The 144,179-nt window shown below is 31.4% G+C and overlaps 4 protein-coding genes across 8 annotated transcripts; 1 reads left to right on the forward strand and 3 right to left on the reverse strand.

Annotated features, from left to right (window-relative positions):
- Positions 1 to 20,971: 20,971 nt before the first annotated feature.
- Positions 20,972 to 54,258, forward strand: LARGE2_1 (LARGE xylosyl- and glucuronyltransferase 2). 2 transcript variants are annotated; one of them, XM_051214790.1, is made up of 15 exons: positions 20,972 to 21,274; positions 24,099 to 24,290; positions 24,344 to 24,437; positions 27,785 to 27,880; positions 29,530 to 29,613; positions 31,904 to 31,975; positions 35,395 to 35,526; positions 37,667 to 37,940; positions 38,826 to 38,956; positions 41,162 to 41,358; positions 43,366 to 43,528; positions 46,881 to 47,024; positions 49,522 to 49,722; positions 51,722 to 51,942; positions 53,737 to 54,258. In XM_051214790.1, exons 6-15 carry the CDS (start codon positions 31,904 to 31,906, stop codon positions 53,849 to 53,851), a joined length of 1,650 nt encoding a protein of 549 aa, XP_051067974.1. In that variant the 5' UTR covers positions 20,972 to 21,274; positions 24,099 to 24,290; positions 24,344 to 24,437; positions 27,785 to 27,880; positions 29,530 to 29,613; the 3' UTR covers positions 53,852 to 54,258. The 2 variants fall into 2 exon arrangements, with proteins under 2 accessions (XP_051067974.1, XP_051067973.1); XM_051214789.1 differs by having other exon boundaries at positions 24,099 to 24,437.
- Positions 54,259 to 62,303: 8,045 nt separating this feature from the next.
- On the reverse strand, positions 62,304 to 92,953 carry MS3_00006621 (uncharacterized protein). Of its 2 annotated transcripts, XM_035734161.2 has the most exons (12): positions 92,896 to 92,953; positions 92,710 to 92,862; positions 90,486 to 90,701; positions 88,415 to 88,827; positions 80,445 to 80,552; positions 77,560 to 77,653; positions 70,284 to 70,333; positions 68,922 to 69,089; positions 67,309 to 67,614; positions 66,539 to 66,805; positions 64,651 to 64,736; positions 62,304 to 62,540 (listed from the first exon to the last, which is right to left on the reverse strand). In XM_035734161.2, exons 2-12 carry the CDS (start codon positions 92,849 to 92,851, stop codon positions 62,450 to 62,452), a joined length of 1,941 nt encoding a protein of 646 aa, XP_035589085.2. In that variant the 5' UTR covers positions 92,852 to 92,862; positions 92,896 to 92,953; the 3' UTR covers positions 62,304 to 62,449. The 2 variants fall into 2 exon arrangements, with proteins under 2 accessions (XP_035589085.2, XP_051067975.1); XM_051214791.1 differs by lacking the exons at positions 67,309 to 67,614; positions 90,486 to 90,701; positions 92,710 to 92,862; positions 92,896 to 92,953 and having other exon boundaries at positions 64,651 to 64,766; positions 88,415 to 88,886.
- A 3,927-nt stretch (positions 92,954 to 96,880) lies between these two features.
- PROX1 (Prospero homeobox protein 1) lies at positions 96,881 to 101,229 on the reverse strand. The gene is made up of 4 exons (XM_051214792.1): positions 99,687 to 101,229; positions 98,807 to 99,123; positions 98,046 to 98,190; positions 96,881 to 97,275 (listed from the first exon to the last, which is right to left on the reverse strand). The coding sequence occupies exons 1-2, from the start codon at positions 101,178 to 101,180 to the stop codon at positions 98,965 to 98,967; spliced, it is 1,653 nt and encodes a 550-aa protein (XP_051067976.1). The 5' UTR covers positions 101,181 to 101,229; the 3' UTR covers positions 96,881 to 97,275; positions 98,046 to 98,190; positions 98,807 to 98,964.
- Positions 101,230 to 123,595: 22,366 nt separating this feature from the next.
- On the reverse strand, positions 123,596 to 138,361 carry MS3_00010801 (uncharacterized protein). Of its 3 annotated transcripts, none has more exons than XM_051219201.1 (11): positions 138,272 to 138,361; positions 136,489 to 136,694; positions 136,371 to 136,451; positions 136,261 to 136,326; positions 136,084 to 136,224; positions 134,275 to 134,412; positions 132,311 to 132,487; positions 130,327 to 130,441; positions 127,638 to 128,041; positions 125,910 to 126,159; positions 123,596 to 125,725 (listed from the first exon to the last, which is right to left on the reverse strand). In XM_051219201.1, exons 2-11 carry the CDS (start codon positions 136,627 to 136,629, stop codon positions 125,451 to 125,453), a joined length of 1,788 nt encoding a protein of 595 aa, XP_051067977.1. In that variant the 5' UTR covers positions 136,630 to 136,694; positions 138,272 to 138,361; the 3' UTR covers positions 123,596 to 125,450. The 3 variants fall into 3 exon arrangements, with proteins under 3 accessions (XP_051067977.1, XP_051067978.1, XP_051067979.1); XM_051219203.1 differs by having other exon boundaries at positions 123,600 to 125,725; positions 138,299 to 138,361; XM_051219202.1 differs by having other exon boundaries at positions 123,600 to 125,725; positions 138,284 to 138,361.
- Between the last annotated feature and the right edge of the window lie 5,818 nt (positions 138,362 to 144,179).

A 144,179-nucleotide genomic window follows, 5' to 3' on the forward strand; every position in this document is an offset into this window, starting at 1 on the left:
AAAATGTCGGTTAATATAATATTTAAAATCACTATATCTAGGGTTCAAAATTCAACTTCACTACATCAGTTTGAAACGCCAAATAGCGTTATTCACTCTCAAAAGTAACTGTGTAACATGATGCTAAACAGCTGATGACCAATTGTTTTCAATTAATTTATTTACATCACAATCTTTACAATCAAATTCTTTGATAACCTTGATGAACCAACGATAATAGTATCTGATAATGTGTCCTGAATTTATATCATAGATGGTAATAGGATCTAACTAAGTGAATAACGTCAATTATATTTGGACTAATTATTTTTTAAATAGAATACTTTCAAACACTTGCCACTCATGAGCACTTTTTATAGAATTTTGGTTCATAATGCATTACAAACCGGATCGCACTACTGATTTAAGGAAATTGACTCATGGTTACATTGACAAAATTTAAGTTGTTCTACTATGTGTACAAATATAATTGTTGTGGGGTAAATCGAATGTATTTGCACTCAAAATTACAAAATGTCTTAGTAAAATCTGAGAACCATACATTAAATACTTCATTTACAAAATGTTAATCAATCGTCTCAGACTTCATTGTTACTTCATTTACACATCAATCATCCTCTGTTCTCATTCTCTTTTCTTTGATCTCATTAACCTTCCTCCACCAGGCATTTCACTTTCTATTGATGATACATATTACTTATAACTGTTGACATCAGTAGCATACACCACAGTATTAGTCTTATATTTTTACAGTGTAATCAATTAAGAGATTTGTCAATTTTTTTTGTTCATAGCCAATATAAAACTTTTTAAGAAGTGTTTGACCATGATCATTAATTAGTTCTTAGTAAAGTCACATAAGTTTAGTTGTATAAATAATTACATTTTGTTTATAATTTATTGATAACTACTGAGTGGATTACATTTCTTTGATTACTCTTTCAATGTAATTAATCTATCATAACTTCTCTTAAGCTTTCTATTCTTCTATAATTCCAATCTATATCATCCTGTCTTGTAACCACAATAGTTACCAGTTTTAATAGAAACCACACAACAAGAGAATAATTATTAACCAATAGTCAAATGATAAAACACTACAAAAATACATCATTTCAGTTAGTTATACGCAAAATCCATTTATAACTAGGTATATCAATAGTTCTATTGAGATATTTTGTTTTGTAAGGAAAAAATACTGGATATTAATACAGAAACGGAATTTCATCAGTTTGATGCTTTTCTAACGACTAGATTTAGGATGGCTTTTTTAGAATTCATAATGGGAAGCAGTAATATGTGTAATTGATTAAGTCAGAAGTAAGCACGTAACTGACTGAAGAGAACGAATAAAGGTGATATTATGTATTCATTGAATGTGTTGCATGTTATAAAGCCTAAATTTTAAGGGTTCCATACCATGTTAGGCTGTGTATAAGAAGTCACAAACCGGAGTAAAAGTCATTCAGTACTTCAATACTTTCAGGTTTTCAACGTTTGCTTCGTTAAAATCATTTCACAAGGAAAAGTCACTTTAAACTAAGTATTTATAAGTATTACTTATTTACTTATACGTGTTACCCCTCATGGAAGAGCATAGGTCATGCACCAGCATTCTCCATCCAACTCTGTCCTGGGCAATTTTTTCCAGTTATTTCCAGTTGCTATTTATCATTTTAAAATCTACTTCTGATTCTCAGTGAAGTATACTAATCACTAATGATTATCAGTAATACTTCTTAGATATTTTCATTTGGTATGCAGAGACTGAAATTCACTTGTCAACATTCAGTTTTTATTTAGAGATGTTTTTTAGGAAAGACTATTTGTCTGCTTTTTATTTTTAAGTTGGTTAAATTCATCAGACAGATTTTCCTAAATACCTTGGAATTATTTGATTTTGGCAGCTACATCAAATGTAGTGAATGAAAACACAAAATGATTGGTGTGGAAACAAAATAAAAATGAAATCTGAGACGACTGACGGATATTTGCAAAAGGGAACAGTCAAGTTTGAGACAATTGATTTACATTTTGCAAATGAAGTATTTATCGTATGATTCTCAGATTTTACTAAGATTTTCGTAATTTTTAACACAAATACATTCGATGGTGCCCACTTGTGTCCTCGTTTACTATAAGTACATTCGATTAGATAGCTTATTAATTTGAATTTCAATCAAAATTTCACAAGTTTCAATACCTTTTCACTGATTTCAATATGGCTATTCATACAGTTAGTGTATTTTAGCACTGGGTCCATGACCATTTACTTGTTTACCAAGTTGTAAGAGTTTAAATCAATTCAGCTTTTTAGTGACTTTTAATTCAGGTTTATTTCAGAATGGTCTTCATAATATTAAACTAATGATAGTCCAGAAATACTATTTATTTACTCATTGCATATGTGTTAATCACCTAAGTCTAGAATTAGGTGTTTCAGCAGTTATTTAAGAAAACAATTTAAATACCTAACAACTTTTTAATCCTTTTGTTTTATTATTAAAACAGTCAAGTGACGTCTACTGACATAAAGGTTCAATTGAATGGCTATAATTAAACACAGAACAACTTGTCATTAAAAAAAACTTGCTTTCTTCTTTGAGAACTATCTCAAAGAACGCAATGTATCTAAAAGCAACTAATTGATGTACATATTTTCTACATCATTTCAAATAAATTCCCAAGCAACACTATAAACAAAAACGTGTGAAAAGTAACAGAACAACATTGAACTGTTATGTTACACATGAGAAACAATACAAATTAACATTAAATTTCCATTAATCATTAACTATGTTTACTGATTAAAAATCAGTAATCAAAGTATGAGTAAAAGAATTACGAAAGTTTTAAATGGAGTTTTATTCTTTGAGATAGATGGTTTGATCGTGAAGCTTTCATTGTTCTTCCGAACAATATCATGAGCACAAACTTCATATAAACGTTTGTGCTGATGAAACTGTTCAGAAGAACAATGAAAGCTTCACGATCAAACCATCTAGCTCAGAGAATAATACTCCACTTAAATCATCTACCTGAGCTACAAATAATCTCCACCATCTTAAAATACCAAAGTGAATTTTCATTATGATTCTATAAAGTAAATCAATTAAACTTTGTATATAGTGAGATTAGTATTTTGAATAGAGGTGGAGCCAATCCAAGTTACACTTACCAATGGTTTAGTTTTTAAAAGAAAAGAAAATACATTTACCACAGTTGTATTATTCCTTTTCATAAACTTTCCTATTATTATAAATGTTTACTCAGTCATCTTACTACCTATTTATTTCGTTTCTAGACAATCCAGATAAAATCATAAAAAATATCATATTGCAAAGGTTGAGACTACAGATCACATTGCAAAACAGTAAACAAAAACTGTGTTACGGTCAATTTTGATCACTCATTTTTAATTATAAGTTTAACAATAGACAAGAATGGGTTTTATTCTTGACCGAAACTGATAACAGGGTATATATATATATTCTATTTTAATACTCTACACTGTAATAGCTCAAATAGAAGTAGGCAATTCTAGGAATATTTTTGACCAATCAAAATATCACAAATATCTGTTAAGTCATTTCTATCCACCAATGATTGGTATCGTTAAAATTTTAAATAAATATTTAAGTATATTACAATTAATTGTAGTTTTGAAATTATTCTGATGTAAATGGTTGCTGAAAAATTGGTAGGTTAATTTTACTTGTAAATGATGCATGACTTTTGAGTAATGCTAAAGTGGCCTTAAGAATGTTCACCTACTGACTTAGGCTTTAAACTTGTGTAAAGGATAAGGATTGTGATTTAAAATTGATGGTTAGGGATAAGGATAAGGTTCAAGGTTTTCATCACGAACTGATATGAGCTAAAATGGCAAAACGCTATTTAGTCAAATGGATAAGGAATTTTGCGCCGAAATCCACGACCTGCTTTTATTACGAATCTGGTTTGTTCGTTCATAAATTATAATCTCGCCAATAGTTTATTTTCCATAAATCACAAAATGTATTAAAAGATATGACTGATCAAAGGATTCTATGCACACAATCATCAAAGTAGGATTCTTTCACCATTTATTTGGAAACACTACACAAATTGAAACTTTTGGCACTTTGCAAATAAAACCGGCCATCTAATCAGTAGTTTACCTTCATTAGTACATGATTTTGATATGGTTTGAAAATTTGTTTTCCTCTTAAATCCCTAATCAAAATAGTAGAATACGAAATTTACGGAAATAAGTTTTATGCGAATTAAATTTATTCCTTAATTTATTAGTGTTGGATTGCTGTTGATTGGTCTCTTTTTTGGCATACATACATCCTGCGCGAACGGCCTTGATATTGTTACTAAGTCATAAACATTATAAGTAGAGATGGATGGTGGCTAGTAGTAGAATACAGGATGCGTGTTTCGTTCTATTCGCGATTCGTTGGCTGGATGTACCTGCATCGCAGAGTTGATATTTACTCCGGGACCTAGTGAATAAGTGAATAAAACGATGATGTTTGAAGTGAACAGTATTATATTCTAATCTCAGAGTGAACATCAACTCTGGGATGTAGGCACATCCAGCCGACGAGTGCGATATTGGATGAGACATGTGTCCTGGATTTCATTGTTAACCACTATTCATTTCTGTCTAAAAATTATCTTTTATTTAATTTTATATGCGTAATGAAACACTAAAATGTAAAGCAATATATAAATAAGTCGATAGCCAGAAGATTTCAGATACAAACTTTCTTTAATCGTTTATAGCTAACTGACTATTGTTATGAATAGAAAGGGATTAGAAAGTTACCTAACAAAACAAAAAAAAGCCCACTAAAGCCTGTTTATCATAGTTTTAAACGTTGGTTTAAGGTTTAAAAATGTATTGCTTAGAATATCATCAGCATCCCACTATGCTTTTTTTTAAAATCTCAATTAGATTTTTAAGTTAAAATAATATTAAAAACTCTTATTTAAATTGGCTAGAACTTTTTTTTATAACTAACCAGTTTAGTAATCTAGTTAGTTAAAGCTTATATGTATGGTGGAGTTTACATTAAACCACATAGATCTTCTGTAGTAAACTTCAACAAATTTCAAGCTTTTCTATTGTCAACTAACTTAGTTATTGTTCCTTTTAAAAAACTCACCATAAATAATAGTGAAAAAGAAAAGCATATCAAATGGATTTAAACTATTTTCAATGATTAAAAAAAACTTGTGCTTAATCGGTTAACACCAAATTTGATAAAACTATTAAACTTCGTCTTTTATTGAATTTATAGATTAAACGTACTCTTGCTTAGAGTAAATGGTATATCAGAAGTTAACAGCGAGTAACTATATATAGAGATGAAAGATATTTTTAAAATAAATTCTTATCAGGATCTATAATAACAGGTTCAGACGGATAATTAAAAAAAACGGAATAATCAAGATTAAGGTAACGACATTTTATTTATTACAAGAGATGTGAGTTGAGAATAATTAGTAAGACAAGTTTTTAAATCAGAAGAGTTTTGTGAAGATCTTAGTAATTTAATAGTTAAATTCATGAGTCAATTGAAGCTAGATCATTATGGAAAACCTGGAAGTTAGACATTAACACTGTTGGATGCCGGTCTAGAGGTTAGGCGTTCACGCGCGAGACCGATAGGTCCTGGGTTTGAATCCAACGAACGAGATTGTGGATGAGCACTGCTAAGGAGTCTCATAATAGGACGAAATGGCCGTCCAATGCTTTCAGTTTTTCCATGGTGGTCTAGCTTCAATTGACTCATGAATTCAACTATTGAAGTTTGTAAATGTTTGAAATGACTAGGATTTTAAATTATATCAGAATTCAATCGTAGGTTAAATAACGTTGTCAATTTATAGATAGGAATCAATTTAATTTATAGAAAGTGAAATAAGTAATAATATATTTGACGATCATATTACTTTCACTCGGTATTGTTGTACTTGAATCGTCTGAAATAGGACGAAACGTGTGTCCTGGACTTCACTGCTAACCACTATCGATCTTTGTTTATAATACTTCATATTGTATAATCATACAAAACATTTTAGAACTTGCATAGATTATCAATTTCCATTACTTATTTTTCTATGTAAACAACATCTTGACTCATAAAATGAATATATACGTATATATATATATATATATATATATATTAAGTGTATAATGATTTATGCTTATAATGAATCCGTATTATAAACATACAAAAAGTAATAATAATAAATACTGAAGACAGATAATCTGTCAGTGTCAATATTTCTCTATTCAGCATAGAACACGTATATCTATATCTATATCTATAGCTATATCTATATATATATATATATATATATATATACCTGAATATAATAATTTGTCTTTATTGTATAACAAATTATGAATCTGTTTACATGATGTTGAGAATAATCCATATTTGAAATAATTAGTCAAGTGTAAGTTTATTTCTTCTACCATATAATTGTTGATATGATTAGGTTAACGGGTTAGTTACTGGAGCACGATTCTGATTGGTATTTACAGAATAGTTTAAGGAATAGTAGATTTTACACTTAAAAGTTTAGAAAGATTCATATAACAATAAATAGATCTAAGAAAAAATGTTTATCACTCTGTTTGTTATATGAATCTCTGGTTTAGTTGATTTGATCATGATGCTTTAGATGGGTTTTTTTGTGACAAACTTATGAGCTATAAGAATGTTTCCACAAATGACTAGCAATTTGTTTTATTGATGTTGAATTTAATTGGTCATTGTTAACTCTTGTTCTGTAATCGATTACACGTTTATTTTGGTTATTATGTTCTTTGATCTATTTCTTTATGCTAATCAACTTAAAAAATTACATCAATGTCAGTGTATTTTTTGTTTGCTAAATGATTTGAGTTTCAAGCTTTTAGAAATCTCCTGGTTTCCTTTATGTTACTTCTGTTCAGGATTTCGTCATTTTCTTAGTCGCATATGTACTCAAAGGTCTACATCTATTGATATTAAAAAAAATCAATGTTGTGACCTATGATAGCTAATTTGTGTTCATGTTAATGAAGATGAAGAGGGAGCTCACTATATCCGATATGAATAAGGTTAAACTAAAATTTGAGCCTGTTGTGACTTCATCAATTTATCTGTGTTGTTAGTTTATGAGGACGAAATTTACCCTCAATACATATTTTAGCGATAATTTAAAAATAAAACGAGTAAATTAGAAATTCTGCATGTAAGTTGAAATGAATATCTTAAATGCTATATTTAATATGTCTATTATGCTACGAAAGGTTGTAAGAGAGGCAAAATCCTTTAGATTTGAAAATGACCATGTGTTACTGTTTGAATGAGTAGTTGTAGGGAAATAGTTTTATTTGACTTCATTTACACTACAGATTTATATCGACTCGTAAAACATTAAAATGAGGCGAACTAAATGCCTGTTAGATATTTTTTTATCTGAATCTTTGACAAGAAATACTTATAACCTATAAGTCAACGGATTGATAAACTTCAGATGTAGTAAGGGATGAGCTATCTAATGACCACTAAGTTAGTGTTCATTAATTCCCGTTTCCGACGTCGATCAAGACTTTAGAGCGTGACATCATCTAGTACTGCTCGTCAACAACTATCTCATATTCCCTAGTTTTCAATTTTACCTCAATTTATATTGATTTATGATTAAAAAACAGTATTCAAGAAATCATTGCTAAAGAGGGATAATTGAGCTTTTTATAACCAAAATGTTGCAATACTGTGATATTTACTTGCAGAGTCCCATTTTTTTATTATCTATCCTTAAAGTAATGAACAAGTGGTTATTATTATTGTTGCTATTAATATTATTATTATTCGAATTCGATATTAATATGAGTTGACAAATTTTTGTTGTAACGTGTGAGACTGCAGGTTTTGATAAGCAGTGTTTATATATCGATCGATTACAGTAACAGTGACACGGAAAACACGTAAGGACGACCTAGTGCCCTGATTGGTCTCGCTTCCCTGTCTAGCCCAGCCAGTTGAGTCTAGAACGCAAGTCACAGCCTCTGAGTTATGAATCATTATATTTCAAACATACTTTGTTTATATACCAATCAAGCACACCACATCGTACCATAAAAATAGAAAACAACATTTTGTACAATATTCAGCGAGTGAACAGATATCGACCAATAGGAAATGTCCATTTAAAGTCCAAGGACACCATTGGACTTAACATGATAATTATTAATATATTCCTCCGCATCCACAACAATTTTAAAGATTGAAGTGTGTTTGAATGCCCGTAATAGTCTTATGATCACTGGTGAGATTCATAATGTATATTGATACTGTCATGATTTGAGATGCAATTGACTATTCTACTAACAAACATGTTATACCCTAAAAAATCATAATAAAATTTGTTCCATGAAGTAAATACTTTTCGGACGTATATTCTTATTTCCATTAATGTGTGATGAATCATTTTTGTTTCTGTATGTATATATATAATTAAAACATAATCAACTACAAACCATTTTAATCTTAATTTAAAAAAGATCAACACATTTATACTGATGCACGAATAAACCAACCCATAAGGCAGAGGAATCCTTTTTAACAAGCTCAGTCACAGCCCTGTATAATCATATATATATATATATATATATATATATATATATATATATATATATATATATATATATATCACATCGTAGGTTAACGAGTTATTGTATGTTAGTTAGAGTTTAAACTATTCAGTAATATAAAGCAGATGTAGGATATTGAGGAGATCCCATTTCTTGACATTATTTACAAAATCTGTCATTACGAATTTTTCATGTTTCTTAAATACCCCTCTTCAATAATTATTTGTTTAGGTAGAGGTAATTGTAGAGGTTTTGTAGTTCTTACAGTTTAACTCATGAAATAGTCATAGTTAAATCAACATTGGAAACCTGGAAGCACTGGATATCCGTTTCGTCCTAGTATGCGACTCCTTAGCAGTGCACGTCCACGACAGTACATTTGAGAATTGAAATTAGCACTTTCGGTTTCATACACGAACACCTAAACTCTAGACCACTAGGATAGCATGCAACGGTGTCAAAACCAAAGATATGCGCTTTTGAACAGCCTTATACTGGGACGAAACGGCCATTCAGTGTTTCCAGGTTTTCAGTGGAATTTTAAATAAGATCAGTTTGAGGTTAAAACTATGAAAATTTTTTCATGTTTAAAATTATTATGCAATCAAATTCTATATGAAAAGTAATCAAATTCTATCGAGTGTATCAATCTATTGACCTTTACTTTCTCATATATATACAGTTATATAGTGTTGAAAATGAACTCGTCGACAAGTAAGTTGTTTCACAACTTTTTGTAAGATTGTCTGCAGATAACAAACAATTGATTTAATTACAACATAACAGTTGTGTGACAAAAATCGGTTTTGAATTAAGTAAAAATCATTGTAAATCACCATGTTTGCGATTATTTTTACAATAAACATTATCCAGTTATTTATCAGATATGGATTTGAAGCTGATTGCTTAATATGTAGATTTATCAAAATCCTCATCCAAAGATTAAACTAAGCTGTTAAGTTATTTATACAAAATAGAGGTGATATAAAGATGCAATGAACGAGAACAATTCAAAATTACAGAACGACTTAGCGAAATCTGAGAACCATACAGTAAGTACTTCATTTGCAAAATGTCAATCAGTCGTCTCAAACTTGACTGTTTTTTTGCAAATATCAGTCAATCATCTCAAACTTGATTGTTCTTTCGTTTCCAAAGCAATTATTGTTTGTTTTCATTCTTTTTTCTTCGGTCGTCTTAACGTCCTGCCTTCAGGTATTTTACTTTCGATTGATGATACATACTACTTATATCTGTCGAGATCACTAGCACACACATCACTGAAGTACTTTTAAAAAACAGGATAAGAGATACTCTCAAAATAAGATGTTCAGATTAAATTAAAATATTTTTTCGGCTTCTTACTGTTTTGTTTGTTTTAATGCATTTACCCCATTTTGATCCCGTGTCTCAACTTTTTCTAATGTATACTGAAATAATTGTTATTTTCTTAGTGTGGATTATATAATTAGAAAGTTGATACTTACCGTGTATCTCTTGTATTTGATCTGCATTTTAAAAAACACTGAAATTACTTCAAACCATAGGTTAAGATTGAATTTTAATTACTGTGAGGACAGTCCATGGGTGAACTCCAAGAAGCTGTAAGGAGCTCAGAAAGAGCCGAAGATATTCCATCCAATCATTTTTTAGAAGAATATTCCTGAATCCCTACGTGTAGCCTCCCGTTTGCACAATGCCAATGACCCCCTGTATACGGATTGAAGGACTATAATAGTGATTTTGCTTCTTACTAAAAACTATAAATACCTGAAAATTTTGTACTATAATTGACACAGTCTGGAATAACATTCCTTTCATTCGTCTTCTGTCTTTTCATTGCGACTTGGAAGGGTTCTAGCATTTTAGTGCTCAAGTTATACGCGGTATATCAAGAATATAAGCTGTAAATATTACAAATACATTCTGTAATTTCACTTTCTGTCAATGTTTCAGTATCATCAATTATTGCTCATATAATCCTAAATGAACATTTGAAATGATCTTTAACAATATGGTATGTTTATATAAGGTTAAATAACTGACTAAAAAAAGAAAATAATATTCTTACAATACTTTAGATATTCTATGAAGGAATAATCAACTTATGGTAGACATCATTCAACGATTATTTTACTAAAATAAACAAACAAACATCTGTCCATAAAATGAAATGAACAGTTTAGTCATTATTTTTCTTTTGAAAATTACCACATTTGAATTGAAGAAACGTAATAAAGATAAATTAGGTCATTTACAGGTCATATTCTTTTGATTTTTTAGTTTGTTTGTATAAATTAAGGTCAACTTATTACATTTAAGTTAACATTACTGTTTAGGTTTGTTGTTAATGTCAATGTTCTGAAACTATTTAATGCTTTTTTGATGTAAATCTATAATATTTGACTAGAACAAACTCATAGATTATGTAGTATTGATGAGTAACATTAGTAATTGTAAACTGTTTTAACAGATCTGTAATTTTGATTAACTAAAGTTGAACTGTTCACAAGCTTTTTTTAATAGGACTGAATATTTTTCATTACTTCTTTTATGCATGAATACTTAAGAGAATTCATATTACGCATAATGAAAGTACGTATCTGTAAAATATACAGCTTAATAGAAACCATTATACTTGTCTCAATGTGTGGTCTCATCGATAAAGCAAATAATACAGAGTGTTATCATTATTCAATAGTTAAAAATAATGATCATTATATATTTTACAGAAATATTATCATCCTTCTTTAATTTATCAGAAATTAAAACCTTTCTGTTGATATGTCTTGAGAATTTGAAAAGTATTCTGACTGGATTAATGAATATAAGAGTGAAATGACTAAAGTTTTAAATTATCTCATAACTGAGATCGTTGAGAATTGTAGGTACTGTTTTCAGCCTGATTATGAAGTGAACAACACTCAACTATCAAGCAGACTTCACTGTTAGCCTGAATTTCTTGACTTTGAAATTATGATTGAACAGTTAAATGTAATGCATACGATTCTTTGACAAATGAAATGAAGATTTAATAGCTCAATTTTGTAATCTTAATATTTTAGTTAAAAAAAGAATTCATTTGCCTTGGATACATAAGACAGTTAGTTAGTTCAAACACTTTCAGATAATTTTCATCCTTTAATCAGTAAGCAATTTACTTTCAAAAAATGAATACTACATGTTCCAGTAAATTTGCTTTATTTCATTCTTTTCTTTCAAATAATCAACGAATGAGATCAGGATGTATGTAGAAGAGTTTTTCGTCGAAGTCAAAATACAAACAGCATATCTAGATACAATTTCAAGAAACCTTTAGATTACAACAAAACGTTATACCTTAGTTGATTGAACAAGAAACTGAAAGTATAATCTTTATTTTCTTTGTTTTTCTTGCTGTATTCCATTTATTATTCTTTTCCTGTCAACAAGTACAATACCAACCATAGTTACTTTAATGAGTGTTATTGAGTATGTTACTTGTCATTACTATGTCATTACTTCATTTGACATAGAAGCTACTGAATTCTAGAATATTTAGGATTGATTGATAAAGGTTTATAGTATAGTTCAATGTAATCGAAAAAAATTTTTCCTGCATTACATCTTTGTAATGAACGGATTGTTGTGAGGAAATAAAGCTCATTGAATAACCGATTATCAAGAATGGGAAGTAATTTTCACGATATACAAAAGATGAATCCGTTATCGAAGGAAATTATGAAGAATTATTTGAAATATGACGTGTTACTTACCTGGATAGTATTTAGTTTCTTCAGGTGAATGAGTAGACTGAAAAATTTGTTCATTGCTCTAAACATATTGTTAGGACTAAATTAAAACTTAAGCAAATTTTTTTATAATTTTACTGCAAATGTCACTTCAGCTTATAATATCAGGATGTAAAGTGCAATTGTATTGAACGAGAACATAAGTAGAGGACAACCTAATGTATTCACATACAACATTATAGAATATCTTAATAAAATCTGAGATCCATACAGTAAATATATCGTTTACAAAATATTCATCAATCGTCTCAGACTTTATTGTTTCTTCGTTTCCATACCAATCACTCTCTATTCTCTACTGCTAGGCATTCCACTTTCGATTGGTGATACATACTACTTATATCTGACGACATCAGTAACAGACCGCACAATCTTTTGTTTTTAGTAAATTTGACATATTAAAATTCATCTGAAGCTCCTACATAATGATTGGTTAAATTTTCAATGTAGTTTTATAATCTTTATCTTTGTGTAAACAAGCTTAGTGGTTTTTATTTTAAACCTAATTAATTTGTTTGCAAAATGTTAATGTTAATACTGAACATGTTATCATTTGAATTATGTTGATCTGTAAACAACACTATTTACTCACTAGAAATTACATACTTTGAGTGATTTGTTCTTAGATGATCTGGTTACTAGTTTTGATTGTTATTTTGATGATCAAGTCTATGGGATTATAATGTTTCTTGAGTACATATAGATGATCAAATATATCTTAACTACTCTACCTATGAATTCAAACATTTTATACAATGCTATAAAATAGATGTCAATTGGCTTATAGTTTACATATATTTTCTGATCAGATAAGTTAATCAGTGTAATGAACAGTTTGTTTATGAGTTTCTTTCAATCTTTTAAAGAACTGAATAGTAATTCCTTACAAATTAAACTAACTAGTTCACCTTAGTTCATTTTCATTTTGATTAATGTTATACATATTGGATTATGGAATAAACTACCTAAGCAATTGATGAGAAAGAAAAATCAAATTATACATTATGAACTTAGTTGATTACCCACTTAATTAGTGAAAATGAACTCATTCTGTCAACTAGGTGAAATGATTCTCAAAAATAAAAAAATAAAACGAAAGAAAATAGACTATTAATAAATATACAAAGAAAGAAAACAACTAAGAATTCACATGGAAAATTATATTTTACAATTGTGTTGTTGTTTGTAGATACTTGATGATAACTGGTCATCTACATGGAAAAAATTATAATCTTCTAAACTTAACAGTAATAGATACAGTAGAGTCGTAGTTTTTTCTCTCTCTCTAGTAGATTAAGAATTATGCAATAGCTAATTGTATATGGAATAATTTTAGCTTAGGTGTTAGAATATATTGTTATAATTAATTTCAGAATAAAATTTATAACTTGAATACTTATTGTCTTGTGTATCAAAACAGAAACAAAAATGGTGAGAGGAATATTTCATGAAAGTATTGACTACAAATTAACATTGAGGTAGAGAAATGTAAAAAACTAGTAAGTCATAATATTATTGGATTGAATTGAAGTGCCAGGTTCGACCACATATAAAAAATTACAAATTAAGATGTAACAACGTTTAATTTCCACTTGGTTTTCAATTATATCTGTGAAAATGTTTGTCTGCAACAAAAATCACATATATCAATTAACCTAATGTTTATAAATCAACCGATAGAAATAGCAAAGATTAGATGGTGGTTAGAGGTAGTGAACAAAAACCCTGGACCTAAGTTTCGTGCTATTTGGCACTTGTCAGCAAGGCGTACCTATAATCTTGAGGGAATTGATGTTCCTTGACAGATTCGATCCCGTATCACACACTTCACAGTCAGAGACGTTTCCACTGATCTGCCCGGGTCGCGAATGAAACCTAGGTCTAGGGTTTTCTGTTAACTACCTCCAACCACCATCATCTCTCAACATAGTACACACAATGTCGAGTTACTTAGACTGGTGGTCACATTGTTACTTAGTCGATAGGATTCAATCTGCACTAAAAAAGACCTGATATACATGACATTCATCACCAATCAGTGATCAATCAATTGTAAATAGCAAAGATTATTCAATGAAGCAACATTTTCACAATAATTAATCGTGAATATCATAAATTGTTTACGTGTTAGTAACAATTTATATCCAAAAAACACAAAAAAACCCTAATTCTATCTATATTTAAATATATTTTATAAATCTTGAAACATTTCTGTCATTTGCAATCTTAAAATATGTGGACATTTATTAGCTAATAGTATCATTTGTATTATCTCCTTCAGATTATTAATAAATGCATGTATATGAAAAATAGATTATGTATTTCTTGAAAATTGTACTCTTACTAAATACCGGATCAATGATTAATCCCAACATGATATCCAATACAATATATATTAGTTTTTAAAGAATTATCTTTCATATATACTAGGTAGTTGTTGGGGACGTTAGATCCCCAAAACTCACTTGAGAAAGAACCTAATTTTGTAATTTTATTTAGAAAACTTGAATTTTTTTGTTTTCGCGACAAAAGCGCTCTTGTCACCTTCATGTCGTAATTCCCATTGGGAAGTATCTTAAATGCTATTGGTCTGTTGCGTCTTTTAGTATGCTATTTGGTAACTCTCCCCAAGGACGGTTTTGCACTATATATATACGTTTTGAATTGTGTTTGTTGTTATCACTCGTTTCTGGCTGTTTTGCAGAATATGCTTTCCCATTCCTAGCTTGGACTTCTCTCTCTAGTTAGCGGGGCTGGGACGCATCAATAGCTAGCTTACGGGCCTTTATTCACCGAGTCTTGTTCTCGTTCGCCGACTAAGTGAACTTGTGATAGTTTCAAACTTAGCAGTAATGAACAAAATAAGTATGAAACATTCATAAAAACTGAGTTAATAGTTGTCATTCTAAAGAAAGTTATATATTCTTCAATGTTTTAGGAATAATGTGAAAACTTCTAGAAGAATTGCAAGTAAATCTATGAAAAGTACAATTCATGGTGTGTTACATGTTTAACTATTCGGTTACCATATATAATTTACATAATAAAAGCTTGATTATAACTTGAATACATAAATGTCTTCTATCATTTATAATTTATATAGTAGTTTATTTATTTCTGAATAAAATAAAAAATAATTGAATTAATCACTAGTTGAAACAGTATTTTTTTTTCTCCCTCCCTCTCTCTCTCTCTCTAATAAATGACTTCTGTCATGAAGGATCGATAATAACGTTCAATAAAAAGAAAAAAAACATAAACAAAATATATCCCTATCATCGATACAATTATTTATCCCTTTTATAGAACTATAGAAATTTAGATCAAAATATCCGGTTTATTAAATTTTTCTACAATTAACAAATAAACAACAAAAAAAGTAAATTAGAGTTAAAATTGAAAAATTATTAATTATACCTGTATATTTCTATATTTGAAAAGAAAAAGACTATAGTAGACATACTAATATGCATATGTATCCTATGCAAATATCCTTTGGAACTACATGAAATAAGAATTAGAATAGAATTGGTATTATACTATATCCTATTTGAACGACTAGTTTTCATACCTTATTTTAGATAAACAGAATAAGATTTGAATATTTTTAAAAAATTTTAACCGCTATTATTTAGTATCAATTAGTGTTTTCATCCTAATGATCCAATAATTGATTATTATATCTAATTGATAAGTCTTGTTAATTTGAACGCTTTATTTGGTTCCTAAACTATTCTGGTAACCCGCAAGCTAGAACTAAGCAGAGACCTGAACTCGAGAGAAAAGGCACAAAATAAGCAAAAAACAATTTACTTTAAAGGTTCATTTTTGTACCGAAAAACACGAGTATTTATAGATGTTAACATTTGTTAAATCAACATCATATTTTGGCCAATCAGCTAAAAGACATATTATGCTACTGACCAATAGTAGCACGCCACGTTGATATACTAGAAAGTTCCATCATGCTCTGATTGGCTAGGACTCTTTGGCTCCTTTGGAACTTCTGGAGGCTCTGTTGCAGTTCTCGGAAAGCCAACTCAACACTAATTTTATCTAAACTAGACCACCATCGATAAGACACTGATTATTACTTTATAATTCGGTGTAAATATCATTATCGTACAGTTGATTAGCCTTTACTCGAATCACTAACTCCAGTTTAAATAAGATGTTTACATTTTCTATTTAAATTCATGTATTTACAAAGTTCACATTGACCTTTTGTCCATCAAGATTTTTTATTGAACTATAAAACACTATCAGCATTCACGATCAAGTTGTTTACTTTAAATGATCACTTTATATAAAACCAAAAACAAAGTTAATGAGTATTTTGTCACTAATATCATCATCTTCTTCATCATTATATTTTTATTAATAAGAAAGTAACAAATAAAAATTCATAAACTGTTCAATGAAAAGAATATTTATGACCATAACGAAATAAATAAAAAAAGGCATTTAATGCTTGGGGGACAAAAAAACCCAGTTTTAATGATCCTACAAAAAATATTTCAAAAATCGAGCGAATTTTTTTTCTTATTATTTTCTTTTTCTTCATTTGTAGTCAATTTTATTAAGATAATTTCTTAGTTTACTCATTATTCAATTGTATATTTAACTTGAAAATAAAGAGGAATTTAATAGTGGTAACAAAAGGGAGAAAGTGGTAATAAAACGTTTATTTATTTATTTATTTATTTATTATTTATAAATATGATTTTCGATTATTCATTAAATTCAATTCAATAGTTTGGAAGAATTATGCATCATTTTAGATGATAAGGATTGAATGACAGTAAACTGTAAGGAAGAAATGCGTGTTAACTGTAGATATATAATTTCATAATACCTCTAAAACGAGTGAGAACACAAATGGAGACAATCCAATGTACTTGAACAAGAAATTACAGAATCGCTTAGTAAAATCTGAAAACCATACAGTAAATACTTCATTTGCAAAATATCAGTCAATCATATCAGAATTCATTGTTCCTACGTTTTCACACTAATCAATCTCTGTTCTGGTTTTCTATTCTTTGATTTTCTCAACCTTCTACCGACAGACACTTTACTTTCTATTGACGCTACATACTTCTTATAGTACATATCACACCTCGATGTAAGTAGCATGTGGAAATGAATTTATTCAGTTCTTTTTAATATAATGAGCAGAAACGTAAAGTGTTAACTTTATGATTGGAAAATGCCACTAATTCAAATTTCTCAATCAATCATTCTATATACATTCTATATGAGGTCTAATAGACAGTTAATATGACATACATTTATGTGCATCCAAATTTCATTCATCAACTTACTTTATATAAACGTACAATTAACTACTAAGTAGATAAGGCATAATTCCTGTTGTATTAAAATACATGATGAATGTATTTCGTATATGCATGAATAAATTATTTTTTTAGAAGAATTAAAATGGAAGAAAAATAACTCAATACATAATTTTTACTGATAGTAGCTAACAACTAATATAATCAGAGAAGGGTTTTGTGGATATTATATTAGTTTAATAGTTAAATTCATGAGACAATTAAAGCTAGACTATCATGGAAAACTTCGAAACACTGGGATCGTGGATGCGCATTGTTCAAATTAAATTGTTAATGTTTAAATGACTAATATGCAATAATAACTTGAATCGGATTATACATTAAATGAAATTATGAGATTAATGAACACAATAAATACTGATCAGATAGGGTGAGAGAAATAAGAGCACAATTATAAGTCCGATCAAATGTTTAGTCACAGTCTTTGTTATCTGTATTCATATGCCTTTGTATTATTATTATTATTGGTTCAACATCATTATTAACACATGATTATACTACTTAGCACTCACTTCACTTTATTATTTCATCTTAAATTCATATAACATTGTACACACGATAGTTTTCTATCAGATTTGTAGTTACACTATTATTTCTATCACTCCATGTGATCCAATATTTATTCTGATCATTAATTTGACAATTTCATTAAATGTATATTTCATAGTTATTCAGGATAAATACTATATATGTTACCCTTTAATTTCGATAAATAACTATAGAATCTGAAGAGAATTGATGTGTTTTAGTCAAAATTGTTTTAGTCACTTGTATAAATCCTATAGGTAACTGTTCAAATTATAATTTCTGTTTTCTGAAAAACAAGGGGTGGAAATCTTTTATATCCATATTGAAAAATAAAACAGTTCATTATTCTCTCTTCAGTTGTTCTCTTTTATTTTTAACGACAAAAATGTCAAGTTATTAAAAGTTAACAGTTTGTGTTAAAACTACTGACGCCATGTCATACATATAAAACAAGTTCTTCACTCTCTGAAACTAAATGGTAATTTTACTAAATTGACGTATATTTTGATATTTTTTTCTGAATGTTTGTTTTTGTTTTGAACAATTTGTTATTAACATTTACCTAAAACTGAATTATTTACATCAATGGTGTATTAACAGTCAGTAGTTAGTGTGTAAATTGGTTTTAATTTGTAGTAATGATGGTATTGTAGTGTCTGTTACTATGTTAAACCTACATAACTTGTTCTAGCATATTCTAGACAAACTAACTTAACCATTCTTATCAAGTGACATTTTGACCTTGTTAATTATTCGCTTATTAACCTTAACTCTTTTTATATGAGCGAATGTGAGTGCACTTCTTATCTTACTCATCACATATATGCAACTTATTTGTATCTGATTATAAATATTGATTAGCGTTTGATTAGATCGAGTTGACTAACACACCTTCTCCACTGCGCGTCATCTGACTTCGCTTCTCTCGCTTCGTCCCTCTGATTTTCTGTCCAGATCAGCCAGTGTACAAAATATACGTATTCAAGCTTTCATTCTCGAATTTGATTTAGTTGATTCCGTTATTCTTTATTGCGGATTAAGTCGATGATTTTATACGAGGATAGACAATACATATTTCGACTGCGATCATTCATATGATCTAATTGGGGTCAGGTTCAGAGCCACTAAACTTTAAACGATATACACTATAATTAGCTAGTTACTTTCTGTACTATGATCCATACGATGAAATTAATTCATACACTAAAGAAGATTAATTTCTAAGGAAAATGGCATCACAAAACAGAAGTAATCATTACTAATGAGCTAACTACTAAACTTACGATATAATTTGCATTGATACCTTAGTAAATAAAAATCAGAAAATGTGTTTACTGAATATACTGAAAATAAATCATTTTTCAATAACTATCACTTTGGTAATCTAACTGATACGAATAACTTTGAAGCTGGACGCTGTATAACTCTTCATAACGTCCTGTACAAAAAATACTCATCTAGTAATCTATGCTTTGAAATACATATGTGACTTTAAGTACAAGGCTTTCCAACAGTGTGAAGGTTTTGTACCGATTACAAGCATCAACAAATCGTTCAACTGCGTTATCAAAAAAGATACAGTGGAAAATACCTAGAAACAAATTAAATAAAATAGAACAAGAAGAGTAATACATGAAACTTTTCAAACAATACTATTTAATTTAAGTAGCTCTACAAAATTTGAATTGGACAGTAAAATAAAGGTAAAGTTGGATAGAAGCTAACTAATCAAAAAAGGCTTCCATTCCATCAGTTCGGTTCCCTTTTGTTTGCGGAAATTAAACACTTAAACAGTTTGGCGAATCTGGTAAGTTGGCTAAATTTAAATAAACTATAGAAAACAAGTAACAATAATAAAATATTAATTTTATCTTAAGCAGATGTATTCTTCATTTTCAATAATTTTTAACAAGACATCGCACTACTGAGGAGTTCCATGCTAGGACGAAACGACCGTTTATTGTGTCCATGTTTTCAGTGATAATCTAGCTTAGATTGACTCGTGAATTCAACTGTTAAAATACAACAATTTCCACAAACCCCCATATCGATAAAAGTAGAAAGATTTACAGAAAAATATACTAATTATAGTGTAGTGACCGAGAAGACAACTGTCCTCCTTTCGAATACATAAATCAAGGACTCACTTTCATGGTTCAATTCATCTTTTTTCATGAATCAATTGTTTTTGTTGTACTTTGGTCTAATCATCATGAATTTGCATAACAATTGTCTCATAAACTGATGATAGATATATTAAAATACATCAAGCCAGATCACATGTAAATTATTAATTATTCTTTAGTGAATGCGAACACAAGTGGGGATAATCGAATGTATTTCAATACAAACTTACAGAACATCTTAGTAAAATCTGAGAACCATATAGTAAATTCCATATTTGTTCTAGTTCTCTTTTCTTTGATCTTAACCTTCTGCCTCCAGGCATTTCAATTTCGATTGATGATACATACTACTTATATCTATCGACATCAGTAGCACACATCACAGTAGTTCTTTGAATAATTATTTATTGTTCATTTAATAATTCATTTTATATTAAACATTCATTAACTCATATTGATCAACCATTTTTGTTGTTGTTTAGATTACAAAAAGAAATCAACATCATGTATATGAAATGGTTTATTAGAAGGAAACCTATTTCAATAATAAAGAATCAATCAATTATACAAGATATTCGTTCACATATTTATATAATAATACGTAGATTACGTATGCAAACATGTTATATTCTATTAATTTGTTGTTGTTTTATATTATTACTTATATATGAACAACAAGTAGTTTTATCATATACATGTCAAATGAAATTATTTCAATTCTCTTCATTATGTTCAATAATCAACATAAATAAACAAATATTAGATGATTCAATTTATGTTGAAAATTTACAAGAGACACAATTTCAAGTAACTAAAAAATGGTTTAAAGTAATGTTATATTTTGAAATAAAATTCATCAATTTTAATTAATACACTTGTGATTTGATATCATCTTATTTACCCTTGGTTACTAAAGAATGATGCTAGATATAAGCAAAGATGGATAGTGACTAGCAATGGAATTCAGGACGCTCGTTTCTTCTTATTTGCGACTCGTCAACCGAATGTACCTGCATCTCAGAGTTGATGTTCAACCTAGTAACGTTCGCGTTATACACTAACCTACTGAGTCCTGATAGCCACTTGCTTTTGCATTTGGGTGAAGTTTAAATTCAGTTGATGTTGTTTTCTTGTATTTTCCTATTGTTTTTTAGGAGTGCAATTTATCCGTCTCTTGTTGACATATGTGCATCCTGTGTGGATTGCCTCGACATTGCTTTAGCTCACAAACATTTTAGGCTGAGATGGAATTCAGGACGCGAGTTTCGTTCCATTTGTGACTTGTTAGTCTGATATACCTGCATCCCAGAGTTGTTGTTTATTCGAGCGATACTGGTTTCTATTACTGGATTATACAATAATTTTGGGATGTAGGAACATCCAACTGACGAGTCTGAAATAGAACGAAATATGCGTCTCGGTTTTCACTGCTAGCCGACACCCATCATTAATTATAATTTTGTGTATGATTTACTAATTTGAGGAAAGAAGTAAAACCATTTTTATGCACAAAATTTCAATTTCAAATATTTTATGTGCAACTATCGATGGAAACAATGATATGTGTTCCATTTTATTCGAAACTCTTTATCTAAATTTCCTCCTATCCTAAGGTTAATGTTAATGGGCTCAGCATCTTTTGTTTCAAACTGTAGCGAACTATTGAGTCAAGACAGCGACTGACCTGTTCTACAGCTATGAAAACATTAGTGTGTATCTATAGTTTGAAGCTACTTACCTCAAAAAGCTGAGCGACTGTTTCAAAGAAAAGAAAAATTACAATTTTTGAATGATCATGTGAATTGATTACAAATAGTAGAATTATAACTGCTTACTCAGCTTCAAACAGATCTAAATACCAAGTTAAAGTATAAATGATTTTTAGCTGATTGCTTGATAAACACCACAATTTAGGACGATCTGTAACTAAACGTTGATTTACCTAAATTATTAAAAAAATACCGTTATAAATCACTAACCAAAAGAAAGTTAGTTTTAAGATCTGTCTCAATTTCAATTTTCTATGTTAAGGTGTTTATTATATTTCAATTAATTTATAAAGTCTAAATAATTAAGGATTAATAGTTTGTGTAAAAGTGTAGATAGTGACATAGTTCTATGTTGTCCTAACCAAATATAAATCTGCAATTATCAAGCAATTTAATGGTTTCTATGAAATTGAATTCAAACTAGTGCAAATTTTCTGTTTAGGACCTCTTTTTGTATACCACTAACTGGACGTGAAAGCATATTGTAATATCGTACTAATTAAACTGATGATACACACTTCAGTATTGTCTATAGATATTATTCAAAATATTACTTTGATAATATGACATTAGTTACTACTAAGTAAGCAATCCATGTATCTGAATAAAATTGTTTATGCTTTAATAAAACAAAAGTATAAAATATTTAGACAGTTTGCAATAATTTACCACTTTCATAGTTGGTTATCCAATTTACCACTTTGTTTATAATCCCTATCCTTCATAATTTAAAATCATCTGAAGTAAAAAAAATGTGATTATGTAAAATGAAAATATCCAGTTGTATACCGTCATTATCATAACTAGTCTCTCTAATTTTTCTCAGAAAAAAAGAATGTTTTTCCACATCGAAGTACCGATCAACTTGTTCGGTTAAATAAATTTTTGTACAGAATCGACACATCAAATATGTAAACACATATGTATATATATTTGTGTGTGTGCACACATATATATATATATATGCCTAAAATTAAAGTAAATATATATATATATATATATATATATTAAGTGATATCCAGTCAAAACATTTAAAATCTAATTGACGGGGATAAATGAATCTATGAAACTGCTTAACAGTAGAGGGTAGAGGGAGATATTGTTATTGTAATGTTTCATGACAACAATTTCAATATTAGCATATTTTAGAAGCTTTCCTATGTATTACTTTTTTTTAAATTAAAAAAAACTGTTTACACTTTTCTAAACTTAAAATATTTAGTCATATTAATAAAAGCTTTTTAAGTTTCATCAGTTTATATTTATTTTATAACACATGGTAGTTTAGTTTGGAAACAGTTCAACTTTAACACTACTTTAGTATCTAACTTATCAATGTGTTAATGCTAACACCTTAATGGTATTTGTATTCGTTTGGCATATTTTTGGTTGTTGAAACAAAATGGAATTTCTAGCTGATCTCAAGTGATAAAAATTAATTCAAGTTAAAATATGAATTTTCAATCTTTTTTATGATGCTACAAGGGGTACAACGGAAAGTGATTAGTAAATCTTTGATATAGTGCTCATATACTTATTTACACTAGGATCGACCGATGATATACTATATACAAAGTGTCCTAATTTGTTTTTTTTATAGTATCAAACTTGCTTTTAAGAAGTACTCATAAATTGATAATGATTATCTACTTCTTTGTATTTTGAAACATGCTGAATATCAGTGATTAATTTTTAAATTATATGACTTTATTCATAAGATGTTCTTGGTAAGATTGAATCTTCAGCAAACTAGGTGGCTTCGATGTGTTCGAATACGTATGACAATTATAATGTACTGACAGCTATGTTTCTTATCACAGTTAACTCTTTTTTTTGTTCTTCTTTGTTGAATTTTTTCAATATATTATCTTTTTCCTTCATAGAAAAACATTATCACAATTGATATTTCACTTGTTATTGGAGGTGAACAAGCTGCTCGTGGACTTGTCACATTAATTAAAAGTATTTTACTTCAAAGAAGTTGGGAAAAATCTATTGAATTTTCTAAATTTTCTAGATCAACAAATTTGAAGTCAATAGGAACATTTAAAGAAAGGAAATCAATAATGGATAATGTGAATCAAAATAATGAGTGTTATATAAGACATATTAATTTACATTTAATAAGTGATTATCATGCATTCAAAAGTCTTTCAACATTATTTGATACATGGAATATTCCAAATTTTGATGTCTATTTTTATCAACTGGAACTATATCTGGTATGTACTGGCTTCTTGATTCATATATATATATATGATTTGCAGCAAGTTGTTTACGCTTTTAATGACTGATAAGTAAAATCGCTTGAAAAATAAGTAAAAAATGAGACAGCAATGTACTCATTAAATGAATTTCATTTTCTTAAAAAATAAAGATAATTTAGAGAATAAACGGATAGTAGTTGTTAGTGGAATTCAGGACACTCATTTCATTCTTCTTGGAACTAGTTATCAGAATATACCATCCACTCACTGTTGATGTTCATACTACGATTAAAACCTAAAACATCAATGCATATTTCTCTGAACGACTGTGTTCATAAGGCAACTACTAACTGATCATAATTCAGTCTTAAATTTGAACAAATAAATAACTCAAATCCATATTAGTAATGAATTAGTTAAACACATCAAAAAGGGTAGTCTCAATTTAATAAAAGACTAAATATGAACTACCAAAAATAAGTTTCATCGAAGATACCACTCACTACTCTTAACGCTATAAATCATCAATTTTTATCAATTAATCTTTAATTTCAATGGTTAAGATGATTAGTCAGTTGAAGCTAGACCACCATGGAAAACCGGCTCAGTTGTCTAGTAGTTAAGTGCTCGCGAGCAAAACCAGTAGGCCCTGGGTTCGAACCTCGCAAAGGATGAGGTCGTGGATGCGCACTGCTGAGGGGCTCACAATAGGACGAAATGACCGTCCAGTGCTTCCAGGTTTCCTATGGTGGTCTAGCTTCAACTGACTAATGGTCTTAACCATTGAAATTACTATAATATCCACAAAACCCATCTGATATTAATTAATCTTTAGTCGACTTTATACTTAATACATTTCGTACTTGAGGTTAATAAACAGTGAAAATCATATAAAAATCTTCATTCATGCAGTATTAGAAAATCGTTGCATAAAGAACAGAAAAAATGTTTTTTTTAATTTTGAACTTGGTTACAGTTTACACCTATGAAAAACATCACATTGAATTAAACATTCAATGTTCAAGTTTTTTTCAATACGCCATAATGCATCCATTCATGAGTGCTTTTCTGCCTTAATTTACGATAAGAGTGACTTGTGAGGGGAAAAAACACTTTTTAAAATTTATATTTGACTAGTTTCATTAAGATAAATATATTTAATTCCAGTAATGATTAATTATCCTCCCTCATATATTATTTGTTTTCCTTAGAAAAGAAAAAAACAGAATGTAAGAAATTAATCATACTGAATGACAATCAGTAATAATAAACTCATGGAATAGTTTAACCTTAACTACTGGCTTAGTCTCATTAGTTATAAAGAATCGATTGACAGACTATTTATATTATCAAATTTATTTCATTAAATTAATCATGACAAATATCTCAACTGACTCCTTAGTTTCAGTTGTTTTCTTTTTAATAGACACTTCAAAATTAAAGGTTGATTGTTCCTAATCCAAGTAGAATAAGGCGAAAAAGGAACTTTGTGTAATGATCAAATCTCAGTTTATTATTTAATAGCTAAATTTATTTTATTTTAAAATGAAGTAGTTACACTAAGAAATTTTAGATAAACAGTATCGTCTACTTATTATTATATTTTTGATAGTATTATATGAATCCTTTTGAGGTAATTCGTATGATATTTGCTCAGTTTGAATGATACTGTCAGGTGCAACGTTATAAAATCAAGCAAAAAAGTATATTGCAATCCGCACACGAAAACATCTCATAGCCGCTTAAACAATGATATAATTGTTAGGTAGTGGTAGTAGGAGTAGTACTTTTCTGTGACAATGATCAACTCCTCATGAAATTCCTCACAACATTTGCACATATAAATTATGTGATCATTAAAAAAAATCTAAGCAAACAGTTTGCAGAAGTTGTGCCCCCAATATAGAATAGACGCAATATCCAAAATTCATTTTTGAAATGATTTGAGCAACTGAAATCAAAATACTTCAATTTTTCTTCGCCAGAAAAACTAGGCCAAGTCACTTAAGGAAAATGACTCAGATGAAATATAGCTTTCAATCATGATAGATTATTGCTTCGTTCCTTGTCATTAAATATATGTACCTCATCAGTTTATTTTATCAGCTACCTCTATAGATTTTGTAAAGCTATGGAGAAATCCTCTATCATTTGTTTATTTGCAGATTCTAATATAATTATCCATAAATCCTGAAATATTTCAATGTAAGGAATTAAGAATAATTAACCATAAAGCGTTTGTTCATTGTGTAATGACCAGGGTAATATGCTAAGGCCTCTATTCAACTAGTCATTGACCACTCATTATTAAGTCATTATTATGCTTTGTATATGCATGCGTTCAGGTTTATGCTAAAAAAACATTCATATATAATTGATGTGGTCCACAGCAGATAAGATGTCATAATTTCAGATAGATATATCGTTAAGATCGATATCATGAATAGATCAATGTTAGACCACTATTAAAACCCCCTGAAAGCACTGGATGGCTGTTTCGTCCTAGTATATGTATCTATACTCAACAATCTCCACAACCCTATGCTCATAAGTATATAGTGTTGTAAATAACAAAATAGTATTAGAAATAGTTTATAATAAATAATAACCTACTCTTTTTAGTATGATGAAAAAACTTAAACCATACCACAAAAAATTCATTTACACCATTTATCAAAAACCTACCTTTATTTAAATGCTAATGAAACATGTAATGTAAGTTGTTTTTTTAATCATAATTTAAAATCCATTAGATCATTTCCTAGTCCAATTAAAAAAAACAAAAACAAAAAAACAATTTTATCACTGAGACCAATATTCATTAACAAATTTTAGGAGCCTAATATGAATCTATGTATCAGTATACTAAGTCTTCTATTCATTTATGTAATGGAAAGAGTCAACTTTCCGATAATTAGTAACCGGAACATTACCACAGACTGTTGTTTTTTTTTCTTTCCTAAAAAATACATTAGGGAACTAAAATATACATATTTTTTAAAAAGTTTACATTTAAAGTTATATCTAATTTACACAAATAGTTTATGATGAATATTATATGAACTAACATTATAGTTAGATGTTTGTGAAGTTGTATTGCATATTATAAGCATGAATGTCATATATTTAAACAGCACTTAAATAAGATGATCCATATAACATGAGATAGTTTCCTGACATTGACATGAAGTACTCAATTTGATATCTAGTGTGTTTCATAAATATTATCCATATAAATAAGTTTCAGTGAAACATTGTTTTAGGTAAATGTTGGAAAATATGGCACTATTTAATAAATGATAGCAACTATATACATATATAAATTTACTATAAGTGATAATAAACACAACATTTGGTTTTAGCATAAAATATCTTGGATACCTAGTACTCATTATTCGGGACTATTTGGTTTGTCAAAACTATTGATACCGGAGATTTTACCAGAATCAGTGGAAAAGGTAAATAATCCATCCAAGTTATTTATATTAATCTAAATCTAAATATGAATAGTTAATTTAATTTTTTTATTCTAACAATACAAATAAATATGCTTAAATGGAAAACGTTTCATCAATAATAGAGATGTATGAGTGTGTCAAGATTATTATACTGCAACTTGTTTGTAGTTTTAAAACTTAAGCCAATGTGTAGAACTATTCGAAAAAGCTCTTATTTCTGTGATTAACTGTTTTCGAAATGTATCTACTCAATAAAGCGTACTTTGAAATGTGGCTTCAACTGAAGTCGATTATAAATTTTTTGATGAATATACTATGTTTGGGTTAAACAATATAGGTTAAGTTGTTTCAGAATATTAAGCGCAGCAAAGTGCAAACCATTGAGACTAATAATACACTCAAATTTTGTCGTTTTAACGAAACTGTGTTTGAAAAGATCTTTCAGTTTGAAGAAAGTTTGCATTAGGATTGAGTTCAGCTACAGAACCTCTGAAAGTAAGAACTCATTGAACTAGATTATATTTCAGTACAGAGCATTCACACCTTTGTCAGTAATCAAACGTATTCTTCAGATCTTGATGTAAATACGTTGTTTTCAAACGATTAAGTGAGAATTTAATAGTGCACATTTATAACGCACTATATCCATAAAAATTAATATCTTTTTGTGGAGAATTGCATCAAACTTCATGGATTAAAAGTTGTGACCACATAACCGATTTCACATAAAAATGAAATTAGAGGTTTATTCGAAAAAGGCACTGAAGTAATAACTCTTATGTCAAGTTCCAAAATCTTTGAAAGAAGAGCAAAGAAAACAGGATACAAAAACTCATTTTTTTTTAAAAATATAACGAATATTCTCTTCATAGAAGATTAATAAATATGATTTATAAAAACATATGAAGTAAAATAAACCTTTAGCTTGTTTGAAATAACGTTCCTTCAACGTTTCAGGTGTATTACTTTATGAAATAGTTATCATTATATGTTATAGATGATTATTCGAATAATTAATATAAAATATTCACAGATAACTGGAATCAGACAAGGCTGTTTACTTTCCCCCTTCCTCATACTTCTGGTGGTCGACTGGATTGTGAAGACCTCGAGATCTGAAAGAAAGAACGGAATACGATTAAACGATTTGGACTTCGCAGATGATCTAACCCTCCTATCCCATTCACACGAACAAATGCAGGTCAAGACAAACAGTGTATCAGCAGTCTCTGCATCAGTAAGACTCAGCATACACAAATAAAAAATCAAGATCTCCAAACACAGCACGGAAAACACCAACCCAGTCACATTTGATGGCGAAACTCAATATGTGCAAATTATTATAGATCAAGATGATAAAAACTAGTTTAATGAAACTAATGAGAATTTTATTCTTCTTAAATCACAAAAATATTCGGAATACATTTCTTTTTAAAAGACGATATATTTTACATTTAACTACAATATTAGCCCATTTTTGTTACAAATCTAGTTTTACAAGTGTTTTCATCAATTAATATGTAAGAAGATGTTTGGTCAGGACTAATTATCTAAGGAAATAATTACAAAGAACAAAATAAGGCTTTGATATCTTTGAATTAAGTTTGTCTTATATAAGCGTTTATTGTATGGATGTATTTAATTTCTAGGTTATTAATCTTGATGTTGATCTTCTGGTGAATTCTGATCTGTTGGAACTTTGGGCTCATTTTCAAGAGTTCAACTCCAGTCAAGTGAGAAAATTATACCCACTATTTATAACTATTACATTGAACTATAAAATAACAATTTGATTCTATAATTTTTCTCACTACAAAGAAACATCATATAAAACGTTTTTTGTCCTCATGAAGAAAAGTTTCTTATATTCAATTAGTTTTTCATATTAACCCTCATCTCAATCAGAAACTAATTGAACACTTTTGTTGCAATTGCAGTGGCATTTCGGAGATGGAGCTGAAAGTAATAGACGTTTGGCAAAATAGTATTTTCTGGGTTGAGTGGTTTGATCATAAGATTTTTATTGTCCTTTTCAAAAATATCAAAAACTACTTTAAATACAGTTACAAATAAGTCTATTGTAATGCGTTTATTTGAGAATGATTGTCTTCGCTGGGGATTTTTTAATCGTCGTTGAGGTCGGTGTAGATTAATTAATATTTTATACGCTGATCTAGTGATCATAAATTTACCTGAATACTGAATTTCTGAAAATTCTCTGACATTAATAATTATTTCACTGTGCAGAGTTTTTGATATTTCTTCAGCCAAATTTAAGTCTATAGTAGTCTATATCCTTTAACAAAGGTGGCGATATGTGGTGCAATTTAACAGCTAAATTATGTTTATTTACGTATACATGAAAAGTATTGGCATTGTTTTGAAGATGTGTTTTCCGGAGTTGATGTAGTTCATTCTTTATATAAAGTTGTGTTTGTCTTCGACCAACATAGAACAGAATAAAGTGATTTTGTCAGTTTATTGACAAAATCAATCTTTAGGGGTTTTAAAATTTCTGTGATATTTTTAGAAATTCTTACGTAAATGGTATTATGATCAGTTTAGAAGTTTTAGTGTTTTGAAGATAGAAAGAACAACTATTTGAGTAGAATTGCATGAGTTCATTTGATTTCATTGGGTTATCCTTATTTGTTTGCAATCTGTAGTATGTCACAAATCATTATTATAAATCAGTATACATTACTTGCATATATGAGTTTGGTTGGTATGTATCAGTACAGTAAAATAACGATGTGAAAAAGTTTAAGACTAAGAAAAATGTTGCAACCATATAAATTCTGTAGAAGAATATTCTACAACACTGATAATAACAAAAGATCGAAGATCTAAATTTAAGTGGTTAACTAATAAAGGAATGTTAATAATAATTAAGAATGAAACGAGTAGACCTCAACCAGTTAGAACATTATCATTGATCTATAAAACAGTAAAAATAGTATCGTTATACAATCAGTTAAATAGAAAGGTTTAACAAAAGCTTGTGATGAAACAAAGAACAGTTCATATCATCAAAAAAGCAAATATTTAGTAACTATCCTCCTTTCGAATACATGAATGAGGAACTCACTTTCACGGTTCAATTCATCTTTTTTCATGAATCAATTATTTTTGTTGTACTTTGGTCTAATCATCATGAATTTACATAACAATTGTCTCATGAACTGATGACAGACATATTAAAATACATGAAGTCAAATCACATGTAAATTATTAATTATTCTTTAGTGAACGAGAACACAAGTGAAGATAATCGAATGTATTTCAACACAAAATTACAGAACATCTTAGTAGAATCTCAGAAACGTACAGTATATACTTCATCTGCAACATTTCAATTAGTCGTCCCAGGCTTCACTGTCCTTTCGTTTCCACACCAGTCATTCTTTGTTCTAGTTCCCTTTTATTCGATCTTCTTAACCTTCTGCCTCCAGGTATTTCACTCTCGATTGACGATACATACTTACTTATATCTCTCGATATCAGTACCACACACAACAATTCCGTTCAATCTAAAGCTTAGATTTCTTAGAAAGTTCTAATTTTTTTCACATAACTAAATGTATATGTAACTATATAAAGACTAATATATTTCAACCATCTCAATACACAATTACATAAAGTCAACTTCTATAGTAAAATTCCAAAGTTTTATTGCAAAATAAATTTTAGGCTTCAATAGGTCCTGGGTTTGAATCTCGCTGGGAGCGGGATTGTGGATGCGCACTGCTGAGGAGTCTCATACTAGGACAAAACGGCCGTCCAGTGCTTCCAGGTTATTCATGGTGGTCTAGCTTCAATTGACTCATGATTTCAGTCGGTGAAAATTTCTAAAATCTCCACAAAATATTTTCTGATAACTTCAATCATTTATTTTGAACTGTTGCCGCCAATTTTTAAACTTATCTGTGTTGTATTAAATATATTAGAATTTCAAAATTATTTAAATCAGTCATTTTTATATACAACTTCATTGGCATCGTATTTGAAAATATTTTTTAATAGATGATTGGATTAGTTGCAAATCAAAGTCCATGGTATTTAAGAAAAACTAACCGAATAGTATGGCCTGCTTGGGTAATTTAGATCTTTATTCTTTTCTTTATTGGTGAACATATAATTTTGGTGATATGTTATTTATTTTAATAATGTAATTTAAAGCAATTATTCTCTTTAGTAAACTTTGATAATGCAATGTGAAGACAAAGATTATCAGAATTATATGATAGATTTGCGCGATACATTTCGAACAGTCTGGTCACACATATACGTTATAAGAATATTTTTATATGAAAACTGAAAGGTCAACAAGACAGGTTAATGATAAGCCGTAACAAAGAAAAATAAAGTGAGGTGCAGTGACCAATAGAGTTCAACCAAGTCTGTTGTGAGATAGTAACTCATTGAAAACAATGGTGGATGGTCGCACAATTTCGTGAATTGGTTGAAGTTGGACATTAACATCAATTAATGCTAGCTCAATGGTCTAGAGGTTAAGCGTTCGCGCGCGAGGCTGATATGTCTTATGTTTGAATCTCGGGAGGCGGAGTCGTGATTGAGCACTACTGAGAAGTCCCATACTAAGATGAAATGGCCGTCTAGCGCTCCCAAGTTTTCCATGGTGGTCTAGCTTTAATTGACTCATGAATTTATAAAATTACTAAAATCTCCATAAAACCCCTTCTGATAAAAGTGAAATACACAGAAACATTGTGATAACCAATCAGGACAATAAATCAGTATTACCAGGGTAGGTTGAGGACAAGAGCAAATTGTTTTTGAACACATAAAGAGTGTTTCAGTTTCCGTATAGTAAAAGTTTCAATAAACCTTAGTATACGCCCTTGAAGGCTTTTGTATAAAACTACAAATGCTGACTTGATATCAACCATATGACCAATCTCAACCAAATGTTTCGCAATGGAGGAAGATGTCTATCTATCCTGTGATCTTATTCGACCATTGGAATTCATCATATTATCAAAACTTATTAATGTAACTTAAAGGTTAAAAAAATTATATCACACAAGCATTTATTTAACCTAAGTAAGAATATACAGTCGAAATAATTGGTGTTTCATAATGTTAAAAAGATTTATTCATCGTTCTTGTAAATTCATGAGCTTTCTGAAGATTAAATAATCTTGTGAGTTCAGCTAACAGTGTGATTTTACAGCCGTTATAACTGTATCGGAGTCGTACTTTTAACTGGAACAGTATTTGGCAAAAATGTTTATGTTCAATAAAGTATCATCTGAAAATTCATATTTATCTTTCAAATACATATAAACAAACGAATTCTTTTAAGTTCAAAGCTTTCTGACAATAATCTTCCACGAGCTTATATTATATACTGGAATTTTATTCTCTGAGCTCAAAGAAAAAACTCCACCATAATCATCCACCCGACCTACAAATCTTCTCCACCATCTCATTCAGTCATCTAATGATGTAAGGGCAACAGCAAGGTGATTCGTAAATCTCTAACTCAATTCTTAGAGTAGCTGTTCCTATAAACTACTATAATTTTCCAGAGTGATTATTATGACGTATATGACATAGAATCAATTTGGAATTAGTTTATTTGAAAATTGAAAATATGTGAATTATTAATTTCAATAATTAAGGGAATGTATAATGAATAGAAAGTAAAGAAATATTCAGACTAATTTAAAAACAGAAAATAGAAAGTAAAGTGAAACAGAAATAAAAAAATATTTCGTGCATTAAAAAATATCTGGCTCTATGTTATGTATTAGCGACACTTACTTACTTACTTCCTTACGCTTGTTACTCCTCGTGGAGGAGCACAGGACACCCACCAACACTCTACATCCAACCCTGTCCTGGGAAATCTTTTCCATTTTTTTCCAGTTGTTATTCTTCCTTTTCATGTCTGCTTCTATTTCCCGAAGTAATGTGTTCTTTGGCCTTCCTCTTTTCTAGTTCCTTTCAGGTTTCCAAGTTAGGGCTTGCCTCGTGATGCAGTTTGATGATTTCCGTAATGTGTGTCCTATCCGTTTCCATCGTCTTTTCCTAATTTCCTCTTCAGTTGGAAGCTGATTTTTTCTCTCCAACAGTAAACTGTCGTTGATGGTATCAGAGTAATGGATGTTGAGTGTTTTGCGTAGACAATTGTTTATAAATACTTGTACTTTTTTGATGATGTTTGTAGTAGTTCTGGAAGTTTCAACTCCGTCCAGTAGAACTGCCTTGATGTTCGTATTGAAGATACTGACATTGATATTGGTTGACAGTTGTATTGAGTTCCATATGTTCTTTAGTTGTAGAAATGCAGCCCTTGCTTTCCCAATCTTCACCTTTACGTCTGCATCTGAACCTCCTTGTTGATTGATGATACTTCCCAGGTTTGTGAAGGATTCCACACCTTCCAGAGTTTCTCCATCAAGAGTGATTGGATTGCTGTTCTCCATTTTGAATTTGAAGACCTTGGTTTTCCCCTTGTGTATGTTGAGGCCTACTGATGCAGATACTCCTGCTACACTGGCTGTCTTTATCTGCATTTGTTCGTGTGTATGCGATAGAAGGGCTAGGTCATCTGCGAAGTCCAAATCGTCTAATTGCTTCTGAGCTGTCCATTGTGTATTAGCGACACTATTTGAAATGAATACTTTGTAAATGAAGTAAAACTGATTGAAATTAGATAGAATTCATACCTCACTTCCATTATCGATTATTAAGCTACTTTGTTTAACACATGATGTTATGTAATCTTCCTTTCATCTTTCAACAGACTATTGTATTTGTTAATTAACTATAAATATGATTGTACAGTTTAAGTGAATGATGTAGTTGAAAAGAATATTTTCTTTGCTAAATTGTCTTAATTCCTTTAAAATGACAACACGGATTACTTTTAAGAATAGATGAACTGTGGCCAGCAGTAGAAGCCAGTACCATCTGCTACAAATGTCATCACGTTATCCACTTAGCTACTGAGTCCTGATGGCCACTTGCTTGTACAATTGGGCGAAATATAAATTCATTTGATATCGTTTTCTTAAATCTTCTCATAAATGTTTAGGACTGCAATTGATCAGTTTCTTGTTGGCGTATGTGCATATTGTGCGTATTGCCTAAATACTGCTAGGCACTATCCTTCTTTACTTAGAATGCTTGTGAATTAAAGCAACATTGAGGCATTCTGCACATTATGTACATATGCCAGCTGAAGACTGATCAATTGCAGGCCTAATCATCAATTGGAAGAATCGAGTAAACAATACCAAGTGAATTTACGGATTACTTTGGTTATTACATATATTTTTCTTTATAAAATCCAAAAAAGTGTTTATTTCACACTGTTATAAACCAGACTACAGGGTTAGTGTACAAGAAATACAACTGACAGAAATTAAGCTGTGAACATAAATTAAAATAATTTCTAATCTTAAACACATTTTATTAAATTTCTTATTTACCTGTACTTAAATGTAATAATAAACTTTACAAATTATACATCTATTTTAATCAAGGGTCCTGGCTTTAACACTGGTGTTATGTTACTAGACCTTGTACGTTTGAGAGAGTTCCATTGGTCAGAACACTGGTACCAAACAACAAAATCTGCATTATTGCATATACCTTATGCAATGTTAGCCGATCAGGTAGGTAAATGACAAATTTTTCTCATTAGTTTATCATATTAATCAAGCTCAATAAAACTTCCTATATTTTTCTGAACATTATGTCATTGCAGTTATCAGCTATACGGAATTGCAAACATGCAAACTGATTATTTCTTTTAAAGTAATATTTCTATACTTGTGAACATATTTTCAAACCAAATATCAAAGTAAATAGTACAACTCATAACCATAATATACTTGATAGTTGATACCATAGATCTACGTATTTTTTCGTTAATGATTGATAATATCACTAAGATATGCGCATTGGATTGTAATAACTGTGTAGCAGAAGGGGTTTTGTGGAGATTGTAGTAATTTCAACAGTTGAGATCATGAATCAATTGAAGCTAGACCACCATGGAGAACCTGAAAGCACTGGACGGCCGTTTCGTCCTAGTATGGGGCTCCCCAGCAGTGCGCATCCACGACCCCGCCTCTCGGGATTCGAACTCAGGACCTATCAGTCTCGCGCACACAAGTAACTGTGTATACTAATAAAAGCCTTCAATTTATTTAGTGGTTTTGAAAGAATGTATGACTTGGAAATGAATGTGGGCGCAGTGTCGGTAATAAACATTAGTGATATATATATATAACTAATAAAACAGAGCTTTAATACGGTCTATATTACTCAATTTATCTTAAAGTTTGCTTCAGTTGTAAATGATTTTTTAGTCACTAATGAATATGTTTATCTATAAACCAACCATTTCCTATTATCTCCTCTTAAAACTTCCAACTTATCACTAACGTCTACTGACTGCCACTAATAATATATATCAAAATTGTCATTGAATTTACTTCTAAATTTTTACTTCACTAATTTGTTTCCATCATTTGTAAAAGTTAATGGACGTTTTGTTAAAAAAAATTTCAATGACTTAACTTGTATTCATTTTTTTTCATGGTAAACACTAGGTCTTTTTTTCTGATCATTGATAATGCTTTCATAGCTAGCGATAGGTCTCGTCATGAACTAATATCAATTGAAGAATCAGTGAATATTAAAAAGCAATGGGTAGATTTATGTTTGGTTGGGACTACTATATAGCAGTTTATACTATAGACTTTGCGCGGAGCCCAGTTTAGGAGGTTGAAGTCTTTCCATGTACATGATTTACTCAATGAACCGAAATTTCGACTTCATCGAATGTAAGATATAGCACAAATATTAAAAAAAACACTAGCCTAATTCAAAAAATCATTTTTGAAACTGTAATAATGTGTTATTAAAGTTAGTTTAGGGCTGTTAGTTGAATCAAAAAATTGATTTTTTTTAATACTTGAGATTCGTCAATTGGACTTGCCTGGGTCACTCTATTGATTTTCACACTAAGATTCGAATCAACTGAAATCTAGGTACATTTCACTGAAGAATCTCAAATAGGACGAAACCAGAGTCCGAGATTATATTGCTAACATTAATAATAAATGCACTTAAATTAAAATATCAAGGAAATTCACTGAAGTCGAACATAAGTCAATATCAAATAATCAATTACAGTCCATAACATCAACGATAGGGAAACACGAACACAAATTTTAAAATAGATTGTTGATAGTTTAGAATCTAAGAGTTTACTTGTTAATACTAGTTCAATGTTGTGCTGTAAGTTGTAACATATCCTTAATTAGCATATTTACTACGGCACGTTTTGTTGTAACGTGTGTGACTGCAGGTTTGATAAGCAGCGTATTATCGATCGATTACAGTGACAGTGACACGTAAACACGTAAGGACGACCTAGTGCCCTGATTGGACCTGCTTCGCTGTCTGTCCCAGCCAGTTGAGTCAAGAAACACAAGTCACAGCCTCTGGGTTATGAATCATTATATTTCAAACATACTTTGTTTATATATCAATCAAGCATACCACATCGTACCATAAAAATAGAAAACAACATTTTGTACAATATTCAGCGAGTGAACAGATATCGACCAATAGGAAATGTCCATTTAAAGTCCAAGGACACCATTGGACTTAACATGATAATTATTGGTCTATTCCTCCGCATCCACAACACGTTTCAAGTTTGAAAATATTATTTCTATCAATTTATAATCGTTTTAATTTCAACACTTTTCTACCACTTTGTTTTATTTTAATTACTTCAAGGACATCATTAACGCAGCTTTAGTAGAAATTCCTTCAATTATTTATCAATTACCATGTGAATGGAATGTTCAACTTACATCTAGTATGAATACAAAATTATGTCAAGTAATTTGGTCAAATAATTATCCAATTAATAATGATAATAATAATGTACAGAATTTTAATTCAAATACATTTGAATCATTTAATCATCTTTTAAAAATTGCCCATTTTAATTATCCAATTAAAGCAGATATGATTACATTGAATGAAATTATAGATGATGATCAATTACGTAAGTTGATAGATAAATAATAGTCAACGAAAATGTCCTTTTTAATAATAAATAACAATATGCATTGTGATGGTATTTACGGTTGAATAAACAAACAGACATATATAGACATAAAACAAGACAAAATAACCATGCATCATAGTTGAGTAAATTGAAACAATAGATATTAGTTAGAACGTTGAAACATCACAAGTAACGAAAGTACAAAAAAAGTATTCGATAATAATTAAAAAGAATTTGGAAGTTATATAATCAATATTATTTTCAAACTAAATCAATTAAGGTTTCAAAATACTAGATCATTACACCTTGTTGAGGTAGCTAGAAAAATCCCACTCTTTTTACTTGACTTAGAAGAACATTTAGTGACTTTATGAACAATTCAAACAATTCAGTATGAAGATGTTTTACATGGTTCATCGATATCAATTCTGAAACTATAGAAAATAAAGAGGTAATAGCCAGCTATTTCGGTCTTGTTTTATACTTTCATCAGTACACATCATTGGTCTATACAAATTTGATCTCAAGAACATTAAGATCGCTGACGAACACGGTAGCTGCAGACAACTAAATTTCTTAGTTTAATTCGATGATCATTTATTTTCACTAGTAATCCCTCTTTAAATCTGAATAAGAATGACTTCTACCGGCCAAAATTTCTAACTTCAATATCAGAGATCTTTAACAAGTTGTTCAGCTGGTACCAACCTATAACAAAATACACTCGTATTTTCTTTTACAATTTAACCTTTCGATGATTTCATTATATTCTACAGTTCTTATGATTTCGTTATGGTATGCTCTACACTGAAACACTGTATGAATAAAACACATCATAAATTACTACTGAAATGCATTACAATTTTATTGTCTTTTTTTCAGGTCTAAGATTAAAACGACAATTTATGAGAATGTATCGTTATTATCAAAATTTTGATGGAACAATAGTTCAATCACCCGTAAAACTAACATCATGTTCAAAATACTATAATCCTACTACTTTCACTCACAAAGTAATTTACTTTAGTTTTTGAAAATAAACATAAATATAAATTTTCATTTCTTATGAAAAGATAAAAATCCATTGCACTTAGTCCATGTAATTTTTATGTAGTATCCAGTTCTTAATTAAGTTAATGTGCTAGAATGAAAGAAATCAGACATTTGAATTATTTTCATTTAAAATGGTTCTATGATGATTAGGAGTATTTGAACTATAGTACGAAGTAAGAATTCCAGAAATAACGTAATCGGATCAAGAAGTACTAGATAAGCACGAACGAATGTAGTGTATTTGGAATTCGAAACTAAGCATTCAACAAGTACAAAAGAATGATTAGTTCATTCAAACACCACAGTTTCTTTCTAAGGATTCATATTTTTAATAAATGTTATTTAACAAATTTAAAAACATCAAATTTTTTAGACCAATAATAACTTCTTGATTGAGATCATGAATCGATCAATGTTAGGTCGCCATTGAAAACCTGATAGCATTGAACGGCCTTTTCGTCCTAGCATTAAACATTTCAGCGGTTTGCATCCACATTCGTGCACACAGGACCTTCGATCTCACGCGAACGCTTAACCTTTAGATCATTGAGCAGAATATTTGTGTTAATTGGGATACTGCTCAGCAGCATAAAGAGAAACAGATGGTTTTCTTAGAATTACACCTCCAGGCCTTTAGACTTAATATCTAATCAACAAGTCACTGGTGTAACATTAAGAACTATATCATCTCCTGATTTTCGATATCTGTTTAATTAAAATCAGTTAATAATGTTATGCTATCACTCAACAATCTTCACTACACCGTACTCATAATAATAACTTCATTTTGTAATGCTACTAATTGTTTACATGTTATTTTTGTAATCCAGTAATTGAAATAACTGTCAGTATTCATGACTCCATTCTCATCACGGCTAAACATTAATTTCAGTCAGTCAGTCAGCTACAACGTAGGACCAGGCACATATATGCATCGGTCCATGTTGCCATACCTCAGTACCACAGCAAGATGAACACCTAATTCATTGAAGTAATCACATAAATAGTGGTAATATATAAAAGAAAGATAGCATATAAGGATATAGTACAGGAAGAAATAATCAGTTCGTGGAAAGAAAGATATGAAGTGATTTTAGTCTCTTAGTTTAAGGGAAGACAGAGAGTGTATACACCGACGCCATTGTCATCGATTCTGAACCATGTCACAAAGAATCTCCAACCATTGGTTACGATAGTCACGCGGACCCCAACCAAGTAGTCTGCATCTACCAACATGGCTCAGACTAGAAGTTAGTGACTTCAAGCACTGATGACGCGTTTTGGTTTGACCGCCCCTAAGATTCTTCCAACCATCTCCAACACCGGTTAGCATTGCACGACGTGGTAATCGATGTTCAGGCCTTCGTAACACGTGGCCTAACCACCTCAGTCGATGAGGATTCACAACCTCACCAACTGATTTACCATCATTCCCTAATACCTTGCTTCTAACCTCACTATTACTTACCCGGTGATCACAGCAGACGCCAGCAATATTTCTAAGGTATCTGTGGTCAAATACTAATAGCTTACGAGTATCTTCTACTCTTAATGGCCATGTTTCGCTGCCGTAAAGTAAAACAGAACGGACTGCCGCGCAGTATACTCGTCCCTTAATTGATAGACAGATATCTCGCCTTCGCCATAGGTGACGTAAGTTGGCAAAAGCCAAACGAGCTTTTCGAATCCGTGCTGAGATTTCGTCAGACACCAACCCATTAGGGCTGATCAAACTCTCAAGATAAGTGAAGTTGTCAACGCGTTCGACTACTTGACTCCCTTAAACGTTAATTTAGTTACGAATGCTGTCCCACATATTTTTTTGGATCTGACTGAAAGCTAACATTATTTAATGCCTAACAGGTTGATTTTCTCAAAAATAAATCTGTAAAAACTACATTGATTATAAAACTATGAAAAAGAAAATATTTAATTTAGTAAACATTAGTTAGACATCTCTACAAATTACAGTCTATTCAATGAGCTAATTGATTAAAACAATCAACTTTCAATCAATTCAATCCAAATCTATCTTATCTACCCTCCAATGTGTTACTGAATTGTATCTCTATCTATTATGTAAACAAACATGATAAACTGTTCTTTCTATTTAGTACTTTAATATTACATATACAACATGTGTTATTTTCATATCTTTCCTATAGATTAACCATATAAATTCAAAAAATATTGTCACAATTGATGGTTGTGAAGAATTTTCAGAAGATTTACTCAAAATACATCGGATACATCCATATTATTTTAAATATAATTTTTCTACTTTCTCAATAAACAATCATAATGATAATGTAACAAATATGAAAAATCATGTTAGCCTTGTTTCACAATTAACTTTTGATAGGTAATTCAATGAAAGAATATTTTTTTCTTGATTTCTGGTCATATTGAAATAATGAATTACATAGTTTAAATATTAATAAATTTCTACTTAGCAATTCTATAGAAATTAAATAAAAGGATCGAATGGTACTGGGTTCGAGTCCCAGAGTGAATATCAGCTCTGGAATGCAGGTACATCGACCTGACAAGTTCCGAATAGGACGAAACGCGCTTCCTGGATTCCACTTCTAGCCACTATCTATCTTTGCTTACAATGCTTGTGACTTAAGGCTATTTCGAGGTAATCCGCACAGGATGCACATATGCCAACATGAGACTGATCAATTGCAGTCCTAAATAACAATGGAAAGATACAAGTAAAAACAACAGCAAGTGAATTCAAATAAAAGATTGGTGGGAATTTAATGTTTTTGGTGATTTAAAAGTTATATAAAGCAAACCAGAAAAAAAATTTTCTCACGATCTTCATTTGGATGTTTTTATTTCTACAATATTTATTATATTAGGATTATAGTTACTAGTGTATAAAGTGTCAATGTTTGTAATAATACATACTGGGTTAGGGATTCAGTGTAGTCATTAAAATTGAGGTGGAGGGATATCTTCCAACCACAATCTAAATGTACTGAAAATTATAGCAGAGTAGAAATTTCAATGTTCAGGATTTATCCATATTAAGAAAAGGCTTATAGAAATTTAGTCCTTAGTATTAACAATGGAATAGTTTCATATCATATGGAACATTATCACAATTAAAATAACATATCCATTATAACTTATGAGTTTTAGTGATAAACAGTCTAAAATAACAAAAGTAACCTATTGAGTTACTAGAAAAAGATGAGAATGTTTCAGAGAAGAAAATTCTCATTTTCGGCTATGTAGTTGATTAATACTGTATTATTATATTTATACTTATTTTTTATTTTTTTCATTATTATTAATGGCTTTATTCAACATTATATTAAGTTCAATATGGAATCCTCAACACGAAGTATTTCAATAGTTTTCTTTTACAAAGAGAAAAAAAGCAATCTGTCACTGAATACATAGATACGTGAAAGAAGTAAATTAACTATCCAGAATTAAATGAAATGTCTTCAAGGATCTATACAGCTTTTAATTAGTAACATGTTTAGGAATATAAATTTCGGGCTGGGTCAACTCTTTAAACCTGTTCGTCCCATAAAATATTTGCTAGATACGATATTGTGGAGCCTTTGAACTTTGGCTTGCGTGTATGGATTCCAATTTGTTGACGTCTCATTTTATCAGAAGATATGCAAAGGGAAAGATGTGAATGAAGTGGATGTTTGGTATCTGACAAGATGACACACCGATAATTTGTAAGATTTTAAATATTTATCTACTACCATATTCACAACAACCTCAAAAGATTCACCTCACACTCTACTAACTGACTTCAGTAGTCTCAGAAACAGTGATCAATGATAAAATAGGGAATCGTTAGAGTCAGTAAGAGAGGCGCTAAAGCCTAATCAAAATTCATTGCTACATAATGGCCAAATGATTACAAAAGTTTGAAGGACATATAAAAGTGAGGTATGATTGTCTAAATGACGATTATTAGAAAGATAACGAAGAAAAAGCATAAATATATGAGCAAATGACCAAAGAAATGTGAAAGAGTGTAGAACCATAGTAAAGAAAGAGACTGGATATACATCTTCTGAACAAAATAACCACAGTCGAATTGATGAATCACCAAAGTTCCCTACATACACAAATTTCTTAGCCAGCCTCCTTCAGAACCAGTTCTTCGTACACTATGAATAATTTTGACTGAAGAATATAATGGACGTTAATGACCAGAACTGATTAAATTTTCAGCACTCGAGCTGTTGACTAACTTGCATTTACATATTGATAATCATCCTGAATAGTGTTCAGATATGCGTTTGGAAGAAGCACACTTTTCTAATGATGTAACGAATCCCTATTTTATTATGGACCATCTATTTTTTCATAAACCTTTTTTTATTTACAGATTGCATCGACTTGAAGAGCTTGCAATAAGATGGCTTGGACCAATGAGTTTAGCACTGTATTTAACTGATAGAGAAGCAACATTGTTGATAGAGTATATTACAAATTCTCGAATTCTACAAAATCGTACAAATATTGGTTATCATATTGTATATGTAGATGGAGTGAGTTTAATTACTGATATTGGTTTATCGTTTGACCCATAAATTGTATTTTGTTAGAAACAGAAATTGTTTCTATAATACAATAAGGATATTTATTTCGAAAATATTATAGTTACTTTGCAGTTAAATGACACCAAAGTCGTTAAGGGTTTCAAATTCTCTGTTGCTGGTGTCTAGGTCGATAAGGGATAGGTCTATGTTACCATATGTGCATTCTGAGCAAAAAAAATTAAAGAAAGCTGTTCAGGATTCATATACAGCAACAGATATAGATCAAATGTAGTCATGATTACCGACAACAGTATTTGATTTTGCGCATGATTATAGCATTTACCTTAGTGACTAATGCTTATCAGACTAGATTTCAGTTGTCTGTTCTATTAATTATTATTTTTGTGTGCTATAATCACTGTATATAAGTATTATTTCTACAAAATATACAGCTTTAAAAGATGGAGTAATAGTCTGTACCACCTTTTTAAATACTTATGAATATGCCAAAAATGTAACTTTATTTAACGCACTTAATTGGCATCCTCCCTGTTTTTAAGATATTATGCTCTGTTTACCGACTAATAAGTATTACGTAGCAATTACTAGTGTTTGATTACGCGACCTTACTTGGTTTTATTGTATAGAAAAGATTATTAATATTGAGTAAAGTAGTTTTTATCAGATTTTAAGGCTACTGTGTATTTCTCACTTTTGATATTTAGTATCTTTGTTGAAACGTGTTATTCTCATATAGTATGATTCGGCAAAACACAGAATATGTTAATGATTACATCGAACACACTTCCACCAAAAGTTTTACTCTCTACTGAAAACTCTCAGATATTATTTCTCTACATTATTACGATTATCTGTACAGTCTTTCAAAGTAGGATTCCTCATGTAGGTTATAATCACTGGAAAAAGTCAAACATGAAGTCGCTATTATAGAATGTCTATAAACTTAAAAAATAATTTGAACTGGTCGACATTATTTTTTATATACATGTGTAAAGCCATAGCAAACGTTTTCTTCTATTTACTTAACATATCATATTAGTGAAATTCTTTATTATGTAGTTTGAAATTTTGATGTAAGTCCGGATAATGGATAGTGTAACCTTCCTCAGTAGTATCATTCATAATCGATGTGCTAATAGTCACTTTGTTTCTCCAGCTTGAATTCGCTTTAGTTTTTTATTAAAGACTTCTATTTTATCATGAAGTACTTATGTTGTGAACGAGAGCTCAGGTGAGGACAACCAATTTATTGTTTAATATAAAATTACAGAATATCTTCACAAAATCTGAAAACCGTATTTTAAATGCTTCATTTGCAAACCTTCCATCAATTACCTTTTACATTCCGTTTGATTCTTCCAATTCACAATTTTATTCCATTTCCCTTTCTGTTTTCTGTAATCCAGTCTTCTTAGACTTCTGTTGTCAGTTATTCAACTTTTGATTGGTGTTACATACTACTTGTATCGGCAGACATAACTAGCATACACCACAGTTATAGCTTGCATAAATCGGTTTCAAAACGTGAGCTGAAAATCCAACAATTTGTTTTCAGTCTGCTCTACTTTCCAACCTATAAATTGCCTTTATGTTGGTGTTTTTGAGTTTCCAATTAGTAATTATAAATGAAGTATCTTACATTCAAGATCTGTGTTGAATTATGTGCAAGAAAGACTGATTGAGTCAACACCCTATTTTCAATAAAACTAATTTATATTATAACCCATTGTGTTGTTTAGTTACTGTTAAACGACACTAGATTTCTACTCTTTATTACCGCGATAAAATTATTCACAACTTGAATGAAAACTGAAATAGTAAAGATTATAAATTTATATCTTTAGTTCATTAGGAAGCTCTTGAACGACACATAGGAAAGCCACTTCAAACAAAAAATAAATATTGTCATCTCAAGTGAATGTTAAATATTCTGAGTGTTTTCATTTTAGTTAGAATAATAATGTTTATTTGAAGCGAATTGAATACCTAAAACAGTCAAGGTTACAATCAAAGCTAATCACATAATGTGACAAATCAAGTTCTTAACTATAAATCATAACTGATTACATTGAACATTAAAAGTTTATTTGAAATAAGAACTTGGCTAATATACAAGTATGGATCACTATATTTCAATTTATTGACTAAACAGTAATGTGTTTTTCACCTTGAATTTGATTCAGCATAGTGTTCTTTGTGCAAACAGTGATGGTTACAGGAATTGAATTTGGTGTCTGCACAGTGCTTCCTGATTTTTTGGTCAATCACCTGATGTTAAACATCGGTGAAAATTACTTTCTAATAAGAAAGTAGTGAATGAGAACACAAGGGTGGACAATTGAATTTATTGCGACACAAAATTACAGAACATCTTAGTAAAACCTCAAAACCATACAATAAATACTTCATTTCCAAGAAGTCAGTCAATAGTCTCAGACTTCACTGTTTCTTCATTTTCACAGCAATCGTTCTCTGTTCTCTTTCTCTTTTATTCGATCTTCTTGACCTTCTGCTTTCAGGTGTTCCACCCTCGATTGATGTTACATACTACTTATATCTGTCGACATCAGTAGTATACACCACAAGAGTATCACGTTTATATCTTTGTAGTAAGAAACAATGTTAATCAATGATTTTCTGTTCAATATAAACAACAGTTGAAGTTCTGTGATATATTATTATTTGGAATATTTTTTGTCCATCAAAACTGTATTGTAAATAAGTGGAAATATGAACATTTTGTGCAAAGAAAAAGGGATTCTTTAGTACAAATAGTTTCCAGTAATATAATGTCAATTACTAGAAACATTTGAAATAGTAAACAAGTTTTCACTTGTCAGGCACATAAATAAAATCAACTCAAGTGTTTATTAAATATTTGAACTTCATTAAGAAAATATAAGATGTGAAAGGATGAACTGATGTTTCTTTCATTGTATCAAATAAATCATAATAATCCTAAAATTCATATGCTTTAAACGATGTACTTTGCCCTAAACCTGGCCATTTTTCAGATTATTAATTTGGATATAAAATTGTAGAACCTAGAAAGAATTCATCGAAATGAATATTCTTCGTTCATATATTAGTCTTCTAATATGATAGGGATCTTTAAACTATTATAAATGTAAGCAAAGATGGATAATGACTAGCAGTGGAATCCTGGACGCTCGTCTCGTCCTATTTGAGACTCGTTAGCTGAATGTACATGTAAAACAATATTAAGTGGATTATAAATGTATTTGAAATTTATCTATGTATCATATCATATTTCAATTTTGATATTTACTAATCTTCTTTTTATATCTTTATTTTACTTTTTTTTAAAAAACAAAAAAAGAAATTTTATCCGATCAATCTATTACGTAATATTGCTATAAAATACTCAGTAACCGAATTTATATTTCATATTGATATTGACTTTTTACCACAAGAAAACATTATTGATTCTATTGAAAAATCTATAAATGAACATTTTATACAAGTAAGTAAATAATGAAGTAAAATGAATCAATATTCTATCAATATATTAGTACTTAATTGAAATAAGATATTGGGATTAAAAAAGTTATAAACATTGCCTTGATATTGTCTTAACTCATAAGCATTATAAGCAGAGATGGATGGTGGCTAACAGTGAAATCGCGAACACGCGTTTCGTTCCATTTAGAGCTCCCGGAGTCAATATCAACACTGTGATACCTTACATACAGATTGTATAATTTATTTACTGGAATAATTTCTATAAAACTAAGAGGATAGTTTACAGGTTACATACAGGTGTATGGGTAAATTGTATTCTCTGTTCTAAAGTGTTGATGCCGGGTCCCAAAATTATAAATCGAATTTAATGAATTGAGTTATATAGAAGTTTGGGATAAATTTTTATAAAAAATATTAATTCGAAATTATAAGCAAGTAAAATATGTTGAAGTTTGTAAACATTTTCAAATGATTATGAAAAAAATATGGGTTATTTGGACGAATAACTGATTTTAATAACTTTGCCTTCAGGCTCCCTAGTTATAAGTTCAGAATTATTATATTATATTATAAAGGTTTAAATAAGATATGCTAGTGAATCAAACAATGTCAATGTTATAAATGGTGAACGTTCACATCAGTTGGGGTATAAATAGTTCAAGATTGTGTCAACTGTAAATCAGAAAGGTCACTAACCAAAGGTCGGAAGGATTCGTTGTAAGATATCAAGTTCGAATGAATAATGATGAAACAAATCATGGAAATAAAACGGATACTTAGAGAACCTTTTCTCGTTCATGGAGAAAATAATAATAATAACGTCGGGTGAATACAATGTATAATAAGAGAGGTACTGTCAAGGTAATTATGATAAGAATTCATTTGTAACGGGAAACATGAATGCATAGATATAGAAAATGTCTTGCCAGATATGAACACATTCTCAACATTCATCTCTTGATTCTTACATAACTACTATACTACTGACCATTCATCAAAATATTTTGTTAGTTCATTTTCATATATTATGCAACGTAGCGACTACTTGATTGTTGAATAATTAATTTGACCATTATTAATCCTCTTTCTTTCAATTACTCACTATTGATCTATAATCAATATGTCATTATATAAATATTACGTAACATATCTACTCGATGAGTATTATCTCATTATTGTAAATCATATATTAGTGTAGAGCCATGATGAAAAACTACTTGAAAAGAAATTTCTTCGCTCGATTCGTTCCTTCTTTCTATATTTACAAAAGGGACTGGAATGGGGTAAGGGATTTATATTATTCAGTTTAGATATATGGTGACTCCACTGTCGACCAGCATAAACACAGGGGCTGAGTATACCTGTTATGGTTTTCTGGAGCTGGTTCAGATGGATTCAGCCATGGGAATAAGTAGATCGTTTGGAATTCGATAAGAAACAGAAAAAACTTCATTTATTTTAATATGACATTCACTATCTCTCAAGTGATAAAGGCGTTGTTAAATAGGTTTCGTGACTCCTCCCAACCATGCCGGTAGGTGTTCACGAGCACGCAAAGATAAACTTTTTTGAGTATGGTTTACGTAAATAGCTCCACAAGAGCGGTTGAATTTGGGCTTTAGTCGGAGGAGGAGCCTATCATCAGTAACTTGTCCCTGATTTGTTGTGTAAGTATTGGTATGGTTGAAAAGATTACGTGAAACTCGTTAGCTTGAAATGTTCTTTCAACAGACCTTTTGAGTCAATGTGCTAAAATGTCACCTACTATGTTATTTTAAAATTGAGTTTTAGATAAAGTTTTCTCACTTAACGTGTTGAATTTTTTTCTGATAGAAATATTCCTACGAAATTATCTGGATATTCATTATTTCGTAATGTGTTCTTCCGTTTATTTATTTCACTATCTGCACTTTCTTAACAACATAATAGTTTGATACTATGGCTGTGACATTTAACCAGATTTGTTTTGTACTAAGGAGGTGTAAATCTATGAAAATCGGTACACTAACCCATCCATACATTCATTCTGAATTAAGAGTTTTTAAAATGGAACTGCCTATCCTTCTAGTAAGCAATACATCAACGAAAGTTATACTGTTATACGTTTCCTCTTCACTATTGAATTTAATATAGGAGTGAACGACATTGAAACTGTTGAACAGCTCCAGTTTATTGGTATTTTTGTTGAACACAACAAGCGTATCATGTATATACCGACAGTAATAATCTAGTTTATTCAAAATATCTTTCAACTGTTCATTTTCCAGTTTGGTTTAAAAAAATACTAATCACTTAGAAGCATACTTTACTTTTCATTCGATTTCATTCTGTTTTAAAAGATGAAGACTTCAGTTTCAGTGAGGATTTAAAGAATTTATTGGGTATAGATTCACTACGATATAAGGGTTTACTAATTCATAATGATGCTTAAATACAAGAGTTTTTATAAGTAATAACTTGTATTTTCTATTAGAAATGTTATATATTTTTTATTATAGAATAATAGATCACAAAATATTTGTTTAGTAGTGCCAGCATTTGAAACTTTTAAAAATCATTTAAAACTACCAGAAACAAAAAAAGATTTATTAAAATCTTGGGAAATTGGAGAGATTTTACCATTTCGACATAAAATCTGGTCAGCTGGTCATATGTCAACGAATTATTCACATTGGAAATTCTCTAACAATGATTACGAAGTATGTCGGTGTTGAAAAGACATTCAATTTTAATAATATATATATATATATACTTAGGATATTTTCAATATAACTGTAGTTAGTTATACTATCCACTGGTTAAGAAATTCAATCTATTCACCCTAAAACACATTTATTGGTCCTAAATCTGTATTTGGCTCTAGTAATATTGTATAATTGGTTGTTATTGAAATATATATCGTCAATCCTCGTATAAAATCATCGACTTAATCCGTGTTAGTGAACAACGGAATCAAATAAGTAAGTCAAATTCGAGAATGAAAGCTTGAATAGGTACATTTTGTACACTGGTTGATCTGGACAGAAAATCAGAGGGACGAAGCGAGAGAAGCGAAGTGAGGAAAGCGAAGTCAGATGACACGCAGTGGAGAAGGCGTGTGAGTCAACTCGATCTAATCAAACGCTAATCAATATTTATAATCAGACACAAATAAGTTGCATATATGTGATGAGTAAGATAAGAAGTGCACTCACATTCGCTCATATAAAAAGAGTCAAGGTTAATAAGCGAATAATTAACAAGGTCAAAATGTAGCTTGAGAAGAATGGTTAAGTTAGTTTGTCCAGAATAACCTTTGTGAACTTAACATAGAAGCCGGCACTACACACATTTCAGTTCAAGTGTAAAATTAATATACAATGAGATTTTAGAACACCTGATGAAAATTAACCAGAAGGGTAAAGTTAAATGAGTTATTCCGCACCAACTGTTCATTTTAAAAATAGTTTACTGGACTCTCATTGCTTTGTAACTCAGAATCTACACTGATTGAAATCTAAGAGTCTAAAGTAGATATTCACAAAAAGGGAATGCATGATATTTTCTTCATATTGGTTAACTTGAAGAATACAATCTAGTGGCCCGGTTTCTGACTTGAGTTAGATCATATGATCGTTATTGAGTTACCAAAGTATACATCGCGTCTACCATCGTACATTATTATCGACCTAAATCGCGTTAGTGAATAAAGGAATTAAGTCAAACACGTATATTTCATACAATCATTAATGAAGATAGACAATCGAAGAAAGCGAGGAAAAAAGAACAAAGTGAACTGAATTGCAATAGAGAAGGCATGTAAGCCAACTCCATTTAATCAAGCGTGACTCGATATTTATAGTCACACAAAAATAAGCTACAGACATGTGACGATCAGGATAAGAAATGCACATACATACGTTCACATAAAAACAGTCAAGATTGATAAGTGAATAATTAACAAGGTCAAAAATGCAACTCCGGAAGCTAGAATATGCTATATGTACTTCCATAGAAACTGAAACTACAGGTAAACCTTGTGATATCTTTTATACATGACATCTTTCTAGGTTTTCTTTGTATATGTTTCACAAGTTTTCTTTTAAAAATTCAGTTTAAATACAATTTTATCTTTATATATGTGTATCTACAAATTGTTAGATTCACTGTACACTTGTACTAAGAAATGTGAATAAAATGTTATACGCCATCTTTCTTCGCAAACTTATAGATTGCTGAATATTTAAAAGTTAATGTTCATTCAGAATATAACATAATTTAGAGTATTTGCTTTAGTATGCCTAGATGCGAGATTTTGTTTGTATTCATTTTTCTTCACAAATACACATAAGTTGGTAAATGAAGATAGAAATCTATGCACCTAGACGTAGTGTTACAATAATTATTGGTTACCTTGAACTTCCAGATTAACGAACTGAGTAAAATAAAGGATTAGTAATCAGTCAACTGTAAACACACTAAATGATAGTTATTTATACTTTAGCTAATCGAACCTCTTACTGTAGAATTAAATACAAGAGCCCTTTGCATTCTGATTAGCAATTTGTAAGCAGCTTTTTTAATACTCATTCCAACTTTTGACCAGTCAAATTAATAAACAAAATAGGATGATTTTTTGTCTTCATAATGATGTATAACCATCACCCGTAATAGTATTAAGTACTTTGTTTGATGCTTTTGATGTTTTCTCTATTAAAGGTACAATGGTCAGCAGATTATGAACCATATGTGATTGTCTCACGTTATACAACAATGTTTGATGAAATTTTCATTGGATTTGGTTGGAATAAAGCCTCATATATTATGGCATTAGATGCATTAGGTTATAAATTCATTGTTTTAACCAATGTATTTCTTATACATTTACCTCATCCACCAAGTTTTGAAGTATTTCGTTATCGAATGAATTCAGTTTACAAGTTAGTTATTTAAAAGTTTCCTTCAATTGTAGTAAAATTTCATAAGACACTATATTGAATCCCATATGAAATTAACTATCTACACTTACTGGCTTTCGTTCATTAGTTTACAGAAAAATATAACTAAAGTAAATAAGAAGCTGCAGTCGATATTATTGAAACATAATACCCGAACATGTCAAAAGTAATAGATCTTTTGATATATCAAATTTAATAAGATATAACATCTAAACAATGTCTGGTAAATATATTTCATTCTTAAGGAAACAAATATCTATCTGTACTAATGATTGGTGTATGATAATATCCATTATTCTAAAGACTACTCTGAAAATTATAAGCTAAGTAGTTCAGTTTCTTCCAAAGATAATGAACTCTAGGCGTCGGAGGTCTTAAAAAAACAGTCAAGATGAATGTGTAACTTGTATCTGTTAAGCTAATTTTACTGACCACCACCTGATTAGGAGTACATATTCAACATGGAATTTAATTCGTCAACGGTTCAACCGCAAATACGAGAGGTAAACAGAGATACATAATTATTGAAGTATTTTGTTATAACAGTTCAATGTTAAACGTTTAGTAATTAGTTAACGATCTACAATAAATTATTGACTCATTTTTATTAATCCTATGACTATTTGACACCAAATTTGTAATATGATATTCGCCTAGCATATTCATCAATGAAATCTAATAATCTGATTTGCTATTAAGTTGACTATGATCATTTTTATATACAGTTTAACATCTTTAATAAGTAGTGCTGAAATAAACATATTGAATGAAGCTTCCCTGAAATAACGAATGCATTACATAATGACTTAAATATTGAATCAATTTACTCAACAGATCAATAAAACAATACTTTTCTAAATGTATTCTGAATAGTGTACATGCATTTATTATCATCCTCATAGGACACTTTCCTTTGATTTTTAACAAATGTAACGAAATTGAGGGTTGGATATGAAACCTAATCAGTAATTTAGGTATTTTCTAGATCTTGATTCTTCTACAGATGAACTTACTTTGATTTCAAGTAATTTCACACATTGGTTAGAGTTGGGTATTGTGAATTATTAGATTTGATATCATTGATTATAATATATCATTTAAATCATAAAACCTTAACGTCCTTAGTTTAGCTTCAAGTTTCGTCACACATGTATACTGCAAACTTGTCTAGAACAAATGAAAGAATTATAAACAAAGATTAATAGTGGCTAGCAGTGGAATCCAGGGCACGCGTTTCGTTCCATCTGATACTTGTCAGCTGGATGTACCTGGGTAACGCGATGGCATCTGAAGTGAACGGTACTGGGTTCGAGTCCCAGAGTGGACATCAACTCTGAGATGCAGATACATCCAGCTGACGAGTCCTAAATAGAACGAAGCGCGTGTCGTGGATTCCACTGCTACCCACTATCCATCTTCGCTTAAAAAGCTTGTGACTTAAAGCAATATCGAGGCAATCCGCACAGTATGCACATATGTCAACAGGAGACTGATCAAATACAGTCCTAAATAACAATGGAAAGATACAAGTAAACAACACTAAATAGATTTAAACAGAAGAATTGTTTGGTGTCTGTCAATCTTTAATGCTTTTTCCGCTTATATCAAATCTACATATAAGTTAACTTTAAAACAAACATTCTTTACGAATCCCTAATTTTAATGATTATGTTTAGAAGTTTTAATGTGTAGTATTTATGTGGAAAAGAAACACATCATTGTCTCAACTTAAAATAATAAATTTACTAATTATATTGTATTCCCATTTACTTACAGATCATGTATTGACAAATTGAAATTGGATTTTATTAAACGTTTAGCAAAAAAACATGGTGTACAAGCATTAAAATATCTTCAGTTTCGTAAGGATTTACAAATCAATCAAAAATAAAACAAAATATATTTAATTCAATTATGATATGATTTCATCAGATGACCATTTCTAATATGAACATGTATCAACCATTATACTTGAGTAAAAAAATATACCTCGTCTAATTCAAACAAACAAAGAAAATTATTCGATCAACAAAATGATTACCAGATCTAATATTCTTTAGCCCAATCACAAAACAAACAAAAAAGAGACCAAAATTGAACATGAAATAAATTTCTTTTTTTGTGATGTATTTAGACTTGTAAATTAGAAACATTTTTATGTACATTATAAATGAACAGTAAGTTTATATATAAAGTATGAACAGAAATTTCTTCTAGGAAGAACACTTGACTAAATATAGCAAAATATGTATTTCTAACAGTTTTAGCAATGTATAAATATAATTAATTTATAGAAAATTTAACAGAATCTTCATTAACATCAGCAGGGGTTTTGTGGATATTATAGTAATTTCGATAGTTGAGATCATGAGTCAAGTGGAGTTCAACTTAAGGTCTGTTGTGAGATAGTAACTCACTGATGACAATGGTGGATGTGTCGATCAATTTCGTGGGTTAGTTGAAGTTAGAAATTAACACCGCTGGATGTCAACTCAGTGGTCTAATGTTTAAGCGCTCGAGTGCGAGACTGATAGGTTCTGGGTTCGAATCTAGAGAGGCGGAGTTGTGGATGCGCACTGCTGAGGAGTCCCACAATAAGACGGAAAGGCCGTTCGGTGCTTCCAGATTTTCCATAGTGGTCTAGCTTCAAGTGACTCATGATCTCAACTATTAAAAGACTATTGTTTGGATACAGAATAAGATTTTTTTACAATAATCAGTGGATTTTGAACACTGTTCATTATATAGATTACATCATGATAGAATAGTAAGTATAAATTTTTAGAAATCAGATAATACTAAGCAATTCTGACCTCAGTATGAAATTACACATCAGTTCATTTATATAATATCAAGAAGTTTGAAGTTACTTATTAAGTTCGATTCCTGCTGGTAGGTTTATGAGCACCCATTATCAGAGGTTTTCATACTAGGATATGACAGACGTTTTATGCGACTTGGTTTTTTTTGTAGTCCTACGGATAGCTTCAATAATTGTGTAATTTCTAATTTTTATGATCACAGAATACTCTCAACAAACCTCATTGGGTGTTTGCTTTTCAACTAAGCGAAAGTTATTTCGTGATGAAGTAATATGATTTTAGATCTTAAAAAATATCCAAGAGTTTTACAAAAGTCAATAACAAGCTTTATTTTGGTTTGGAATGAATGAGATATTTTGTAGAAATACCAATTCCATTCATATTATTTCAAAGTCGGCCTGAATATTCGTTTGAGTGGACATGATTAGAATTATAATAAACTCTCCTAAAGTTCAATAAATGGTTTATTGAATATGGCTACAAAGTTTTCTAGATCCTGTGACATGTTAGTTTGATTTACGTTCAGCCTAGGGTCAGTGTTTACATTGAAATACAAATCCAGAACTATTACTTTTTGAATCCAACGTGTTATCCGTCGAGCTACTGAGTTCGAATAGTGACTAAAGTATACAGCGAGTATGAACGTAATAATAAGGGTTTTTTATTTCCTTTTGTTGATACTTAAGATTTAATCTGACTAGTCTCTATTACTGTGCGTGCATTTTGAGGCGAATTGCCTACAAATTGTGCCTTTTACTTTACCACTAGTTACCAAATGTACTATAACGTGTGACAAAAGTCTATATTTGGGTATTTCTCTTAGGATGAATATATGGCTAGAAAAACTGGCCAGTTGCAGTCCTGAATGTCAAAAACAAGAAATTTCGAATTCTTCCTAACATCAGTGACTTTCCATCACTATTACTTAGGGACTGTAGTTTAATTTCAGTTTAGTGGTCGGTATACAGAATCTTCCTCAAAAGTGTTTGCAAAACGGATTATTTACGATGAATACGTGAATAAATCAATCACCACCAACATATAGTTATTCAAACCAGTCAAAATTTAGATTTCACGCATATCTTCGTTTCTTAATAAATCTTTTCTGGAGGTATAATTAGCTCTAAAATTATTGTGAAGTTTATTCGAAGCTACTGTTATAGAATGTTCATATTAATATTTCAAGTATAAATAGGTTGACCACTGGAGAATGCTACTACACCGAACACCTACAGTTGACGGCTTATTTCAATTACGTTTCAAATAACTAACATTTTTATGATCTCTAATGATCAGATCTAAATACTGAGACATGAAATTTATTGCCTTCTGACAACTTAACCGTAACTGTATCAACAATTAGGCTGCTATCAACTCACATCTGGAATCACGGTCAACTCTTCAGAACCTAACTTTTCAAAGTATTTAGCACACAAGATGCTAAAAAGCTATACAATGTTGAAAATGAGTACAAATAATTTCCATTTTGTGACTTTTAATCTGAAAAGGAAATCAGAATTCACCTATGATCATTAATAAGGATGACATTTTAACATAAGTTGACTAAGCGTCAAGTAGGTATGTTAATGATTTTGTCGTTAAACTTGAAGTTAATGTAGTCGGTCCATTATTTGAATAAGATGCTTTGTGTTATGAAATTCCATACTAATACAGAATATATGTTCATTGGTTTAGCTGACTTGAGACGATGATGCAAAACAGCCCCTAAGCTATAGGAAACATTCGTAATCATCTTAAAAACTAATAATCAATGATTTCATTAGTGACTAGTTTTATAATATAGCTAACTTATCTAGTGAGCCAATCGAGTACAAGTCAGTCATCTACAACGTAGGACCAGGCACATATATGCATCGGTCCAAGTTGCCATGCCTCATTAACACAACAAGATAAATACCAAATCTATAGAAGCCGTTACTTGTATGGTAGTAATATATAAAAGAAAGATTGCATATAAGGTTATAATACAGAAAGAAAGAGTTATTTCTTAAAAATAAAGGTATAAAGTAATTTTCATCTCGCATTTTAAGGGTAGACAAATAGTGTATACATCTACGCCATTGTTATCGATTTTGTGCCATGTCACCCAAAGTCTCCAACCACTGGTTACAATAGTCGCGCGAACTACAACCTAGTAATCTGAATCTACCAACATTGTTCAAACGAGAAGTTAGTGACTTTATGGATCGATTTCACATTAAGGTTCGGCGGCCTCTAACTTTCTTCCATCCATCTGTAACACTAATCAGCATTGCGTGCCATGATAGCCGGTGGTTAGACATGCGTAATACATGGCCCAACCATCTCAATCGATGAAGATTTACCATCATAAACAATATTGTTTAATGGTCATATACTATCACAAACCAGTAAAAAACTTTATTTATTGAACATTGTCTTAATACTTATAAACTTAAATATCTACATAATTAACAACAAGTCTATGCTATGATGTATACTGACCATTATTAGTAGATTTTACTTTACATTCTCAATTATCAAACATTATGGTAATAAAACTAAGCTTAGAAACTATCCAAATCTTAGACAATTCATCATAATCACTATCATTATAAAAAATAAAGCAAACTCTTTTTTTCATAACTAAGATTTCAATGATAAGTTACTAGGGAATAATAATAAGTAATGAAATTTAATATTTAAGAAATAATTGTATTAACGATTTTCTAATTTAAATTTAATTAATTTTTCTATAAACATACTTGGAAACAAGAGTAACATTTCATTACTTTAGATATTAATCTGTTGAATTACCTTATATTATTCCCATGGGTCATGAATAAATTATTGTACAAAAATTTAACATTTAATCAAACTTATGTCACCAGGTATATATATATATATAATGCATAAACGGACATTGGATAATTCATTATTCTCCCAAAGATATCTATTGTAGTGTCTTACAAACACAAATCTTCTGATTCATACTTCAGAAATGTCAGTTGTAATTTATTCGTTCATCACTAATGATGAGTGTATTAAGTACTTATTATCAATTTCTAGTGCATATATATTTCGTTAATAGCAACATTTAAACATATAAGTATCGTCAAGTGATTGAAATTAGACATATAAGTCATTGAATAACAACTCAATGATCTAAATGTTTTGTACTGACTATCAGTCTTTAACGTCTTAAGTTCTATCTCCAGTGAAGTTGTTTTGCGCGCTGTTATGGTATTACATACTAAAACAAAACAGATGTTGAATGATTCTTTTTTATTAATGGTTGTTTAACAAAGATCAGTTCGTGATCTAATCTATGAAATAAGTATTTTGTCGCATTAATACTAATGAAAAACAAATTCATGCATAAACCAATTGCTATATACTTTTGATAGATGTACAACGTAAAGGTTTAAGTAGAAATTGTCCTGAAATATCTTTATCAAATGCAGATAAGATGTACAATGAACCAAAAGAAATTGTATTACGAAATGAATGTTGATTCGTGACAATGTAACAATAAATTCAATTCAACAATACTGTTTAAAGATTTTATCTTGTAATTCAAACTAAAATAGTGATCCTTTGTAATTTTTTAAAGGACACCAATATAAAGTAGCTAATAAACTTAGAATTGCTTTACTTGACGTTCATTATGTGTAAAAGGAGGAGGAACGATATAATTTGAATATAAAAGCCATTGGGTAGATATTTACATGATCATATCCCAATGAGTTTTCGGAATATTGGACAGAAATCCATGAATGAGTTACTTCATAAGATGTTTCACTCATTGGTTCAGTCACCAGACAGAACATACAAATAGGAATAATTATGTATATGGATTATTGAATATGTGCAGATGAATATGAAACAATCGGGCATTCCAAACACTACTTTGTGGACTCATAATAATCTATCTGTTCATTAACAGATAAACATACTAGTTGAGTCGATCCAAGGTGGATTTTTTGGAAAGACTTCTTACAAAAATGAATTTGCATACAGGAATAAATTTCCTTACTAAATACTTTTTTCACAATAGATAGAACTGATAATAAGCCTAGGTAAATATACTTACCATCCAAAGAGCATATTAAAAAACTAATATTGACATTAGTTAATTTCCAAACTGTTCAATCCATGTCCTCATTGGTCAACAGGAAACAATTAAATTTTAATTCACGGTTTCTACACACATTAAATCTAAACTATGATTGCAACAATAAGTATTAGAATACAGACGAAAATGGTATTTGTATTAATACTTGTTGGTCACCTAAAGAAGTGACTCCAAACTATTGGTCATTCTATAAAGGCTAATAAAAGCATCTTCATGAAGAATTTCTGAGTCAAGTCAACATGATTTGAATCAGTCAGTGACAAGTCATATATATATATATATATATATATATATATATGACGAGTCGATGAATTGGACATCTATATCCAATCATAACTAGTAATGCAATTCTACAAAACTCTCAGTCTTTTTAGTTCTCTAGTTGAGTAACTTCAATCACGATTAGTGTTTTTATTTTAAAATAAAGCCAAGTGATCACAGATAAGGAATGATACTTCATACTTATCTTGGAAAAATAGTAATTTATTTCCATAAAACTTTACGTCCTACTCCATCAGGACTGAAGAAAATAGAGAAACTTCAATATAAGTAGTAATTATTTTAGTAATCTTGTATCGATAATAAACAAACTCTCATTAATAATACTAGACAAAATAAAGATTTTATCAATAAGTCGGTTACATGACAACATTGTATACAGTCACTTATTGAAGATAAAGAAGTGAGTTAACATTCTGTAACAAAATTAGATATCAAAAATCTAAGTTTTAAATTACTAATACTAACATTAGACATGCTGAAAGCACACATAACATCAATACCCATGTCAACTGGATTTGGAAAAATGTGAAAGTGAACAGGGTGATAAGTTAATTTCTTTCGTGTCTTATTCACCATATTTTTTATATATTTTCAGTAATCGTTCATAATTATTAACTGACAGTTGCACTTAAAATATGAAAGATATGAATTCCTAGCAGAGTATACTCTTTTCAAAATAATGTATACTGTCCAATTATTTTGTTGTTTCAATAGTGATAGTATTATTGGAAAATGAGTATTGGATTTAGTTTAGATGTCACATAACTACTGAGTTAATGAACAAATAGATTCTATAATGAATATTATGTAAGAAAAGCCTACCAGTATGATTATAAAACAAACGACTTGGTGAATGAGAATACAGGTGGAGACAATCGAATGTATTTGAACACAAAATCGCACAACATTTTAGTAAAATCTGAGAATCATATAGTGAATACTTAATTTGCAAAATGCCAATCAACTGTCTCAAACTTGACTTTTTGCTTTTTGCAAATATCAGTCATTCGTCTCAGACTTCAATGTTCCTGGATTTTCATACCAAGTGCTTTCTGTTCCTTTACTTTTCTCCTCGATCTTCCTGAGCTTCTGCTGCCAGACATTCTATTTCTGTCCAGCGTTATACACTACTTATACCGATATAAGTGGAACACACCACAACGATGTATATTGATTTTGCTTAAATTAACCCTATGTTATAATTAAGTTTATACGAGAAAAGTTGGTCTAAAGATATGATCAAGATTTTAACAACAGATTCTGAATGTTTTAGGAGTAACTTCTTTAAATTTATGAGTTACTTACTATAATTTGGTTTCAATACTAATCGTAATCAACATGATAATTTTGTAATATATTTACATGATTTGTAGCTTTCTGGTTTAAAACGAACTAAATGTAATCAGATTTCTTTCGTCTTTTATTCAAATTTCAAATAATATTGAATCTGAATCAAATAACATGGCTAAACCAGTTCAACTACAAACATGAATATAGAAATGTTTTGTATAAAGCTGTATTTACTCACAAATAATCTATACTTTCATTGAATACAAACAGTGAATATATGAGCTGTGGTTTTGGTTAAGTAAATCATCCAGTTATACATTGAAGAACTCACAAACTTGTATGTGTATGACGTGGTAGATCCTATCAAATTCGTTCGGTCAATCATACGATGAGAAGCATTCAATGTTATTTAAGACAATATTGCGAATATAAATCTTAAGCAAACTAATGAATCATGATTGCTACACTTAATACAATGTTTGAGTAAGACAAAATGTAGTCAAATCAGAAACTAAGTATTTTATTATCTAACCAATTTAGTTACAATTTAAGAATTGGTGTAACCGTGAAGTCTATTAACTACTGTTTTCAATTAAAATTTTCAATAATATTGCAAATAGAAGATTAAATTCATTTGGTATTGTTTAGTTGAATCTTCCAGTTGATGTTTAGGACTGCAATTGATCAGTCACTTATTGGCATATGTGAATATTGTGTATATTGCCTTGATATTGCCTTAATTCACAAGTATTATATGCAAAGGTGGATAGTGACTAGCACTGAAATCTAAGACACGCGTTTTGTCTTAGTTTAGTCTTTGTTATCATTTTTATTAGCTTCTATTAAAATAGTCTTTAAATGTATCTCACATTTTTCGAAACCATAACCAAAATACAAATCTATCATAAGTAATCTAGGCGAGTAATTAATTGACAAAAGTCTTATCATTACATTTCATTATGACTGAATGAAATATGTTACACAGATCAAGAACTAGTTAGGGTTAAGTTTATCCATTTTGTGAAATTTTACCTAAATCCAGTAAACTAAAAAACGCCAGTGTATTCATTCTTTATTGATTGTTATGATTCTATTAATTAAACTTTCAAATCATGGTTTAACTCATGGCATAATTCTATGGTTATTTATACTCAGATAAATAGTATCTGGTTCCGGTACTTTATTGATTATACATTCTGTGTCTTTTTTTGCAGTCCATGATTGTTGAAATGGTAAGAATGTTGAGTTTTGTTTTTCAATGACTTGGAAATGTCTCTATACATTTTTGTATATTTCTTCAAATGTTCAAACATTGAATTAAAACTATGCATATTGAGATAGTGGAGAAGATTTGTAGCTCAAGTGGATGATTTTGAAGTAAACAATGACAAATTTAATGTCAGTAACAACCAATCGACGTCGAGGTGAACAGAACAAGCTGTGAAACACATATGAAGAAATTTGAACACTTCACTTCTATCTGAAGTTTGTGCTGATGATGTCGTTCAGAAGAACGATGAAAGCTCCACGACCAAATCATCCAGCTGAGAGAACAAAACTCCATCAAAACTATGCATATTGTTTACTTTTAAAATTATCGCCGTACTTAATAAATTGTAATTATTTATTTCATTGATTTTTGATTGAACCTAACAGAAATTAGTCACTTATCTTGTAGATGTTTCGTTAATATAACATTTATTCAGTTGTTTATTGTATTCCAATATATAATGACGCTAAAGAAACAATTTAATCCAACAGTTTTTACGAAGTTTGGTTACTATTAAATAGATTTAACTTGTATGACGAGGACATGAAGATTAAAAATTAGCCTGTCAGGTAGTATAAACGTTTATTTCCATAAGTTCCAGAAACAAATCATGAAATTGAGAAAAAATTTACCAAAAAATCGAAACAGTCCACAAATATTTGTCATTATGTGAACATTCAAACATGAACTCAACTTTCATTGTTGTTTCTATTAGAAATAACTGTCATTTAGTCTAAATGGACTGGAGGTAGGGCTGATAGCTTCAGGTGTTATTGAGTCCACATTTTTCTTTAAGTAGTCCCTGAAACGAAGTATCCATTATAAAAATACAAACTTTGAAGGTCAATAAATTTGTATAAATAATTACATATTACTTATTAGTAACTACAAAAATATAGAAAATATACTGATCAAATATTACGTTTGTACTATTTAGAATTTCAGTTCTCACATAAAACATGATGGTTGAGCAAAAGATGAGTTTTTAGTGGCCCTAACTCTGACTCCATTTGGATCATATGATCGATTGTATAAATGATTGTTATTGAAACGTACGTATCGACAATCCTCGTATATAATCATCGACTTAAATCGTGTTGGTTAATAACAGAATTAAATAAGTCTAATGGATTTTTGAATATTTAAATTTCGTACAATCTTTGATCGAAAAAGGGAAGTAAAACGAAATGATGCACGCCAGAGAAAGCGAGCGAGCCAACTTGATTTAGCCAAGCGTGAACCAATATTTATAGTCGAACAAAAATAAGTTACATACATATGATGAGTAAGATAAGAAAGGCACACATGTGATCATATAAAAAAACGCTGTTAATAAGCAGATAAGTGACGGTAAAAATGTGACTCAAGAGTAATGAATAAACTGATCTGTTTAGAGTCTGGAAAAACCTATGTGAACTTGACATAATACCACCCTCTACAAATTAGTGTAGGTAAACATATACATGACTAGATTTCGGCTCAGTAGTCTAGATGCTATGCATTCGATACGAATTCTAAAGGTATCGAGTTTTCTTCCTGGTGGGGTTATGAATCATCACTTCTGAGAAAACACATATTAAAAGGAAATATATATTCCGTGCTTCCTGATTTTTACTATTTGTCTCACATTATTTCATTATCTCCATAAAATGTAATTTCTCTTGTCTAGCTAAACTTAGTTCATGATGAAATCTATGAAATACTGAGATGAGCAGCAAATTAGTAAAGAAAGCTAAAGCAAGCTACTATTATAAACCATTGAATCTTTTTACTTGAGGCAAATTTTTAGATTCATTGTTAGGTAGGTTATAATCAAATCGACAGAAAATTTCGAATGCAAATTACCGTTTGTCGCCTTGCCAGTATGAAATGACACCTCTACTCTGATCTCAATTTATGTCCTTATCGTTCTTATATCTTAGTCTTGGTAGCTGGTTTACTTATAAGATGTCTTTCAACTTATAGTATAGTAAATGAACTTTGTGTATTATCCCGTAAGGAAAGTCCATACAAGTTAATTTTCAGGACTTTCGAGTTCAGGGATCCTAGGAAAACTTCAGTACTTATTATCTTACTGCTAGATTATAAGTGTGAATGGTATGATTGTTGATGTTAACTGTCTTTCCCAATTTTCTAATCTTTCAAATAGTTAATGTCGTAATAAATATATACATTCAATTAGTATGATGTCATTATAACGAAATCTCTTCAGTCAGTTCTGTAACTTTTCTTCAAAATATCACTGATTTGAACTGAAAAATCAGTTGCTATTGCTCATCCAATTATATTTTGTTTGGAACGGAAATCAATATACAAACATTTCGACTTTATCCTTTACTTAAACCTTCATTAAAATCATAAAATTAAGAAAAATCTAGTTCACAACTTATTGCATAAAACGAAATATCCTATCTCACATAAGACTGTCTGAAGTAATTTGGATAGACACCCTTCATTGTTTTGAGATAGTTTTCATAGTGAATGGATATATATGGTAAAATTATAGGAGATGTTTCATTACTGGATCCTCTTGGCCTTGAAGTCCTTTAAAGAAATTTACGCTTGTAAATTGGTGAGCCAAAGTCAGACAGTTAAAATTTTCAAATTTAGTCAACTTACAATCTACAGCTCAATTCCTAATATTATTAATAAGTTGGAGCCTCATTTCGAGTTTGGCTGAAATCACTTGATTACGGTTTTCGTACAGAACTTCTAGAAATTCTCCAAGAAGCTAGTCACTGATAATCATAAAATTTGCCTCCGGTTGATGTCACTTCATGATGAAAACTATCTTCATTTTATAATAATATGATCTGCAAGGCTCACATTTGATAACTTAACTTGTCCAATGTGAATATTTTAATAGTTAAGTTATAAAAACTACTTAGTTACTTCAAACTCAATTTAATTACTTGAAATAAATTGTCCCATCACCATATTTGTCCAGACGTTGCTGTAAATCGTTTACTTGTTCATATTTGTAATTCACCCCCAATATCTTATAAATAAATAAAATGTTCAAATGCTCCTTGTAACAATAAAGAAGGTAAAATTGAGCTAATTGCAATTAAACCAATGATATTCATCAAAATGGGGGTTTGTAGTGATTGTGGTATTGTAACAGTTGAATTCATCAGTCGATCTAAGCTAGACCACGACTGAAAACCTGGAAGCCCTGGACGGCAGTTTCGACCTAGTATGGCACTCCACAGTTGAGATGGACTCATGAATTCAACTGTTACAATGATTATATTTATTTCTGATTAATTATTTAGAAATATCAGGATGACCATTGAAGCGTTTAGTGTAAAGTGATTTAATCAAGTTCAAAGTGTAATAAATGATGGGATTTAACACAATCATATCAAACCAACACAATAGGGGATTATCAAGTCGAATGATCGAATTTGTGTTAACGTCCATATAATTAGAAATAATATATACAATATGAATCAACAGAGAGCTAAATATATATATATATATATATATATATATATATATACATATATATATATATATATATATATAATAGCTTGCCTATTCGTTACAACATGTTACTCAATTCTGTCAATTCTCAAGCTCACTCAACCAACCCAGGTATTTACAGGGAGAAGATAAAGACTGTCTAATAAGTTTGCTTCGAGTTCCCATATATATATATATATATATATATATATATATATAGAGAGAGAGAGAGAGAGAGAGAGAGTTTATAAAACAATCTTCAGTATAGAGTTATGGAGATTGTTGAATTTCATTGAAATCATGATCAGAATCATGAACGCACACTGATATAAAGTCTCATACTAGGATGAAACAGCCATCCAGTGTTCCTGTGTTTTTAATGATGGTCTAACTTAGATAGGTTAATGATTGCAGTGTTCGGATATCTATCACCAACATAAACATTTAAAAATTTCAGTAGTGAGCGGGCTTTAGCATAAAATCTTGACAAACGTAAATTAAGTGATTCAATTTTTATTTGAATCTACATCTTGATGTGAAATATTTGAAAGAAAGGAATCTCCCTTTTTCCTTTTTAATTTTCATTTTGATGTACCCGTCATCGCGAGAATTACATTAAATTCTCTGCCTAATACCTGTTTTTTTTTTCAAAATACGTGTAGAATAATTCATTCTACACAAAGTGGTCTTTATCCTGCCGGAACAATATTTTTATAGATTTCTAAGTAGAACGACAATTAAGTGCGTTTTACTTGTATACAGGGTATTAGTTTATAAAACACTAAATATGGCCTTCATAAAACCATGTAACAAATATTTATTGCCTATAATGGAGCTATAAAACTGAGTAACTTTTCAAAGAATACACTGACGAATATAACGGAACAGTTGTTACCATGGCAACAAGTTGGTGTTCAAGAAAAATCCATACATTGTTCGGAACAAAGCGGTTTTCCATTCTTTCAGGAGTTCTAACGATGTGCGTTCAGTTCACATTCTACTCTGAGTCATATTACGATTCTCCCTTAGTACCTTGGTTTTTAATGAATCGCAGCTTTATAACCGGGATGAATCGTTACTAAACATTTTTAATCTTCCTTAAACTACAATTGATAGATTACTGACTGGCCTAAGGTTTTAACAAACAATTCAGTAAGACTATACAGATCATATAACAATATGGGTGAAAACCTGAAGTTCGGAACTTTCTGTTTCATTGTCCGACGGTTTGAAATATTGATTTATTATTTGGTTACTTCCTGAAAGAAATAAAGTGGTGTTTAATAATCAGCAAGCCAATATAATCAAAAGACTACGTAATGAAAAATAACCTACTTTCAATGCTTCAATAAATTGTGAAACACTAACAGCTCCTTTTTTATTTACATCCATATTCTGCAGAACATCAGTAAATATTTTTCCATTATAGTTTACTTGACTTTTAAGAAGGAATAATAAGTCAACAAATGTACCACCTTCCAACTGGACATCATCTTGTGTATTGCCTACAATCAATTGTGGTCCATGGTTTATGCATAATTCAGTGAAAGTTTTCTTAAGTGATTCAATTAACTGTATACATTCAAAGTCAACAGGAATTTCCTGAAATGTTAAAATAAATGTTAATCTTTATAAACTGTTTTCCTTTAAACATTTAACTGAACCAAAGAAAAGTCAAAACCAGTTATTGTTGTTTTGCTAGAGAAGCAAGTAAAGTAGTCTTGTCACCATTTTGGGTATCTCAACGATACATACGTTCAATACTGTCAGGTCTTGAAATGATGACCCCCAGGTCGTACATAAGAATCCACTAAATTGTATTTCCTGATTTCAAACAAGTCATGTTGTAATTTTAAACTCAGCCCTGAAGCCAAATGGTTTTCCATGAATAATCATAATTATGAGAAAACATTTATTTAGTGCTTCCTTCAAGATGAGGTATTTAAACGTGGGGAAGATTTGTAGCTCAGGTGGATGATTTTGGTGGAGTTTTGTTCTCTGAGCTGGATGGTTTGGCCGTGGAGCTTTCATCGTTCTTCTGAACGTTTTTTATCTACTACTAGCAATATATGAAAGTAGTAAAATTGTGTATAGCAAAGTATTACCTCCATCAATAAGTGTTGCAGTTTCAAACTCTGACATTTAGTAATCTGTTTAAAGAAATTATACAATCCTTTTGTACTGATTGGATTGCTGCTAACGTCCAAAACTCTCAACTTTGTTTCACCTGAATCATTCGATGTACATATGGCTTGACCGATGCTTTCAATTTCTTTGTCACTGATTCGATTATATTGTAAGTACAATTCTTCCAGTGTTATATTTTCTTTGATTATTTGTACTATTTCAAGTCCAGATTTGCCAGCAAATCCATTCCACGATAAATGACAAATGCTGATGCGAATATTCTCCTGGCAAGCGTAAATAGATTGATAATACACTTCTAGGTTCATTGTAAATCATGATATAGTTTATCCTATTTAACAATAACTATTGTACTTAAATAATGTCACCTTGATAAAGAAGGCACCAAGAAAGTAGAAGATATGGCTAAATTCTGAAATAAAGCTATGAAAGCTAACATTAAGAGACGTTTTCTTAAGTAATTTTCATCAGTAATTTTGAGCGAAATGGTGCTAATATAGGTTTCGATACCTCATCATCCTGCTTCATAGTCTGAGATGTAGCTGCTCAGCTACTGGGAAGGAAGTGAACTTCTGTGGGACTGAACTATCTTGTAAAACCTAGTTCCGTTACGATTACACATACGCATGTAGATCCAAGGTTTGCTGTCGACCATCTCCAACAACCTTATTTCTTGACAAAGTAGTTACTGTTTTGAGTCACTTAGACTAGTGGTGGAAATGTTACTTGACTGATTGGACTCAACCATGACAACGAAAGCAGAAGTATATGAAATTGGCCACCACTCAGTGCTTGATTAATTGTCGGGATTAATAAATTATTGACTAACAAGTGTGTAGACTGTCAGTGATAGTTTAGTAAGATGGTAGGATTTTTCAACTGGAAGAGTGAAGTATTTGCTCATAGAGTGATCCCCAATTCTCAGTCACACAGGTTTAAAAAAAAGAACTGCTGACTAAATGACTGGTTGGTAGATTCGATAACTATTTATATTATTATAGAGAATTCGTGAACACCATGTAATTTTCAGTTTCAAGTCATGAATTCGTTTTAGTTCACGATCAAGTTCGAATATTCCACGTTCGACTCCGAGATACGGAATTATGGATGCGTAGTGATGAGGAGTCAAGTACAAGGACAAATTAATCGTCCATTGCTTTCAGAATTTGAGTAATAGTGAATCAAAGATCAGTTAGTGATTGGAAACTATGAAAAGCATTTATATGTTTATATTTATGCAAAATATAATCAATAAATAAAGTTTAGTTTACGCTATAACACATTTTCAATCAAAAATAAAAATAAAGGTTAAGATTCATATAATCTTCTTTTCTTTTCATCATATTTGTAAACAGTTATGAAATCGACCATATCCTACTGTATAGATTGAATAAAAGCATAAATAGCTAATTCTGTCAAGATGTTCTCAACGTTTTATTGAAGTTGTTTTTATCACACATTCGATACTGAATAGGAAACGCTGTATGGAACACCTCAAAAAAGCGGACTTATAATTTATAATCTCAGCTACAAATGAGCACATTTAAATATTACATTTTAATTTTTGATGTACCTTTAATCCTTTTGCAATATCTAAAGCACCTTTATTAGTAATTGAATTCCATGAAAGATCTATTTTAAACAATGTATCATTTGAACTAATTGCATCACCGAGAAGTTCAGCCCCATCCGAACCAATCTGATTTCGAGCCAAATTCAAATACTTTAAAACACGATTCATCTAGTTACAAGAATTTATAAAGATTTATTAAAACTCTTCATGACAACGGTAACACTAAACTTAATATGGTATAATTTTATAAATAAGTTTTAGAATGTTCCAAATTAGTTAAAGCGATCGTAATTTTATAGTGATTTAAATTACTATTATTTCTACTTGTCTGTCATTTCATTATTTTTTTTAACTAAAACACACTTTCACAATCAGTTTCTAAGATTAATGACGAGTGGGAATACTATTTTGCGTCCAAGATAAAGCTCAAAAGATCAAACTTTCATGAACTGATGCGATTCGAAAGAACCCAGATTCTAAACATGTTATCTCTTAAACTGAATAAGTTATTCTAAGGAAGTAACGCGACAAAAAAGATCCCATGAAATATATCGACATCATCTAGGTCATTTGAAGATGATTACCAGTAGATGAAATAAAAAATGTCTTAAACTCGAAGTTGTGAATCAAAAGATAACTATTAGCATGTGATGTTCCTAATAGCTTATATCATAGACTGCCATTAATACGACCATTTTGAAACTCGAGGATCACTGAACATTTAATTCATACTGGTAAGGAAAGCAAATATTTCGGCATATTTTACGAAGGTCTGATGTAACAGAAAACCTGACAATAGAAACTCTCCTAAGAGTTGCAAACAATAACAAGTGTATGGTACACCATAAACCAAATATTTGTAAAATAACTGGAAAAAAATTAAAATACAATTAACATAATTTCAAATCTTAAATGTTTCTAATGTATCATATTAGCTCTGAGCAAGAAATAGCTGTTAAACTTAACGATTCCAAATTTCTGAATCGGTAAACATGTGATTTAAAAAAATTCTATTTTATAGTTGATATCATGAGTTAATTTAAGCTGGACCATCATGGAAAACCTGAAAGCACTGGACGACCGCTTCATCCTAGTATGGGACTTCTCAGTAGTGCTCATCCACGACCCCCCCCCGTCTTGTACACAAATGCTTAACCTCTAGACCATTGAGCCAGCATCCAACGGTGTTAGTATCCAACTTCAACCAATCCACTAAATTGAGCCACCGTACAAGTTTTCCATGATAGTCTAGTTTCAATTGACCCATGAATTGAACTATAAAATAACTAAAATCTCCATAAAACCCCCTTCTGATAAAATTCTATTTACTGAAATAAAATAATAAATGAAATTCCAACTTACAGTCAAGATTTCAGCCAACATACTACAAGAAGAATCTCCTAAATCACAGCCTAAATGAATAAAATATAATTTATAAAAGATTATGATCTCACAAAAAAAAATTACTTCAGTTCAGTAGATTAAACTTAACATCAAGTTAAACTATTACAAGTGATATAAAATGTCAACAAGATGAACAATGAAAGTTGTAATAGTTGCTTTGCAGTTTAACCATTACTTAAAAAAGAAACACTTTATTTCATGAATTCAGTCATTAGTTTAATCTTCTTTCATCTTCATTTGTAAATAATACAAAGTTCTATTGTTGTAATGTTAAAGATTTGTAGTTGAACATCTCTTGTAATAGCATAGATGAAAGATCGAATTTTCACTATCAACAAAATCACAATGTTTTGTACAAAAATCAATATTTAAAAATATAATTTACAGGGTAAGTCAACTTCTAGTAATCAAATTGATTTTCTATGCTACTTTTTTTATTGTATACTTATATCAATTAGAAGTTTAACATGTTGTCATTACCTTATTTATCCTTATCTTATGAAGTCACCTTTTTTAAAACACTAGACTATGCAAAAGTTTATAAATATCCTTGATATAATGAAATATTTAGAATAGTAATTAACAATCCAGTTATTTAGACCATATAAACCAAATGATTAATCTGTTTTTGAGAATTTTTATCGAATTTCGGTTTATATCTTATTGTAGACTAATGTATGTATAGTAACATTAAGCAAGCTTGTACAATTTCAGCAAATGATGCTATCGGAAAGAAAAGTTCTTTCAATGAAGTTTCTTTAATTTACGTATTGATATACTATTAGTTACTTTTTTATTTTAAGTGTATATGGGTTGAAGGTGATCAACTAGATTAATCTTAATGATAGAATTAAACACTACTTATTTTGGATTTAAGTAGTATTTAAAGCATCAAATTCGAGTAACTAAGTTCTTTTAGGTAGATTAATTTGTAGATGTATTTTTATCACATAATCTAGAGGAAAACTCATTATGAACTAACGTCTATTGAGTGATCATTATAAAAGATGGTTCACTGAGAATCTACCGTCCTAGTTTGTGACTTTGTAGCATAAAACTATCGACCTCAATATCTAGGATCTTCCCCAGCTACCACTATATATTTAACGTTACACTAGGAATTCAGTATTTCAACTTGTGTCAGTTTTCAATATTTCTTAATCCTTAACTAATATTGTCAATGATTATGTAATTACGATTGACATCAAACCAAAACAAACCAATTATCATTGAAGATTAATTTTTATTGATTCTTCCACTGACCACAATCTATGACCGAAAAGATCCTATGAAGTAATTAGTTTTAAAACAATTAATTATTCATGATAAAAAGAAATGAAATTCTGATTATTTATTCGCTTGTAAAAGCAATTAAAGTGATAAGATAATAGAATTTTATAATTGAAGTCAGACAGAATGATTTCTCATATCAAATAAAGACAAGACTATAATAGAAAGTCAATCAAATTACTTCATCATATTCTTATGTAATATGAATAACATATCATTATATATAAGGAGGGGAAAGTACTAACAAAACATTGAGAGAAGTCACCTTTTCTTTTGTTCTTTGAATAAACCAATTAGATTTAAATCAATAATCAGAATAAAATTTGATGAACCGTAAATAAACATAAAATGATTCAAACTTTCCCAGAAACACCTAGTTAAAAGACTATTTCCATTAGTTATAATATTGTAACAATATATTACCTATTACATATATTTATATATTCCCGTTCCCATAGGTGTACGATTATTTTCTATCATTAAGTATCATATGAAAAGAGATTCAGTTTAAGTTTTAAAAAAGAAAAGCAGTCACATAATACTTGCTCGACAGACCATTTTTCCTATTAACTAACGTCAAATAGTTGTTCAGAAATTAATTTTTTCAGAATTTGTTTTTGTATATATCATCATGTGAAATATGGTGTCTCATTCATACATTTTGTCACGTAATATACATTTGTTTGTTTTCATTAAACACAAGAAAAGAAACTGTTTATAACAGAAATGAAGGGTTTTTATTTCTTATTATCATTTATATTATTTATGATAGTTATACAACCAGTCATAGGATTTTTGTTTTTCACTAAGATCACTGAGGATATATATATATACATATATATATATATATATATATAAGTGTAAAGTGAAATGGGCGAGACTATAATTTATGGACGAACCAATCACGTATAAGATAACAGGTTTCGGATTTTGGTGTTAAATTCATTCATTCATTTGGCTAAATAGAGTTTTGGCATTATAGTTGATGTCACTTCGCGATGAAAAACCTAAATCTAATTTTTAACTTTAATCAGCAAATGTAAATCATAATTCAAATTCCTCACACATGTTTATAACCCTCATTTAATGCTGGTTATTAGGTGAACACACTCAAGGTCATTTTAGCGTCACTCAAATATCGTCTATAAATTATAGTCTCATCGTAAAATGTTTAGTATATTCTTGACAATCAACTTTTAATAGGTTACTTTTTTGTATGAAATTTCTTATATTTCATCAATGCCCGACAAAATTTATGTTACCAGTCAGAAATTATTTATCATTTATATTTATTATAAATAAATAAAAACTGATATAATTCGATGAGACAAAGAAATGTAATAAAGATAGATGAAAATTTTATTCTGTTTCATTCAGACATCAATGATGTTAACCTGATCATTTTGATTAGGAAAAATGAGTTTTATTCATTCAAAGGATCAAGAATTTTTAAGCATTGATAATTAATTGAGAAACAAGATCTAAATACATTGATTTTTATACATTTTATTTATAAGGATTAATTATCAGCTATTAATCTAATTAAACTGGATAACACTGGATATTTAGTAAATCAATATTTTAATCTATAAACATACCTTATGATATAATCAATAAATATAATTAACTTTTTGAATTTTATAATTATTCCTTTCTAACATATTACCATTTTTAATTGGTTACGTATTGTGTAGGTTTTCTGTATAGATACAACTTGTAATTTAGTTGTCCTTATTCTGGACTCTTGATTATGTGGTTGTCGTTCAGGTTATTGTTGCATTTTTTTAAACATTGGATGTTCTACCTATATTTCCCTCTACAAAATCTCTAGCCTTGTGTAAATAGAAAAGCTAAAAAGAGTAATTAACTAACTGAGAATCGGTTAGATAAACTCAGCTAATCAAATCTTTACAATATCTGTCATTCATGTGATCTGTCAGAGTGATATCTTAAATGTTCGTAGCAATCTAAAATGTTAATCATAGGTTAAAAATAACTACCTATATACTGAGTTCTACTGTCACAATTACAATTGTGAAACATCAGGAATAGTTTGAACGAACTTGTATCAACTGTAAAACCATTAAAAACAAGGAAGAACCTATCTGAACAACCCAATAGTGTTCACCTACAACACTACAGAAGATCGATTTCTAAATATTCTGATGTAACGTGGATAGTATATTTCCAAACGATTGACTAATAATAACGTTCTTATTTTCAACTTTAGTCAATTTACTAGACAATGTGGCGATCATCTAAGTATTTTCAGCCATAATTATCTTGTTCTTGTTATAATTTCATGAAGTTAGTCACAATTTCTCATTGGAAATACGGGAATATCAAAGTCAGTTACTTGTGAATACAAAAATGCAGTTTTTGGCTTATGAAACGCCAATTTGTCCAGTGTTTTTTTTTCATATAATCTCAATTTTGGAGACAAGCTATTTTTAACTTGGACTTCTCAATTAATGACAAATTCATCCCAAACAAAATTGTTTAACAAACCGACATATCAGTTGAAGAACAGAAAATAAAAAAAGAATACTCATATAACTCATCTCAATGTGATAAATAAAGTCAGAAAAGTAAAAGCTATCCACTATGACAGCTTGATGCTGCCCGGTTATATACATTGATTTTAAATTATTACAAAAAAGGTACACAAACCTAAATCTCATTTTAAGTAAATTAATCACTGGCTGATAATCAGTGTCATGTGTGGCAAGTCCTTCTTAATGCATATCATATTCCATATCTCAGTCCTACACGAGGTCAGTCGCGGCGAGGATGGACCAGTGGTAATGTCTCTGAATGGGAAGCAGGATAACACGGAATCAAATCCGTCAGGAAGCATCAGTTCCCTCAAGATTACAAGTACACCTTGTTGACGAGTGCCAAACAGCACGAAACCTAGGCCCAGGGTTTCTTATAGACTACCGTCAACCACCATCGTAAATTGTATTTATTCATGTAATAAAGGGAAATAGTAAAACCAATTATAGTTTGAGGGTCAAGCGCTTGATAAATATGATTACTTATTGGGGTTCCTAGTTGGTCTGCGGTAACTTACATTTTCGAATAATAGAGAACATTCTAATACGAACAAGGAAGACTATGAACTCAAACAAATCAAATGTTTGACATACAAAAACACTTCATCGTTAATAATCCGCACGTTAATATAAGATAAATAAGAAGGGACTTTCAGGTTAGCTTTTTACTCTGAATGGAAGTCAAAAGATGAAAAGGATCAATTCTGTTTATTTAGTAACAAGCAATCACTTTGAAGCATGTAACAGAGTTTCAAAAAAAAACTAAGAGTGCTTACAACCAATTGGATAACAGCTAAAGTTGTTGCTGAAATATGAATCGATGAAATGTCATCAAGGTTATTTTTTCAAGAAAAATCTGTTATGTAATTGTAAAACGACTAAATAGTCTGGGCTCTCCTTATTAGTGTGACCTCCTACAATATCACGGTTCCTCACTGATGAACAATTCTACACTGAGACGATACAGCTGTTAAATATATCCTGGTTTTTAACGGTTATATAACTACAATTTATCCGTGATATAAACTAAGATGAAATATTTAAAACAAAATAACAAAACAATCTCTGTACAATCATTATCATTTATAATCTGTTTTAATGACATTTTAATTAAAAGATAATCATGCAGATACTATGTATTCCAATTAATTAATAATAGAATTTAATTAAATTTCTTTCTAAAGAAAAAAGTATAGAAGATTTTCACGTATAAATAACAAATAGCAATGAAATTAACAAAGGAAATTTATATTTAAATGGAATAACTTTGATTAAAACAATACAGAATAAATTTTTTATTCAATATCAAGATTCAACTTATTCCATGATGATATTTTGCTGATTTAAGTAATTATGAATCGTTTTTCTGACATTTTTTGATGGTAATCGATGTTGGGATGAAGTTCAAAGATGATGAAACACATAAAATTAATTCATTTATCTTTAGTTAGTATTTGTAAAACAGTTTTTTTGTGTGATGGATGATGGCTAGTAGTGGAATACAGGACGTATGTTTCGTCCTATTTGGGACTCCTCACTTGGATGTACCTGTATCCCAGAGTTGTTTATTCTGGGACACGAATCCAGTATCGTTCGTTTCAAAAGCCATTACATTATTCACTTAGCTAATAAGTCTTTGCTTAAAACTCTTTTGTTTTAAGACAATATTGAGGCAGTACGCACAGTTTGCATATATACCAATAAGAGACTGATCAATTGCAGTCCTAATTATCGATGAAAAGATTCAAGCAAATATTACCAAGTAAATTTAGTTCTTTTATATTTTCATACAATTCAAATTGTAAAGTTACTTTTGACTTGATGATAAATTTATTGAGGAAATATGTATCAAAAATATCCTAGTTATGTAGTGAATAAAATTTATAGACTGTGGTTTCCATTGATCTTGTATTTTACCTATGACTTATGAGTTCAAGTAACGATGTTAGTTGTGAAGACCTAACACGTTTTCTGGTTTGCTAATTGAAAACTTTAGAATGAAAGAATACCCTTGGTTTATAGAAAGTTTGATAGATACAGTAAAATGTCAGCCAGAAAAACAATAATAGGTCGACACAAAAATTTACTCAATACCAAGATAGTTGTTTTCATTCTTATCCTACAATTACTCAGTTGCTACCCCCTAAGATTTATCATTTTCTGAACTAATAAATTATATATATATATATATATATATATATATATGATAGTTACTACATCCTAATACTACTAACATACAAATGGTCACACACTCACTCTATATGAATATTCGAACAATATGTGGAGCCCCAAAGAATTATTCCTGTATAAAAGAACTCATCAGTAATCAAAGAATGATCAATCACTTAACAGTCTAATAGACTCCATTAGTTAAAAGACAGATCCCATTATGAATTAATCCCATCCCCTAAATACTTTATAGTCATGTTAGATTGTGGAGGAAGTTGGCTGAAAACCTTAGATGACCTAAGTTTCCTGATAGTTGGCACTTGTCAACACAGAATGTCTAAATTTTCGAGGTGGTTGGCTTTTCTTTATGAATTTGAACCAGGATCATTCAGTTTTACAGTTGGAAACATTACCATTGATACTTTCAGACAGAAACTAGCCTCCTGTTGGGGATATTTACCTTCATTGATTACATAATGTCTAATTTGTGTTTACCCACTCCTTAGAGTTAATCTTTAGTGGCCCTTTATCCGACTCCAGTAAGATCTGACGAATGATTGTTGTCGAAATATCCATCCCTGTTATCAACGTATACAACCATCGACTTAATTCGTGTTGGTGAATAACAGAATTAAATAAGTCAAATACGAGAATGACTCTCAAATTCATATATTTCGTACAATTTTTGATCCGAACAGACAATCACTGAATCTCAGCAAAGGAAGCGAAGAGGAAACACAGAAGCGAAACTAAATGACGAGCAGCAGAGAAGGAGAGTGAGGTGACTCGATTTAGTCAAGCGTGAATCGATATTTATAGCCGAATAAACATAAGTTAATGATATGTAATGAATAGGATAAAAAGTGCACACACGCTCATATAAAATCAGTCAATGATGATAAGCGAATAAATGACAAAGTCAAATATGACTAAGATAAATGAATAGATTGATCTATCCAGAGGCTAGAATAAGATATGTGGGCTTGACATAATGTTAGCCCCTACAGATAGACTTCAGTCGCTCTACAGTTATCAATGGTTCATCTTATAATTTCGATTCATTACAAAGTAAAAACAAAATACATTCAATCTATAAACACTTATGGACTCGAAACACCATTATCGTTCATTTTAAGTCATCAAAGACATTAAAAGTTATGTTAAGAAATAAAAACTGAAAACAATAATGATCAGTTTGATTGTTGTCATAATTCTCTTACCTGATAAATCTAAATATTTTATGGTAACATTTTTGATCAAGTCATTGTACAATTTCATCAGACCATCTTTGCGTAATTTACATTGACTCAAAAGCTTTGAATAAATAGTATATATACATATATTATGAAGAACAAATAAGCATATTATTTTAACTCTAATCATCTACCTATATATCAAATAAATAATAAAGAAAAGGATTGTAAATAGTGAGCTGAAATTCACCGATATAATTATAGCATTGTGTTTGTTTTACTTATACATTTATTATTGCTTTGGCAACATATATCTGAGTATCATAATAAATATATCCTTTGTACAATATGAAGTTGCATTAATTTGATTAGATCATTTATTTACTCTGAAGAAGTGGCTTACATCAAGTCACGAAACGTCGGTAATACAATTTTTCCACTCATTGATATGTAAGAAAAAATGTATTTATTATTAACCTTCTACCTACTGCTAAAGTTATTTGAAACTATCAAGTCCAAACTTGGCACTGGTACCTTCATATTATAGTATCGTTAAAGAAACCCGTAGATTAACGTTCTATGACTTTTGTAGTTCAATAGGTAGTTTTATCCACAGATTTAAATCCGCCCGGAGCCCTTCTAAGGACGCAGCCGGTTCCAAGCCCGGGTAAGGAAGGAAGATTGTGCATGAGATCAGTAAAACCATCCCTTAGAAAACAAATCTGCTTAAAAACGCTGATCAGAAAAAAATTCGAATCATCTTAACTGTGTCCTGGGAGATTAAAGATCTTCATTGAGAAGAATTATGACGCCTCATGGTGAAAGCCAAGATTTTTGGGAAGTCGCGAAGCTGATATCCTTTCAAACAACCAGAACAACAATTATTATATATACATGGAATGGTCGGACAATGTGGGAGGTTGAGAAGACCAATCAAATAAATACAGAAATGAGGAGATACAATTTAATTGTGCTCAGAATAAGTAAAGCCCATTGGACTTAAGCTGGACCGAAAAGATTGGCTTCGGAGGAGGTGCTGTTGTACTCTTATCACGAAGAAGGAAATGATTCTCACACACATATAGTTGCACTAATACTGTCCAAAAAAGCCCAAAAAACACCTATAGGATGTAAGTATTATGAATCTTGAATCATCAGAACGTCCTTCAAAACAAATTAAGACGGGATCACAATAAATGTTGTCAAATGCAGTGTGTCCATCAATGATGGCAATGAAGGCTATAAAGATCAGTTTTATGAGATGCTGCAATCAGTCATACCGAAGTGCCCAAGAACGGAACTCACCATCCTGAGGAGAGACCTAAACGTCAAAGTCGGAATGGATAAGACCGGGTATGAAGATATCATGAGACTACATGGACCACGAGAAAGGTATGAGAATGAGGATGGACTCGCAAATCTATGTACATTCAACAAATTGGTTAAAGGCGGAACAAAATTCCCACACAAACGAACACACAAAGCTCCATGGATATCACTGAACCATACCACGGAAAACCAGATAGATCATATTTGTATCAGTAAGAAATTCACAAAGTCATTGGAAGGCGTGAGAACCAGGAAAAAAGCTGACATAGCTTCAGGTCACCACCTGGTGGTTGCAAAAACAAAACTGAAGCTAAAGAAGCACTGGACAACTGGAGAAGCAGCGTTACAAAGATTCATTACAGCCTTCATTCGACATACTGACGAACTCGGTGTATTCAAGATAACTCTCAACAACGCGTTCCGTGCCTTACAAGATTTACTGGAAGAAGAAAAAACTACTATGATGGACAACTGAAAAGAGATCAAAGAAGCACTAACTTCGATGTAACAGGAGGTGCTGGGTCGTAAGAAGCATCATCATAAGGAATGGATCTATATCAATACTCCGAGCACGATTCAAGAAAGAAAGAAGAAGTAGATAACAATCAACAACACCCGAACAAGAGCAGAGAAAGTCAAGGTACAGACCAAATACACAGAAGCAAATTAGTAAGCACAGAATAGCATTAGAGCCGACAAGCACAAATACATGGCAGAGCTAGCAACGACAGTGGAAAAGGCCGCAAGAGAAGTAAATATGAAACAGCCATATGACACGACGAAGAAACTGACAGGGAAATGCATTAGGCCAGAGAGATTGATCAGGTACAAAGAAAGCGATCTATTCATTGAAACTCAAGGACAGAGAAACAGATGGGTGGAACACTTCGATGAACATTTAAATGGACCAACACCACTGAACCCACCGGATATCAAATCAGCACACACACCTGGGTGGCATCATCAATCAATAAGAGGGGTCTAATGCAGATGTACAAGAACGGCTTGGCAAAACAAGAGTAGTATTCATGCAAGTGAAGATCATGTGGAACTTAAAACAACTGTCAGCTAACATCAAAGTCAGAATCTTCAATACAAACGTCAAGATAGTTCTATTGTACGCAGCTGAAACTTGTAGAACTACTACAACCATCATCAAAAACGTACATGTATTTATAAACAGTTGTTTTAGTAAGGTACTACATGTCCGTTGACCAGATGTCGTCAGTAACAGCCTACTGTGGAGAGAACAAAACAACTTTCAGCTGTAGAGGGAATTAGGAAAAGAAGTTGAAAGTGGATTAGACATACATTACGGTAATCATCAGGCTGCATCAAGAGACAATCTTCAACTTGAAATCCCAAAGGCCATAAGAAAGGAAGAAAACCAAAAAGACAAATTTCGTCGGGAATCGGAGGTAGGCATCAAAAGAATGAATATCAATCGTAAACAACTAGAAAGGTGAATCTAGGAAAATCCTAATGAATCCCAAACAGAACAAAATACACATCCTGAGTTCCACTCTATCTATTATTCTATATAAATATTCTGGTTAATTTAGAATATTAGAAAAATTACTTACCAATGTTTGTATGAATGTGTTTTCTTTTAAAACTTTTGATAAAAATGATAGACTACTAACTTCCAATATATTATAAGATAAATCCAACCAAGTGATTGTAGTGTTACGCTAAAATTCAATAAACAGATATAATAATATATAAAAACTTTCGTCTAAATTTGAATAAATAGTATCAAAGTATTTGGTCTCCGAGTTAATGTAAGACATTAAAGAGGTACAATGTATTTATAAAATCTCAAATTCATTTACTGACATTTTACAAATACATTCTTCATGACCTTTGTATTTGTCATTTTTTCTTCATATCTGTCAACTGGACTATTAGCTGATCCATGAACGATTTTCTTCCTTATCCTTTGATTAGTAAGTAACCTCATTTGTTATTTAGTCTCAAATCCATTTTTGTAATCCAATCTTATCTATCCTCCTATAGACATATATATTTTCCATATAACTATATATACAAATGTACAGCTTAAATAAATGATTTCGTCGAAAAGAAAATTTTCTTCGTTGAATTCTCTTTTTCTTACATTCTTCCTCTTTAATTATAGTAATATCTATTGAATCATAATAATTTTTTAAGATGTATACAATAAATAGCTGATAGATTTATATAAATAAGGAATAAAAATTCTGAAAAGTTAAATAATACTTTCAATTTGTTCATAAACAAAAATTCATTTAACAAAACAGTCTAACTTCATAATCAGATGATTCGACAAACACTTAATTCATATTACAATTAATTTGACCTTAAATAAAAAATATTGTTTATTAGAATAAATCAATATTTAAAGTAGGAAACGTATCATTAATATTTTATATGAATCCAAAAACCTTGTTCTCAGACAAAGATAAAAAAAATCTATTTTATTGGTACACAAATTGAATAGTTATTATCAGAAGGTGTTTTGTGAAGATTGTAATCATTTCAACAGTTGAGATCGTGAGTCAATTCAAGCGAGACTGATAGGTTCTAGGTTCGAATCCCGCAAGGCAGGGTCATGGATACGCACTTCTGAGGAGTCCCACAATGGAACGAAACGGCCGTCCAGTGCCTCTAGGTTTTCCATGGTGGTCTAGCTTCAATTGATTCATGATTTCAATCGGTGAAAATTTCTAAAATCTCCACAAAACCCATCCAGATTGTAGTCATTTCAATAGTTAAGATCATGAGTAAATGGAAGCTAGACCACCATGGAAAACCTGGTTGGCCGTTTCATCCTATTGTGGTGGACGTACCGCTTAATTTTGTGTATTAGTCGAAGCTAGACATTAACACCGTTGGATGCTGGCTCAGTGGTATAGTGGTTAAGCGCTCGCGTGCGAGGCCGATAGGTCCTGGGTCCAAATCTTGTGAGGAGAGGTCGTGGATGCAAATTGCTGAGGAGTCCCACAATGAGACGAAACGGTTGTCCAGTGCTTTCAGGTTTTCCATGGTGGTCTAGCTTTAATTGACTCATTATCTCATCTATTGGATAGTTATTCTTCGAAAATTTTATAAGTCTTACGATGAATGGATGCAGGATAATATTATTGTTTCGATCATAAACTTGACAGATCTTAGTCATCACCTTAAAAAATAACTTTGATGTTAATATAGAACAGATGAAGAGTCCATAACAGTGGAACCCAATCGTGTCTATTTTCTGTCTTTAAATGCTGGTCCAACAATAGAAAATTGAACAAGGAAAATGATTGGATATGCGACGTTAAACGTTTGATTGCTGTTATCATTAAGTGTTCTCATCGAACCCCACCTCATGTTAATGTTTTACTCTGACACCATCCCAGGTCAATATAAAATCTTATTATCATTGTATTATTCACTTTGTTACAGTTACAAACTCTACCAAACCTCTATTTCGCAATCTTATAAATGTTTTAGATGAATTTCAGTTGTGCTGATTTGTACATTAGGTAATTTGTATGTAATTGTGTCAATCTTCCAGAAACATAAAAACATTTACGAACTAGTAATTTTTCTGTTTCATAACCGTCTATTTGGAGTACTTACAGATTAAATAAATCGTAGCTATCAATAGGATCCAGGACGCTCATCGTTATTCATGTACGACTCTTTGGATTGATGTATCTCCATCCCACTTTCGATGCTCATACAATGACTCAAGCCTATTGCTCTTCACTTCAAGCATCGAAGTGTTATCCACTGAGCGACTGAATCTAAATACCCACTAGCTTGTCTAACCGCTATGGTGTTTATGTCATTATTAGAAAGGGTTTGCAATATCTCGTCGTTTATATTCTTGACAAGATTTTGACCAGTTTCTTTTAACATCTGTGCATCCTGAGATGAAGGTCTTGACATAGTTATTGATCTAAAAGTTCTTATAGAATAGATGTATTGTGACTAGATGTAGAAACTAGGATAGGCACTTCGTTATATTTGAAAGCACTGCATTTGGAATTTTCGTGTTTATTATCAATCAAATATCCACGATGAACATTAAAACTTTATTCGTTATAAAATAAATTTGAGTAATTCTATTTCATAGATAACTTGCCTAATTCAAATTTCTTTTGTTTTTCTTTTCATCAAGACCTAGTTAGTACTGTCAATTATGCAATATAAACAACATTATCAGTCCGACTAATGAAGTTGTTCAGTGTTATATTTCTTATTAATTCTATTAATCACTAAGTGGATAATCAATACATGTAATATATATGATGCTAGCCAAGATAATATCGAAGTTGTATCACCAAACGATCTACATAAATTACATTTGTTTGAATGCGAGAAGAGAAACATATTTTTATCACATCTATAAAGTTTGTCTAGTCTTTTTTTATCAAGAAAATAATAAGAGATGAGAAAACAATTCTCCACTCTACCCGTCATCAATTTATCTTTATAAATATCAAATGTTTGTTTCTTCATCTCTTATAATGATAGAGTTTATCTTAAAATCGCTGGTTTGGGGGCTGGGAAAAAAACTAAACATTCGAACGAATCGGTTTCAGAATTATCGATCAGTTTTTGGTTAGTTTGGGTTTATTTTATCTGATTTTCATAATCAAAGTGAATATAAAGCTTTTTATAAAAAGTTCATAAAACGAATAAACGAATAAAGTGGATTGATTAACTTTGTTAAAATGGCTTACAAAATTTGTTTACTTGAGAGAAATTAGTGTTTGTTTTCATTTCATTTTAAGATCTAAAGTGTTTATGAATAATAATAGTTTACTTCATGTGCAAAGATGATCAAACTATTTGATAGCTATCATTACTAAATTCTCAACGAAAATCCCCAATCTGATAATAATCATCATGTGCTCACTAGTGACTGGCTTCAATTAGTATTTCCTGGAGTTCTGGTGAGAAGCCGTGACCAGAGGAGTTCAACCGTGTCTGTTGCGAAGCAGTGACTCACTGAAGACAATGGTGGGCAGTGAAGCAGTTTCGTGGATTGGTTGAAGTTAAGGTTAAGCGTTCACGCAAGACCGAAGCTTCTGGGTTTGAGTCCGGCGTCCGGAAGCGCTGGCGCGCACTGCTGAAGAGTCCCACACTGAGACGAAACGGGCATTCAGTGCTTTCAGGTTTTTCATGGTGGTATAGCTTTAATAGACTTATGAATCCAATTACTAAATTATCATTTAGTTGAGAATTCACTAGATCATATTTTTTGAGAATTTTCCAATGTAACAAGTGTCACAATGAATTCGTCCTACATATCACTTATCAATCACCTATAACTCAATTATTGACATTTATATCACTTAGAGGAAAATATTTCGACATTAAAACTAAATAGTTTCTAAATGACTATTGAGTTTCTGAACTAGTTGATCGAATTTTTCTTAGGATATTGAGTAATACCATTCTATTTAGTCTTTAATATTGATTGGATCCTGTAGAACAAGGTATATATAAGTCAGTATGGAACTGATCCATTTTAACTAATGCAATATTTATTTTTCAACGAGTGTGAGACTTTCAACACTCAAAAACCTTGATCCAAACCAAAGACTTCACGCGAATAAGGCTTGTAGATATTGCAGATGAAATGATGTTCTGGAAGAATATTTAACCTATAAATATTCTCGATTATACTTGGTATGTTCTGACTTTTTGACAAGACAATGTAGCATTAAGTGGTTGCATTGGGAAGAATCAATAAAATCATGTGGCGAGAATTTGCAAATAACAAAATTTCCTTACACACTTCTCGTGTCTGAGCGATGTAACAATACTCATCTGTAGCTTCAACAGTACCTTCATCACAAATCATCCAAATGCGATCGTGACAAACATTCATTATACCTTAGTAAATTAAAAGTAATTTGGTACCTGTCCTTCCATACATAATTATAAATTACGTGAATAGACGGAATCAGCTGGGAACCTTAGACCTGGATTTCGCTCTAGACAGATATATCTGTAGTTATGAAGTAAGTGGTCTCAAACCCAAGCTACCGGGCGTCGCAATTAAAGATATTACCACAGAAATATTCTAGGAGTAACCGGCCGTATGTAGAACTCAGATATTAATGCTAATTATCATTGAATGGTGACTAATATCTTTTTTATTCAATGATCAATAAAATCCGATGAGCAGGAATGAATAGACAAACAATGACATCGATCAACCATCGTGAAATATATTACTTACTTACTTACTTACTTACTTACGCCTGTTACCCCTAATGGAGCATAGGCCGCTGACCAGCATTCTCCAACCCACTCTGTCCTGGGCCTTCTTTTCTAGTTCCATCCAATTCTTGTTCATTTCTCTCATGTCTATTTCCATTTCTCGGCGTAATGTGTTCTTTGGTCTTCCTCTTTTCCTTTGGCCTTCAGGATTCCATGTGAGGGCTTGTCTTGTGACGCAGTTCGGTGCTTTCCTCAATGTGTGTCCTATCCACTTCCAGAGCTTCTTCCTGATTTCTTCCTCCGCTGGGATCTGGTTTGTTCCCACAGTACGCTGTTGCTAACAGTGTTCGGCCAACGGGTCCGAAGTATTTTGCGTAGACAACCGTTAATAAACACCTGTATCTTCTGGATGATGGCTTTCATAGTTCTCCAGGTTTCTGCCCCATACAGTAGAACTGTCTTGATATTTGTATTGAAAATCCTGACCTTGGTGTTGGTTGACAGTTGCTTTGAGTTCCAGATGTTCCTCAGTTGTAAATATGCTGCTCTTGCTTTGCCGATCCGCGCCTTCACATCTGCATCAGATCCACCCTGTTCATCAATGATGCTGCCCAAATACGTAAAGGTTTTTACATCCTCCAAATCTTCTCCGTCAATTGTGATTGGATTTGTGCATTCTGTGTTGTATCGGAGAATCCTGCTTTTCCCTTTGTGTATATTGAGACCTACTGCTGCTGCCACACTGTTCGTCTTCTCCTGCATCTGTTGTTGCGTTTGGGATAGGAGGGCCAGATCATCTGCGAAGTCCAGATCGTCCAACTGCATCCTAGATGTCCATTGTATCCCGTGCTTCCCTTCAGACGTTGACGTCTTCATGATCCAGTCGATCACCAGGAGAAAGAGAAAAGGTGAGAGTAAGCAACCTTGCCTGACACCGGTCTTTACCTCGAACGAGTTTGTCAACTGTCCTCCATGCACAATTTTGCAGTTTAATCCATCATAGGAATTCCATATGATATTGACTATTTCCTGAGGCACGCCGTAGTGTCGAAGAAGTTTCCATAGTGTTGTTCTGTCCACGCTATCAAATGCCTTTTCGTAGTCAATGAAGTTGATGTAGAGTGATGAATTCCATTCAATTGATTGTTCCACAATGATCCGTAGAGTTGCGATTTGGTCTATACACGATCTATCCTTACGGAATCCTGCCTGTTAGTCACGAAGCTGGGCGTCTACGCAGTCCTTCATCCTGTTTATTAATACCCTGTTGAAGACTTTTCCCGGTATTGAGAGAAGAGTGATGCCCCTGTAGTTATCACACTTGCTGAGATCGCCTTCCTTCGGTATTTTGATCAGTAGTCCTTCTTTCCAGTCTGTTGGTACTTGTTCCTCATCCCAAATCTTATTGAAGAGAATGTGGAGTTGTGGCGGCCCGTGGATCTGACTCCAATTTAGAGCGTACGAATGTTTGCTATCGCCTTTTCTCGTATGTCATCGTCGACTTAAATCACGTTAGTCAATAACGGAATTTAGATAAGTCAATTAACGAGAATGGCCTTCGAATACATATATTTTGTATGTAAGGTGAATGTAATAGAACAGAGCAAAATGACGCGCAGGGAGGATGGCTGGGAAGCCAACTCCATTTTAGTCAAGCGTTACTCAATATTTATAGTCAGACAAATTAAAGATACAGACATGTGATTAGTGGAATAAGAAGGGCACACACATATAAGCTCATATAAAAACAGTCAAGACTGACAAGCGAATAATTGACAAGGTCAAAATATGACTCAAGTAGAATGAATAGAATGGAATGTCCGAAAACTAGAATAAGATATATTATGGGCTTAAACTAATGACTAACACTACAGAGTATCCTTGCAGTTGCCGCTATGTCTGCTTTTAGTGCCTCTGCTGGGTTGTTGTCCGGTCCTGCTGCTTTGCCACTCTTGATTTGTCTGATGGTCATGCTGATTTCTTCAATTGTTGGTGGGCCGACATCGATTGCGAGGTCCGTGGGTGCTTCTTCGATGTTGGGTGGGTTCAGTGGAGCTGGTCGATTCAAGAGTTCTTTGAAGTGTTCTACCCACCTGTTTTGTTGCTCTTCAATGTTGGTGATTACCTCGCCTTCCTTGCTTTTCACTGGTCGTTCTGCTTTGCGGCGATTTCCAGAGAGTTTCTTTGTCATGTCATACAGTTGTCTCATGTTTCCTTCTCTTGCAGCCTTTTCCGCCGTCGTTGCTAAATCTTCCACATATTTACGTTTGTCGGTTCGGATGCTCCGCTTCACTTGTTTGTTTACTTCTGTGTATTCAGCTTGTGCCTTGGCTTTTTCTGCTCTTGTTCGACTGGTATTGATTGCTGCCTTCTTGTTCCTCCTTTCTTTAATCTTATCCAGTGTATCAACAGTGATCCATTTCTTGTGATGGTGCTTCTTGTGACCCAGGACCACATGACATGTTGAAGTGATTGCCTCTTTGATCCTCTTCCAGTTGCTCTCCACAGTAGTTCCTTCTCCATTGAGTAGATCATGAAACGCCTGGAACTTGTTGCTGAGGTCTATCTTGAATTTGTTGAGTTTGTTAGTATCCTGAAGAAAGGCCGTATTGAACTTTTGTGATATTGTCCGCCCCGTTGTCCAGTGCTTCTTGAGTTTCAATTCGTGAAATATATATATATATATATATATATATTAAAGCAGATAAAAAGGTTTAAATTCTTGACGCAACAACAAAATGGAAAAAATGTGGTAATAGATGGGCATTTAAAAGCAACCAAACTAAAAGATATCACATTCACGATGTCTTCAAATTAAAAAAATCGCTGGGTGATGACCAATGTTATGTGTGTTAGGTGCTTCCTACATCTCAGTCCTATAGGAGGCCAGCCGTGGTTCGGATAGCCCAGCGGTAATTTCTCTGACTGTGAAGCCAGGTTACAAGGAATCGAATCCGTCAAGGAACATCAGTTCCCCCAAGATTACAAGTACACAATCATCCTATTAAAATACTTGAATATCACTTTCTTGATAGAAACAATGTAATCGTTTGCTATTGTAACATCTTAAATCAAGATTTCATATTCACAGGAACTTCTCAGCAATGTGTACCTACAACCATTTGATGGAAATATATACACGTAATATAACAAAACACTTATAGATGATACAAAATAAAGACTAGTAAGAAATGTTTTACGCGATATGAAAATTGACAGTGACAGTAATACAGCATGTCATTTTCGATGACCCACAGAAAACCTTCATATTATATAAATGTTTACCTAAAATGCCATTGCAGTTATGCAACGTAATAATAATAATAATAATTTGAAGATTCAGTTCACTCACTCTTAAAGCTTCTGTAATTAATTTAATCTCCAAATTCCCAATTCCACGATGTTGTAAAGATAGTTTTTCTTTACCAAGATTTTGAACAACATATCTCAGTGGACTAACTCGATTTAATGCACAAAAGTATAGATAATGTGAGATTCCTGTAGTATCATGTTTTAATTGCCCAATTAAGGACATCATTTTATCATACGCGGTGTTTAGATAACTTTTTTCGTTGTACAACTTTACATTTACTTGATTTATTATCTTTGAATCAGTACTGGACTTTTCTTCATTTTTGGAACAAATCGTTGTGGATTTTTGTAACCCACTGTCATTTTTTTCCCTTTTAGAAAATTCGTGACGATTTTGAAAATCTGTCAATTGACTGTGATCAGTTTCTTGGGATTTGGAATTTTCTATTATGTCTATAAGAATCAGTAGAGACAATAACACTGAAAGATTATTCAATTATCAGAGTGATGTTTTATCAGATTAGTTTTACATCACATAATGACACCAGTCATACAAGCTCTGTACAGCTGTTTCATCCGAACTTTAGACGCTTCACTGACTTATATCCGCGAAGATATCAGGATTGGAACGCTAAATCTCCATGCCCCGCTGTAAGCCCTTTACCTTCAGATCAATAAGTTAGAATCTGACCGTTTACATTTCCAACTTCAGTCAATTTAGGATGTTTCGTAATTACTTTTAAATGTCATTGGTGATATACATCTTACGCCCGACATGGTTGAACTCTTCTGACTATGACTATTACCTGTAACTTTGGAGATCTGTTGAATTTAGTCAATACTAACCATAATATCGCAAATTCACTATAGTTATATAAAATGTTTGTCGTTAGTCATCAGTTGAGCGTTCAGAAGGCGCACTGTCTGAGGCCTGATTGTTCTCATTTCGACCACTAGTAGCGTTATACTGTATCTCTGGCATAAATTTACAATTGAACCCGATCATGAGTTTGTATGTAGCTATAAAACATAAATCATTTGATTTTACCTTGAAGATCAAATGGAAATCATATTTCTTATGGGATTTGATTGTTTCCGTTTGGTACCATATGGGTTAAGTTGTGTATAATGATGTCAAATTCATAATTAACATGAAATGTTTGACTTCAAAGTGACAGCATAAAAAAATATTTAACAAATTTAGGTTCCATATTAGGCCATACTTAGAATATTTTAAACAGTCGGTAAACCGGAAGTTATTTGTAAACCACAAGTAAACATTAGTTGCAAAATTATTAGAAGTTATACAACATATACCAGCTCTGAGTGTAGTTCTGCAATCCTTAACTATCAATAGAATTGAATCAAATATGTTCTGTTGTCAAATACAATCAGTCCCATTTGAAAAGGGTTGATTGGTCAAAAAAAACCTAGTTCCCAATGAACAATTGTAAAATGTTAAAAATGTCACCGAATCTTCTAAACAGTAATTCAAGCTTTTATTGTTAACAGATTGATGTAGAATATTAATAATTAGCAAAGTATTGATAATAAGAGATATCTTCAGTACAGATCGTGGATGCGCACTGCTGAGGAGTCCCATACTAGGACGACACGGCCGTCCAGGCTTCCAGGTTTTCAATGGTGGTCTAGCCTCAACTGACTCATGATTTCAATCTGTGAAAATTTCCAAAAATCTCCACAAACCCCTTCTGATAATTCACAAAAGTCTTGATTAGACCACACACTTATTCATCGATAAATATATCAAGTTCTACTTTAGTTCAGTTCTATTTGTCCTATGTAAACGTTTGTCTGTATTTTCAATGGTATTAAATATATTCTTATCATTGCTAAGCTAAAGTAGACAAATTTATGTATTAGAAAACACTCGACGAAATACGAGGATTAACGTTAACTAAAAAGCAAGTTTTAAATATATGTTTTCTTTAGTGCAGACACTTGTAACAAAACTCTAATTATTAGTTCTATAGTAGTCCGAATTAACTAAATACAATATCTCACTATGTCAACTGTTACTAAATCAGTTACTTAGTAATACCCATCTTATTAGTATCACTGCATGTACAGTTAAAGTAAAAACACCTCACCACTTTCGAGATCCGTTTCGTGATATTCATCTAGTTTTAAATCCACATCATTCGATGTGTTCAAGTCATTGGTAGTAAAATTTGACACTGTTGTAGTGGATTTCGAAGGCGGCCATAAGCGACTTCTTGCTCTTGTTTTACTTAACTGGGCATCCATCCAACTAGATGCGAATGGGGTAGTTGATGTCTCTTGTAAACTAAGTCCTTCAATATCCTCTGGAAAAGAAAACCCATTATAGTCAATGGAATCATTTTTAAAGAAAATACAAAGCACGAATGATGTTCAATGTTTTCTTTATTTATAAGTGAGAACAAAAGCAAGACATATGTTAAATAGCTCTTTTTTAATATAACCAATGTCTTACTACTTTACGTTTTCACAAGTAGTACTACTGACATCATTTTACCGTCTGAAAATTGAGTCGACGAATGCTTCGTAATTATAATATATTGGTAACATCGCTTAAACCGCACTAAGAGATAATAGATTTTTCTCTCATTCCTGGTTCTACGACTAGAAATCAAAATTAGTTTTCCTGAAAGATAACCAAGTTCAAGGTAAGTACGTCATTTAAGGTTAATGATTATGAATTTATGATTGTTGGTGAAATAAATTTGTTATTATTAGAACGATCAGTGCTGAGGTGTTCCATAATATGACGAAACGGCCGTTCGATGCTTCCAGGTTTTAAATGGTGGTCTAACATCAGTCGATTCATGAGCTCGATCAAAAACTTAATAATCTACACAACCCCGCACTTATAATTACCATATGCTCACTAGTGACTAGGTTCATCAGGGAATTCTCAGAGTTCTAGTGATAACCCATGAACAGTGGAGCTAATCCGTGTCAGCTAGAGACAGATATCTACCTCAGTATAATGGAAGATGGTCGCGCAATTCAGTGTATTGGTTGAGGTAAATATTAACACCGTTAGATGCCGTCCAGCTCAGTGGTGAAGAGTTTAAGCATTCACGGGCGATACTGAAGGTCCTGAGTTTGAATCCCTCGAGCGGGGTCGTGGGTGCCCACTGCTCAGTAGTCTTGTACTAGAGTGAAACAGCTATCGAGTGCTTCCAGATTTTCAATTACGGTCTAACATCAATCGATTCATGATCTCAATCAAAAGCTCAATACAGGTCAGTTGACATTGAGATTTACTATCAGAATAAATATAGATAACATCGGGTAAGAGGAATAATAATGAAATTACGAAGTGGAACAAATTTTCGGCCAAGGATTACGTAATGCATACGCATGTTTATGCATAAATTATTTGAGCATTAATATGAATTCTGCTTATTTGGTTTTAGTGTGCTATGCGCTAACCCTTCCCCCAACTGACTACTTGAGCGAGAACACATGAGTGAGCAAGAAAGTATATTGGGCTGGTCTACCAAATAAAAATACCGATTCATATATATACCACTCTAATCCTTAGACAATCGATCCGTTTCTTATTCAATGAAATGCACTTGTACTCTCGGTCAATTTTAATCGCCATCGATTGACCTTCCGACCGGCTCTTCATATCTGGTTTCATAATGTTAATTTCATGTCAGTTTCATGTAAAAACTACACACTGTTCATTCCAGTATTAGGAAATCTATTTCACCAACAGTCGTAAATTCATAATCAGTAACTTTAAATGATGAATCTATCGTAAACTCGGCCACTTCGGGATTATTAATTTAAATATATAGTTGTGGAACCTAAAGAGAATTTATTGAAAAGAGTATTCTTGGTTAAGATATCTGTGATTTTTACTATGATAGGAATTTTCGAGCAAATAATTAAACAACAGATCGTTTTCAGTAGTATCATTGCAAATGTATTAAATAGTAAATAAAAGAACGTTTAGTTACATAACAAGTAGACTGAGAGAAAAAACAATTCGCATATTTTAAAGTCAATGTGCTGCATAAATTGATGAGAGCTGAATAATTATTAAAAACCCCTTTAAAAGCTATGATCCGTGAAGTTAACTTAGTCGACTGTAAAACTGAACACAACTTTTTAATCATAAACAATTCGTCGATAAAATTGATTGTTCTATGAACAATAAGTTAGAAGGCCATAGTCGTACTCTACAACATAAAATGACGAATCACGTGTATGCAGTGTTTCTCCATCTAGTATCATTCCGTAATATAAGATACAGTGAAAATGAATAAAAAATTTCACGAAAACTAATTGACTACTTTACTGATAGCATTATCTTACCGTAACCTTCTAAAAACACGGCTCTAATATCTTCTTCTGTTAGCAGAAGATTATTATCTTCGATCCAACCGTATAAGAATTCATTTTGAGCAAATGATTTTGCTTCATGAATTTCTGAATCAATATTATTATTCTTATCCATTAGGATAGTATCTGTAAGCTTATCCTTTACAAATTTACATTTACTGTGCCTGGTTTCGTTTTAAAATAATTCACTTTAAGTTAGTTTATGCCACTGTTTCATTAAACAATATGTGTTATACGTTATTTTTTAATTTCATTTATAAAATGAGACAACTCGTCAGTTGTACTATCTGTTTGACCTTGTCACTATGGTAATACAATTCAATTTTCACTCATATTTAACATTCGAATTGTATTTCGCTTTAAATTAGAAAAAACAAATGAATTTCATTCACTATCTAACACTGAATTGATAATTTAATTGATTAAGTGATAACAATCAACTACAAATAAGTAAAAATTTTGTTTTTAGATTGTTTCCTTGAAATTGGTTTCTGACTTAGTTAGTCTGTAGATAATAAAGGACGAAACGAGTCCTGGATTTCACTGCTAGCCACTATCCATCATTGCTTACCAAAAAAGTTTTTAATTATGTTCATATTTCTCTTGAATATTGAATGATGAATTACTTCAGTTTTTTTTCAAAATAGATCAAAGTACCTGGTTAAGTATGAATGCTATTTATATTATACATACTGGGTACATGTACCAGTGTATTTACTTATTTTTATCACTGAATAAATATACTATTCCACCCAGTTAAGTATCATCTGCTTTTTGTTTACAATCACTAGGATATATGTGAAATATATAAGTATAATGAATTAAAAGCTTGTGTTATATCTACACCGTTTATTACTTATACTTGAAAAGAAAGTAAACCAGAAATCACTGCAATTCCCATGAATCGAAATAAGAATACCGAAACTGATAAGAATGAACGCCCAAAATACGGTGACTCTAGTCGAAAATACACTCATTTATATATTGATTATATACTCATTTCAATTATTAATTAGAAAAGAAGTCACATATATGAAAAATGATCAAAATAATAACCAGTCATGCGGAACATGGTTCATATTGAATTAATATAATGAATATTATATCTTGAATAAAATATCACATTAAAAATAAAACAAATATTGAGATGGTGGAGAAGATTTGTAGCTCAGGTGGATGATTTTGGTGGAGTTTTGTTCTCTGAGCTGGATGGTTTGGTTGTGGAGCTTTCATCGTCCTTCTGAACAACATCATCAGCACAAAACTCCACCAAAAACAAATATTCCATTGAGTAATTAACATATTGAATTAAAAACCGAAGTAATATTGAATAAGAATTACAGTGAGTAAAAGAATGTAATTTTACAATTTAATCCTATTATATCAACTTCATGTGTGTTGAACTCTTCAAATACCGTCGTATTCAACTCTCCAATACTAACATCAGTGCATGTATGAGTTAATGATATCATTACAGAGCTTCGATGTATTGTGATTAAAATACTGTTTCAGAATAATATAAATGTTAACTAGATATCCCAACAATGAGCAAATTAATATGCTCATGATGAATCAATATACAAAATATATGGAAAGTTTACACGCAAAATAGTTTTAACGAAACAATGTAATGTATAAAAGGATTAATAATTACTTACGAAAGTCAATAATTACTAGAGAGGCTTTCTGAACTTAATTTTTATAATTTCACGTCTACTACAAGATCAATAAACATTAGACGGACTTTTCATCATGCCCTGAGATACACTTTTATTATGTGACCATGAAGAATGAAGTATTTTAATGCAAGGAATAAAACTGACATATAAACAATTGAACTCCTTAATATTCAAAAGATATCGTGTTTGTTGAAAAAGTATGTCTTTATTAAACAAAAACATTTTGATTTTAACAGTTTATGAAAGAATGTTTTTAAGGAAACTTTAAGAGGATGAGTCTAATCTAACCAGTGATGATCCATTTTTTTAGTACAGGTAATGATCGAATGAACAGGATCATTCGAAACACAGCCACTGATCATTACGATTAACAATGACAAATGTAGTTGAAATAGTAAACTTTACAAAAACAAAATCCCAACTTCAACATTTACCTTCCATATTCATCTTAGATTGGATTACCTATCGACAGTAAATAAATTTGGAGAGAAGTGTTTATAATTATGAAAACAATTCTCTATCTAATAGTTTACTTATTCATTCAATTTCTGCCAGTTTATGTCTTTTTAACTGATAAATGGCCAAACACAGGAACACGATGTCAACAATTCGATGTGCTCAGTATCCTGAATAAAATGTAGAAAACAAACTAACTTTTACTTGTCGTTACTAATGATGTTACCAATAATATAGGGATTTTACTGAGGTTACTGACTTTCTTTCGATTCTCTGATCAAAATTTACATCTCGATGTTGCAAATTATGGTAGATATAATTACAAATCTATATGTTTCATTTCAAACGAAAAGTTATTTCATCAGCACTGTGTAATAAGCTTTTTTTTGTTTTTCCGACGTAGCATTCTATGTTAGTAATTTTGAAGGTTAATGTTACCATTCCTAACAATAATGGGAGTGAACAACCTCTCCTTCGAGTTCCAAAGCACCATCCATCAAAACAACAAGATTATTTAGAAAATTTTCCTTTCAGATATTTCACTCTAAAGCCCATTATATATATATAAATATATATATATATATATATATATATATATATTCGCTTATAGATAGATAGATAAAAAAACTTTAACAGTTGGCTACGATTGAAATTATTAATTTAAGTAGTATGATACTTTGGTTCATTACATTTGATATTAATTATCAGTAAACAATCATTAAGTATTAGTAATCTGTAGGCTTCAAGTTGTATGCTTTATATTTATTAGCAGTCATTAATGTTTTGTTCCTAAACTCCCAAATTACTGAATGGTTTATCAAATACTTCATCAGTGATGCTATAGTCAGACTTATAAGTAAAATACGGATATTATGATATAATGAAGTAAATATCTGTTGTTAATGTTCTGAAAGACGGAAATCCATCCAGTCGACCAGATACGAACATATGTACTTATATTTCAAAATATATTGGTCGGATGGATACATATTCACCATACATGATAATGTTACTCATGGCAGCATTCATTGCATTTTATATTCAGGAACATAATACATCTGTTCGAACATTTACAAGATGGCAGACAAACATTAAAATCGCAAACAAACTACTTTCGTATTGCACAGACTCCCCATAAATGGCAAATGAGTTCATTGTTAGGCCGTTGGTGGAAACCTTCGAAAAATATACGACGTGATACCCTTCACTCACTTAAAAAACGTGTGCCTTTAGTACCATATTTTTTTAAAAACTGCAATCCACCCTATTTATCACCTATGGTTTAGCATTAAAAAGTAATCAGTCGGCTGTAGAGTCGCCAACTACTATCATTATGGGGAAACTTGACAAATGAAGTAAACTTGGGCCTACCGGGGAATGTGAGTTTCCTCAAAGTAATATGCCGTAATCAGCATAATTCACATCACTGACGCAGCATTTTTATTTCAACATTTTATATCGAAAGAATTGTTGAGGGTCATTTGTGAAAACCAAGTTATCACAAAAATGTTCATAGTTCGGCTACGTATCGTCATCGTTTCACATTTCAGGTATATTTCTATTTCTAATAGAGACTTAATCCCTATATCTTTAAATTTCCTTCTGTTCTTACGTCAAATGGGAACCTAGGTTACGATATCAATTGTTAATGATCTGAATATAGATATAAAAATTAATAGGTGGTATATGTTGATCTAGTATTGATTTTTTTTAAGATTCCTACTACATTCCCAATTTACATTAAAATGCACAATATTTTCAAATCATTAAACAAGCTAAATGACTTTTATATACTTTCTTAAGTTGTAAATATTGATTCATAGTAACAATTACAACATAAAATCTGTAATAATTTAGTAAGTAATTTTATGAATCAATAACAGTAACACGAAATGTACTTTCATCGGCATTTTATTCGTGTATGATGTAGTTATTTCGTTTCATAGAATATAAAAAGATTGAGTATACAGTAATGATACTAATTATTATTATTATATTGTTTGTAATGTATACATTAATAGCAATATTTGGTATTATGATTATATATTATAACTAAAATTCTGTCTACAATGAACTAAATAAGTAAATTAATAAGAAAGAAAATCATACTACTTAAATAATAAAGAGATAATATGTGAGGAAAATATGGATAGAAAAATGAAATAAGCAATGAAAGAATAGATTAGAAGTTTAGAAAATGTTCTTACATATAAATAGATTATCATATCTAAATATTAAACAAATACAATTAACATTTAAAGAATTCTGGAAATTGTATATCTAATATAGAAATCTTTTTATAAATAGTTTTTTTCCATGATGAATTAACATCACGTTCATTTAAAATTGCATCAGCGAATTCCCATACTGTAATTTGAATAGCTTCAAGAAATTCTTTCGGAGTCTGTAACAATAATAATAATAATAATAATAATAATAATAATAGATATTACTTCAATTAATGTTATTTAGCTCTTCCTTAGTTTATCAATGTAACAATGAATTTAATGGCCAAGCGAACAAAAGTACATCTTATACACTTAAAAAGATATGATTCATAAATGAATGGGAATGTATCATTTCATTTTACAAATAATTACATATGCTCACTAGTGATTAGCTCAGTTAGAGAATTCTCGGACTTCTAGTGAGAAGCCGTAACCAATGAAGCTAATCCGTGTCACGTAGAGACAGGCATCTATCTCAGTACAATCGAAGATAGTCCCTCATGTTCGTAGATTGGTTGAGGTTAAACATTAACATTGTTGGATGCCGGCCAGCTCAGTGGTGTAGGCCCTTTGGTTCGAATCTAATGAGTAGAGTCGTGGATATACGCTGCTGAAGAGTCCCATACTAGGACGAAACGGCCATCCAGGGCCTCCACGTTTTTAATGGTGGTCTAACATCAATCGATTCATGGTCCCAATCAAAAACTTATTAACCTTCACGACCCCATACTGATAATTATAGTACTTATATTAGACATTGTTACACAAACGAAATAGCTCTTTAATGTTTGACTAAATTCAATTTTTAGATGGCATGCTTCAGTAAATTAACTGTTTACAAAACTATGAGGATAGGGTATTATAATCTGTAGTACATGATTGCATTAACAGTTAGTATCATATAATACTTTAAATTACAAAAACGTAAAACAATTTTAAAACTTACTTCAATTTCGTCACCTTTATTAAAATGTGTTTCCATGCTACGTATTAATTCATGTTCACGTGATAGTCTAATATCATCTGCTTTCTTTAAACCGGTTGCTTTTTGTTGACGAACAAATTTTTCGATCTGTATGTAAAAAAACTCTCTACACACAAAATAATGAGGAAAAGGGGAGACAGATTAAAGATTTGGATGAATAAATCATCATTTGGTTAATTTACAAGGTATAGTACATTATACTGATAAATATGTATTAAAGTAGTCCTATAGAAAATCTTAGACATCATTATGCTTGGTGACATAAAGCTGGTGAAATGTCCATCTTCTCCAGTTAGAAATATGTTTACTAACTTAAACTATACACTTTTCAAATTGAAAGGAAACCATAGGGCGTAGTGTATTAACAAAGGAATGTTCATTTGCTAAAAAAATTATTTACTAAGTGAAAATGATGAAACTTGATTATGTGTTTTCTAGTTGAGTTGCATTACATGCTAATATTGTGGTATAAAAACACATATTATCTACTATGTGCATGTTAATCCTTACAAATTGCTATTACATATAATTATAGAAAAATAAAACGTAAACCACGCACACAAATAATTATCTTCGTTTCTTTATACATATAACACATACTGAATTAATAGTTAACATCTACACAACTAACAAAATAGCGTACACAAAGAGATACATACGAAAGCAAAATATGAACAAGACATTTATACATGCAACTTGAGGAACGATTAAATCTCACCCACTTTGTGCAGACCGATTCGACTATGTCCTTTCCTCTTTTTCTCCATCCTCCAACTGATGTTAGAGAACAGTGAATTCGATGATATGAACATTGTACAATCGGAGGTGTTGTGCATTCATGTATAGATATTTATGATTAAGATATTTTTTGTACAAAAGCTTACCGGAAATTACTAAACCATTTTACCAACTGTGCAGTAGATCCACGATTAAAACAAACTTCTGGAAAATATGACTTCAATAGACTTGATGTTGGGTAACGGGAATACATGAACATCATTTTAGCTTTTTTCAAATGAGCTGCACTCAATGTCGCTGTCTAAGGAAGTAAACAAAAGAATATATTTATCGTATTTGCTTTATTCGATCTAAATGAAACAAGAATAATGAAGTTTTTTAGTTTCATCGACTTAAATGGCATGTATGTAACTAAAACAAGATTCGGTGAGTTACGAGAAATTAATAGTATTCTGGAAACCTTGTTCTTCTCAGTATCTTAGAAATCTATTAATATTTACTATGTATCTGAAATGATCTAAAATGTGTTACACCTATTCGATATTCAGTTTGCTTTGTGAATCTTCTACAAGCTACCGAAATCTCAATAAATACATACATAAATATCTGATTATTTCACTCTAAAGCCTGAAAGTCTTGGTTTCTATCCTTGACAAGATTGTGAATGTACAGAACTGGTAAATATCAAACTAGGACGAAAAATCTGCCAAGTCCTTCTAGGTTCCTAATAACTTTTTAGTTTATAATGTAGACTATAAAATAAAAAATTATATATATAAATCCTGACATAAATGAGAAGCCTCAAATTAATTCGTTTTATTATTACTCAGTTCAATAGTAAATCAATATTTTCCATCAACTTACTTTAGTTTGACTATTAATTATTGATCTTTTCAAACGTGTTTGAGAACAATTACTTGAATGATTATCTGATGAAATAATTAGATCTGTTTTGTTATTGTTATTATTATCTTCATGGTCATTTTGATGAATTCTTAAATCTAATGATTCATCTAAATGAGGAATTTTATTTGGAAATTCTTCTATATCATTATTTAACCGACGTTTATTACAACTTGGTGATAATTTATTTAATTTTCTTGTTTGATTTCTATCAACAAATAATTGACTATTAAATTGATGAATTCTTAATCGACGTGTTTTATTATTAGTAGTAGTAGTAGTATAACGTAATGGTTTTATTCTTGTTGAATAAGTGGATGATTCTTTTGATGTTATGATTGTACACTTTGAATTAGCAGATTCTTGTTCAGATGATACAATATCATTAGGAATAAACTCTACTTCACTTGATTGATTCTGATTAGATTGCTTATTGTTAACATTTTCCAATTCTATATCATTATTATTTTTTGTAAATTTTAAATTAAGTGGTGTCACATCACAATCTTGTATACCATCAAATTGTACAGATTTCATTGAATTACAATAATTTAATATTGTTGATGAATTATACCAATCTTTATAATGATAATTTTGTAAATATGTTTCTAATTGATGCATACTATTATCAATAAGTCGAATCATTTCACGACGAACTTGATTCAGAATTTGATTACATATTTGATTACGACTTTCAACTGATTGATCAGTATCTATATTATTATCATTTTTAATAGTTTTATTAATCTTTTCAAATGGTTTTAAATAATCCAATTGATCATTGAAAGATTGTTTATTATTTTGATATTGTAAATTGTTTATATTAATTGAAGATAATAATTTTGTACAATTTAAATCTTGTTGACTTAAATTAATACATTCATTATTTTGATTAATCATAGATGGATAATTATAATTTCCATATTTTATATTAGATTGTAATAATGAATGATATTTATCATTCAATTCTTTATAATATGATAGTTGTGATTTATCATTCACTTCATTTATTCCTAAATTATTTCTATTATGTAAATGTCTATGACAAGAATAATTTGGAATTAGACGAGCTTGATTTAACAATTCCAATGCAACAATTTCTAGTTTTTCTTTTTGATTAATAGAATTATGAATACATTCAACAGATCCATAATCTTTATATTGATTTATTAATTCAGATGTCGGTAAATTATTTGAGAAACCAGTTGGAGTTGAACCAGATCCAACTGATGAATAACCTTCATCTGATAATGGTATATAAAGAGGTGTTGTTTTCTCATTGGTTAATATATCTTTATATCCTGTAAAACCTGATGACATTGAATGAAATACTGGATAAGGATTAGATTGAGATAATGGCGTAGAATGAATGTATTTTCCTTCTAAACCATTAAATTTGGGTTTTAGATATTCAGGAGTTTGAAAATTTCTTTCATCTTCTGAATAACTTTCCATCTTAATCCTTTTTTATTAAATGTTTCTAAAAACAAAACAAAAAATACGGGAATGCATTCATTGTAATTATAATTATTCTTTATATTGTTTTAAATACATAATCAACAAATGCATTAATGAACTGCCCTATATGTTATTCGAAAATATCTAGAAATGAGTTGTTTAAATTTCTACTATTACAAAATTAATCATGATGAAATCTTAACCTCCCAATAAAGAACTATTTACAAGGGATAATGTATTAAAAATGATTGTATATTTCAAGAAATTGGCCCATAGTACAGTATACAAATCATCTGGCCGAATACGAAGCATTATTTGTTACATAATCAATGTAATCAATGTATAATGATATATGCCCCACTATTAGTTACAGATTTTCATATCAGTTGGTTCTTCCAAGTTTATATGGAGCCAAGTTTGGAATGATACTCTATTAGTTAAGTGTCAACAGTTTAAATCATTAAAAGATGATTTATAATGAAATGTCTGAATTACGATAAAAAAAACTTACATTCTAAAATAACATGTTTCCTCTTATCATTTGTGAGAAAGTTTCCACTTGGCTCACAATGAACTTAAGATTACTATTTATAGAATCTTTGGATTATCCAACCTATCATCAATCTAATCTATTTCAAATGAATTACAAGTAAATAGAAATACTATGTAGGCATTTCCTTATTATTATATATATGATAGATTGCATTAACTAAAATATATGGCTACTAGATTAATTTAGTGAGAGTAAAAGAAATTACTCCGGTATCACGTAATTAGTTCAAAAGTGCGGTTTTATTAAATGAATTAAAAATTCACTCATCTCATTAACATACTTATAACTAAGAGTATCGATGGATTTTAAGTAGGTTCATTAGCACTAATGTTCTCGAATAACTTTTTTCTATACTATTTAATCAATGACGATATTCATTAAATTTTCCCTATAATCATTTCATCTTCCTCCCTCTCTCTCTAGACAAAAAAAATGTAAAATAATAACTAAGTCAAAAAGTCCAGGAAAAAAAAGTGAGAGCACCCAGTTCCTATCATTAGGCACACAGATATACCCATCACTGTCAAAAAAAATATTTAGTAACAGAATAATGACCATATGAAACAGTACAAAACCTTACTGCTCATAGCATCTCACTTCTACTATACTATCCAGATTTCTGCCGGTGCTATAAATCACAAATACTATACTTCGGAACCATTTAAAATTGAAATACCATCTAACTGAGCATAGATTGTGTGCTCGGTTACCATGAAATTTAACATGGAAATTGGCATATTGCTAAAATACAACTTACAATCCAATAACTTATACTACATGAAATCATATATAACATACAAATAACATTTATCGGTTTTTCTTTTTAAAAATCAATATTAATCAGATAAAAATCAATAGTCTGGAGTTACAGAAAAAAATGCTTTTACTTAATTGAAAGTTTATACCCTATGGATCAACCTAGAACCTTCGTCATAGAAATTTAATACTAAATAGTAATGGGAAAGCAAAAGTCATAATGAATTAACCAAAACATTTATATAAATATATAACTTACTTGAAAAGTTGAATTTGACAAGTTGTTTGGTTAAATTAGCTATTTAACACTTGGTGATCTGTTTGTTATTGAATCACCTATATATATTGTCAACTTCTCGTGAAATAGTTTAATAGTTTGAAAACAAAGTAGTATTGAAAGTGGATATAAACTTTCGAACACTGAGCTTTTTCTAAAAAAAGAAAAGGTAAATATTCACTATATTTAAGCCTATTTATACATTTTCCTGCTCATCTCTTTCAACTGGTTTCATCCTCTCCCATATGAATCTACCAATCCCATAAGAAGATTAAATTGACACGAGTACACATCTTACTTTATTTATTCAAATTTTAGTTGCTGGGGTTTATGAAACACTGGTACACTAATAATTACTATTATTATTATTATTATTATTATTATTATTATTATTATGAAATTAAGAGTAGACAAAAATACTCTGACTTTTATGTTTCATTCATAATTCATGCCCAATTTCTTATTCTGCTTTAAGTGAAGATGCTGGTTCACTAGCTAGCTTTCCTTTAATCACTACATTTTTTTCAAATTTTCTCCTCATCCTATGTATAAAACTTTCATTAATCAGGGAATAGATTAGCTACATGTTGTTTTTTTCCCTCACCCTACTTTCTCATTTTTAATCTTCTAACACCATTCATTTGTTTGTAACCCAATAAATACATATATATAGTTCCTCTCTCGTTTATACCCCCCTCCTAAAATATTTATATGCATATAACTAAAGGATTGAACTTTGTAACCACGTACATCTGACCTGTAAATAAAAACAAATATCATATGATCAAGATTATGCTGAAAAATCAGAAAGATGAGACGTTATAAACAATTTTGACAAAAGGCAACCCCTTCCATTTTCTCTCCAAGCATGCATGCGAATATATATAATCCATTCATACCCACTCTTTACTTTATTAAACCTCTTAGACAGTTAAATAATGTTATGAAAAGGGTGCCCTGGTATCATCTTCAAAAAGAAAAGGGGAATTATGAAAAGGAAAAAATTAGCAAACAAACTAATTATATGCTGGTGCCACGTTCTCTTTTCTCTATAAAAATAAAGTCAAATATGACAGTAAAATAGTAATAACAACATCAAGAACTATTATATTGATACTAATAACAGGTTAAACAATACATAAATTAACCTAAGGCTAAATTATAAGAATTAATGAAGGGGATTAACTATTGGGAAGAAACTTACCATTACTAACAGGGTATCCTTCGCCTCAATATTTCTTGGAACTTTTACTGCTCATTCAAGTAGGAAATACGCTTTCAAGCCCAATCACTTCTATACATATCTGTAAATTTAATTACCACCGTGAACTAGAGACTAGTCAAATTCACTAACGAACTTCCGAGTATTTCCAAAATGACTAGGCATTAAATCTAACAAATCCAGAAAAAAATGTATTCTTTCATTTAGGGTATAGGAAGCATTAGATAAAAAAACATCAGTATTGATTAACATTTGATTGCAGTCATTGAAGTCTTTGAGGTTAAGATATTTTGTTTACTAGTCATATGATAATTAAAAATAAACATAATCCAATATCAGTACGTGGTTGTGGAGAATATCGAGATTTTGATTGAGACCATGAATCGATTGATGTTAGACCACCGTTGAAAACCTGAAAACATTGGGCGGCCGTTTCATACTATTGTGGGAGTCCTCAGTAGTGCATGTCCACGATCTCCCTCACGTGACTTGAACCCAGGACCTTCGAACTTTCGCAAACACTTAACGTCCGTATATGTCGAACGCTCCGTAAGATATATGATCACTAAACTATTATAAGAGGTTAAATTAACTGTAGAACTTAGCATAGAGCTGTTACCTCTAATCACAAGAAGATTCGGTAAAGACAGCAATGTCAATTGACTTCTGCAAAAATATAGGCGCTAAATACATTGGAAAGCGGGAGTTCCCCACAAACATATTACCTTAGGTAATTTGCTGTGATAAATTACTCTGTAGATTAACATTACCTGTTTTACCATTTTCTGGGTTTAAAAGATAATTAGTAGTGTAATCCATAAATATTGTTAAAAATGTAAATAAAATCCAAAACAAAATCGATTGACTGCTGAAGAATATAATTTTGATGGTGGATAATTTATCGCTCCTGTTATAATTAAAAATATACATAGGTAACTATTCATTTCCTAACCTAAATATCACACTACTGAAAAGTATTCTTAAAACGAACTCATAGCATAACAGTAACTTTGCTTATGAAGTACTTAGTAAATTGATTGATTGTAATCAACTTGTTTATTTATAGAAAATTGCCGTTTTCATCGTCTGCTAATGTACTTATCTATTTAGTACAATACATATCAATTAAAGATATTTAAGTACACTATTTTGTTCGATTAATCAGGAAAATAAAGGAAAGACTACAACTCTATTCTCTAAAGTTTTGTTACCTTTGAACATCTTAACACTTGACTATTGAAAATATTCCAAAACGTTCGAAAATGTCATTGAAGTCATCTTTGTATGGCTAAATCGTAGGATATTCATGATCATAACACATATTCTCTGAATACAATTCTGATTAATTTAAGAATAATTCATTTAGTAAGCTAGTTCTAACTGGAAAAAATTAGCAAGTAGGAATCGTGCAATAGTTTTTCCCATCTTTGCATTAAATGAAATTGCGGTCAAGGGTCTAACTCAATAAATTACAAGTTCAAATAGTTCTATGATTTCTTTTTCTGTGTATGTAGTTATTATTCCTAAACTTCACATAATGCATATCACTTTGGACCTAATACATGAACATAAATTTGGTTTTGAAGTAATGTTTACCATATTTAGACTTTTATTAAGTTATCAGCACTGGAGATTTATACACTAACTATTGGATGGGACAAGTTAAGAGGCTAGTCAGCTACTCATGAACAACTAGACAAAATTTCAATGATCGCAATATGAAACCTAAATCAGGTCTTTAATACATAAAGTTATCTTTTAATACTGTATTGAATTGCTTCAACTGACACTTAGTTGGTCTCGGAAATTAAAACAGTCTTTACAACTATATTTAATATGAAGCGAAATTTCATTTGAAAAGTTATTCACATACTAAGCTAATGTCAATCGAACAATCGGAGAAAACCACAAATTTGTGATACAACGGATCTTCTTATATAAATCTTAAAATGTTAGCTATGTAGGATTGTTCATATTACAAGCCTTATTTGATGAACCAAAGATTATTGACAGTATATAATCAAATTCCATCTGATCCCTACATCATTTATGTAACTATCACAGTAACCAATTTTCGAAATGCGTATGTCTTCGTCATCATAAATCTTTGAAAATTCAATTAAAACTTATAGGTATTTAAAGAATTATTGTTTATTGTTACTACCTGACTATTATCAATCTTATCTTTGATTTTCTGAGAGCTCTTACCTGACCTTTGATCCCTAATCTATGGATATAAATATATCAGTTCATTTCATTATTATTTAAGATTTATTAGGAAGATTTAATAGACGCAATCGGTAATATATGAAGTCATACTTAACATGACATATTTTGACAAAAAATATACTCTAGAATAGTAAATATAGTCAAGTGAATTGAAAAGTCTACACTTTTTATAAAACAGAATATACGGGTAATCAATTTAGTTATATGAACAGGATACAAATAACTTACTTATTTACTTACGCTTGTTACCCCAATGGAGCATAGGTCACCTATCAACATTCTCCAACCCACTCTGTCATGGGCCTTCCTTTCTAGTTTTATCCAATTGTTGTTCATTCATTTCATGTCTCTCTCGATTTCTCGGCGTAATGTGTTTTTTGGTCTTCCACTTCTCTCTTAGCCTTGAGGATTCCAAGTGGGGGCTTGCCTTGTGATATAGTTAGATGCTTTCCTCATTGTGTGTGCTATCCACTTTCAACGCTTCTTCCTAATTTCTTCCTCCGCTGGAATCTGGTTTGTTCTCCCCCAAAGTAGGTTATTTCTGATAGTGTCTGGCCAACGGATCCGAAGTATTTGCGTAGACAGCTGTTAATAAGCACTTGTATCTTCTGGATGATGGCTTTCATAGTTCTCCAGGTTTCCACCCCATACAGTAGGACTGTTTTGACATTTGTATTGAAAATTCTGACCTTGGTGTTGGTTGACAGTTGTTTTGAGTTCCAAATTTCATCCAATAGATATGCTGCTCGCGCTATGCCGATTCGCGCCCTCATATCTGTATCAGATCCACCATGTTCATTAATGATACTGCCCAGATATGTAAAGGTTTTTACATCTTCCAAAGCTTCTCCGTCAAGTGTGATTTGATTGATGCATGCTGTGTTGTATCGGAGAATCTTGCTTTTCCCTTTGTGTATGTTGAGACCTACTGTTGCTGAGGCTGGTGTTGCTACACTGGTGGTCTTCTCCTGCATTTGTTGTTGCGTTTGCGATAGAAGATTCAGACCATCTGCGAAGTCTAGATCGTTCAGCTGCATCCTATCTGTCCACTGTGTCCCATGCTTCCCCTCAGACCTATCGGTCTCGCGCGCGAACGCTTAACCTCTAAACCACTGAGCCGGCACCTAACGGTATGATTGTCTAATCATAACCAATCCACGAAATTGAGCCACCGTCCACCATTGTCTTAAATGTGTTACTATCTCCCAACAAAACCCGTTGAACTCCAATGGTCACCGCTTTTCACTAAAACTCCAGGAAATACCTCTTAAAGCCAGTCACTAGTGAGCATATACTGATCAGTATCAGAAAGGAGTTTTTGTGGATATTAATAGTTGAAATCACTAGTCAATGGAAGAATATGAAGTTCTCAAAATGCATTGATTTATGGAAGAGAATTAAAAAACTATTACTATCCACCTAACACTTGTTTATTAATAATATGTAAAACGCATAGATTTAATTTAATGTAATATATTAATCAAACTTTAATTTAGTCAGAGAAAATATGCAAATCACTAAGGACTTTCTCTATGACTTGTTAATAAATCTAATTAACAGTATATTCAATGATATGAATATACATAGTCAGAAAAAACGATAACTATATTTTTCTAAATGATTATGAATTTCACAGATTGAAATCATGAGTCAGTTGAAGCTAGACCACCATTGAAAACCTGGGAGCACTGGACGGCCGTTCCGCCCTAGTATGGGGCTCCTCAGCAGTGCGCATCCACGATCCCGCACCACGCGGGGCTCGAACCCAGGACCCACTGGCTCCGCGCGCGAGCACTTAACCATTAGACCACTGAGCCGGCGTCCAGCGGTGTTAATGTCTAACTTCAACCAATCCACGAAGTTGCGCGAAGCCAGTAGGTCCTGGGTTCGAGCCCCGTGTGGTCTAGCTTCAACTGACTCATGATTTCAATCTGTGAAATTTCTAAAATCTCCACAAAACCCATTCTGATAATAATCAACTGCTCACTAGTGACTGACTTCAGGAAAAACTCCCGAAGTTCTGGTGAGAAGCCGTTACCAGTGGAGTTCAACCAGGTCTGTTGTGAGATAGGAACTCACTGAAGACAATGGTGTACGGTGGCGCAACTTCGTGGATTTGTTGAAGTTAGACATTAACACCGTTGGATGCCGGCTCAGTGGTCTAATGGTTAAGTGCTCGCGCGCGAAGCCAGTAGGTCCTGGATTCGAGCCCCGCGTGGTGCGGGGTCGTGGATGCGCACTGCTGAGGAGCCCCATACTAGGGCGGAACGGCCGTCCAGTGCTTCTAGGTTTCCAATGGTGGTCTAGCTTCAACTGACTCATGATTTCAATCTGTGAAATTTCTAAAATCTCCACAAAACCCATTCTGATTATGAATTTAGTTGTTATTGGTGAGATAGTAATAGGTACACATTTTTGTGAACCATTTTTAAGAAAAAAAACCATAAGGAAATTACAACGGTGATATAACCATGATTTGAAAATGAATCAAGATTAAGACATAAGTAATAATATTGATTATGACAGCATGTAACATTAAAACAAAATCACCATCTCATAAGCACTCTACATTCAAATATTCAAACATTATATATAAACAGCTTTAAACAGTGATTAACACTAATGTTCATCCATAAATGTCTACGACCAGTATTGCTCCCACAACATCTGAACAGATTGTCAAATTTAACTAATGTTTGAATTCTTTTGTTATCAACTCTCATTTCTCCGAAAAACAGAGGAAGGAGTAAGAAGAAATTTTTGGGAACCATCGTGGTAGCACTTCTTGAGTTTCCTAGTGATGTGATTCCCAATAGGTTGTAGATGTTTTATGAGTGTTAAATTAAACGTTATTGACCGAAATAAATAGTTAATTACGATATACCTAGAACAGGACAATCAATGGCAATAAATGGAAATTTGGAAAGATGATGGTTCATAAATTCGAGCAAGCTCCATATGTGTTGTGTAACTACAACTTGCCTAATCAAATAAACGAAATAAATTAAAAAGTAGGTTTATTGGAAAAAAAATCTGGATGTTAATGTGATCTGCATACCTAATGACAATTCGAATAAGCAACAGTGTGACGTCATCTGGTTGTCTAAAGCTACCTTAATAGCTGAATATTTTTGCATACCGGAAATATTTTACATAATCTGTCATAGAAATATTAATCAGATTGACTGAGGCAATAAATTCTATTGTATGAATAGAGAAAATGAAATATCCATAGCAGATTATAACCAAAGTAAAAGATCTGTGTGTTTTAAATGTTGAATTTTAATGTATAATATTGCTCGTCTGGATTTTTGTATTAACTGTTTAACAATCAAATTGTCTGATACACAAACAGAAGCATCATATTATGTTTGTTATTTCGTACTAGAATTTTGTCATTGAGAAGTAACTTATTCTGTTATCCTATGTGAATATAATTCAATTTGATAATGTCATAAATGAAAGTTTTCACGAATACAGATAGCCAATGATTAATAGGAATCTAATCTACAAAATTAACTTGGTATAGTTTACTTGAATCTTCCAATTGATATTTAAGACTACAACTGATTAGTCTCTGATTGGCATATGTGAATACTGTGTATATTGCCTTGATATTGCTTTAATTCACAAGCATTATATACAAAGATGAATAGTGGCTAGCAGTGTAATCCAGAACGAAGATTTTGTCCTATTTGGGACTCGTCAGATGAATGTATCTACATCACAAAGTTGATTTTCACTCAGGAACTCGAACCCAATACCGTTCGCTTCAAATGCCATCACGTTATCCATCTTTGCTTATAATCTAAACTACTATTTCATCCTATTTGATAGCACTTAGCTGAAATTATTCTTATTTATGTGTAGTACTTTTGTTACCCTCTTTTTTCTTTTTAACCTGTCTAGCATATTTATTACTTACTTAAGGATTTTATTAAAGATAAATATAGAATATATTTTTTCTAAATGCAGGTACCCGGTATGATATTAAAAAAATTAGTATACAAATATAACTGCCAATCTAATTTTTTTCTCTCGGATAATAATGCTGAGTAACTTTTTACAATTTAATAAAAGATATACCAAAATAAACTTTAAAAAAAAAATGATAAGCGGGTCAGGATGATTGTCAAGCTTTTACTTAGCTTCTACTTCTTCTCCTTCATTTATTGAATAACTTCTTGATGGAATATCACTTGAAGTAGAATCGACATATGTATTAAGTTTTTTTCCTTTTAATTTCTTTTTTTAAAAGACACACGTGTAATTATCAGTATGAAATCTCTTTCTTATAAATGTGGGTCAGCATACGTCTTATATTCTATTGAGTTTGTCATATAGAAATTATCATAAAACCCAACCTTGATGAAAGATGTGTAAATAAAATTTGAGTCTTAGACCTAGACGACAATATATTTCATAAACAATTAATAAAATTGAATTGTTATTATCTCATTCTTTAATTATGATTGAGTTCTTAAATTCTTTGACTGATACTTAAAACTGTACTCGTTTAAACTTTGTAGAAACTACAGATTTTCTCAAAGCTGATGATAAGATTTTGTAACTAACGTGAAAACTTCCAGGAAACTGGTTCGTTATTCACACAATAAATATGAATATATAAAAATATTGATCAAGAATTGGTCCCTTAAAGTTTCAATCAATGATAAACGTTGGATTGGTACATGATTATTATTATAAGTAAAAGTGCTTGTTTCCCTGTTATTAATAATCGTGACTAAATTCAACCAGCCAGTTTTGGTAATATTGGCTCTAGAAACACTAAAATTGTTTTTCGTCATGTCCGTGATTAATTGTCAATAGTGGTGATATTAAAATCCAGGTTTTACACTCGTTCCCACTTAAAATCCTCCAACAACTGATAATTACTGAAAACCAGGGGATAAATAACCCCCTTATTTCCTTTCGAGGACCTTTATCAGAGCACACATGGCACGAAATCAAACCCACGACTTTTGGGTCCGTCAGCTAGCATGACATCAGAAAGTAACTTAGTCAATGTCTAATAGCTTACATTCTGAAACTCAGTCAATTTGTTATGCAGAGCGATCCTTTTCCAAACTCATGGATGGTGCACCTACTGTCTTAATACCGGCTTAATTGTTCTCATATGTCGGATTTTTTTTCCGGTTACTTTATTAACTCGTAGGGCATTCGACCAACTATTTTAAAGCTATCATCATGAAATCAGTACTGACTTTGAGTTGTTTAAGGAAGATGTCGGCACAATTATGATTGATTTCTCATTCTTCTTTGTAGTTCATGTTTTTTGTTGGTCTAACAGAGCCGTTATAAATGCTAATACTTTCAAAACACACATTCATGTCAACAGTACCTAGTACTAAGCTACATAGTTTCATAAAATGATAGGTATTTTCACGTGATAATCGATTATGAATTTTACTGTTAAATTAAATTTAGAGAAAACTAGGGACAAACTTCAAGACTTATCTGCAAGTCAATATTCTAATTTGCAAGTGAAGTTAGCATATCCTAAGAAAATGTTTTATTCATGAAAACTTCTGAAACCTTTTCATGTTACTAACTTACAAACTTTCCTAAATCAAACTGACAGTTCTATCTAATAAGATAAATGTAAATAATCCCATCAGACTCCAAATATAAATTCGGAACAGTAACTACTGCTGATTGGATTGTTAGAAATTTGGAAGTACTACTTATATTTGTTTAAATCATAAAAAGTTTAATGTTGAATTTATGACTAATTATCTCATAAATAAATCTGCTCTTCTTAAATTTTAGAAACAAATTAATGGGTAAAAAAATACAGTTCAGTATAGACAGGTATAGGTTGAATGAACATCAATACAACTATTTTGATGGATCAAAAATTATCATTCTCGTTTATTATTAGTCATCAATATGGGAATGCATTGAAAAGTATTAAGTATCAATTAAGTTACTGATTACAGTAGATCTAAGTAAAATTACATTGGTCAAAGAATATAAATCAAATGAAAGTTTTTCATAGTTTGCTTGACCGACTCACCTTAGTTAAACAACCATTAAAAAGCAGGAAGCACGCGGCATCTGTTTCGTCCTAGCATGGGACTACTTAGTAGTATGCATTCATTATTTAAATCCAGGAGGAGTTCCATACTAGAATGAATCATATGTCCAGAGCTTTCTTGTTTCAATGGTTGCCTAACTTAAATTAGTCGGTGATGTAAACTATGAGAAATTTAACAATCCTCACAAAATCCGTTTAATATAGTAAAATCTTGCCGATGAAGTGGATCATATTTTCTACCTTGTGCAAAGAGTTAGTAGATGGTGGGTGATGTAAGTAAAAATGATATGACATCATTGCATTCTTTTCCTGATTAAATAAGGCAGAAATTAAAACTTGTAAACATGGTGTAGAAGATTTCTAGCCCACATGGATCCTTTTAGTACTGTTGATTTCTATGACATATAATTTATTTGCAGACCTTTTATTGTTGTTCTGAACATTATCAGGCCCAACTTCAAGTATAAATGAGCTCCTTAGTTATTCCGTAAGTCTTGAGTAGTTTATAATTTTTCGTTTTCTTACATTTTGTTGTCTTCCTCTGTTCGTTTATTCAAGCTGTCTAATTCAGCTGACCTTTGACCATATGACTTATTGACATAAAAATAACATTAAGGGAAATAAATATCCCTTTCTTATTTTGACTATAGTATAAAACGGTATAAGTTGCTACTCATCTATACCTATTTCTCGATAATGAATATTAGCTAGTTAAACGAAAAGCTACATTCAAAAACATTTTTTGATTACCATTGAACATTGAAGGACAAATGTTGTTAGCATGTTAACTATCAACTATTAAAACAAATATGAATTTAATAAGTAGAATTTAATTAAAATTGTTAATTTACTGAATCTTCGTTGTTTTAAATTTGCTTTGTACAGATAATAGCAAGACCACGTGAATAACAGTTAATTTCATCAATTAATTACAATATGGTAATATGATATTTTATTCACAACAAGCATCTTTCTGAATAAAGCCAGAATAAATATTGATGAAGAATAATATGAATTCAGTAATAAACTTATCACTGCATTGGTTCGAATTCCGCGGGCGGGACCGTGGATGAGCACTGCTGAGGAGTCTCATACTAGGACGAAACGGCCATCCAGTACTTCCAGGTTTCCAAAAGTGGTCTAACAGTGATCGATTCATGGTCTCAATAAAAAATTCAACAATCTTCACAACCCTACACTGATATTTTATTAGTTTTTATTTAGTTATATGGGCTTATTTTATTCATACCAAAACCATCCCTTCACTCATATGTTTTCATTCATTTAATTCTCATGACTTAAGTAGACTCTTCAAATCCTGCCCAAATATTACGCAACACATCTTATTAATTTTTAATCACAGTAATATTGTGTAAACCTTTCATAACCTCTAAAATCATCACACAATCTATCTTACCTGCCTCTAGATCTCATTTGATTAATACATCACCCCGCCCTTATGTTTTTGAATCCTAACTCCAAATAACTTCTAACCTATTCTTGCACATATACAGTTAATATTGATAATCTTCGTCATTTTAATTCTTTTTGTTCATTTATGTTAATTGTTTCACATTATATCTTACGTCAATGTTAACTTTCAATACAAATATGGTTATAAGCAACTGATAAGAAACTACGAAATATAATGGATTCATATTATTCTGCATCAATGTTTGTTCTGGCTTTATTCAAATTCATAAAGGGAGCCAATTGCATAAAACATTTTTTTGACGATCCTGATACTTTTCGACAATAAGCAAGTTTAATTCAAGTAACAAATGTTTGTTAAACAGTGGTGGTTTATGAATCTCCATTCTCTTCTTAGGAAATAAACAATTTCCAAACATAATTAAAATTTGACTAAATAACTTATTTTAATCACTGTTTGGTAGCCGACTTTTAAATAGGTCAAAGCTAATGACATCGAGAGTCAATGAAAAAAGTATTTTTGACAGCTGGAGAAATGAAAGACAGTTAGCTTGGAAAATTTACTCTAAGAATGAGTTAAATGGCATATGTGATAAGCTATAGAGTCTGTCGCCTGAAAACTGGCGATTTTTTTCAGCATCAATCATTTCTCGTGTACCAATATTGGAATCTTACGATTTTGGCTATCTTGAGTAATCTGGTTGCTTAATGAGGAACGATAAAATTATTGTGAGAGGAATAAATAGAAGTCACTTTTTGAGAGTCAAGCTATACTTTCTGCTGCGTAATTAATAAATATATGCCACAAAGCAGAAGTTTAATCGTTAAAGCGTTCAGCTTTCCACTAGTTAGTTTTGGGCCTATATACTGATCCACTCGCTAAATTTTGTATAGCTGAGTAATGTCACTATACCCTATATACACTAAAAGCGTACTTAAATGCTGAGTACATGAGACAACAATAAATAAACCACTTTATCTCATGCGAATTCGGGTATTAAGTGCAATGTACTACTACTACTACTACTACTAATAATAATAATAATAATAAGTCAAGACGCAACAACAACAAGTAGAAAATTGAGTAGGGGATTTTGTTAATGTGAATAGATTTTGATGGATTTGTAGTATAGGTAAAACATAGGTAGCTTTAATCTAAACAAACCAAGAAATTAGAGTCAATCATAAAACAAAAGAATAAAAGTGTCAAAAGATATCTCTTTCCTATTTAATACTTTTCCCAACATGTATATGTATATATGTTTGGGTTTTTTTCTTGAAGAGAATATGATCTATGATAGATCTGATTTTTCTTCATTTGTCCCTCTCTTCATATTGTATTTGTCTTGTATCGTTTCCTATTTATCTTTCTTTTTCCCTACCCACGCTTTCTTTATCCCTTCTCTCATGTCTTTTTATGTGTTTGCTTCGTAACTAAACTTTAGCTCATTATTATTATTATTCGGGATTAAGATTTGAATGTGCAGAAAGGAAATTAGAGATGATCGTCTCTTGTTACTCTAATCATGGAAGGATTAGGAGGATAGATAATAATATATTATACTGATACTAATTCAAGTTTTTTTATGAATGTGAAATGACCTACTTAATTGATATGATGATCTTAATCAAGGGATTTCTTCAAAAGTTATTACTGGTATAATGAATGTGTAGTGATTTTGCTTATCTGAGAATCATGCGTCTCATTTAGCTGTAGGAATATCGGAAGATAATAAGTAAATTGCAATTGGTAAAAACTAATTGTATTCTGTTTGCTGCACGATTTGCATTTCGTGAGATTGATCCTATGCATGACCTGGCGTATACGTTTCTAGAAATGTCAAATCAGAATAAACCAGCTATTCAATGCTTCATATTTTCAAACGTCCACTTAGTTGACGTCAATAAATTACTTTAAAAAATCACGTTAAAAATGTAATCCCATGTCATTCAGTTTAATGATTTACGTTTATTGGTTATACGACAAAGTAAACTATTCACTTAAATCATTTAAATGGTTGGTCTAGTTAGTTAAGCGCCTGGCGCGAGACTGGTAGGTATTGAGCCCGAATCTCTCAGGGTGTGGGATTGTGGATGCGCACTGCTGAAGAGTCTCATACTAGGATGAAACGGCCGTCCAGTGCTTCCAGGTTTTCCATGGTGGTCTAGCTTCAATTGACTCATAATTTCAATCAGTGAAATTCGAATGATTTCACAATCAAAATCTAAAATCTAAAAATTCTTATCTAACTAAGCAATAGCATCAACTGTTGATTTCTGTGAATCATCAAAATTTAAGTTTAGTTATATGTGACTAGTTACAAAAATTCAAAAAAGGAAATATTCTGCACTTAAATTTGGTAAATATTTAAACACGCTGTATACTACTGATACCGAAATAAAACCACTCAATCATACTGTCAGAAAAAGCCTTGACTCAGCTACCCTAAACGCTGTGATTTTGGAATACCGAATTAAATGAATATAAATTTCTGAATGATTATAAATACATTCAGCTGTTGATTATCTACAAATATGAGATCAGGACTAATTACCTTTTGAAAACTAGTTTGTTGAATAGCAGTAAATAAAATTCATAAGAATCATTAGTACTGTTTAGATAAATAGCATCTCAATGATAAATTGAAAGCCAAAGAAAATTTCAGCATTCTCATTAAGTCAAACAAACCCTATTGATATGTATCATTCCTAAGGTTGAACACAATTAAGTAATGAATGAGTTATGTAATATTAATTAAACAACAATAAATCTATAATGTTGCAATCTGTTGAAAAGTGAACTTTTGACATTTCATAACTTAGTGTAATTTGTTTCTTAAAAGAATCAATAAATCAGGATACAGCTATTTATTTCCTAAAGAAACTATTCTTATTAAGTCATAAGAAAAAACATTCAGAAATTCGAGTTTTTTTGTCAACAAAACCTCTTAACTTTAAAAAAAAATTTCACCATTAAACCAGGTCATTCATTCTAGCGAAGATATTTTAAATGTTTTCCATTGGTTTTATATTCATAATACTAATAATAAACTAAACATTATGGTTACTACTTGCATATATATATAGTGATGAAATCGTAAAATCAAACTATTTACTCTACATTTCAGAAATATTATAGAGGTCAGTTTTATTTTTATTTGACCTTGGATTTTAGATTGGCAACATATTTGATTACAACTCGATGAAATTTCTACAATCTTAAAGGAAAATGATGTTTCCTATGAAATTCAAATCGGAGTTACATAATCACAAACAATATAATTTTTAAATTTTTATTTTATATCCATCTTAGAATGTAATATATATCCCATCTAGTAATTTTTAATCAGATATACATGTGTTAACATTCCCATACAAATCAGAAAGCATAATTCATCGTTCCATCTAAAGTAAGGTATTTCTTACTTTGATATTGAATTGCGATAAATATGTTTTTCAATAGATAGAAATTCTTTGTGAGGTTTTTTTCGCTCGTTGTTAATTTATACTGCTATTATAAGAAAACGGTTGGCATGAATGTGATATGCTCACAACAACGTATATGTTGATAAACACAGATCGATTCAGCCAGTTAGTATCGAATTTTAAATAAGAATAAAAATGTTTATGACTAGATAGGTTAAATAATTACATTCAGAGAAGGGTTTTGTGGATATTATAGTAATCTAATAGTTGAGATCATGAATCAGCTTAAGCTAGACCACCATGGAAAACCTGGAAGCACTAGACGGCCGTTTCGTTCTAGTATGAGACTACTCATCAGTGCGCATCCACGATCCTGCCTCCCGCGACATTCGAACCCAGGACCTTTCGGTCTCGCGCGCGAACACTTAACCCCTAGACCACTGAGCCGGCATCCAACGGTGTTAATGTCTAACTTCAAACAATCCCCGAAGTTGTGCTACCATCAACCATTGTCATCAGTAAGTTAATATCCTTAGAAATATATGATACATTTCGGTGTTATGTTGAAAACTGTCTAAGCCAATTAATAAAGTAAATCTATTTAACTATGTTATAGAATGCAGTGAGTCTGTAAATACTTTATTTCATTTAGATTAGAAAACTCAATATTTTCATTCAAAATATTTATTTATTTATTTAATAAATAATTGACTCCCTCATAAATTTATAACATCTATTCCCGCTAAACACTTACCTATACATCTTTTTATCGGTTTTAAATTCACTTATAAGACGAAAATCACAGAAATAAAGTCATCAAGTAATATGAAAACGTATTTCTATTACATAACGAAATCATTCACAAACAAAGCTAACTAAAAAGAGAAGAGATAAAAATTAGAAAGTATATAAAACACATTTGTATACTCGGCTTTGAGTCACATTGTTTAGGTTAAAGGTAATGATACCAGTCAGCTGATCGAACGAAAAGAAGTGGAGTAGGGTTTGAACCTGAATCTATCAGTTTAAAGCAGAGTGACTTAATAACTAACACATTGCACCACTATATGCATGGGTTTTTATAACTTTTTGAATGTTTATAGTGACCTTAAAAAAGATCCTGAAAAGTCTCGTTTTCAGTAATCTACCTAGAGAAAAATTATACAAGTTATTGATCTCTATCAATTTAAATAAAGTATGGAATGTTTATTTTACACTTGACGATACACTACAATAAATGGTTTAGATTATTTGAACCGAATAGGGTGTTGTTATTTTCAATTGAAAGATCCAGTACATGAGGAAAACATGTTTCTACATATGTCATCTATTGATATGATGAGGAACTGATGAAATGGACCATTTAATCTTTTAGGTAAGCAGTTTTGGATCTTTGATATACAATCGAAATAATGATGAACGAATATTGATACTAAGTACGGTTAACAGATAGACTGAAATGAACCAAGTTTACCTATACTCTAAAAAGTATAAAAACGTTGAAACATTGGAGTGAATGCTGAAAGGATTGTTCATGGACAATAAACATGTAGAAGTATAAAAACGTCTCAATTTCATGAGCTTACAACGCTACTTAGAATTATTGTAGCCAGATTTTTATTGTTGAAAATTTTGATTAATATTACATTGCATGTTTAACTAAATGTTCTTAATATCATGTGAATGATATTCATAATGTTTACTTTTCCATTACATGGTATGAACTAACACTCAGTGCTTTCATAGATTAGTACTGTAACTAGTCGAACTAACCTTGACAATTTTTCGATCAACTATTTTCTGTATTACTCCTGTGTGAAAAGTGGTTTGGCCTGCCAAAATTATATTTCTACATTATGTCACTTAATCAGACATTCAGACATTTAGCTAATCCCATAAACAGTATAGATCTATAAATACTAAACATGACTTATGCATGCATACTCAGAATTATATATAATGGAGGTAATGGTATCAATTAAAATGCCATGAGTATTACATGAAGTTCATATTCAGCCACTAACTGCCTGACGGGAGTAATTCCAGTGAATAAGCTTTCAAATGATGAAATCAAACCAAAATAATAGTAGCGAACTAAATATCTAAGAGCTAGTTTCATACACTCTATCCAATTAAGCATTAAGATTTATTGAAGAAAACTTAAGAATTGAATGCTTCCTTCAATTTATAACCAGTGACAGTTTATTTCAAGACCATATATGAAAGTTGACTAGCAATGACAATGATGCTGTAAATCATTGTATTAGTAAAGCCGTCTTATCAGTCTTACTACTACTAAGTAGTATATATTTCATGTATTCATAATATTATCCTTTGAATGTTCTTTTCCTATTATTGTAATGAACTGTATAATGTATTCAAAGACTTTCCTAAACAATTATCACCAGTGAATAATCTAGATTTAAATGGTTAGCTAACACTGAATAGACAGATTCAAAAAGAGGTTACATTATGTTAACAGATTAGTGGATCTGATCTAGATCTATAGGAAAATTTTCTCTGAGAAAACACCACCGCCACGAGAAGGCAGTGAGTAGAACCTCCCTAGCAGAGGCAATATACACGTGGCCATGTGAGTGCATTTCGAGAGGGAGAGCGGAACTCTCCCCACTCTCGGCCGTACCAGGGCATTTGGGGGCACAAATATCTCTAGTTAATAAGCAAATAAATTCCAACGGTATTTTACATCTATCTGAATAAAGCCTATATTAATGTGAAATACATACATGTATAATATCTATTATAAACTTATTATTATTACATCATAAAGACAAGATAGTTTTGTTTATATTTTGTACTTAAATTTTATTAGCAAACATTGTTGAGAACGTCTATTGATCGAACTTCTTTTTTTTGGAAAACACCTATGAAATAATAAAAAAATAGTCATATGATTCTTGATTAAGATTTTGTAGAAAATTGATTTAGAATTTTTCTAAAGTATAAACAAAAAAATATTCTTGAATGAAGGGAATTCATTTCATTTCGTGTACATTAAGCCGCCTAATTTATATGAACTAATTTTATTTTTATCAATAAAATACTTTACAAATGTAATTCTGTGTGTAATATATACAAGGTTGTAATCAAGTTTACAAGTGGATGATCATTAAAATACCTTTCAACAATCATATAGTTATGATCTAGAGAAGAATGAACTAATAGAAACTTTTTTTTCTTGTACAATTAATGTTGAATATGTTCCTATTCATTAGTAAGAGGTATCAGTGTTATAGTCCAAGTGACCCGACATTGTGTGAACTATTTTGATGTGTTAGGTGGTTGGTAGGAAACTCTATACCAAGGTTTCGTGGTAGTTGACACTCGTCAATAGGGCAAATGTTATTCCTTATATGAACTCGGGTTACCCAACTTCACGATCGGTAACGTTACCACTGAGTACAAGGAGCATCATTCCCCCCCCCAAGATTGCAGGTATACCTGCAGCCCATTAGAACCTTGTACTAATAATTATCATGTGCTCACTAGTGACTGGCCTCAGGATATAACTCCTGGAGTTCTAGTGAGAAGCCGTGACCAGTGGAATTCAACCGTGTCATATGTGGCAGTTACCCAACGAAGACAATGGAAGATGGTTGCGCGATATTGTATATTGGTTGACATTAGACATAAACACCGTTGGATCAGGGCCAAATGATCTCGAGGTTAAGCATTCGTACGAGACCGAAGGTCTTGGGTCCGAGTCCCTCATGCGGGGTCGTAGACGTTCGCTGCTGAGGGGTCCAGTGCTTCCTAGTTTCGATCAGTCGACAGTAATTTTATTGTCAATTAAGAGTAAATATGTATAAGCTAAATAATTTGGTATATATAATGAATGTGAAGAATGATTTTCTTCTTAAAAAAATGTTTGCATTTTAAGAATAAAAAATGCACCCAAAAATTCATTTGAATCTCGTCTTAATTTATCGATCTCATGATATTTTGGCATTATATACTCTCAACAACAAAGAAAACTGATGTGTTTTTCCACATAAAAACAAATTGATCGATTATGTCCTGTCAGTTTACTATCATATTTTGATTATTACCACTAATTAATAAATGAAATGACGCCAATTCATATATATATGTAGTATGATATTAGTGACAGCTTACTGAATGACAATACATTGTTTTTTATTCGAAGTAAAATAAACTACTGAATAATTACACTGAACTTCCTCTTTATATTTTTGGCATCCACTAACTTACGCATCATCGTCTGTAAACCTTGGCTATATAATAAATCAATATGATTAGTGAACATTAGGGGTCGTCTAAATGTAACGATTCACTTTGTTTGTTTGGTATTCCAGACTGATTCAAGATGCAGCTAAATATGTAATAAAAATCTGACCTTAGCAAACATATGGATTTATGTTTTAAGCTCCAACCTATAGTTATTGTCTACCGGTTACTTATACTGCATGGCTGTTCGAATCTCAGAAATCTGATTGAAGATAAATCCCTTGAACAAATGAGAAATATTTAGTTACAAGAAATAAGAGGGACTTAAATTTGTCATTGAGAATAGCTGGTAAATATCTCATTGAGTGTATGTAAACAATTTGTTATATTGATTTGATGACTATTCAAATTATTATATTTGGACATTGTTGTTTCCAATAATTTTTTTCTTATCTAGATACCATTCTTTAATTCAGCACTATTACTTGATAACCATTATGAATTTACTTTTACAGCTCGTGATAGCCATAATGACTAAAAATAATTTCGTTTAATAGTTTAAATCAGACTATGGGTAGTAACATGAACTTAGTTACTCAGTGATTGCAGAATATTTGAGTATTGGTGTAAAAACAGGAATGACTAGCCAATTAGATTAACCCTTAAATTTTATCTCTTGATTCTCATGTTGAAGCTGATGGGGATCAAACGCGTGACGTCTCCTGTATACTAGATCTCATAACACTATACAACTTACCTTTTATGCCACAGATAATACGTAATTAAGGATATATTTTATTTTCTCAACATTTTTTAGTGTATGCATAATGCTTCAATCAGTATATGATCATTAGCGTAGAAATGAATTAACACAAATCCAGTCAGTAGTCAGCTTTCTAAATGTTTGCGGAAAACAAAAAACAAGGTAGACTTATGCACCAACACGTTTGAGAGGAAACTTTACTTCTCTTGAGGTAACAGGCTTGTCGTAAATGGGTAAATCAATTGAGATAGGGAACTTCAGAGGTTATTCACCGATTAATTAGAAGCCTTCTGTGTCACCATCTTTCAAAATCTTCATTTATTGCGATTGACTATCCTGTTCTAGATTTATCGTAATTAATTAATTTTGTTCGTCAATCACGTATACTTGAATATTTCATAAAATATCTACAACCTATTGGGAATCTGATTACTAAGAAACTCAAGAAGTGCTGTGATATGCACTACTTATACGGACAGATATAAGTAGTATGTAGAGGAATTGGAATGCTCACCAGTAGATAGAAATGAAGAGGAAAGAAAACAGAAAGCAATCGGAAGAACAACAGGATTAGAAGAACGATGGAGCATGTAAAGGGAAACTCAAGGAAAATGTGCAAATAATGTATTTAGGGTATGATTCCCATATTTCATAAAGGTATCATGTGTTGTTGATTAAACAGTAAATTGGTTTACCGTAGCTGAGTTTTCCTTCATTATAGTGCTACCACGATGATTCGAAAATCATCCTCTTATCCTTTTCTGTTTTTCAGTGATGAAATCAGCTGAATTTGACAACATACGCAGATGTTGTGGAAACAATACTGATCGCAAACATTCATGGATGAGTGAGAATGTTAGTTGATCATTGTTTGAATATTCGTAATTCATATAAGCAATCATGCCAGCTTTCAATCATTAGGTTACAGATTCAAATAGTGCCTGCTACATCTAATCCGGGTTGGGTATTCGGATGCTAAAACCGACCTTTATGTTTTAAAGCTGAGTGCAAAAGCTTATGGATTGACACATGAATTAATTTTTTGTTAATTGTCCATTAAAGAAATATTAAGAACAACAGTGCACCAATTCACAAGTTCTAGTGTTGAATCTGTATGTGGTAGCGATCATGCACATGCCCAATAATAAGAACCTACAAACTAAACTGATACAATTATTCTTTAGAATTTAAGTGTTTCAGAAGAAGCAAGTTGGAGGATCCAAATCAATATAAAATTAAATAGATCCTAAATAAAAGCGCCCCATTTAGAATTATTACTATAACAGGAAAGCACAATTCATTTATCAATCGGTAAGTTTACGCACTCTGCTTTAAAACATAAAGGTCGGTTTAAGCATTCGAATATCCAACCCGGATTAAATGTAGCAGACACTATTCGAGTCTGTGACCTAATGATTGAAATCTGGCATGAATGGATACATGAATAACAAAGCAATTTTTTGACCTGTTAAAAAACAAACCGAACCGTAAGAGAAAATCATTTTTATTTGTAATGTTAACATCATTTATCTCCAATGTATAGTTGATCTGGAATATAACAACAAGAGTAAGGGTAAATTAATCGCATAACAATAATAGTAAAGAAGACAATATGGTGTAAGAGGAAGAAAGTAGGTTCGATTTTTATTAAAAACACAAGGTGTGTTACAGTGGAGGAGAAAAACAAACAGATTTGTTTACATTACATTTGGCGCATATATACTTGTCATACATCAAATAAGATAGCTAATGAAAAAGCCACTACTACTAATTTGAGTGTTATAATTCTGATTAGAATAAGCAATATTTTGTGTTTGTCATTAGTGAATAGATCACAAAGAAGAAAAAGAATTGTGCACAATAGTACATTAAATCAATTTCTTTTAATTAGGTATCTCGGACTGGAACATTGTACTGGCAATAAGCATGAATAATAATGTTACGGTTTAATCAAATATAATTATGTGATCATTTAACATTTTAAAAAAATTAATGTTACGTACATAAATAAAACGCAATTTGGTCCATATATGTTTTAGATAGAAAGATCTTTTACCGAATGTATTTGTAAAAAAAAATCATTTGACTAAAGACATAAGGAAGAACGTGATAGAAAGAGGAAAACAATTAATAATTTCACCAGCCATTACCATCATTGACATTGTTGTCATGGCTGTCACACCACAGTTAGCAGAAATGATAGCTAACGATACATGGAAGATGACAAAAGCAAGCGAAACTAAAGAACAGGAAGATGCAATCACCAATAATAATAATAATATGAGATCATTTTCACCCAATAACTTTTGTTTTCGATAAAAAATAGAACAATATGTTATATGACAAGACCGTATTAGATTCAAGCATGTATTAAATTAATAATGTAAATAGAGAAATGAATATAAGTCGACAGGGAAAGAGAAAAAAGTTGAGAAAAATTCGGAACCTATTCAATGAAATGAGAGCGAGAAACATCAAAACACAGAGAAAGAAACAGCTTGTCAATGCGGATAAATGATGATAAGGATAATGAGGAGAAAGAATATGCATGCAATGTATACACAGGTAGTCCTCTGATAAAAGATAAAATAAGCACAACGAGTAGGGCGATCAAGTTGTAGAGGAGGATAGAAAAACAACAAATGAGATAAATACACAAATATATGCGACCGCAACAAAATAGATAATAACAGAAGTAATGCATATAATGGATATTTTGTGTAAAATACACTCACACTATATGAAAATGTTATCAAGTTCTTAAAACAAAGCATGATGGATAAAAACTTAAATCGAAGCAAAAGGAAAACAAGAAAATTAAGATCACAGCATTAATACACAAGAAGAATCTATCGCTTTTTTCGAAAACTGTTGAAACTTTTACTGAAGAAAAACAAAATTTAATAGTAATCTGCATCCATCACCCTTTATTGTTATCATTGTCATATGCTGTTTTGATTTATAATGGAGAAAATAATCAACACAGCACCTAGAAAAAAGAAGTATTTCTTGTGTATGTAAGAAGGAATGCGAATACATGGGCACTGACCTACTATTTTTAGAAATAATATTGTTCACTTATAGCCCTGCCAAAATTAAGAATTCAGCAAATTACACTTTGTTATATAATGTAAATTATCTGAAACTAGACATTTTGAAAATGTTATGAAGTGTTTTGCATTGAGTAAAGAAAGTTAGTGAGAGAGACAAGGGATAATAATGAGGAAGAATCTAATTATGATTGATCATTAACGAGGCAGATTTATATCCCCACTCCTTTTGTTGATAGAAAAAAATATATATGTTATATACAACAATTATTATTATCATATGGTTGATTTAATTAATGAACAGATGATGCATTTGGATTAGGGATATCATCACCACCCCCATTAGCAATTAGAAATGGATTACTAATGCCTCGTCCACTTGATGTATTCGATACACCAGCTGTAGCTCTATCCACCCAACCTAAATCGAATGGATCCGAAAGACAATCAGGTTCTGGAGGTAGAAGAGCAGGTGGCAATGACGATGGTGATGAAGGTTGCCAGTTTGCATTACTAACGTTTCTTCCATCAACCAATCCGATTGATGATGACCATGGATTTGTGAAACCTAGAGAAACAAATGAAATAAGTGTAAGGAGACAAGAGAAAAATATCGAAAGTAATGGGATAAAATAAATGATTAAAGAGTAGTGAAGATAAGTAGGTAATAACAATGAAAATTAATAATGATAATAATAACACATGAATTGAAACAGCATTCATCAACTATAATTTAACAACTTCACAACCACCTGATTTTAAAACACCATTGGAAGGATAAGTTAGATTTGTTTGAGAATTCACTGTACCAGTAGGAGAACTTGGTAAATTTGAACTATACTGAATAATAGATTTGTTAAATTGTTGCATCTGTGGATATGTGACTGCCCATGGACTAGAATTAAAAGTATTAGTCGATACAGTTGGAGCAGCAATTGGTGGTCCGCCTAAAAATGGTGAAGTTGGTGTAGAACTGATAGTTGAAACAACAGCCGTTGGAGCCTAAAAGTACAATTATTATTATCATTATTACATGCAAAGAACATAAAAATGTATTTACAATGATAAACCAATAAACTTTATCTACAAAATAACTAAAACTCATTAAAATGATGCACATACTGAAAATTGTAAGTTAACCGTAGTATCCTCCTGACTTCCGGTTTCGTTCCGAACAATTCATAAAAATGGCACAGAATTTAACAATACCATAATGATTTAACTAATTTATGGCCGGATTTTACTGTACCTAAATATATTGGTGAAATGTACAATAATTATGATAATAATAGTAATGATATGTTTTAACCAAGTACGAATCAATAAAATCACGAGTTCCTATTCAGATTAGTTTGTGAAATCAGTATAGACAAATACATATAAAAATCCTTTCTATATATCCGATGAGTATTTGACTTCAGTATTGCTGAACAATAATTTATAAATATGGTGTCATCTGACATTATTTAAGCCATTCAGATATATATTGGAGATATATGAGTGAGTTGGTAATTGCCCGTGACTTTCCTTGCATTCATCAAAGAATTACTTAAATAATAGTTTAATCACTTCAATTTATATTGTTAAATCATCTATTGAACTGGAACGACCTCTCTACAAACGACTGGCATAAAACGTGAAATAAACGCTTTTTCATGTTCCTTCATAGTGGTCACAACTGCCAAATTGTGAATAATTCTCAGTTAAATTATCTAAAATAACAAACAGTAAATTTCTTACTATTTTGCCTACTAATACCACATCTAATCCACACAAGCAAATAAACAATGTCTTTATGGAGTTTTACCTTGGTCGCTTTACTCTGAGTATATTTACAAAGGAAGTCAAAGAGCAAACATATTCAATATACATTCAAACCGTCCCAGTTAGCAAATACTAAAAAATTTACTTCGTTGGAGATCTAAACATAACTAGTATGACACATTCAGTGATTTAATGGTAAATGTAAGACGTTGAAAAATTATCAACTGTTAAGTACCTACTGACTTGACATTTTTGTTTACTTTGAAACATAGAAACCACTAAACGATGCACGATAAAAACCAACAAGATTACACACTAAAACTATGATACGTAAATACTTCTATCAATCGCGAAAATTCGGTACGATGTCAAGTGTGAATAAACGTGTTCATGTTTTCTTTATTGGTCACCTACTTGAAAAGATTGATGAAACAATCCAAATAATAAGTCAACTAATAAATTATTCCAGGTCAAACAACTTCTTGCTGATAAACAATAACATGTTTGTTTATGACACCTAAAAAATATCGTTTTACGTTTGATATTTATGAAAAAGTATGACAAAGATTCCTAAGTTTTCATTATATTGACTCCAACTAACAAGAAAATATCATTTACGTATTCTAAGCCAATCATATCCAGTTAAGTGAAACTAAAATTATGAATGAATGCATAGTGAAGAGATAAAATATTGTTATGTAGTAAACTACACTTGCTTTGGAACTTAGTAGTGAAGAACCTGTGATTTGCTGGTGTTGTTGTTGGGCTGTCTGTTGTTGCAATTCCATCTGATAGTGCCGTTGTATTGTAGCTGGATTGATTGGAGCAGCAGAAAAAGGATCCGAAATAATTGGAGGTATAAATGCCTGTGATGTTCTAAGATCAAGATTGAAATCACTTTTAAACTGGCTACTAGGTACAAATGATTGAGTTACTACAGTTAGACCATTCATAATTGAAAGGTTCGAAGATGAACTGGCCACTACTATGGGTGGGCTACAATTAGACGTAGAACATACAGTAACTAATTCGTTTTTTTCAGGTCGCCCATTATTTTTAGCACATACTCCTAGTTTCGTTGGTTCGAATTCTGTATCTAGTTCCTCCGCTATGGGTGCGCCTTGAAAATAGATAAAAAGGAACAAAATAAAGATGTTAGAAATAGTCTATGTAACGTAACTCTTCAATCCGTAAAATACTAAATAAATAGTATATCTCCAACTGAACTGTATAATCTCAATGGGAAAAATACTTTAAAAAAACCAACACAAATGCGAATTAACGGCTAGACACTACAATACCACTGAATAGTTTAAGTGTTGAATGGATAGTTCCACCAACCAACGACTACTTAACCCGTTTAGATATTACGGAAATTAAGTAATTTAACGTATATGGAAGCTAACTAGAACATAGCGTTATGATGAGATAAATAATTAATATAATACTCATCGACCAATTATTTGTTTTAACTAATTTGTCAACTATAGCTTTATCCACTCTGTTTTTAGTTAGTTTCTGAGTCTGGGAGAGAAAATAATCGGAGTTATGGCAAGTATTCAATGGATCTTATATAATGATGACTGATCAAAACGTTTATAAACCAAGTTCAATATTGAAGTACTCAGAATGTACCTAAAGTGAAAAGCGGTATGTTAATCTTTGATTGAACATCCCATTAATCAAACTGAACCAAGATAATACAGTCAAAGGTGTTTATAATTGTCACCGGATCTTACAAAGATACCACATACATTGATTAACCGAATTCAGTAACTAAGTATAGGTTTATGCACAGTTCTAAGTCATACTTTTTGAGAGATTATAAGTGATACTACTTGATCTCTTAAACCAAAGTAGGCAGAGCTTGGGATCTGAACCTATCACACTATCACTAGATAACAAGTGTATTAACAACTACATCACTGCTGTAAAAATTTATATTACTATAGTATTATAACCATTTTTACATAAGTAGAACCACAGCTGTGATGATTATTAAGCAGTTCGTTATTTTTAAATTCATGATTAATAAGTCCTCAATTTTTTTTTCGCAAACCGCCTAACAATTAATCAGATAATTTCCTAACATTAAAATTGATAAAACAAATGCTTCTTTGAATTTTCTCGGTACGGCGATGAACAATGTGATGATAACTCTTGCAGTGAGCTCAATAATCACATACATAAATATCTTACAAAGTAGAAAATACTGATACATACCAACCCTGAATATATTTAAATAAGACATCTTGGCTACAGTAGTACTTCCTCACAACCAATCCCAATAGCATGGTTTTTCGTGTAGTGACAGGAAATCGTTAACTTACAAATTAATAAACGCGCTTGTGCATGACCGCTAACGAAAATCGTAGCATTATACCAAATGCATGCACATTAACTAGATATTGATGTACTTGACAAAGTTGAATACTGACCCACAAAAAAGCCTTGTAGTTTTCAAAGTGTAGCGGATTTCACATTCAAATATTACTGTGATAACGATAGAATTCAACGTTAAATTCGCATCTCATAGAATTCTTTAGTGACAAATATCACAGATACCGGGGTAGATAAACCACTCTGAAGAAGTGGCTTACACCAAGTCACGAAACGTCAGAAATACAATTTTATACTCATTGGGAATATAAAAAAAATATATTTACTATTATCATAAAATCATCAGTAATCGAACAACTCATAAACTATCTAGTGAATTGCTTAATAATTGATAATATAAATTATATACCGCAACTGAGTAATAATTGTTCATGACAAGTATCTGTTGTCTTGCTTCTTCCATTTGCTGACGATAATTACAAGAAAACTACACACAGAGGCGATTGCATCAGTTTCATTTAGTGGAATATAAACCGCTTACTGTTTGCTATAAGGTCAGTGAGTGAAACTTATACAGTGTAAAACCGATTAGGATTAAATAGTATCCAAGAGTTGACGAGTATCCAATTGATCTATGTAGTTGGCAATCAGTCTGTTCATTATCACAAAATATCATCTTGCTATTGTAGGAGAAATCTTGTTCCATTTAGAAAAATCCAGATATTCACAAGAAGTTGTCTACCACAAACAAAATAACATATGAAACTTCTTAAAATGACATAATTAATCCAAGTGAGTGAAGTTACATAACCTGTAATATCACTTTACGGTTTATTAAATGTCTTAAAACGCTTTATTTAAATGATACATTTACTATACAAGTATAATGGCATTAACTACCTTTTGGAAAAATTAAGTCCTTTATGGGTTCAAGCTAGAAAAAAAGTATTTCAACTTTAATGAATGGAATGCTATGTGCATAATGACATTTATAAAGAACATTAATAAATTATAGTACAAACAATATGATCAATAAGAAAGGTTGTATAAATCATTTACACCTACTTTGAATTATTCCGGTCAAACGGCGTACATTTGAAGGAACTCCTTCAAGACGTAATGAAAGATCTCTTTTGAAAGGACTATTCTCTTGTAATTTTGGAAATATTCTTAGCGAACCCTGATTAGAAAGGGAAAGTAAATTCTAAAATTTAACAATTCACTTGCATAAAAACTTAGTTCTCAGAAGAAAATATGACTTACAATACGAAGAAATCTCTAGTTAAATTCTGTTCTAAATGTTTAAAAACGTTAGAATCATTCATTTTAAATTTATCATTAATTTGGATTATGATTGACAGTGGAGCCTAAGACACATGTTTCATCCTATGTAGGACTTGTCAGTTGAATGTACCTGCATCCCACTAATATATACACTGAAACTCCAACACAGTACTTATCGCTTCACGTCAGTCAGTCAGCAACTGACGCTTCAAACGCCATTATGGTATCGGATAAACTATTAAGTCCAAATAATTGTTTAAAGAAATAATTAACTTGGAATTTCAGATGATACCAAGGCATTTTCTCAGATAGAACATACATCTACATATACTGAAGAAATTTAAGTCCTTAACATCAACAACGATGAAATGTGAACCCTTACGAATATCCATAATAATACTCATGGTACTGATACTAATAATACCAATACTAATACTAATAATACTAATGCCAATAATACTAATGGTAATAATACTAATGCTAATACTAATAATGCTAATACTGATAGTACTAATACTAATGATACTAATAATATTACTAATAATGATAATAATGACCGTAATTACACTTATTGACCAAATTAATTATCTTTATTTCACAGCTTTGTGGATAGAACATCAACGTTTAACACGACAGGTCCTGAACTTGAGTCTTAGTATGAACATCAACACTAGGCATAAACGTACACACAGACATCAAGTCCCAAATACAAAGAAAAGTGCCTATTCGATTTTACTGTTATCCGTAATTTAAAGTATTTACGATATTATAAACACCGGAAGTTTGTTTGAAAATCCTTTTAGAAATACATTACCATATTTAAAATATTTCTTTGTTTTTCAAATATGAACAGTGTTTTGCACCTAAGAAAATAGAGATCAAACACCAAGTCTATGATTTGTACGAGTTCAGTATGGCCTAACGATATACAGGATGACAGTACTCTAAATATTTATAAGGGACGTATACAACAACTATTTAGAGTACAGATAACTTCTCAAGGAACGACCTTGGAAAATAGAGAAAAGTAACATCAAAAGATAAGGTGTCCAAACAAGAGAAGAAAAAAGTTCATCAGAAAGAACATGAATCTGGAAGGCAAGGAGCAACTTTGACTTGCAGAAATAAGTAATTTAAGTATAAACCAAAGAAAAACATAAATTACGAAGTGTTCCTAGAAACACTTGATCTTGTATGTGGTTGTTGATGCACACTGTATACGAGACCTATTTTAGAACTGAGTATTCAACACTCCCCCAACTGATGTCACTTCGTGATGAAAAACACACTCGAAATTAGAAAGAATATTTACAAAACTACTTAATTTCATTATGAAGATGTAGAACAAAATAGGGAAGTAAATACGATGACAAATAATAGTAGTAATTAGATGGAAATGTGAAATAGGATAATCAAAAATAAATTAATTTTTGTCATCGACTTTTTTAACCTATGTTGCATGTTTATTACGGACAACAGAAAAAGTTGTTGAAAATTAATCCATTAACTAATAACCGAAATAATCTATTTACAAGTCCTTCCCTAGCTGATATCTGTACATTGTTTCTTTGCAATTAGTCAGTAGTCACTAAGCAATCATCGTTTGTATAGTCTTTGTTAAACTTACTCCATATCTTGACATTTTTGTTGCTAAATCCAATGAATAGTCTGACTCGCATAATAACTTAAATACGGTGTGCAGTTATCAAAATGACGCGTTTTGATGTTGATAAAATATTGAATAAAACAAACAAAAAGTACCTACTTGTCGCTCAATAATTGATGGACTAGCATGGGGTCGTGGGATAGCTCCAATATGGTTAACTGGTGAAGACACCCGAGTTATAGTGGTAGGTAATGTTGAAGATATATTATTAGGTTTTGGCACTGGGTCGACTACAATAGTAGACTGAGGATCCAGTAGCCGTTCAGCGAGAGTAGCCTTTCATAGAATGGGAAGAATTTATCATACGTTGTTAAAAACAAACAGAAATAAAATATCACAATGGAACATAAAGAACTACAACGATTATAATCGTGAATTAATAGATAGACAGTTTGACTGACGCCATCGACGAATCACTCATTCTCATTCAAAAGCTATAATCGCTGTTCATAACCAAGTTAATACATAGTTATATGCCTTATCAAAGTAATTTCTAGTCGTATTCCTACTTTTTAATATGACATAAAGTACACAGCATTGAAATATAAACTGGTTAAAATTGATGAATTCCAACATATGCAGCTCAAATTAATCAACAATGGTGCAAATATATTCATTTTTTATATTCCTAAAGAGACTTCATGTACTTTTGTCTCATGTTTTCCTCGCCGTATAATCATTTCCAAGTCGCTTATTTTCTTTATTAATATGCTAAATGAAACGGAATATGGATTAAAGGCAATAGCAACCAAGACAGAGCCACAAGGGTTTGAACCATAGACCTTCGGTCTCGTGCATTAATACTTAGCCCTACTTGTAGGTTTTGTTCTAGATTACCTAGAAACTATTTACTGTGTTGCCACATCGAAAACATGTTTGCCGCTATGAGATACAGTCTGATGTTAGATGGTTGGATGCAATCAACAAGAAGTCGTAAAACTGAGTTTCATGTTGGTTGAAACTCATCAGGGTAAAAAAGGAAATAAGAGAGAATCGATACTTCCACAGAGATTTGACTCCTCGTTGACTAGTTTTGCAATCAGAAACATTACCATGACTGAGCTATTCGGGTTGTGACTGACTTCCTGTAGGATTAAGATATTTTTATTAAATTACTTATAGGGTTTATAGGATGATAATTTTAACACAGAAGCATCTATTTGGGATTTTTTTTATAAACGATCCAAACTGGAAAAATATTAGTAGTAAGGATATTTCACTATGATATACTTAAATGTATATGACTTTTATACAGGATTTTAGGCATCAATGTAAAATCACAACATTATTCACTAACTCCAAACTTATCCGGAACTGAGTATTCATAAGTTGGTAAGTATCTCTCATAGAATAACGCACTACAGGTAATTTTTTACCAAACAAGATACTCTGATTAATCCATGCACATTTCATTTACGGATACTTGTATGTCCCACAATATTGTCATTTCGATTTGTGCTGAACATTTTGGTATGTCAAGAAATAAAACAAAGTTACATGATAAAGTTTGTACTTGATGTGAGGACAAATACAATATTTATTCGAGGTATTCATGAAATACAACTCACTAGATATTTCCGAATAACCTTGTTTTTCCTACCTTTGGTGTACAGCACTTACGCTTAGCAGTACTGGGGTAAATTCAACGTATTGAGTAAAGAAAATGTGAAATTGTAACCTTCAGACTACCTAACTAGAAACCTATGAGAGTTTTGAACCCAGGGTTTACAGCGGAGAGCGTGAACATAAACGAACTTTAAAATGGATACAAACAGAAAAGTATTAGTAGCTACTGATCGCTTGGATGTTAAAGATGGGACCAGGAAACCGTCGCTACTCAAAAATTTCCGCAGCTCTTAAGAGCAATAGACTGTCTTTACGGATATCAATTTTTGGGCTTATTGCCTACTTGACATAAATACTGCAACTGAAGTGACAAATTGAAACATTTCCAGTGTTCGACAGTAAGTCGAAAATTAGATTATATAGACGAATTAAACTAAAAAATAGGGTTATGATTCTGTTACTTTAAAGTGATTAAGATGTAAGTTTCATTGACATACCGGACGAAACGATCCAACACGAGCGAAAGTTGGACGATCATCTGAAGCCTCCAACTGAAGAGCATCTCGTTCACGTCTTTGTTTCTTCTCCAAACATATAGCGAAAGCACATCCGACAGCATGAGACAACCGTTCACCCTGTATTCAGGCAGGAATTTGAAAATTTACTGAGTAAAATGTTTTAAGTTGAGCTTTAGCAGAAATTTAATCGAGGAAAGTATATACTTAGTCATTAAATTACACTATAAAATATCTCATGCCACTAGACACTTAAAAATCATGTGTGTGTTACCGACAAAACCGACTATTACTTTCTGATATTGCTATATTTGAAAAGATTACGAGTCCACCTAATCTGAGAACGGAACGAAGACTCTGTGACACAATGACAGATAAGATAGCTATTCTGACGCGTCTCAGCCCCAGCTAACTAGAGAGAGACGTCCAAGTTTGGAAGAGGAAAATTTATCCCACAAGCAGCCAGAAGCACGAACAACCACGACAAGTCTAGTCGGATATACACTCGTTTATATGTTGATTCATGCACCAATTTTTGATTAATAATTAGAATAAAACCACATATATGAAAAATAATTATAACAAATATGCTCAGTATAGTTCATGTTAACTTAATACAAGAATATCGTATGTTATGCAGAATAAAATGTCATACAGGTAAACAAAACAAATACTACACTGAGTAATCATCACATTGAACTAAAACGGAATTAATGATGAACAAAAGTTACAATAAGTAAATCAATCTAGTTTCGACTTTTCATCCCGTCATATCAGATATCAGCAGTGACTGGAAATCAGCACCTCGCGACCCGAGCCAATACAATCGGAAACATCACACAAACTGATACCACGTATTAGTCTGGTAGGCCTCAGTCACATCTCAAATCACTTTTGTTCTACCCACCACTGTCCATCGTGGTTGCCGGGCGTAAGTAACGTGATCTAAAGATGATAGAATCATTAATGATTGTAACAACTGATAACGGTGATATGGTGTGAACTCGATAGTAGTGGCACAGTTGCATCAATCCTTTATCTTCATCTAAATATTATGTGATATTTTAAACTCTTCATTGCTTGATTTCACCGGTTCATTTGTTACTGCATTTTCTACATTAAGAGTGTAAATGCAGTCTACATCACTTCCTTTTCTTTGTTGCTCATCTTAACAACTTCCTTGATCGTTGCACCGATGTGGTAACTAGGACAAATGCACATTTGTTCCAAGTCTTATGGTGATGATAACCAATGGAATGGCAATTTATCTATTAAATTACTTGTTTTCAGGCACCCCAAGAAAGAGTATGCTTCCACGATGTAAGTAACCAAAAAGTGATAAACGCCCCCACATTTTCAGAATCACTGAGATAGACGATTAAGCAGATCTAAATCCCAAGGGTTACACCAGTTTGCTAAAGATAGTGGAAACGTCGCCCCGATGAGTCCCAACTGGAGTGAAACCCGAGTTCAGGTTTTATTCCAGATAAATACCAAACACAATACTTCATCAAAATAGTAAGCTTTCAGGATAGCTACCACTTCATCAATACGGAAAAGCAACGTTAAAATATGACAGTCCCAATAAGTGAAAAACTGGTCACATAAATGCGAAGCGTTATCAACTCATAAAAAGTACATTTAAATGTTACGTGTCAACGAAAAAATCCAACCACAAACAGCACGAACACGATACTCTTGCTACTCACCGTACCACAATATTTTATAAAGGCATCTATATACCATCATAACAAAAATGTAGATAGATCTACTACATGTTCAAAAGCTTACGGATTCCTTGACGGCAAGAAAGGCGTGACACATCCAACGGCGGGTAGCTCCATCGCGACATATATATGCGAATCCTTTCTCGTGATTTCTATCAGGAGCACAAAATGAAACTTTTTCAATTGTCTGATCGACGATGAGATGCTAAAACGAAACTAAATCCATAAAATTCCAAAGCACCTGGCTAACGTCATCTGAAACGCGTAGAGCATCACCACTGACAGATAAAACAGCTTTTTGAGGTTTCTTTGAAATAGCATTGTATGTTAACCAAAGAAAATATGACAAACCTTTGATTTTCTTAGAGCTTTAATCGCTTCTTCACATACTTGCATTCCTCTTGACTCATAAACTTCAATATTCCCTAAATACTAAAATAACATGTAACATATAATATTTCGAACAAACCTTAACTTGGAAACTACAGAATCCCTCCTTGATTTTCACTTCATCATCTAGCCATTGTTGTGGTTTCGAAGAATCACCAGCCTCACTCTTATTCTGCTTTTTTCGTTTCCGAAAGCTGAATGTTCTTCTTAAACGATTCATCCCTGACTACTTAATTTGACGTAACTTGTACACATCGATGTAAGCCATTTAGTTTAGAAAATAATCTAAAGTGGACATTTGAGGGAAAAGAAATCAAAATAAGGTTTGGATGATTTTAACGCAATCTGTTTTAAAGAAAAATTACCGTAATATTTTGGCTCATTCATCAAAACGTTTTAAATACTCATGGGACATATTGGTCTTGCAAACGTTTTCTGTTGACGTTAGATATATGAAATTATATGAAAATAATGAAAAAAAAACGATGGTTGAGCACTAGAAGTCGAAACTCAGTGAGACAAAAATTAATTGGGGAGCAACTGCACATGTTGTTGATATGTGTGTTTTCAGTGGGATTAACCTTTAGTATCTCTTAAATCTACTCGATCGTTACAGAATAGAAATGTGAGATTTATGGGTAGTTAAACGGCAGAAATTACGAAAAATTTACTTTGAGCAGTTCAGGAACTTCTAATTGTACGAAAGAGGTCATGGACCGAAAACAATTCTTTTACAAATAAGTGTTAGATGTAGTTTCTCCGGGCAATCTTCCTGCATATAAATCATCTACTTAACATCTTGGCAACATAAGTTGTTATATTCATAGGTTACGAAATAAGGAAAGTTCCGGATAGCTGTTCTTCGCCAGCGTATAGCCTGAGACGTATACGTACTGGACTATGTTACCACACAGTAGGATGATACTAAACAATTTCATCATCTACACATGACAAAAATGATATTAAATTAGGGCCTCATACAAAAGAAGTGACAATGTTGTGAAGAAATGAGGTTGCGGAAGATTTGATTCAAACACATAAACATTGGTACAAAGAAGCACCAAATAGATATGCGCCACATAAATCATCCGATTTGTATGAGGGCTAGAATACTGCCTGGGCGCCCAACAGAAGAAAATGGTTTTCTTAGGGGGCCACACTTGGAGCCTTTGGTCTGAAGGTCTAATCCACAAGGCGGTGGAGAAACGTTAGGAGATTCAGCCTCATAGGAGCCTATAACCAACAACTGGTTCATACGCCATTTGTCCCCTCAGGAGCCCGGCGCTCATATGCACCACCAATTTGGAATCAGAGTTTTCCAACTCTCCCAGATGGACTCTCCATATCCACCAACACGGTTAAGGCGCCAGAAATCCCCTACTCGTACTCTCAATTTCGTAAACATCACCTCACCGCAAGAAGGCGGTGAGTAGGACTTCCCTGGCAGTGGTTGTATGCACGTGGCCATGTGGCTGTATCAAGGCATTTGGGAGTTGTATAACAAAGTTTGTCAAAGTGCTGCGGCAGTATTTCGAAGGTCAAAAGTATACCCCGTACTTACTAATAACGAAAGCCAAATGATTAAGTGTTCCTTAGCCTGAGTATCATAGCACAGTTAAAGCTTCACTGACATACTCGTCGAGAACTAGGCTTTAAATAAAATACACAACGCCACGCCTAAATCGCCATATCTCCTCTGGCATACATCCTACAGGATCCTATAGGTTTAAGTGTAGTTAAACCTACGAGACTAACTTTCATCTTACCGGATACTGATACAAAGCCACTATCTACCCTTAATATTTAAGTGTCACTTAGAAACAAGGGTGTGAAATTAGACAGAACTTTCATGGTAAATTAACCTGGTTCTGTACTTTGTAACTCCATACCCTGGAAATGCTGTGACAAAATTAGCGCCTTGGCAATGACCTCCAAGAAGAACGACAAGCTACAGACTTTGTTTAACAGAAAGACGAACATTCCGGTTCACGACAATGCAAAGCGTTTGTTCTATTCCCTGAGTACCCAAGGGTCAAAATTTTCAGTAAATAGTGAAAGAATGATGGAAGAGTTACAACAGGGGTAACCTTTCGGAAACGCATGAACTTCTGTTTTCAACTATCAGACAGTCATTATTTTATACATGTATTATTGACAATTATTGTCGCTTGCTTTATTATTTAGTTTTAGTCGATTTTTTGGGCTTACTAAGTCGTCGCACCCTACGTTTTTTCTCCCTTCACATTCCCCCGACACATAACGCACCTGCAGGCTAGATATCAACCTTTTGTAAACTGAAAAAATTTAGCATATCCTACCACCATCGCCCACTGAGTGGAACTTCATGATTTATTGTGTAGATGGTGCCTTAGGAACCAACTAAGATTGTTAAGATGAGAAAAAACGCTCTGTGACTAGAAGCCACTGCATCTATATCCTTTTTGTAAATATTTGTAACCACAACCGATTACCAACTTGTAGTTTATCCTTATCAAAAGAAGAACTAAAAGGAGTAGCGAACGAAGGCAAAATGGATGTTTACATTCTTCTTCAACTCCGAGTTGAATTTCATTCAAGCAAGAGGATTTGTATGATTTCAAGCGTCCTACATCACTCTATTTTTGGGAAGGTCGAACTTCAGAACTCATAGTTCAAACCAAAGTAGCCATCAGAGGCGGAATTGTATGTCCATCGTATTGATGGCGGTTTATTTTAGGCTAATTAGTTGTTCTAAACTTGTGTCGCGGTAGTAAAGATCAACCCAGAATTTTCGGTTACCTCCAACCCTGTTTGTTAGTCAGTATTGAGGATTAGATACTTTAGATTGATTCAGGTCATTTCTAAGAGCTGTGGACGGTCTGCAAGAAGTTTTTCAAGCCTTTTAGGAAGTACTAAGTTAGGACTTAGTGGGTGTTGTTTCAACCATCTCATACGGTGGTGAATTTCAAGATCTAACTACTTTAGAAATGAAGTTGTTCACCCAAAAGACACCAACTTAAACACTCAAAGAAGGAAGGAGATTAATGCTTGTATATAACCATGCAGAACCCCGAAATTCTTTCGGTCACGCAAGATTTCTACCCTAAGTTGAGTCTGTTACACTTACTTTTGTCAGGGAAGTCACGTCTGTACACGACACTACTTCTCAACAAAAATGGCCGGTATTTTTCATACCTCATACAGTTTACTGTCGAATTTATTACACAGAGAGCCATACGTGACGCTATAGTCTGAATAAGTGTCATACTAACGAGTGTTATCACACATACAAACCAACTTATGGTAATTTCTTATTACCTACTTGCTGTAATCTAGACAATCAACCTCCTATTTAAAGGTGTGTGTCTGATAGGAAGCATGTCTGCGCCTCGGTCTTTGTCTAGCTCCCCATTAGTTGCAAACACAGACAATCGATAACCTACATATACCATTGATTGACACCCAAAAAATACATGTAAATATTTCGACTTCTTATCGACATACACTCATTCAATTCTCAATGTGCTCTGCCTCTTGCGAGTTTGTAGATTTTGTCAATTATCAAAAATACACCCTCCTAACAACAGGTGTTCTGACTTTCGAATATTCCTGAGTAAGTTCACAGAACTACTGGGAGAATCGGCCTGCTAAATTACTGAGTTAACGGGATTAGGAATTAGCACCTATAATCTACACAATTTTTTACCCTCAAAACAGTTATGTAAGCAAATAAACCCCAAAACAATTAAATCTGTAAATCATCGACATTGATTTTAAACGTGTTATTCTTACTGGATACACCTTTAAGTGACAGCGCTCCACCATCAGCACCAGGTTGCATTTGGGTGCGCCTTGCTGCGCATTTCATATGATGATTATTTAGCTTATGTTCCATACATGATGGCACGTCGAACTTTAATCAAATAAACGTTCACATTTCATTAACCTTGACGCCCGGTTTTATTAGTTTTGGCATCATATCGTAAGAGGAAATCTCGAACAGTTTAGTTATCAGATTTTGTGTATCTGTGACATATTCACTGACGAGCCTCAAAATGATCTGGCACACTGAACGATGTACCATGAGCCTGTTCATTGTTGTAATGTTACATATCTTCTCTATATTGTGACTTGTTCCTAACATTTACATATTTTCCCCACTTTATCCGAGCACACACCACAGGCTGTATGAACTAAACTTTTCTCGTTCCCCATACTACAACTCATGCCATCCTGGATTGATAATATAGAGGTCTGATTCTGCTGTACAGGAACTAACTTCCAGTAACAAGACTGGAGTGGTCCACGCCCACAGTTTCTTGCAGTAAACAGTGCAATACCATGAAAGTCAAACATATCACACCCAGTATGTTTACCGGTAGTATTCCAGAATCTGATGAGACCCTAAAATAGGTTGTGCATAAACCCCGAAGACGTAACCTACTGACAGAGATTAGATGAACGACTTCACAACATCAAACCATGACACGGCCCGGCAAAAGAAATTTTGTTCTCACTTAAATAATAAAAACGCAAGGTTTAGAAAAAGGATCTCTTTTCAGAGAATTCATTATCAAACTGTACAATCGTATATACGTGTGCAAATTTTTTGTCCATATTATTTCTGTCAGAATATATGAACAAATAATAAGCACAATGATGTAATAGAACAAGTGAAATACTTGATGATGTTGTGTAAATAGTAATACTGATCTAGCACGCACGAACACATCTGTGCCCCACTCAGACATCATAGTCTCTCTACATGTCCAGACGAAAATGGACTTCAATTTCAGTTTGCCTTCTTTTTCCCAATTTGCAGTTGTATTAGTTATATTTTCTCCCTATTTCTTCACTTGAGGTAAACAGGTAACTCACTGGACCTATCGATACTGCTCAACTAAACTCGGTCACTAAGGGACACTCACTACAACCCTAAAAAACCAAGAGAACCACACAAGCAACTGCCTTAATATTACAGTTAGAGAACAGTGTTACACCAACACGATAAAAAATTTTGATTGTTGTTAAAAACAAACCTGACATGTTATTCATTGATTTAGTCATATTACTTGGCTAAACCAACTACCCTATAATCATTTTAAGCTACAGAAACACATCAGACTAGTTACCGCCAAGTGTCAACTTCTGTCAGTTCGGTGTCTTCTAAACTTAACTACTGACATAATTAATTAACTTCTGCATCATTGAAACTAATAATACGGTTTTAGTCATTTGAGGACTTTCGGTTAGTGCATGACGACCACATTTTTGTTTCACTTTTATCCCCTTCGCCTGGCAATATTAGTCTTTGTTTTATTTTACTGTAGCAAGTAAACAATTGTACCCTCAGTCATAACAGGTAATGATACCGGTATTTTTCGGGTCGAAAAAGGCCGAGGTCTATAAAAATGGTTCAAGATATCATTGGCAATATTACTTTGCGATAATTCTGTATTAATTCTCTGGATAGGATACATTCGTATCTCCCTTGCTGTCAGATACTAAAAGCAAAATTGGTGTATATAACTTGGTATGCTGGTATAATATTCAATTGGCGTCATTAGTGACTTCCTCTAAGGAATATCAAAGTATTGTGGTCAAACAAATCTGATATTTGCAAAGGTAAATTTCAAGTAATTGATTTAGTGCTTTTGGTGGTGCAGCGACGATGCCAAATTTGGACAACTAAATAAATTCTGAGCGCCTTCCCTATAAAACACCTCGTTATTTTAAACAAGGTGCAAATAAACGGCCCTTCAGAACAAGACATTCATATGATAGTAGCTACAGAAATATTCAAGCACAAGTAATTACATGTGTCAAATACACAGTTTTGATTTCACACCGACAGAAAGTATAAATACAATTTACGCAACGTTTAAGAGTCGTCAGATCATTGAGGATGACATCCAGCTTATCTAGTGGCTTGTAGTCGTTTACAAGTTCATTTAACTCACGAACAAAATGGTTCACTGTGTCCATTTTCCGTAATCCATTAGGTAGCCTACTCCAAATGACAGACAACTTATGCAAGAAACATTTTGTCGTACGTTAGACTCCCAATGCTGTATTTTGACTAGTCTGGTGTGGTTCTTTAGTTTATAATAATAATAATATATAGTTCTGTAATGGCAGGTACACGCCATTCTTACAGGCATGATCTATAAACCACAACATTTATTGTTTCACAGTATGCATGTCAAATATAGTCTGTAAAAGTGAATATCGGTTCATTCCTTCAAATACAATGAGTAATCTTCAAAATATTCTCTGAAGTAGCATCGCGTCTACGTTACACACGAGATCTGATCTCCGCATTATTGTGTTAGGATTTTGGTCGTGCTAAGTATTTATGGATTGCAACTTTTTAAGTTTATAGTTGTCATAAAGTAAACTTGTAGAGCGCTTGGTGTTAACTATGACCATGCGAAAACATGTACGTATAGTTTTTTCCAGATGTCAGAAGTCCCATAGCTGTGCCCTCAGAGCATGATTCCGAAAGAAAAAAGAGAAACCGAGGGGCAGAAAGGCACATGGATATGAACGATAAACAAAACTTAACATTTTGTAGTGGAACAGAGAAAGTATGATAAATTAGTTGATGAAACTCATACTAGATCTTCTAGCTAAAATAAAATGAGATCGGAGGCTCCAGTTGAGGGAATGCGGTAATAAAAAACAGTGAATGTGATATTTACCAAGGTGGAATAAGTTCAAATGAAGGAAGGGAGGTCAGGGTTGGAATAAACTTATATATATGATTTGGTTTATTGTTGAACGAATAAATTAATGTGATCTTAAACAAAAAATATATACTTAAATTACATCAATCGATAAACTACGTCGAACTTTTGCATAGATCGAAATATTTCATTTATTTTTTAAATAAGCGTAAATAGATATTCTTATGTTCTGATTGGTCGTTCAAGGTTAAGAAATGACACAGAAATCCTATTAATTCATACACAAACATTTTAACTTAATGTTTAACATTCAGATTCATTGAATTTTATTGTAGAATTAGTAATAAATTAATTGTTATTAATAATCAGGTGATAATCCAGAATCTCTTTGTTCTTATTTGTCTACTGAACATGTAACATTGAACTGTTGTTTATTTATCTATTACTTTGTTTATTTTGTTTGCCTAATTGATGCACAATAAATAGGATTTATTCATCAAAATAATAATGGAGATCACGTGAAATAAATTCAATCATATGATATAGGCACATATTCATTGGTCAATCATAATAAACGCTTAAACCTATTTCATTTTGTTACTTTATATTTGAATTAAAATTTGTAGTATATGCAGTTGAATAAAAATGATGTGGTTTATAAATGGGAAAAAGAAAAACTTCGATAGTGTAATAAGAAGACGAAGATTATCAAAACTATATGATATATTAGTGAAAATTCAAACCCCCTCTGTGTATTCAAAAACAGTTTGTTCTCACCTCAAACCTACTCTGGTAATATTAGCATATTATCCAGAGTGATGGGGTTTCAAATTGTTTCCACATTATTTCTAGGCGGCCCCTTTGAATGTATGGGCTACCAGTTCCTACCATCTGGATATTTCAACAAATTCTCTCATTTATTGTTTGTTTTAACACATCATTATGCTGATTAGTCGCATAGCCTATTCAGGAGCGTTTGTGGCAAGTTTGCGACATTTCTCTGTACAAGTTACAGAAGGGCCCAATCAAAGACATCGTGGTTGCTGGCAATACGCATCGAAAACAGTTTACATTATTCAAATGTCGATTCCCGAACTGCTAACAT

The sequence above is a fragment of the Schistosoma haematobium genome, chromosome 2 (genome assembly GCF_000699445.3).
Source record: "Schistosoma haematobium chromosome 2, whole genome shotgun sequence".
In the NCBI taxonomy this organism is placed as follows: Eukaryota; Metazoa; Platyhelminthes; class Trematoda; order Strigeidida; family Schistosomatidae; genus Schistosoma; species Schistosoma haematobium.

Coding starts and splice junctions, on each gene's coding strand:
- LARGE2_1 (XM_051214789.1), top strand. CDS start 21,059: ATGCAAACATGTTATATTCTATTAATTTGTTGTTGTTTTATATTATTA. Junction 21,275..24,098: donor TAACTAAAAAATGGTTTAAA/GTAATGTTATAT, acceptor TTTCCTTCATAG/AAAAACATTATCACAATTGA. Junction 38,957..41,161: donor CTACTACTTTCACTCACAAA/GTAATTTACTTT, acceptor TCTTTCCTATAG/ATTAACCATATAAATTCAAA.
- MS3_00006621 (XM_035734161.2), bottom strand. CDS start 92,851: ATGGATAAGAATAATAATATTGATTCAGAAATTCATGAAGCAAAATCA. Junction 88,828..90,485: donor CGAAACGGATCTCGAAAGTG/GTGAGGTGTTTT, acceptor TGATTCTTATAG/ACATAATAGAAAATTCCAAA. Junction 66,806..67,308: donor TGCAACACTTATTGATGGAG/GTAATACTTTGC, acceptor TTAACATTTCAG/GAAATTCCTGTTGACTTTGA.
- PROX1 (XM_051214792.1), bottom strand. CDS start 101,180: ATGGAAAGTTATTCAGAAGATGAAAGAAATTTTCAAACTCCTGAATAT. Junction 99,124..99,686: donor TAATTAATAGTCAAACTAAA/GTAAGTTGATGG, acceptor TTACTTCCTTAG/ACAGCGACATTGAGTGCAGC.
- MS3_00010801 (XM_051219201.1), bottom strand. CDS start 136,629: ATGAATCGTTTAAGAAGAACATTCAGCTTTCGGAAACGAAAAAAGCAG. Junction 136,452..136,488: donor TCTGTAGTTTCCAAGTTAAG/GTTTGTTCGAAA, acceptor ATGTTATTTTAG/TATTTAGGGAATATTGAAGT. Junction 128,042..130,326: donor TTTGACCGGAATAATTCAAA/GTAGGTGTAAAT, acceptor TCTATTTTCAAG/GCGCACCCATAGCGGAGGAA.